General features: G+C 38.7%; 2 protein-coding genes across 5 annotated transcripts; both read right to left on the reverse strand.

Annotated features, from left to right (window-relative positions):
- Positions 1-28784: 28784 nt before the first annotated feature.
- On the reverse strand, positions 28785-71419 carry LOC306803965 (uncharacterized protein; the record flags this gene model as incomplete). Its single annotated transcript, XM_079309987.1, has 8 exons — positions 28785-28908; positions 34559-34645; positions 39225-39300; positions 43372-43482; positions 44233-44321; positions 64807-64882; positions 69485-69663; positions 71248-71419. The coding sequence occupies 7 exons, from the start codon at positions 71417-71419 to the stop codon at positions 34617-34619; spliced, it is 732 nt and encodes a 243-aa protein (XP_079166113.1). The 3' UTR covers positions 28785-28908; positions 34559-34616.
- A 7566-nt stretch (positions 71420-78985) lies between these two features.
- On the reverse strand, positions 78986-121134 carry TRIM66 (tripartite motif containing 66). 4 transcript variants are annotated; one of them, XM_079309116.1, is made up of 20 exons: positions 119956-121134; positions 111145-111248; positions 107796-107943; positions 103845-103974; positions 103529-103645; positions 102632-102746; positions 101756-101902; positions 101530-101647; positions 99755-100584; positions 98634-98795; positions 90337-90603; positions 89905-90133; positions 86699-86759; positions 85924-86098; positions 84795-85087; positions 83219-83342; positions 81880-81954; positions 80594-80746; positions 79792-80010; positions 78986-79476 (listed from the first exon to the last, which is right to left on the reverse strand). In XM_079309116.1, the coding sequence occupies exons 1-20, from the start codon at positions 120173-120175 to the stop codon at positions 79417-79419; spliced, it is 3747 nt and encodes a 1248-aa protein (XP_079165242.1). In that variant the 5' UTR covers positions 120176-121134; the 3' UTR covers positions 78986-79416. The 4 variants fall into 4 exon arrangements, with proteins under 4 accessions (XP_079165242.1, XP_079165245.1, XP_079165243.1 ...); XM_079309119.1 differs by lacking the exon at positions 119956-121134 and adding an exon at positions 118221-118608 and having other exon boundaries at positions 84795-85009; XM_079309117.1 differs by lacking the exon at positions 119956-121134 and adding an exon at positions 118277-118607.
- Positions 121135-121896: the final 762 nt, after the last annotated feature.

The raw sequence follows: 121896 nt of genomic DNA on the forward strand, positions 1-121896 counted from the left end.
GGTTTTTTTTACTTTTGGACAGAGATTTGGGGACTATGGAAACTGTGAGTAGGAGCTGAGCATCCAAGAAAGTTGCTTGAGTGGAAGTTGTCCTTGTCCATGGCAGGGCATTGGAACTTTGGTGGTTAAGGTCCATTCCCATTCAAACCATCCAGTGATTCCATGACCTAGGAGTCCTCCTCAAATCCAAGTGCTGATACCAGCACATTCTGAATGAATTAACCTGTTGTACATCCACAGGAACTTCCTAGGCCAGACACATGGATATAATGACATTTGTAAGGAGCAAACTACACCACATCAGCCCACCATCAGATTTTTATAGTTTTCTTTTTACCCAGTCACTGCTAGCATTAGAGACAAGACATCTGCCTGGAAAGTCCATGCAATCAGGTCAGCTCTTTTAGTCAAAGTATCCCATGTTTTAACTGGGTTTGAATGAACCCTTCCCTCCTTTGCAGAAAGTCTCTTGGCCATGTGGTTACTCATATACGACACCTACTGCAATACATTTGTGTACAACTATAAAAGGAGAAAATATAACCACTTTTTTTCAGTATACAGACTAAATCCCACCATAAAATCAAGACAATGAGCAAGCACACATGAATAAAACACTCAGCACTTAAGCAGGCCCCACTTTTGCCATGTCTGTGTTTCTGCATGGCTCTTGCAGCTCTCCAGCATTGCTCCCAAAGGTGGCTGCAGTACTCACAGGACCAATCCTCCCTCTACTCCCAAAAACACTCCCAGTTTGCATAAGGTGCTACCTCTTCCTGTATGCCTTGAAATACTGGTTATGTACAACACTATTTCATCATCTCTTACCATCTTCATCATCTTGTCTTACTCTGGTGCTCAAGATCAACAAAAGAGAAGGAGCATTGACACTTTTAATAAATACAATTTCCACAGCAGGAGAAAGAAGAAAAGAATAAGCAGTGCTAATCACAAAAAAGGACATATCAAGGCTAAGACCACTTTTTGTTGTTCAGTCTCTTGCATACAATTTCTTGATTAACTAGCTTTTTTAGTACTAAGAGGATCCAGAATACAACAGGGATACAAATGCTGAGAACAGCTATTCACAATCATTACAATCTGCTTCCAATTACTGCATTCCCCAGACATACTGAACCAAACCTGACTATTTCAAAGTAACATTCAGTCCAAGGCAGGAAATTTTACATGGTTAAAGAATGAAATTCAGAAGGAAAAAAAAAGCAAGTATTAAGTCTGTCCCTGGGCTGTCCCACTGCTTCAATGTATGGCACTGATTATTAAAATGACAAGGCAGGGTTCACTTTTGCCTAGACTCTGGTTTTTTTTTTCACTGCTTTATTTTCCAGTGCCTCTTTTACACTTGTCTCATTGAAGTGTTTGAAACCTAGGCAGTAGCCACTGTGAGGAAGCTGCAACCACCATTATATTCTAAAATTCCTACCAAAGAATTTTTAGGCTCCTTGGCTAAAAAATTTCAGGAGATACTTAGAACAGAGAAAAAACATCCACCCATATTAGCATGTCTATTGTAAACCTGTTTTCTCTGTTAATTAAAATGTTCCTGACCTCAAAAACACTTTCACTCCCTGAACAACTAAACAAATGTGTTTATCTTTCCACAACAGAAAGGCTTTTCCAGAAGAACAACCCTGATTCTACGATCAGCCTTGATTTTGCAGGAAGCTTCAGTTCTGCTATGGCAGCTGCAAAGTTGTTCAAGTACTGGCACTTACCTTGCTGGAAAGATAGCAGAGAACCTTTGCACCCAAATTTCCAGGCATGCCAAAGGGAGAAAGTCACACAGGTACCTTCCCAGGACAGAAATCCACACACATCTTGTGAATAAGGGATTGAAAAGGAAATAGTTTAAATTTCAAGCCTCCCTTTCATTTTCTAATTTAGAGAAAGCTATCCAAAGCTTTTATTTTCAGGCTTTGTAGAGCTTTTTTGCTGTTGCTGTCTACAAATTTTCTCCAGGTCTAGCATTCCTAAGGCTGCTGACAAGAATTTAAGTGCACTGTGATAGGATGCCATACTGCTCAAAATCACCCAGATTTGTCTCAAAAATGAGGTGAGGGCTCTTGAAAACAAGAGAGCCTCAGCTTCTGATGCTTCAGATAAGTACAAAGAAGGAGAAATAAATTTCCTATGTATGGAAATTAGTGTTTCCCCACCTCTCCAACTCATTTCTTCATTGCTTATTATTTCTTTATCCCATGGCCATGAATAACACAGGTTTTGACATTGCTGCTCATGCTGTGCTCAGGGCAAGAAGGGAAAGGAAGCAGAAGTGTCCCAAAAATGAACTCAAGAGCTCCTGGTTTCCAAAGAGAAGGAGACAAACTTTATTGCTGAGGAAAAAAAAAAACCCTAAAAACAAACAAGGAAAGCAAACAAAAAAAAAAAAATCAAAACAAAAAAAGACACCCAAACAAACACAAACAAATGCAAAAACCACACAAAGGAAAAAAAAAATAAAAGCAAACAGAAAAACAGAAAGCCCTCACACCATGCAGCAGAAACATGAAGTTTGTTAGGAAGCAGCAAATCAGTGTTTGCCATACAGGAAATACTTTGTTTTTCATGGAAAAAAGAAAGTTCATTTCACATTTCTCAAAAATACAAACAAAATTTAAAAAAAAACAAAAGGAGTTTGCTGAATACTACTTTCACTAAAATCTGTGAAAGTTGCAACATACACAAATTGTAATTGATGTTATAACTGTGTAACATCACAGACAAAAGAATTACAAAAATCCCTCAAGTCCTGTATTGGTGTCCAGATTTCTGAACCCTTTTTTTCCTAAATTATTTTGTGCTGAAAGGTTATTTTTTTGTTTTTGAAAGCTGCTTGCAATAAATTCCAGAGCTTCCAGAAGCATCATTTCATGCAGAAGTACAGGTACTGAGACTCCATTTATGATACATGAGAGACCAATATATTAAAAAAAGTGAAATCACAGCTAGTAATTATTACCATTGACAGAACAAATGGAAAGGAAGAGGAAACACCACCATTCAACCAATATTAGTGCCATGCAAGAGCGAAAAATCAGTTCCAACAGCAACCATTAAACATGCAGTGGACAAGATATGCATGCACAGCACAGTGCTTGTAGGAATAGAGTGCACCACATCAAATCTGCCCCAACTTAATGACAGCAAAATGCCTCAGACTCTGTCTAATCAATAGCTCTGCTCTCCTGCCAGCATACTCTCTGCTAAAGCAGACTTCTTCCAAATAAATAGATGCTTAATGCATTGCATCAAGGGTAAATACAACCACCTTAATAAACACACTTATTCATTCTTTAAAGACAAAATGTAATAAGAAAAAAAAGCAGTCTCATCAAACTCAGGAGAGCAAGTTTCCTCCACAGCATTTGCATGAGGGGAAGTCTGCTGCTGCTCTTATTAGAGTCCCTAATTAAAGGCTCACACATTCCTGTGTCAAATTAACAAGGTACATTTTGCTTCTCCCAAAAGCTGTCCAAAGTTTCAGCTATGTGAAAAAATTCTCACTTTGCTGGTTACATGGGTTTAGCAAGAATTACAAAATTGTCTTAGGCTTGGCTAGCCCAATCTGCCAGAGAGATGTGCACCACCCACTGCCTGCTCTGTGTCTGTTCCTGCTGCATCTTCTCCTCACTTTGCAAACTCTGCTCTAGCAACCTGCAAACACTGGGAAGCTGTCATTAGAATATCCACAGCTCCTTCAAAGATCCAAAATTCATGCCACCTCCTGCATTTTTTTGGGAAATATACAGGCTTGTATTAAAAAAAAAAAAAAAATATATATATATATATATATAAAATATTGGGGATTAACACTGAGAAATGCTGATAGTAGTGGTGCTAAGAGAAACCAGAGCTCAAATTTCAGCTGGCCTTCTGCAGCACAGTTCTTGAGGATCCCAGGTTTTGGCCTCACTGCAAGATTGCCCATTAATTTACTTTATAGTTGGCCTGTAACACTATATTTCAGTCATTTATATAGCACTTTGAGCAAAGTATCAGGAAAGGATAATAGAAGGACAGAGCAATAAAATAAAGTATAACAATTGGCAATGACAAAAATGGTGAGCCAGTGACTGGTGGCCCTAAGGGATGACAAAATATTAAGTTCACATGAAAAGCCATCAAATCTATGGATGAAATACTGTTTAGAAGTTGGGATAAGAGTCATTAAAACAAAAAATTGAAGCAAAAAGAGCAACAGATGAATGAAAGGAGAAAGATCTGAATGATTGGGTTAAAATGTTTGGTAAGCAATTTATACGCAGCAGTTAAAGAAATTTAAAAAAACTGAAAGAATAAAAGGAAAGATCCCAGGATGAAGAATAAGAAGACCTGTTACAGTTTGGACAATGGTTTATATAGAAAATCAGAAGTTGTCACTATGATATATAATTTTTTTTTTAATGGTGTCTTAGGACTCATTGGGTCTGCCACAGACCTGCGTGACCATGGTCATGTCACACTCTCATGTTCAACTCCAGCCCTACAAAAGAGAGATGCTCGTGTTTCCATTCCAATTGACATTTAGATCATAAGACAGCTCCTTGTGGCACAAGCCTCATTTTAGGTGGGACAGTTTTGGAGCAAATACCTAGAAACTCTCTAAAAAGTGAGAAGGACTTGAAACATGCGAAGGAAGAGGGAACACGAAACAGAATAATTTAGAGATGGTTGAGGAAATGTGTGTGTGAATTACAAAGGAAATAACACTGATTTAAGATTAAAAATAAATCAGACACTGACTACTTAAAAGCAAGCAATAGGCCCATGTGAGCTAATAAAGGGAGTTGTTGTGTGGCATTCCCTCAAAGTGAAATTCTACCAGACTTTTGTTTCCTTGGAAGCTACTTTTAGATGAGGCAAAGTCTGAAACTTGACTGTGGTGTTTTATTTATGGAGACATATCTTTAACAAGAACTGACAGGTTACAAAGATGCACATCCTCATCCCTTGACTCCTATCTGAGCATCAGCTCCATCAGCCTCCAAAGTTTTTAAAGAACCACCCTTCCCCTCTCACAGGTATATCCCTCAGTGCAGAAACAAGCAGGTTTGCCATTTTAATACATTTTATGAACTTCAGCAAGCACATTCTTTAAACCTGGATAAATCCACCCCTGCTCAGCACAACATTACCATACCCCTGATTGCTGTTAAAGCCTTGCTAGCTATTAAGGAAGATACTAAGAAAAAGAAATCACTAAGGTGGCTCAGTAAGAACAGGTATCAAGCTGCCTGTATTACTCCCAAACTGGCTGACAGTGTTATTTGCCAGCACAAATTATCTCTAAGTAGTTCTGCATATCTACAATTTTTAGTACCCACTTCTCCCCCCGCCCCTTCATCCTTATTCCCATTAGGAATAGCCCAGATTCTTTAATTGACAAGAGACTGCCCACAGTTTGACATTTTTATGTTAAACTAACAGTCACATTACTTTTTCATTTTTAAAAGGTACTATTCTTGATCAGCGCCAACACACATATTATTGAGTGCCTTTCAAGGATGGCATTTAAATATTGCTAATGGAATTTCTTTGTAATCAGTCCCAGAGAGTTTAACTCTATCACAAAGCAAAGCCTTCCTAGCATCTGCCATCGACTCAAATAACACAAGATTCATAGCTAACTCTCACTTCAGTTTTTTGTAAACATGATAAAACAAGAAAGTGACTTTTCAAAAGAAAGCTTGTGAGTGGTGCTCTGCTAAATCTCATCTGGGTATGAGCAGTGTTTGAGGAACCTCTGAAGCCTTTCCTAAGCAAGGTAATTAAAATAACAATTATGCAAGGAACTCAAACCCATTTGGAATTCTCGTCTGTTGTCAGACTCTTTCCTTTGTTGACAGCAATAACTCTATTATTAACCTTGCAACAAATTCACACTGCAGCACTAACAAAAGTGGATTTCAGGCTTATATTCTTTTCCTCTCACTTTTCAAAATAATCTTCTTATTACCCACTCTTGAAGACAGAATTTTATTGAAATAAATTCTGGTCAAGGACAGGTTGGTGGGTTTATCATGGAAAAGAGCCAACCCTCTTTTCTAAATCTGCTTTTACTCAAGAAGAGATTAATAGTTTTTTAACACTTCAAGAATCTGTTGGCCTACTTTACAAAAAGTAGGAAATCACTGGCTTCATTTGGGGTAACATAACTCCAGGGGGTCACAGAGCAACAAGGTTCTCTGTACCCTCCTCAAGGAAGCAATCCAACATTTCCCTGCTTAATTCCTTCATGTGTTTCTTAGCCTAGCACCTTGAATGAATACATGGTGAATTGGATCCTCTTTCCATCCATACAGCAGAGAACAGATCTGGTGCCAGTGCAAAATGCAAATTTTAAATCCAGAGAAAATGTATGCAGTAATTTTTTTCTTTCCCCCAATAATTTTTGTATGAAGGTCAAACTGTCCTTAACTACGTTTCTTCTACAATAGTATTTTCTGTTTGGTTTCACTTTCATTGTATGTCCTCTTATTTTATTGTGTGTCCCTCCACAGAAGTGGGTTTTTCTAGTGGCCCTAGCTGTATGACTTTGAATAATCAGAAGCTCTGATTCTTATAAGTGTGTCTACTCAATTTATCCATCCGGTTATTCCTCAAATAAAAATAAATGTCTTTTATGGATTTTCAAACATCTGAATATTTTTGGCCAGCTTGAAACATCACCATAGTCAGGTCTACAGGCCACCCAAGGGAGCAAAAAGAATTAACAAACAACTAAATCATATCTCAGATGTACATAAACATAGCTCTTGTCAGATACAGGACTTGCCACATGGCATCACCTCAGTTGAAGAAGGGCAAAAAAATTTTCCAAAGAGGCAGAAGATAGAGCTTGACTCAAAACCCACAGAATTCCTGTGACTACAGAAGTATTAAGGACCTATAGCTAAGCTAGTATTGTCACATTAGTTCCAGAAATTCTGCCAATATTGTGCAATTCCCACAGGAAAACTAATGGAGAGCTATTAAAATGAGAATCCTTCCTGCAGGTGGGAAGGTATTTCTTCCATCTGAGGGTTAATTGCATCTCAGCTGTGACCTGGAGCACCCTTGTTATTTAAGTGTATGGCCTGCCAGGAGCACAGAAATCATGCTAAGTTATGGTGCATTTATACTGTGGGAAATGACTGCTAGATGCTACCATTGAAACTACTCTGCTCTTATTTGTGACACAAAGGGCCCTTGGAAACAAGTTTCTCTCTTTTCCAAGCACAAAAAGCTTGCTCACTGATTCACTCCAGCTCTTTCCCTTCCTGCACAATTTTCTCTGAGTTAGGTGGCATTTCATCCATTTAAAAGCAGAAGTTTTACAGCATTTAACAATATCTTAAAAGAATATCTCCTGGAGTCAGGGGCCAGATCCTGCTCTCAGTTACATCCAGAGATGAAGGTGTTTGCACCAAGTAACTCCAGGTGCACTTGCACAGCTGAGTGCAGAATCTCTGTTTGGAGGGACCAAGCCCACCCAGTATAATGGGCCGCCCGTGCTTTAATTACTACTAATACTTCTTGATTTTTTTTTTTTTTTTTAACTGATATTAACAGTTGGGAAAGACATGTCATGAATGGAAAAGGGAAAAATTAATGGAAATTGAATGGTAGCCTTTATCCAGGCAGAGAAAGACCTGTGCTGCGAAAATTTGGAGACCAGGAAAGCTTGTGGCCAAAGACAAGCAGAGTCTTACAACAAAATAATAGATAAAATGCAGCTGGTTACTCCTACAGGTACAGGGGAATCAGCAGGTTCCTGCTGTGCCATTCCACTTTGGAATGCCATCAAAACAGCAGATTGGGAGGCAAACTCTGATCTGGGTTCTAACTCCAGCCACCTTCCAGAAAGGCAATTCAAGTGAGAACAAAAAGACACGATACTCTAAACCTTGCTGGTTGCCAGCTCAGTGAACCAAAGCAAATCTATGTCATAGCAATTATACTTACACAGTAAATCTGGGCAATAGCTCTTCAGGTGGTATAAATTGGCATTAGCTCATTACAATCAAGGAAGCCTTATTGATTTATGTGAGGTAAGGCTCTTGCATGAATTTTCCATCAGTTACCAGCCTAAACCTACCTCCAAACCTGAATCGACCCATGAACAGTGCACTTCTGGAATGTCTATAATTTCTCTTCACTGGATAATTTTTATTGCTAAGGGCTGAAAGTTTGGCCAATGACATTCATTTTCTGATGACTAAAATCTATGCAAGGAATAGGTGACCATAACTTCAGGTGTCTTTACAACACCAGCCTGAATTGTAACAGCAAATTACATTAGTTCAGGCAAGGCTCCATCAATGTTTCTGATTTAAATGTTGATTTTTCAAGAGTCTGAAATAGATCCATAAGCTTTCCTTGATGTTGGAAGTCAACCCCCAAGCTGGCATTTTTCTTATTTATTTTGAAAAAACAATGGCTTTTACATGCTTCCACCCAAGTAAGCAGTAACCCATCAAAAGCCCTTTTTCTTTGCTCCTCTGCAAATTAGGAACAGCCATTCCATATTCCAAATCTGAATTATTAAGCTCCTGGGACTGAAGGCATACCAGTGGCATCTGAACATGAAGTCCTCTCAAGTCAAAATTTCAGCAGGCTGACCTCATGAGCCAGAGGTAGTTTTCCAATACTTCCAGCAGCATGTTAGATATGAAACTTTCCTGGGTAGCTCATTTACTGCACACACAGAACTTTTGCATATACCAACAGATTATTTTCTTTCCTAAAAATACATCTTGAAATATTCACTTTAAATATGAACACTACCAGACTGTGTACATGTACCCAGGGCAGAAGACATCTTTCTACTTTAGTGTACCCTGCTAATCACATACCATCTGGTAATATATTATGTATTCAAAGATACACATAATATATCAAAACACATACTGTAGGCATATTATGGTGTGAGGAAAGAGGGAATATATCAGATGTAGTCACACAAGTGTAAATAACTTCTCATCCAAGAGAGCAGAACAGCTTTAAAGTACAATGACATTTTGAAAGATCTGCATTCTATCTAGAAATGAGAAATTTTTAAATGAGCCTGAGCACTCAGTGGTGCATTAATTAAAGACTTCATCTGATATCCATAAAAGTAATTGGAAAGACCTGCTGACTTTACCCATCTCTGAATTGGGCCCAGTAGCACATTAATTGAGGGCAAGTTTACAACTGCAGCAAGCTGAAATTAGTTCTCAGGACAGTAAATTGTGGTTTCATGCATTAAATAGTGATGTGCAGTTAATTTTACTTCTAGAAAGACCTCTGTTAAAAAACATGCATTTCAAAGCTACTCAGTGTTTGATGTTCTAACACTGAGAAACAGAAAAGCTTTATTATATTGGTAGATTTCCACTACACCAATGAGGAATCAGTGGTCTCCTGACAGAAATCTATGTGCTAAATTATTTCTGTCTACAGCTAAAAAATGAAAAAAAGTATCTGTTGCTTTACTTCTTTTAAAGAAAATCACAGATGTTATTTTATCTGTGTGTTTTAAACTGTTCTGCAGTGACTTCACTCTCATCTCCTTTGATTCTCACACAGGGGCTGGACAGATCCATTCAAAAAATTCAGCACCACTGTACCTTTTGCTGGTCCCACCAGATCTTCATTAATATGCAAAGGACAATTTATTCAGCTGTGTAGGATTTTGTTTTCAATTGCATTTTCATTGCCACTTGTTCATCTCTTACTCAAAGAGAAGAATGTCTCATGCTTACATATAAATACAGTATAACAACTTATCAAAGTCACATGAAGTAGCACCAAGCAGAAACCAAGCAATTTGAAATTTTCAAGAGAAATAGAGCAACAGATACTGAGATAAGCAACTCTGAGGGCACCTCCAGTAGAGGGAATAGGCAATTTCCCACTGAAATCTCAGCCTTCAGATTTGTTTTTTCTCTGACACTGCAGATTTCTCTGGGGCTCATTGGCACAGATAACAATAAAAATCCCTGAAGAAACTACATTTGCTTCTGCAGGGAGATAGAAGTATGTGCAAGGGCAGAAACACATCAGTAAGTTCCAGCCTCTGGAATCAGCATGTGCCACACATGTACCAAACCTTATTTTCCAGGCATCCACTTCTAACTGTCTAGGTGGGAGACAGCTTTTTGCCTCATCTAGCTTTTAAGTGACCTCCTTGAGACAGCAGAGAGAGGGTTGATCTTTAGAGGTGCCTGAGCAGTCCCAAGAGCACAGTTCCTTTTCAGATTTCTCACTGAAGCTGAACTTCAAGCATCTTAAATCATGTCTCTTCAAACAGTGTATGTCTTTTTTATTCCTTTTACACAGCAGCTTATTACTTGTAGCAGAATTTCATTTCATCTTCACACCAACAACCCAAACTGCAAATGCTGTTTGCAATTTGAACATGAAGGGTTAAAAATCACCAGCGAAACCAGCACAATAATTTTGTAGAGCAGCTGGGAGAACAGCAGAAGATTAAAAACACAGCCACACTTTTATTTTAGAGACATAGAGGACTGATCTAACTGCATCCATTTATACCTGGGCTATTCCTGTTCATAGGTTCAGTTTTAGGTAAAATTTGGGTTAGGGAGATGCAGTTTCACTAGCTGATGAAACTTTAAAGAATATAACTAATGTGTACCAGCTCTTTGAGGAAGTCACTTTATCCCAGTGTTCACTTCCTTCTCCTCCTTCCCCAATCCATTTGCATTCTTACCTATCACCATCTGCAGATTCAGTTGTTCAGAGACCAAATTTTGATTCCCATATATTCCAGGCTTCAGCATCTCTAACTGCAAGCAAGACACTCCTGCACTCTGCAGGTTGTTGGCTTTCTTGGTAATTACTGTTCCACCATCACCCCTGAGGGGGGAAAATATCTGCTGTAGCCCCATTACCAGATGTCTTCTGATATTACTGCAACTCCCATCTTCCCCAAGGTGTTCTTGCTACAGCTGACCCTGTATTTTCTGATATAATTTGTGATCTTTTTCCTATCAAGAAGATCACAGAAATGTATTTGTACATACAGCTCATCTCTAACCCTAGTTAGGTCTCTAACTTGTGCTCAAGCTGCCAAAGTCTGAAGTCTGCTTTTACTCACCAGACTTCCCTATATCCTTCATTTCTTCCATAAACCTTTGCCAAAACAATTTTTCTGCATCTTTAGACTTACTGTCTCAGCTTAGAATATTGTGTACAATGAGTTTAGAGCATACAACAGTCTCCCTAGAGCACAGGGGAACTCATTCTTCAATTCTATTACTTCCCTCAGCAACATTCCAGATTCTCCACCCCTAGGAAACAAAACAAACCAAACAAAAACAATTTGCTACCTTTGATTTAAGAAATAATTATTTTCTTTTTTTTTCTTTAAAATGCTGTTTTTCTTACTTCCAACTGTTATCCCCACAGCTCATTCTTAGAAGATTGCCACAATGTTAGGCAGGGATGGTGGAGTCTGAAACCTGAAAATAAGTCTGTCCTGGTAGCACTGCAAGACAGCAGCCATCAGTGCAGGAATACCAATCACACAGCCTGTTTACAAAGGCATTTTTAGGGGCCTAGGTGCTTGTGTTTTCTACTTGGCAAACATCTTAGAAACAGGTATATTCAATATCCTAAGTGAAATAAATACTTAACTAACATTATTCTTTTAATCTCTTCCCTGTACTGAGAATCCACAAAGGCATCAAATGCAACTATTTACAACTAACACAAGATTCCCAAATCTTGCTGGGAAATACAGTACTTTTATTCACTAGTATATTCTAAAGTACATTATTTAAAGCTCACTCACGTCCTACAGAGCTGAAAAATTGCAGCCTGATAGGTCAGTATTCAAAATACCTCAAATAAAAGATTTACAGTAGGAAGTTGTTTCAACACTGCAGCTAAAGAAATATAAAGCAAAACAGGTGTTCCTAAAAACTGGAAATAACAAAGCTGGTGAAGGTCCCAGATGTGGAAAGGCTGCAAATACCTCCACGTGTTAGAAAGGATATTCACTGAGGGAAGTGCAACACTTATGCCTGCTGAACCAGTTTCCCAAAGAAGTTGTGGGTGCCCCACACCTGGATGTGTTCAAGGCCAGGCTGGATGCAGTTGTAAGCAACCTGGTCTGGTGAAAGGCTGGTGGGAACAAGATGATCTTTAAGGTCCCTTCCAGCCCTGGTCATTCAATGATTCCATAAAACTGCTTTATGTCCAATGCCAGAAAGCAGGGAAGTGGCAACCATGGTGGTAAGAGGATCATATCAAATCCTGATGCAGTGAGTTTAAAACACAAGTCTGCCCCATTTTTTGGCTGCAAGGTACATTTACTGCATATAAATTCCTCACTCAGTGTTGGCAGCAAGTATTTAGTCCAGTTCCTTGAGAACTCAGTCCCTAATCTGTATGCAGACTGCTTTTGTTCCGAGCCTTTCTTCATGTTCTCTCTCTCTTCTTAATTAACAGAAAACACTTATGAATATTAAAGAAGAAATTAACAACAGTGTAAATAATTTCTGGATGTTTGTAGATTCCAAATTTAGTTTTTAATTAACCCCCGCTGATTTCAAAAATCTGTTGAAGACAAAGATATCACTTCAAAATTTCCCTTGTGTTTAAAGAAGGAAAAAGAAGGTAAGGCTGCAAAGCAGCAGTTTGGCATTGCAGACACCAGCATCACGTGTTAGCCTGATGCTTCTGGTTTCAGCAGAGCAACCCACATGCTGTCTCCTTCATTTCACAAGCAAAATGTGGGGGATTTGGCCAAACACTGCACAGCTATGATAACACAAGTCCATCTCCTGCAGAGTTAAAAGGATCCAGGCTCTTTGAATTCTGCTGGATAAAAGCAGAACATGGGAGCTGGCCAGCTGCAGAGGTCAGCTGAACCCCACAACTAATACCAGCTGCATCTGAGGAAGATGCTAAAAGCCCTGACACAGCTACCACAGAATCCACCTTCTTATGGGCACCCCTCTTTGTCACCCAAGCCCTGTGGACATGGGGATTTTATTTTAGTTTGTATGATTCTTCTCACACAGCAAATCCACATGTTCTTGCTAGCCATTTTCAACATCCAGTCTTTATAGCACATCTGACCAATGTGCTCTTCAAATCCTGTCAGCAGGCAAGGATACTCCTAAAAAAAGGGGCTCCTCTGGATTGAAGGAAATTCCTGACCATTTTTTTAAAAATTGGCTTATTTTTCCAGTGTTGTGGCATTCACATAGCCCAAAAGTGCACATCTCATGGTGAATGCCTGCCACACACACAGGCAAACACCTGTCTCTGATACCAATGAGTGATTTACCTCTGTCTCTTTTACATCTCCTGGAAAGATACAACAAAAGAGAAATCTCCCAACACTGATCTGTGTGCAGCCAGCCCTGTTGAGTCAATGGGAGTTCTGCATGTGAGAACTCAAAGACAGATATTCCAAGAAATTTAACTTAAAGATGCCTCAGGAAAGCTTTAAATTGCACTTCCCAGAGCATGCCATGGGGTAGATCCTCTCCCGTGTGCATAACACCCATTAGCATTGAGTTATCCATGTTCATTGGGAGGAGAGCATGTCCTGGCGCTGCCTTAGGAATTCCTGGCTTCCTCACCAACACCACTCATCCCCTCTGCCTCCTCACACAACCACTGTGCACACACATGCTGAAGAAATATTCCATTCAACACTCAGCCTGAAAGCTTGCAGGAACAGAACAGGCAGGAATCTCTAAAATGGCAATCACCTTCAGCCTGATGGATGCTGAAGGGTCTTGTTACCTCTGCAACAGCTGAATGGTAGTATATTCACAAAAAGATGACACATTAAAAAAGATATTATATTTGAAATACTATTTCTAGGTACGAATTTTCAAGAATAAAACTCAATACAAGACTGCTGAGTCTATACAAGCACTTCCACCTACATTTAACACATTTTATAAGAAGGTGGAAAAGTCATTTGTTTTACCTCATCTCTTGCTTTTAATTTTATTTTTTTAATTCCCTTTTGTCCTAAGAGAGCAGTTACAGAGCAGTATTGAAACATCATGCACTTTAAAAAGAAAGTGGATTGACTGCACAGCTGCCAATACAGAGACAGATCAACAGAACCCACTGCAGCTGGGATATTTAGAGACCAGGAGAAGCAAAAGAGGAGGTGAGAAAGCAGCCAGAAGCTGAAGAAATAGTGCCCTCAGCACAGCAGAGAACACTGAAGTAGTTTCCCAGAGTAGGAGGTGGGAGCAGAGTAAGAGCTCAGTAGCACATTTGAGGAAGAAATGCAAAAAAATACTAAATCCTTACAAAAACAGCATCCAATGAGAAACACAAAGCTCCATGGCAAGTGTCTCCAGAGAATTCCCACCCAAAGTCTACCTTGCTGTGTGTGTGAGCAATGCTGTGAGCCCATTTCCTCACACTCAAACTGGAAAAGGGCACAGGGGAGCAAGTTCCCATGGGAATTTTCCTCCATCCAATACTTGGGGCACACCAAAGGGACCACAGCCACCCCTCCACAACAGAGGAGAAAAGCTAGGGCTAGGCCTGGAAGAGGGCATGCTCTTATCCATCACAGCATTCATCACCAGAATCAGCAGCATAATCAATTATTATCAAATTTGCCATTTTCTTTGGGATTTGCTCAGTGGCAGCAGCTACAAGTCTGGTCCAGGGAAGTAGCACAAGTTCTTTTGTGCCAGCAGAGCAGCTCAAGGAGAAACAGAAGAGCAGTCACTCACAAATCTTGCACAGATCTCCTCACCAATGGCTCTGCCCTGCCTTGGATTTGGTATCAGCTCTTGTGCCCCCTCAGGAGCTGGGCAGACTGTGAAAATTCAGTGCCAGGTGCTCAGTAAAACAAACCAAGCAGCAGCCAGGTAAGAGAAGTGAGTACAGTAAGTCACCTTCCCAGGCAAGATGGTTTTCATGCTGGCTAGGCCATTAGCAATCTTCAATTCCTGCACATCAGAAGTGAATCCTGCCTCAGGCAGCATTAACTTACACATTAGCTCTTTAATATAACAGCACAGTGCTGGAAGAGTCATCTGCTACAAATATTTTCCCACATGACTCCACTCACTCCCCCAATTACTGCATTTCCTGTTCTCTTTTGAAGGATCTTTTAGATGTAGCTGTACCTTGCCAGGCTGGGATTGTCACAGCAATATCCCACAAAGGTGTTTTCACCCTGTGCACACTAACTTGGATAATACCACCCTGAGGGGCACAGGGAAAGGGTGATGGGGCACACAGCCAAGGCTGCTGCCCACCAAACTGCAAAAACTGGGAATATTCCTCTGAAAAGCCCTCCCATGCACTACCACCGGGGTCATCCTAGAGGTGCTATGTATTTGTGAAAACATGCACAGATCAAAGCATCCTGAATTTCAGGACAAGTAATGATTTATTAAAAAATGCATACTAAATGCCTAATATATAAACTATTTATAAACCAGCAAGGGAGCAGAAGCTTTACTGTTTTACTTGCAAACTCTTCATGTCAAAACTGCAAAACAAGTACTTTAAGAGCAACATGGATTGATTTCAATTTCTGTATATTGAGCCAACTTCAATGGCTCTGGTTTTATATGCAAAAATTCTTGTGTTTATGAATAATAAATACTTTTTTCTGCCAAGATAATCAGAAAGAAATTATATATCTTTTGCTGTCCTAAAAAAAGTCTATTTCATAAAGATACTACCTTAAAATAGTTAAGCCAACAGTCCTTTTAAATGATATATTTAGATAACACTTACAGAAATATCACAGGAAAAAAAAAAAGCATTTATATAAATTAATGCAAGAATGTTACTTGGATAAGAAAACCAAAATTGTTGTAAATAGGCTCCTGAAACTGTTTCACAGGAAAGGCACTAATGAAATCCTTGGAGAGGCCAGGCAATCTTTGGTTCAACAATTCAACTTCAGGTTCTTTCTTTTCTGTTCACATTTTCAGATGTTGCCCCAAGGTGCCTGTGCTCTAAAAATACTTTTATGGTAAGACAAGTTCAAACACAACTTGAAAGAAAATGTATTTTATGTCATTTTGCTAGGGTGAGGTTGTCACCTTATTGTTCAGCAGCGCTCCTGGCACATCAACTCTAAAGAGCCAAGTGGGCGTTAAGCTGAAACAAAGCTATCCAAGTGAAAGTGATAAAACCTCTTATGGTTAAAACACCGGTTCCTCCTTTTTTGGGTCTCCTGAACTGCCCTCCAGTTGTTGGAGGCCTGTAAAATCCTTTTTCCATGCAATCTAATCCCACCTAAACAGGGTACCTCCACCCCAGGCTGATTCCTGTTAAAAACGCAGGTCCCCTTCCCCCAAGGCTTTTTCATGTGCTGCTCCCCTTACTGCAAAGCACACAAAAACCCAAACTGCAGGTACCAAGGAGAATGCGGCCACTGGAACACAGAGCCAATATCCTTCCCTCCACTCCATGTCCAATTGATCCACCAGTGATGGATGAGTGTGGTATGAGTTACTCCATCAACAGATCAGCACACACCCTGATCAGCCTCAAGGACGTGATTTCCCTCCCTAATTATGTTATTTTAAACGGTCTCATTATGAGCAGATAGGTTGGTATTTCAACAGAGAATAACAGAATGAGGCACCTAGCATAACTCTTAACTGTGATCTATGCACTGCTGAAAGGTAACTCCAGCACAGCACCAGCAGAACACTCCATCCATCCCACAAAGTGCTCATGGCCTCCATTATCACTGGGATAATCTACGGCACTTTCAGTTTAAGAGTAATGTCCTTGTGTTGATGCCTTGCAATTTGATGGGATTTCCATTCATTAGCAGCAGTAAAAGAACCACTTTTTATTCATTAAATTATTCTAAGTGACAGAAAAAAACCCTCTTTCTTAAAACAAGCATATGCACAGCTGCATTTTTTCTCATGCAGTTGGGATCACTCCTCTCAGGACATTAATATTGTATTAGAGAATGTAGATCACTTTTTCATTCTTAATTGGTACTTAAAAATTTCTCTCTAGTGAAAATACTGATTGATTTGGTGTTGAAATGAACTTGCTCGTTGCAACTACAAATATCCTGAATACTAAGTAGTTTAAAATAACTTGTCATAGTAAAAAGATAGATTGACTGTGCTTAGAAAAAAAAGGCAATTAAAATTAAAATTCTAACGTCATAGCTACTAACCAAATAACATTATAAAGGAAAGCTGTAATAAGCCTGCCATAGTCACATTCCATTTTTGTCCAGTGCCAGCTTCAAGGAGTAAAAAAATTACAGAACTGCTAGAGAAAGTGATCAGGCTATTAATGATAATGAAGTTTATGTTTGCTTTTTTATTTCTGAGTCTTTTCAGTTTTCGTATTTGAAGTATTTTCTCTACAAGACCTGCTATTTTAGGTGTTAAAAAAAAAAAAAAAAGTGCAAGAAGGAAAGCAGAGGGAATTCTGACCTGATCATGTTATCTAACACAACTTTAAAAATTAAAAAAAAAAAGAAAACAGTTTGGTATAGGCAATGAGTGAAGGGTTGCTTGCATCAACTTGCAGAGAAACTGGAAAATCCCACATTCTGCATTCAGTTCGGATGAAGTAGACTGAGAAAGAGCCCCACAAACACCCTCAAGGTGAGCATTTGAAGGAGCAGTGACATGAGTTCTTGTGGTTGATCTTACCTGGCTGGTGGAGACTGAGCACTGCAGATGCTGGGGAGACAGCAGATGGGCAGGGGCAGAGTTAAAGCCAAGCAGGAAAGCACAGGGCTGTAGCCTGGGCCCATCTCCTGGGCTCTTCATCTCTTCTTCCCACAGCCCTCCTTAGCCCAGAAGGAGCTTGACTGCCCAAAAAGGGCAGAAACTCACTAACACCTCTTTATGGGCTGGGCAAGGAGCCCAGGGTAACTGGCAGCAGCTGCCACAGGCTGTGGGGAAAACCAGCTTCAGGTGTGTCCTGCACTCAGGTGTGTCCTATAATACTCCCCAGTGCTGTGCTGTAGGCATGGAGTAATGAATCTTCATCTAAATATTATGCATTGCCTTAAAAGACAAAGCCTGTGATCTAATGGAGGTTCTCTGAAGACCCAGGTGAAAGACAAAAAGCATGCTCATTAATACACTACAAGCTTATAGTCCTTTTTACTTTTCTTCAATGTAGTCTAACCCAATTTATCTTCCACATACAGATTCATCAAATTATTTGCCCAGTAAAGAATATATAGTCTTTATTCCACAGCCCTTGCAGGTTTCTTAAAAATTTTGTGTGCCTTTATCAAAGTCTACTAAACCAGAAATAAACATGTAACAGTCAATAATTTGTATATAACTGTTTTTGTTTTCTCAGTGTAAAGTGCTTTTTAGAAGTCTCCAACTTTCAGGCCATGCTGAAACTCCTGCTTTTTAAGTGAGCTTAAAACAAGATTTTACCTTTGAAAGCCCAGGTTATATGTCAGTATTAAATTTTCATCGTCCTTTTGCAGAAATGAATTTATTCTTACAGTGGTTCAGTGTTTTGTGTTGCTTTTTCATTCCCTATTCTGCTCAGGAGCATTGTTGATTGTTTCATCAGCAGTGGTCACAACTCAGGAGAAGAGGGTTTGGGCAAGTCAATTAACATTGCTGTAGAGCAGAGCCCAGGAGAGGAATGGACATATGGCCTGCAATGATGTGCAATTTGCTATTTTTTAATTTCTTAGTAAATAGAGTGAGCTAGAGGACATTCTTGGTCACATTAAGATGAAAGACCAACTACAGAGCCTTACTAATCTGGCCTCACTTAAAATTCATAGATGCTTTACATGTCAAGTAACCTAACCTCTTAAAAATGTACAGGAATGAGATTTTAAAAAATAGGATTCTTTTGCTATACCAAATATTTGCTTTCATTATACATTCATTAGACTGGGAGAAGTGCTAGAGGGCAGAATTTGGGCGAAGTGTTTAATGTTTATTAAAAAAGTCCTTTGCTAGACACAAAAGTGTTCTAATAGGTCATCAAATTCATATCATTGTGCAGCTACAGACTGACCCATGTTTATTTCCTCATATGCACCTAATCAATTTTTATAGCTGCTCTCAAATAGTCAATTAAGGGTTCTATTAATAGTAATGAATCCACAGCTCCAGCATGCAGGAAATATCTGCAGGCATTTCCTAGTTGATTTTTTTTTTTTTCCACAGTGAAAAAGACAAGCACTTTTAAGAGATGGGCACTCAGAAACAAAAGCTTTGCAGGGCACCAGCATAGGTCAGCATTCCTCTCTGCAAACCCACAGGCTGCCTTCCTGGGCAACAGGTCTCCAGTGGCTCCTTCTTGCCTTGAGGAGTCAAAAGGAAGCACACAGACACTCACCAATTCCCCCTAAGAGAGAAAAGAAAATAAACTGCCCAAGCAGTGAACACCCTTTTTGTTCTATTTCAGTTACCAATAAAAGCAGAATCCAAGAAGGGAATGAGTACAAAGCCAAACAGATGCAGGTTCAGCTCAGAGCAGTCTTAGGACCTTCCATATTCTAGCAGGCCAGAGCAAAAAAAGTTTCCACACTTTGCTTACAAGGTGCACCTAGTGGATGAAGTAGAGCACAGAGCAAGCAGGATTTATCCATAGTGGGTGTACTGCAGATATAAAGCAATGCTGTTGGCAGCATGGAATATTTCTTTTCCATTTTCCCCCTAACTTGGACTGCATTGATTCCACGCAGTGCCTTTTTAATCCATGTAGGCAGTATTGGGCTTTTTCTTTCTGTGAGGGTGCTGAGGCAGTGGCACAGAGAAGTTGTGGATGCCCCAGCCCTGAAGGAGCTCCAAGCCAGGTTGGATGGGCCTTTGAGCATCCTGGTTTAGTGGAAGGTGTCCCTACCCATGGCAGGAAGAACTGGATGATCTTTAACATCCTTTCCAGCCTAATCCATTTCATGACTCTTTCAGCCAGCCAATCTCACTGTTTACATGTGCACCCTGTTCCTCACAGTGCTACTAAAGTCAGAAAAAATAAATCCAGGTTTTGACCTTTTTGGCTTTCTTATGCTGTCTTTCTTCTTATGAAATTGCTCCTTCTCAGGAGTTTGCAAGGAAGGCCATTGATCAAAAAGCCACAACAGCAAGATAGGACATGACAGTGGTTCTGGCAGCTCAAATGTAAAATGAATCTGTCTGTCTCTAGCAGGCCAATTCAAAACCAGGTTAACAGTACCTGAAATTCATCACTATCTAATGTCTTTGTGAGATGAGACTGATGTCAGTTTAATTTAATAGGCCAGGCTGAAAAATGCGACAGTTCAATAATTGATTCATGAGTGGATTAGACGTCGCTGCCTCAGGGGTGGCAACATCCAGCAAAGGGTGGGGATGATGGCTGGGGCACTAACAGCAGGAGCTGCCTTGTTTGAGCCCATTCTCCAGGCCCTGCAGACCCCCAGCCTGTGCCCACCCCGCTGCAGAGGTGGCAGACAGGCCCATGATGGGACACACCTTGGAAATAAAAGCATAGCCCACATCTCCCACCAGGAGAGCAAAAGGGAACTTGCTGCTGGAGATGTCTGTAGCGTACACCCTGCTGGGAATACACCAAGGACTACAAGGTACAGAGCTGTCAGCCAGGTGCTTTCTGCAAGGGCTGAAGTTCACTGAATAAATAAAGGGAGAAAAGGGGGAAGAGATTCCTTTTATCTCTTTCAAAGATGCTCTTGCTGGCTTGCCTCATTCCAGACAGGTGCAGTCTCCTTTCTTTATCAGAGACCTGTAATGGCAGTCACCCTTGTCCTGCTGGTTCAATTTCCTTCTCTTTCACCCCCCAGTTTCCCTTTCTTTGACAGTACATACTAATATGCCATGTATTCCAAAACATTTCCTAGTTAATGCTAAGAAGCCTCCAACAACTCCCTAATTTAGTCTTCAAGAGTCACACTTATGGCTGCCCTATTCCTGTATTTTTATAGATAATTAGCAAACTACCTACTTATGGAAACAGAGTAATTTTATTATTTTTTAAGCACCATATTTTATTTGCAGGCTGATTTGGATATGGTAATATTTGCACAATACTTTCCTATTTTTCTTGAAAATTGTGAGAATATTCATGAAAACCTACAATCCACTACTTCACAGCATCAACATGAAAGATAAATTCACATTTATCACATATTTCTGTTAAAAATGTATTCAAATTTGCCAGAAAACAGTAGTTAATCAAATAATCACTGTGTCATTTATAGTGGTCCTTCATATGTTTAACTTGGACAGAAAAACAAATTCCAACAGTTAAAAAAATCCTCGCTAAACATAGGAGAGTGGTATAAGTTAAGTGTTGCAGAGCTCATGGCAGTGTAGGAGTTAGCAAAACAAACTTCCACCTTTGGAAGGCAGATATTTTGCATGGAAAATTGGCAGGAGCTTCAGGAATCTTATAGTTCCATCTGTTTTTAAGAAGTAATTTCCAAGGTCTCCATTACAGAAACATGGATGTTTTTATGTCTGAGATCATCGAGTCCAGGCTATGACCAAACACCTCCGTGTCAATTTGACCATGGCACTGAGTGCCACATCCAGTGGTTCCTTCAACACCTCCAGGGACTCCACCAACTCCCTGGGCAGCCATTCCAATGTCTGACAGCCCTCTCCAAGAAGAGGAAAGGAGAAACCAGCCCCCAACAAGCTGCCAATGCAGGTTTGGTTACAAGAAGCTGCCTTGTCCAGAGGACCCTAGGGAATCCTGTTTGGATGTCAAAACTCTCACCTTAACATTGCTATTGCAATCAAAAGAAGTAAAATGGCATTTTTAAATTTTATTCGTCAGAGGACATTAGTGTTTCTTATATGAATATAAACCTTATGTAAGTGGATGAGAGACAGGGAAAAAGAAATGGAAGAAATTCATGAGCTTATTCTGCTTTTTATTAAAGTAAGAGGAAAAAAGTAATCAGATTTGGGCAATCCTGAAGCATAAAGGTCCAATGTACTCAAGATAACCAAAGTATAAAAATGATCCATAACCATTATAAAAACCCTATTCTCTTTTAAAATATGCCTAGCCATTATCTCAGTTCTTTCTTCCTGGAAACAAAGCTGGCATCAGACTCAAATATGGATTAAGCTTTAACATCAGACAATGTATAAACAATAGTCATTCATTAACCCCTGCAGCTGTAATGAACCAGAACGTACCAGGTATTGATTGCTGAACAGAAACTTCTAAATATACAAACCCAGAACTTGGGTTGGAAACAGCACAGAAACCACACAAGAGGTATGGATGAAAAAAAAAATCACTGGTTTGCTCCACAAAGGAGGAGGTAAAATGTTGCCATTTTCATTTCCATCATGCTTTATTACAGACAATTATGGCATACCTGTGTGCCCATAAATGAAGAGCTGCTATATCTAGGCTTGGATTTACTGCCATAATTGAGCCAGAGCATTTTAAAGCCACCACGACTTACTATGATTTTACCGACCTCAGTGCTTGCATTACATCAGTGCCTTAGGCTCAAGCCAGATCAGATTGGAACAAGTGCCCTGCAAACCCTTAGAAAATGGCAATTCCTGCTCCTCAGAGCCCATGGTGTTAAGCCTAGCTAGGCAACACCCTGAGGCTTAAAGGCTTTTAGGCTCCAGTTCCTTTTCAGCTTGTTTCCCTCCTTGCCCATTGAAACACTTTTTTACAGGAACATGCTAAGTTTTTCCAGCTGAACACATTGTCCAAATCTGATGCCTAAAATATACAAGAGCAAACCCAGGAGCTCAGGGGTTGGTTTGAGAAGTAAAGCCTGAAATTCATCTCATGTGGTGATCCACCCTGTTTTTAAGCTGTAGAGGACAGATCCTCACCCCGTGTAAAATTGTCAGCATTTCACAGGAGTCCTTGATGTATCTGTGAGAGGTTACCCTGCCCTCTTACATGTACACACTGCTCATCCCCTTAGCAAAGTAGCAATCCAGACATCATTTGTGGTTACAGAAGTACTCCACCTTAAATAGTGCTGGGTAGAAAGTGCAGATTAAGAGAGTTTTCAGGGCACTTCTCTCCCTCCTTCACTTGTGCACCCCTGGGCACTGCTCAGGACCAAGAAAATCAAACACTTGTAGAGACTTCTAAATTTCAGCTTACCTGTGAGGCCAATTCTTTCTCATAACAACTGAGTATTTACTACATTGTGCTACACAGAGGTCCAGTCAGGCCACAAGAACCTTTTTGGTGTATGTCATTTCCACTTTCTCTCATGTGAATTTACACACTAAAATTAATTTCTACTTCTACCTGAAACTAAGGATGCAGGAAATACATTTGAGACAAATGGCGTACTAAAAAAGAAAAAAAAATGAAAAACACTGCAGAAAAGTTTAAAAAAAAATCAGAATCATTTTACAAAAACAGAGGAATAAAATATGTTCAGTATAATCACAACACAGCCATTCTGTAGAGGAAATATTTCCTGGTGCCTTGGCCTCACGTCGATGGCCCCATCTCGTGTCCCAGATATTTTTAAAGCTGACTTTACACAATAAATAAGGATGGAGGTGGGGAAGAGAAAGAGAAAAAAAACCCCATCAGACTCCTCTTAGGAAAATAAGACTTAATTAAAAAGTCTGCCATTGCTTTGCACTTAATTAGGACTAACACAGCTGTTAATAAGCTTCTGATTGATAGTAAACTTGATGTCAGCACAGAAAACTACTTACTTGGTTCAAAGATGCTGATAGTTTCATACAGAAAAAAGGTTCTGTTTTGTAATTGTGCATAATGTTAATATTTGAAACATCCTTAAGGGTGATTGTACCTATTAAAATTTCATATGTGAAACGAGAAATAAATGAATTGGTGTTGCATTTTTAAAGGATCAGATTACTGTTGATTAAAGCTTTGTCTACACTTGAAATTTCCCAGTAGAACAGCTCTACTGGTGGTTGTATAATAGGAGAACAAGCAGAGATAGGCTGCCAGTGACTGCTATTAGAATTACAATGTCATACAGACCTGATCTTTAATGGGTTTTACAAGGCTGTGGTTATAATGGGGCTGTAGCATTTAATACTGCCAACCTCACTGCTGCTGCTGGGGGAGAAATAGGGAAAAAATGGAGCAAAAAGCCAGCACAGATGCAGTTGGGAAGTTACTGTTTGTCAGCAGAGCTGGGGTACAGATTGGAGTATGTATCCAGAATGCTTCCAGAAAGACTCACCCTGCCTGAGAAATATCAAGAAATAATAAGTGAAGGGGAAGTTGAAGGACAGAGCAAGAGAGCAAAAGATGAGCAAAATGATTTGAAAGAAAAGGAAGGAAGCATTTGGGAATGGTAAACCTCATAGAAATAGCAGGGAAGAGAAACAGGCCTCTGGAGGATAAAGAGAAATAAGAAAATCCCATACAATCTACTTTTAATTTTTCAATATCCCTCCTCCATGTAACAAATACAGAGAAGAGACTAAAATAAGCTCTGAGTGTTGAAAGGGAAACACAGAGAAAAGCCACATCAAAAGGAGAAACAAGAAAGGGATTTGTGGAAGAAAAAAAGAAATCTTTTGACAAATGAAAAAAAAAAATAAACCAAGGAAACAAAGGTATTGAAAAGGAGTGAAAAAAGAGGATAAAGGGGAAAAAGGGGGATAAGGAAGAAAAAGGAAAAATACCTGGAGCTTACTATAAGAGCTCTACTTTGTTTAAGAAGAGGTTTAGTGCTAGGAGTCACTGACAGAATGAAAGTTTCTTCTCAAGCACTTGGGAAGATGATGTTCCACTCTTGTGGAGTTCTGCACAAGCTCAGCCATTTAGCACCTCCCAGCTGTTCCCATCCTGGCAATGCTGCCTTTGAGATACTTCCAACCTGTATCATAATTCCTCATTCCTTCTTTGCCTGACACAGGTCACCTCTGGGCAGGAGACAGGTCACAGCCATGGATCTGACAGGCTGCTGCCTTCTCTCCTGTGAGCCCCAGGAAGATCCACTGCACCTCACCAGAGCATGCTGGTGTGTCAGGACAGCACCAGGCATACATGAGATTTACACAGGGCAATGCAGGGTGCACATCTGGTCTGTGGCAAAAAACCTTGTGGGAACAGAATTGTGCTGAACTTAAACAGGGCAGCACACAAAATAAATCCTGGAGTGTGGAGGAGATGAGAAGTCACAACAAGATCAAGTGAGATCAAAGTTAATTCTATTCAGGAGCCAGCCACAAAAAACTGTTCTCTAGCCAAGATATCTTAAAATCAACAGAGATGGGGAATGATTTAAGGCTTCAGGATAGGAGAAGTATACATGTAAAGTAAATACCTCACTCTCTAAAGGCAAATTACACTTATTGTGCTCTGCTAGTGCTGTAAAAATAACATATCCCTTTGATGCAGTGCACTTTCAAGCTCCCTTGGTTTGAAAGAACAAGGGTGGTACAAAACACCAGCATGTCTGCTGAGATTCTGAAAATTTCATCTCTCTTCCAAAAAAGTGCACTTGACAACAGAATACCAGCACTGGGCAGCACTGTGCCCCAAGATTACTGCTGTGCAAGAGAACTGATAGGGTAGGACTGCCACAGGGTGGGCTGAGGATGCAGCCACTGTGGTAATGATGGGTCCAGAGTGCCCTCTGAGTGACTCTCACTAAATGAAAGCAATGAGCAGTGTCACCTGCCAGCTGAGAAGATAGTTATCCAGGCCACACTCTGACCTACCATCTCAGTGTCATGAGAACCAGAAAGCAGTTGGGACTTTGTAAAAGGTTGGAAGCACATCAAATAAAAACAGGGTGACTATTAGAAATCATTTGTGAAGTTGACTCTTCTACTGAGTGGGTGCACAACAAAAAGAGAAAGAAAAGGACAACTTTCTGCTTAAAGTGAAAATCTAACTGAATTCTGTCAGAAAAATACAGAAATCTGTGGCTTAGACTCACTGCATTTTGTAGAACATACCTTTTTTCTCCTCAACAGGCTTGACTTTGTCCTGATCTGAAAAACAGAAACTAGACCAACCCTCCCAAAAGGTGCCTGATTATACATATAGCTATATTCTACAGTGAGAATGAGAGGAATATTTTACCCTTTCAATATTATATGCTGTCAAAAAGCTCTTTCTTAGTTTACTGTAAATAAAATCTCTCCAAGTGTTCACATATGTACAGTAAAGATTTTGTCCCTGTAACAGAAATACTTCTCACCTAAATAAAATCAAGGATGTAATGACTGTAAGAGGAATTTCAATATTATTTTGAAGATTAAAATGTATTTAAATAGGTGTTATTTCCTCAAACTGATATTCCCAGCAAAATTTCTTGAATAAGCAATAAATCAGATTGAACATATATTTAAGGAAATGTTTTCAACCAAAAGTGTGCACAATTTGCTCACACATGTGCCACAATGCCAGTTTACTGGCAAGACCAGTCCTTAGAGAGTGGCTTTTTCTTTAGAACAGTAAATCACATTGTAATTTACACTTATGTATAATAAACCTAAGCCAAATGGTAGCTCACGCTTTGAAAATGAAGATTAATTAACTTGTAAAGGCCATTACTCTAACACCTGTTTTATTTGGAGTTTAATCAACACACCAGAATTTCTGTAGCAAGAATCCCAGAATTCTATTGTGCTTTAAAGAACATCTCTTATTGTGCAGTTTAATATAAGTTCTGCTCAAAAATAAGCAATTGAAAGCAACCTAAAATAGCAGTAACAAATTCCATGGACTGAAGCACTTGTGTTAAATTTATAAGCAATTTCCTAGAATATTCTCTGAGTGTGGAGCATGCAGTTATCAGGAATCCTTATTGCAGATTCTGGCCCCATCACAAAGAGGTCCCCCCACCCCCAATGTTTGTAACAAAAGTAAAGAAAGTAAAAGCAAGTAAAGCACAACAAAATGGATTTGTGAAAGAAAATTGCCTACCTGGCAGGGTGTCTATTAGTATAGAACAAATAAATTACATACATTTTAGACAATTCCATAATTTGTACTCTGACAAAAATACAATCAGTGGATGTCCTCTTACAGGTTAGGAGTTCACACTGCTGTAAGATTTTCTTCAGTGCTAATGGAATACTAAAGCTTTCTGATTAAAGGGTTCAGGGAAGTAAAGAAACAAAACACTTCAGGATATATTTGTCCATCTTTATATAGTTTGCTCGTTTTGGCACAAGTAATAGTTGTTTACTCTTGAGTTGTTCAAAGTCGATGGATGTCCTATGATTTCTGACTGTGAGTGAGACAGCAGACTTCAGGAGGCTTTTATTTCCCAGTTTCTGGGTGGAGGACACCAAGAACATGTAAAATTATCCATTCTTTTCTTGGAAATACTGATTTTGCTCTGAATTTTAAAGAAAAAATACTGATCTACCTTCAGGGGAGTACAATTAAAAAAAATAAAGACTACAACATCATAAATACAGTAAACAGGTGAGAAGAATAGAGATATGAACAAAGTACCATAGCAGAGGACAATTACAAAATAATATTCTAATGTAATTCTACTCTAATATATATATCATAAAATATGCAAAACCAAGATCATGCAGAAATAAAAGAATTATAACAGATAACTTTAACTCTCTCCTACAGTACACAGAGACAAGCTTCTTGTCTTTAAATTTTAAATCCAATCTTTGAGGCAAAACTTTTTTGCTTTAACAAATGTAAATGACCTTTTTCTTGATTTTAATCTTTGCTAACTAGGCTTCTTAATCAAAATGACACATATTACCTCAAAATCATATTCAAACACAATAGAAAATGGTATCTTCATATTATAAAAACAAGAGGTGAAGACTTGTATCTTCATGTCTTAGAAAAAATATATTCTTTTATATCTCTGGTCTCTTTTGTGGCTAAAATTCAACCAAGCCAGGATCAGTGATCCTCATGGGATGAGATTCAACATTTTGCCATTAGATTTATCTCTTCAGAGAACAAGACAAAGATAGCAAAACAGCTGAATATTCCTTGGTACAGATCTTTAATTGATAAGAATCAGTGATTTGAGTAATAATCATCATAATGATTTATACCTGCTGAGAAGGTAAGACTTTTTCCTCAGTACAATGGCTATTTCTTGACTTTCAAATATGTCATTCTCTGAACACTCCTGGTGAACTCAAATAATATTCAATACTAACAAGGAAAGTAGTCTGACATTTTTAAAGCTGGAAATCCCACTCCTAAATACACAGTTAGAAAGTGACCCTGGTCACCTCCAATGAAAATATTGGTTCAAACAAGAGAAGGAAAAAAAATAAAATTGTACACTTAGGGAAAAGTAATCCAAAGCAGGATTTCCTGATGCTCAGGATGGTCCAACTGGCAGTTAGAGTCACCAGTCAGGAAAGCAATCTTGGAGTCACCAGTTTGGTGAGAAGGTGACTGAGGAAGGATATAACTGAGATTTTGCTTTGCAGTGGATGTGAGTTTTTTGCCACATCCTGTACTGCTAGAAATAAGGGCCATCTGATGAATAGACTAGGAGATAATTTTAAAACAGAAAATACAAAAATATTTATTTGCTCATTAAATAGTGCATTTCTGGATCTTACAGCCACAGGCAGCTGCAGAGGCAGATGGCAGCAGCATATTCAAATGAATCAGGGATGTTCATTGACAACAGGGCCATGATGAATGCTAGCAGGATTATGTTGGAATGCATCTTCTCACAACCTTAAGGATCATTCTGAATACTGGGGTACTAAATAAAAGGAAGTATCCAGGCTTAGGATGGATACATGGGAGGAAATATCCAGGCTTGAATATTCTCCCCAAATAGGATTTCCTATAGGATCATTGTCAGAGAGAGCACGGACATAGATGATCTCAACCCATACGTAATTTCTTACCTGCTAGGGTTGTTTTCTATTTTGATATGACTTCCTCCTTAAAAGAGACATCACCATCTCTACTGCCTCAGGAACCATTTCTGAGAAAGAGTACTTTTCAGTGCTTTGGGGAAAAGAATTTTAGCTTTTTCTGTAAAAATAAAAAGAAAATCCAAAGAGTCAGAAAATGACCAGGATTTTTCACTAACCCTGCTTCTACCTGTGTCCATACCTATCCATGTTTCTTTAGGTTACTGAGCAAATAAATGTTCCTAGACAGCACTTCCATTTTATCAAGCCTAATCCATAATGGGTAGTGCAACAATCTATGGCTACTGAAGGAATAATTCTTTTTAAACTGACCAGGCATCTGTCCTCTCAGATCACACTGAATGAGCGAAAACCATTTTGGTTTTATTACCTTGGCTATTCAGTAAAGCTGGCAATTACATATCTGAAAATTTGAAAGAAAGACAAGCATGTGCTATATGCAAAGTTTATACACAACTCTGAAAACTAGAGTTGTCTTGTTACTTATTTTTAAGAGAATATTTGACACTAATATTTTTAATATTATGGCACTCTTTAAGCACTTCACTAACAACAGGGATATATTCTTTTAATATTAATTAATGATATATAGTCACTAGATAGTTTATCTAAACTGTACAGACTAGTTAGCTGCAATGCAGGAAATACAATTCTTTTTCTGAGATCACACAGTGGATCCAGCAGAGGAAGGAGGTCACAGATGAGACAGTTTCTAAAGCTTTTTCATCCATCTCATTAAAGTGACAATTCTCATTTGAAACTATTTGTTTTCTGTTACATGAGGACTGGTATTTAGAAAGCATTTCTTTTGTTTGAAGCAGAGAGCAAAGTCACTTATGTAGCAAATGGCCAAGACATAAACACTCTCAGCCATTAGAAAGGTGGGTTTGGATTGTGCAAAACAGCCTCATTTGGTGCACAAGACGATTTACATCTGCAATTATGACAACTGTGGGCATAACTGATGACACACATTTTAACTACCTCCTTTGCATGAACAATTATGTAGTTAAATGTGCAGCGTGCAGTGAATTGTACCCACAAAATCAGAGGCTGAGATTAGGCTCTTTTTGAAAAGAGCTAGGCCTTACAAAGTGCCAGATAATTGTATACCCCATAAAAGAGAAGAGGGGGTTTATTTCATGACAGTTTTTAAGAAAATGGGACCATTTAAGCTAATTATCTGTGTTGGCTCATTTGAACACCTGTTGGGTTTAATTCAACAGCACCTGGTGCCAACTGCAGATAACAGACTTGGGGGTCACTAATTGACAGATTATGTTGTTTATGTTTCTTTTTTTAAAAATTTCATCTTTTTTTTTTTTTTTCTACTCAATTTTTAGTAAGCAAACTTTAGCAGGATTCAAGACACAAATGCAAGATAACCAGCTGCTCTTGGGAATGCAAAAGAGCATTTTCTCCATGAACACATGTAACATACAAAGGTTGAAGCCTGATGAGCACCCATATTCTGTTTATCTCACTGACTTATACACCAATTTTAAAACACCAAGGAGAAGGACTGCTTGAAGTGATCATTTGGAAGAACTGTTCAATGCATTGGTCTGGAATATTTTAAGTAGACATCTTATGGGACAATAATTCAGTTATCAGTTCAGGGGGAAAAAAATTAGCTAACACCAAGGACAGGAAACAGAACTGGAAAATTCTTGGTTTATGATAATTGGACATTGAGAGTACATTAATCATTCAACTGAAAGAATTAAAATGTTGTAAACAGAAAAACCTTCAAATTAGTTATGATACACAGCTAATGGAAGAATAAGATACCTGAAAATAGAAAAAATACCTCTGATACTATTGGAAAATCGAGAGAGACTGAGAAAAGTCTTGATGCTTACAGAGGTCTTAGAGTCTAAAAAGAAGCCCAATGTAACTATGGAATTAAAGCAAATAAACTGACTCTGCTCCAAACTGCCCAGAACTGCCAGGGTATAGAGGTGCAGGTGCACAAAAAGATCCAAATTCAGGGTGCTGGGAAAATGTAAGATGGGGAAGTGAGAGCTCTAAGCAGATTTCTTCCCAGAACTGTTAGGCATCCTTAGGGATCTCAGCACGTCATTGAGGCACATTTTGCAAGTCCTCACATACTTTTGGAAATGTGCTTAAATAATTTGCAGAACAGATACACAAGCATTTTGCTGAACTGGAGCTGCAATTTAGACACAAGAGGATTTGAGCTTTAGGCATTTGGCTTCCTTGTAAAAGTCAATCTGAAAAGAAACAAGAAATCTCACATGCTGTACACGTAAATTTTATATTTTAGTGTCTTGCTTTTCTTCTTCAGTCAAGTATAATCACATATAAAATCACAGCAATAGTACAGAATTCTAAATCAGAGATCACAACCAATGTGCTCAAAAGTTCATCTGAGAGAAATAAAAATCAACACAGGAGAAGAAAAAAAACTAAACCACCCCACTATCTGAAAAGAAACCAACTTTCATTAAAACAGAGCTAAGGAAATATCAAATTCTCAGGGTGAGAAGGGAAGAAAATGAGGTAGAATATTCTTATAGTTGAAATGTATCACAATCCATAAAATATATAGGTAGGAAATAGAGTAGAGATTATTTTTTAAATGTACCTTAAAGTAATTGGAAATTATAAAATGAAACCAAAGTATATGTATCCATAAAGATATTTATTTTAAAATTAGATTTACTCCATGTTTCACAAATATTATACTCATTGGATATGTAATGTTCTGTGCAGATAGTGCAGAAATACTGTATAGTGGTAATACAGTCTTTATATTTCTTAGAAAATTAAAAATATTTGCTATCCTATCATCTATATGGCTCTTACTTTTCAGCAGATGTAAAAAGTTAAACAAACTGGAAAAGTTTTAAGTGGTACAGAGATCAGAATAACCAAAACTAGTAACAGGACTGCATTAATTAGTATTTCTGGTAAATAATTAATCATCAACCCTTTGCATAGCCCCCGGCCAAAACTCTATATGGACTCAAACTGACAACACATAAACCTCCAGAGGTATCCACTAACTTGAATTGAGCTTGAGGTCAGTTGTTTGGCTGTAAGAACACAGCAACTTTTAGATTAAAAATTTTATTGTTAAAGTGTTGTTCTGGAATATAAAATTGCTGCACCTATGTTTGAAATGCCAGTTTTAATCATGGAGAATGACTTGTGACTTCATAAATTTTTGGTACAGATGGTAGGGATTTCCTGGTGGGAGACTGTGGTGCCAAATGCATTTTTCTCCTATGCAGAAGCTCATGTGTCACATGGCTCCAAGGGGTTAATTTTTTTACACACAGAATTCTCTACATGATAATGCACTTTCACGTTCCCCATCTGGCTATTGTAAAATCACAGAGGCTGTGAAGGCACAAGCATGAAGCAGAAACTGGTGTCCTGATTTTCCATGAGTATCTGCAACTCCTGCTGAAGTAAGGAGGGAGCCACAGGTGTTCCACAGCTCTAAAACCAGGTCGTTTTTAGGGTAATTCATCAGCATTTTTAAAGAATTTGGTGTAGCGAGACTTCACTTTGAGTGTTACTTGGAGTCCCCACTTCTTATTTTTATGCTACTCTAAAAACCTAGAGTTTTTTTCTAGAAATGGAATAATATTTAACACTGCAACATGTAATGTATGTGAAAACCAGAAGCATCATAGAAGAATGCCAATAAAGCATTTGGGGGCTTTGGATGGAATGTGCAGATGGAATGTAGAAGGTATGGAATGGGAGAAGACTCTCCTCCACTGTCTGCCCACTGAAGCTGAGGAGTAAATTTTTGCCAGTTGGGGTTAAACCCTGACTGTCCTTTTTGGTGCCTGGTGGGAGGCACAAAGGGTTGGTAACAGACAACCCTGGCTGATCACCTACAGGAAAGGCTGAAGCATGAAGCCAAAATCACTGCCTGAAGCCCTGTCTCACCCAGAAAATTTTCACTTAAGGAAGCAGATAAAACTATTAAAAGTAGATCAGCTGGAGGTGCAAACAGCTTCAGTGTATTTCCAGAGCTCATTTCTGATGGGTTCTGACCCAAGGATGGCTGTAGACCCTGGAGTACATTCCCTGGCATGAGGGAATTCTGTCATCAGCCTATGATGACCACCTCTCAACATTGAGAAACCATTCAAACTTGATGAAAAAAAAGTCTAAAATATAGTTCTGCATTGAAACTAATGCTTAAAGTTTACTGTGGAAGTGCAAATGGAAACCAACTAATGCAGGGTTGCATTTGTAGGTATTTTGTAGAGAAGATAGCCAGTCTGCTACCTATCTCATAAAAGAATATTGCAAATTAAAATCTGCTGTGTCTGAAATGTCATGTAGCATGGAGAGAAGGAATAGGAGTAGTATTGGAGAAGTATAGGAAGGTCTTGTTTCATGCAATTGATGTTCATATGGAAATCAGTCTCAAGCTCCATGAATATAAATGATGAAAAGTCATGAAATCACATGGGTGGCAGTTTTCCATGTCTTCATTTTCATGAAGCAAAGACATTGTGGCACTCACAGTATGGCAGGGCAGAACTGGATGAAAATTGCCTCATTTTCCAGGCCATTGTAGAGTAACACATTTGGTTGTGGATATTCTCCCACACACAAGAATGCAATGAAACCTTGGGGGGAAAAAACCTTCCTGTTCAGCTCTACTCAATTAGCAGAAGGAAGAAAGCTGCAGGCTAGCCCAGAATGATTCTTTTGGAGAGGAAGCTGTGAGGTAAAACCAGTGCTCCATCTTGAATAGAAATAGCTATTTATCCTCCCACATACCAGGATATTTTGCAGTGATTCACAGGCATTTCTGTTTCTAAATGGTACAGAAGCCAGACAGGGAAAAAATTAGGGTTTGCTATCATGAGTTATCTTTGAGTAGCAGCTATGTCCATTCCCTCTGCTTTAATTTCAACTACAAAACAGCAGAAGTGTTCCATGAGACAGCTGAAAGTTCAGTATTCTCACAGTGAGAGGATCTGCAGCCCAGCCAGCAAGCTGAGAATTTTCAGGTTCCCTTCCAACACTACATTTCACTTTTTTTTTTTTTTTTAATAGAAAAGAAAAAAAAGTTTTATCATTGAATTAATCAAACCTGACCCAAACCCATACTTCCACATTATGTCAAAACCTATGGGATACCAGGTGAAGTTGGTTTGGGCAAGGAATACAATGTAAAGAGGTGAACTTAGTTAAAAGGTTTATCAAAAGTCCATGGGATATAAGCAAAACATACCAATGTATTTGGGAGCTTTGGATCAGACCCCTAACAAGTGCTAAGTTGCTTAGACTGCTTTTTTAAAAAAATTTCCAACCTACTGGGTTCCACTGAGGCAGTACAGCAACTTTTTGTACCATAAAAGTAACAGGAATACAAGGGAAAGAAATTGCATCTCTTCAAAATTCAGCTACCCACTGGTTATCAAGTAATTAATTAGCTGTAATTTGGTGAACAGCATCAACTTTCAGATATAGTTTCAAAACTTGTTCTTCTAGGAACAAACACCACAACTTCAAACCTCTCAATTCTACTAATAACAAGACACATTTTCAACCAAGTGTTTTAATACAGCAGAGACCTTCTTCTTACAGTGCTATGAAATCAGTTCACAATATCATTTATGTCAATTTAGTTTTATCATCAATTTTGCTTTTCAGAAAACATGTACTACTTAAAAGCTAAGAAAAATATCACAAATACTGTAATTCCCTGCAATGTAGTCAACATTTATTCTGTGAGAGCATTGTGTACTTACCAGCCTTGGTAACTGTTTCCCAGACCAAATTTTTCAAAGCAGAGGTCTCCCCTTCTTATTAGTGCAAGAGTTTTTCTTCCAAGCTTGCTATAAAAGGTACAAGAAAATTAGGGTCAGTGAATGAATACCTACTCTTTTTCACAGGTAAGGTAAAAACTGGAATCACTCAGAAATCAAAAAGTTGTCAGGACTGGGAAAACTTCAGAGACCTCTAGAAAAGTGACTCAAGTTCTAAAAATGCATCTCTCAGAGAGATTCAAAGCAAAAAGATTAAGAGGTTTAGATTTAATCTTTGTCACTAGGTATCCACAGAGGTAAAAGGTAATTGCTATTATATGGATTTTTAGGTAGTATCCAAAGGTTTACCAAGAAACAGCTGAAGTATCAACTAGAAAATATTAAACTGAACTCACAGAGTATTTTGTTACTCCCTAATTCACCCACCCAAATCCCTTGGATAACTTGCTGACACTGTGTGCAGTGTTTCTGTCTCAGAAATAATGTCTACTGTAAACTCTGTGTACTTATAATTTCTTTTGATTCTGTGTCCAAGTAATATCTTCCATCAAACAATTCAACAATTCTGTACCAACAACCACTACACTGCAGTGATAAGAACCAACAGAAGTTTGTGGGCCAATGTTTTTAGACTAGTGGGTTAATAGGAGTCACAAGAACTGAAACAACAAGACAAAACTCTCAATTTCAGCATTGGAGTCCCCATCAGGTGTCTTTCTAATACCAGGGTTTAGTTCAAATAAAAGTCATGGATGCATTATAAGAATTACTAGATACTTTTATTCTGTAGGCTTTTATTCTGTAGATTTTTTTTTATATAAATCAGATTAGTCCTACATACTAAGTGATTGTATCCCTAAAGTCAATTCTACTAATGTTCAGAAGTCAGATCTAAATTCTTAAAATCTATGAAATGTGTTCAATTCTCAGACTCAGGTGCTATACTTCATGGAGTCAGAGTAAATCAAAGCAATTCTGATTCATAGAAAATTACAGAAGTCTGAAGTATCTTTCTACTGCTCCAAAAAGACATATTTTTCACAACAAAACAAAACCAAACCAAAAAATACTGGGAAAAACAAAGCATCATTTTCAATTCTTCACTCTTTGTTCTGCTATTTAGATGAATCTCCTTTACATATGTAGTAGGACTGTTGCTTTGTTTGGCCTCATCCAAAGTTATTTATCAATAGAAATAGGATAATAAAAAAGAAATGTCAGAAAAATGTGAAGAAGACCTACCCATAAGTGTTCTAATTAAGAGTACATATGTTCATAAAAATATATCTCAGCTGAATTCTTGTCCTGTATCTATTTTCTGTTATTATTTTGAGCAAAATATTTGAATAAATGTGGCATCTGTATATTCAATTTAATCTGTGTCATCTGATCCTTTACACTGACTGTACTCTTAACAATGTGAAAACAAATTAAAAAATGAAATATATGTTGAACTAAGATAAAATGTATTCCTATAAAAAAAGAAGTTTCCATATCAGACATTTGATGTACCAACAGGAGTATTAGCCAGAAACATCAACTCTAAATGATTATTAGAGAATATATTTGAAAGTAAGCATTGATCTGTGTTTTACTAATCACATGGAATGGAAAACCATATCATGGAGTCTGTGTTTTCAATCAAAACTAACAAAGATTAAATTCCTAATGGATTTTACATCATACTAGTCATGCACAACTGACTTGCAAGAATTACATAGCAAATACTTGTGAGAAACTAATACTCTTTTTGTGACCATTTAAAACAAACCAACAAGCAACAAAAAAAAGCAGCTAACTTCAGTCAATAAATTATTTGCAACAAATATATATTTTTTTTAGTTCTATTCCCAAAACACAGAAGTAGGTACTGAAAAATGTAGTTGTTACATCCTGGTGAAGGATGTTTGTCACTTTATATCAAAGCAAAATATTGTGTTATTTCATTCACATGGTTTTAATTTTTAAGGTAAAACGTTAAATTTTTTGGTGCATTTCCCCCAAAACTTTTAATCTCAAAATGTCTTTAACAAAAGTTGCTGTTTTCTTTTATCCTCCAGTTCTCCTTCCCAATCTCTCTCAGGACTTAAATCCACATGGAACTCACTCTAAGGAACAGAAAAGGAGCAGAATTCATTCATTACAGGACATGATACCCTAAGTATTGGCTGGTGACAATGCCCATTATTCTGCTATGCACAGATAGGACTAAATTCTCTCCAGACTAAGGCAGTGACCGACAACAGATAACTTTAGCTGAAGAAATCAAGTTAAGTAGGTGAAACATATCACATGGCACCTCGAAAAATCTGTGAAGAAATTTTCTGTGCCTTTAGAAAGGAGCAAGAATTACCACACTTTCTTAATAGGTTTCCTATTGCTGTAATGCAGGAAGTAATTTATTAGTCATCCCAGGCTTCTTCAGCTGCACAAAGGTTTTTGAGAACTACTGTGGGGGCCAGAGCATACCTGGAAGAATGAGGAAGAAATCCAATAGTGCAGATTGCCCAGGAAAAAGAATCCCCTGACCTTTTCCTATTAGACAGCAGCACATGGGCCACACTCAGAGCATGACAGGCAGCAGGACTCTTGCTGCTCTAATCCTTCAATGTGCTGGCACACTTTTGTAATGTAATGGATTTTCTTTTTGCTGGTTACTATTGTGGATGCTGCTATTAGTATGTGTTAAGATAGAAATGAAATGGGAAGTGTAGAGAACTGTTTAAATTGCACATAAAACCCCACCAGGCTGGGCTTGCCCCACCGTGCAGAGGAAACTCTGTGTATTGACAGAGGTCTAGAGTCACCCTGGGGCTTGTGTCCCCCATCTAGGTGCAGACAGAGCTTTTGGTGACAATAACAGCCCTGGCACCAACTTGTAATATGCCATCTGCATGATCAGGGGTGGCAGGGCAGCCAGGAATTTAGCAGGGAAGCATTAGCTGGAGCCAGGAAGGGTCAAAGCAGTGCTGGTAGCAATAATGCCTCTAACAGTATCCTTAAGCCCATTAGAGGAGCACGAGCTATTATTCAGGGTGGGAAGAAATGCAATTTGCAAAAGCAGAATTAAAATCAGAAGATGATCCTATGGCTTTTGTATTACTGTTTCCAAATTAAGCAATAAAAAGCAGTGTGAATTGCATTCTATTAATTCATACACGGTTTTCATTCTTGGGTAGTCAACACAACAAGGGGTGAATTAATGCTACTTTGTTCTGACACTGTTGTGATTACAAAATGCTAATTTTAAGAAATATTTATATTGCTAATTAAGGAAGAAGGTCAGAAGTTCTAAGCTCCAGCTGCAATCAACACAGTTCACTGCTCTGAATTTTACAAGTTCTGAGCTGTGAATTGTGCTGATTGCAGGCACAGCTCTGGATTCTTATTAGCCAGTCGAGCCACTCCAGTTCTACCAAACATTTCATAATATATTCTACTATGTTGTACAAATCCTACTAGTATGATGCAGACATTAATATCATGAAGCACAACAATTAAACTCAATCTGTATCAGCATAAATTTTACACATGGATTTTAGAAATGAAAAATGAATAAAAATAAAGGCAATAAAGCTATGAGCACTTTCTGTGCTGACACAAAAAGTGAGCTAATTCTACAGAAAAGAAGCTGAGGAAACAAAATTGAGTGAAAAGAAAAATCCAACTAAGAAAATCCAGAAAAGAGGAGGTTGTGAAACTGTGTCTGTATCCACAGGTCCATGTATGAAGTCATAGGTATGCAACAGAAGCAAAACAACCACAGAACAGAAATAATAACCAATGAAATAATGGTTGTGCTCTAAAATATTGGCATTAAAGCATTTTCTGGTGGTAACTGGGAGAAGAAAAACACAAAATGGGGAGAAAAGATATGTAAATGCATTATGACAGAAAAACATCCCTGAAAAAAAAAAAAGTGACATTTGAGTTGCACAGTAATTTACATCTTTTTGTACAATTAATTTTCAATGACTGGGGTATTTTTTCATATTTTTTAGCTAGCATAGGTGGGTTAAAATTTTTCAGAGAGGAATAATTACTTTATAGCTAAGATAAATGTTCTAAGTTATGAAAGACTTCAATATAAATATCCGTGTCATCTTACAAAGATAAAGTTTCATTTCTTCCTCTTATACCAGCAAACTAACAAACTTCCAAGACATACAGTTTACCTGTACAGGGAGATCTGGCAGCCCTGGAACGTCTCAGTTACAGAGTCACCACAGTCAGAGGTGGAAAAGAAAGGACTTTATTTTACCCTGATTGCACAGTTTGTGCCATCCATGTCAGAATTGGACCAACAATCTGCAAATCAACTTCTCAGTCCTCATTTGTAGACCCAGACAACAATGAAAAATAGAGGTCTTAACTCTCAGTTTGATTTTTTGGTGCATCACTGCAATATTCTGTTATTTCCAGACTATTTAGTGGTCCATAAATCAAATACTCAAATTTTAATGTTGAACTGTATCTTTTTCTTCATTTTGCATAGAAGTTTTTATTGTTTGCATACAAGTAATTATAAAAGTTCACTCTTTGGTGAAGATTTAGCACACAGGCTTATTTTTTATTTCAGTGCAAAATTGTAAGTACTTGTATTATAAATGGGTCTGTACATTTTATATTACTTTTACAAGCTACTTACAGCATGTACATAATGACACCTGTGCTCCAAATGTCACACTGTTGGCTGTAGTCAAAGGCACTGATAACTTCATGGGCTGCCAACCAAGCAGAAAAAATAGTATTAATAATAGAAAAAAAAAAACTTTAAAATGCTTAAACACAAAGCATGAAGAATGTGCTGATGTGGTATAATTTATTCCCATATGTAAAGAGGAACCAACAGCAGATGTTTAAATGAATAATGTACAGGCCTTAACAATTCATGCTGATGTGTCCTCACTTTTATCATTTAGCTGTTAAGGGGGTGGTGACATTGTGACATTAGCTGTGTGATTAAACTTAGTACTCTTCTTCTCTACAGTAAGTTATTAAAGTAACATCCATAACACACTGACTAAAGTACTGCAAGACATCACCCAAACTTGGTTTTGACCAGACATAAGGGTAGCACATAGAAACAAACACATTGTTTCTTGAACACATCAGATGATGAAAAAAAATCTGTGCCAAAATACTCTCAAACAAAAATTTTCAAACCCACTATTTCAGTCCTAGATTAAAATTCACAAATTAGCACCTATTCCTTGCTCAGTTTATATTATTTCAGTCAGAAGTCAGAAAGATGCTGGTTTGGGGCCATCTCAGTGAGATTTGATCTGCTGCATCATGGGAGATGTGGCTGAGTTCACAGCAAAGTCTATGGTTTTTAATTCCAGAATCAGAGGAGGTGACATACTTAGTCCCAGCAAGGAACAAAATGTAAAAATCTTTGAAGAGGAAAATGACAGTAATATTTTATTTGGTGTTGTCCCACCAAATCAAAAAAGTTGTTGAACTGTTGAACTGTGATCTCAGATTTTTTTATGTCTTAGGTAGGCACCAAGCTTCAAATATCTAATTATTATGACCAGGATCTTGAAATGGTTAACTTAATAATACCACAACTGGTAAATAAAATTTTAAAGGAAATTCTAACTATTGATATTGTCAAAGTGGCCAAACTTGACATTGGGACTCATTTTTAATCAATCATTTTATTAAAATTTTAAACTATCAGTAATTCATGCTATTAACATACTAAGAAAACATTAGAAGCATTTATATCCTTTAATACATATCCTACACAAAATAAAATTACCAACTCAGGAAGCTGATATGAGTTTTATATCTTTTCTTTATTACTAAACCAATGTGATTAAATTTTGAATTTGAGTCTCACACAGAACAAGGCAGAACACAAAAAAATGGAAATAAGACCATAAGCATAGAGAGGCAAAATCAGAAAGAAAAAATGAGGAGCAACTAGCAAGTGATGTAACTCAAAATGAAATAATCTATAAGAACATGAGTGGTGGGAAGACAGTGAATAAAGACATCGGTGTTGTATTCAAGCAAGAACTCAACTGATTGATGATGCTTAGAAGGCAAATGTATTTAATGTCTTCTTGCATCAATTTTAACCAAAATGTCAAGTGCAAGCAGTGAATAGTCCAATCAATATCAATGACAAAGGGGCAAGACCTCAGTCTTTTACAGGGAAGAGAAAGGTCAGCAAGCACTTGAGTTGGAAATTTTAAAATCAGCTGTAACCGATAAAATTCATTCTGGAGTACTTTATAAGTGACAAGACTTCTCAGAGCTATTAGCTCTTCAAGAACCATTAGTGGGAGGCAGATAAAATACTTGAAAACTGAAAAAGGCAATCATGGTATCTATCTGTAAGAGAGTAAAAAATCTGGCATTAAAGAATTGTAGAAGTATCCCAATAATTTTAAGTCCCAGGAAAATACTGAAATTAATAGGCACCTAGAAGAAAACAAAGAGGTGAGTAGCAGATATTATGCACCTGTCAGGAACAAATCTACATGCAGGACAGGCTGACAGGCTTTGGGGTTACAAGAGGAACATAAAATGTCACACATGTCTCTTTTAGTAAGGATTTTCATACTGTTTTCCTTAAATTATTTTGTAATCCAAAGTACTGTCTTTAATGTAATAATTTAATACATTGAAATATCACAGAAGCAATTCACAGGTCCATAAAATTACTTCTAAGAAAACATTTGCAACTTGTTTGTTGCCCAAGTGGGAGGCTGTGTCAAGGCATGTTTTGCAGTTGTCTGTCCTCTTTAAAGAATAAGAGGCCAAGAGAGAAGTGAAATAACAGATTGCTGACAAAAAGAAGGTGCCTACCTGTTCTTCATATCTGTGCTGGATAGGGGAGGAAATAACAGTGTGAAAATGTGAACTGCAGTTCCACACCCTTTCACAGGATTCCACCACCTCCCTCAGGTCAGCTGGAGCAATTATGTGGCTGCAGGTGAGTTAACTGAAACTTTATAATGAAAAAAGTGATTAGATCAGGGCCTGCAGGTATAAGTTTAAGCTGATTGTCAAACTGAAGGTTCAGGGCAGACAGCAGGAGAAATTTCTAGGAGGATAATGAAGCATCAGAACTGAGTGCCTTGGAAGATGATGGGGTCTCCATTACTGGAGGTCTTTAAGTACACTTTGCACAAATACTCATCAGAAATGACCTCAGTACAGCTGCTTCTTCCTTTGGACAGAGGAATAAATCAAACTCAAGGCCCCTTGCAGTGATGAGACTCTATGTTTCTGTCATGATTGCTAAATTGGAAAGGAATTTTATCCTGTACAACCCCCTCATTTCAAGAGTATTTAATGCTACTAGTATTTAATAAATCAGAATGTTGGAAAGACTAATTATCTTCCCCCAAAAATTATTTCGTTTTTGCTTCAGTTTGTTATGAGCAAGCTGTGAAATCTGCTGTTATAAACTATTGAGAAACAGACTGCACAGAATTTAAAAAAAAAAAAAGAATGCTATTTTGGATAATAGAGTGAAGCATGTGGTATAAATCAGAAAAGGTAACAAATCTTTGAGTAATGTAATGCAATGTTTTCATTGCCTAAAAAGACAAGGGAAAAGCCCTGAAAAGCATGTCCTTTGGGCAGGCTACATCATAATTATCTGCTTTTGTGGTGTTGGGGGTTTATCACCTTCCATTTCAACATCAAGTATTAAGAAGTCACATACACTGGAGTAGGCACATTCTCGGGATGGAAACTGCCTAAAAAAAAGTATTGCTTATTATTTATTCCCACTGTTTAGCTGGAGATTCTCATATTTTCTGCATCATATCAGTAGCCAAAAATTAGCTGTGTCACCAGAGAGAGTTTACCACCAGACTGATACAGAGTTAAAAGAAGACTTACCAGAAAGGTACAACTGTTCATGGAGAGGACATTTCAAAGGCTGGAAAAAAAATGTTGATTTTTAAATTTTTTTTTAAACAAGATAGGGTTTTATCTCATATGTAAAGCCTTATTCAAGTGCAATACATGGAGAAGTCAAATTCTTCAGCATACTTTTAAATTTTACACTTTTCATATCAACATCTGTGAGACAATACATACATTTGAAGATATCAGTATCCACGAGTTCAGGAAGGAATGTCCTGATGCTGAGAGGTGGAAAAAGAAGGTATTTCTATGCATAATAAAATTTCATCTCAGCACCATGCCAGTATGCACCTGGGCCATGTACTCGTGTGCCTCATGGAAGAACCTCTTCCACCAGCCACATCTGGATTTGTCCCATAATTCTGTCTGCATATCCTGCCTAAAAACAGAAAATCATAAAGATCCAGGAAGACTTTCTAACAGCCAAAAATAGGAGGATGAGAACCTTAGCCTGACATGTAACGTTTTCTGCCTCAAGCTTGAAAGTCTGAAGTACTTAAATGTTGTTTCTAGCTGTTTTATATCTCACACTGTGTGATGGATCTCTCCTTTCCTGTAGTCACTTTAATTGCTGCTGGCCACACCAGCTTTGGGGCTTGGTTCTGTGTTTTCAACTTCTCCCACTGAAGTAATTTAGGAGTTATTCTCCTCTAAAATGAGAGGAACAAGGAAAGTGATGAAAGATCTGACCTCATTCACAGGATGAAACATAGAAAAAAATGTTTGCACCTTGCAGGAGAGAGGACAGAGTGTGCTGGTTGCTGCTCCAAAGGGGTACATAAAGCAAGGCCATGAAAAAAGAACAGCTTCCCGTGGTGGTTTCTATTGATGGAAGTGGTGAGTTGAATGAAAGGATGGAAAACCTGTGGAAAACACAGAAAATTTATCAAAGTCTTACCTACCTCTGGTATTTTCAGGAAGAAAGGCACACACTGCCCCAAACTGAAGGGTACAGAGAAATCCACAATGATGTTTCTTAAAATGAGCACGAGATTGTGTAAAGATGCACAAGTCTAAACAACAGGAAAAAAAAAGAGAAAAAAAAAAAAAAAAAAAAAAAAGAGTTTTGCAGTCTGGATTTATCCATTATAAACCACTCAGTTGTCCACTTCAGTGTCTAAAATGCTTCTCAGCCTAGGGTTTTCCATCCCAGACAGTAAATTCCAACAATTCAGTTCTACCTGGTGATGCCTACATTTTAACAGGAACTACTAGTAAAATAGCAAATTAGTGATGCACAATTAACACATGATTTATAAAGCATCAAAGACTGTTTTCTTCAATACAAAAGAATATGTAAGCATATGGAACATTGTGTTTAGGCAGCAAATACTTATTAATATAAAAATAATCCTATTATATGCTTGAATTTCAATCAAGATACCATGTAAATAAGTTTTTTCTGAATTACTAACAGATTTACTTTAAATTGAAAGCACACCTAATTTAAATATTAATTACATCTCACAGCATCTGCTGGCTTCCTGTAACTAATGGCTTGGGACTATGCAAATGTAGATCTGGATGAACAAGGTATGGTTACTTTAAGGAATTTTTTTTTAATTGACCAAGAAATGTACTTACCATTAAAAAAATCATATTTTTTTCAACAGTGGCTCTTAGCTTCCAAATTATTTTTTTCCCTAATAACACAATTTATTAACCCTTTTCAAAATCTATTAATAGGTATCAAAATCAGGTCTCCCAGTAATATCTGGATATTAAAAATGGTTCTTGAAGCCAAACTGCTGCAGTTGTCTTACCTTTATGTTTAATTTCACTTCATTTATTTCACTGATGTCACTGCTTTTAACTAAAATGCTTTCCAGTTTTAGGTCTCTGCAAACAATACCTGCCAAGAGAGAGTAAGAAATAAAATGTTATCAGTTACAGTGAACATATTCTGACAGAAACACTCTAAAATCTTTTGATTAATTTCTATGACTAGTTTCCATGCATTTTACTTTAAGCTAGTGGCAGCCTAACAAAAACCATCTTCCTCATTTTTTTTAGGGAGCTGTATAAGAATTTGAGATTTTGAAATCTCATTCCTCACCACAATCCTATAAGAAAGGAATGGTTTGTTTTTTTTAAATCAGATCATCTGACATCATCTAACAAAAAATGTAGAGTGTATCTTGTCTATTTAACAAATTTCCCTGTATGTTCATACCTGAAATTCATTTTTATATACAAACCAGTCAAGGGGTTTTGCCCTACTGATGAGGGCCCAGAGGAAACAAGGCCTTATAATAGGCACCATTCCATAATACCAGATATCTCTCTGGGAAAAGAGGTAAAGGAAGAGCTCCTAAAAGCATTATGTTGTAACAAAGAGCTTAATAATTAATTTATTTGCAAAAAAAAACCCCAAGAATTCCAAGTCCTGCACTATGTACAAAATCTAAATTTTTTGGCTGGATAGGTTAATCTGTTGTGGACTGTGCAGAATTGCAATGGTTCAGAATGGTGGATGAAAATGCTGATGTTTACTGAACCCTAAATATAACATATGCTGTTAGGAAGTATCAGGAACAATCCACTTCTGCTTTTTTACCTCTTGTAATACACTGTACATATAACAACTGAACTAAGTTAAAGTTATAATGGAAAGCAGTTGCAAGCTAAGAAATAATAACACAGTTATTGCCATAGTGGTGCAGGAAGAGAATTAAAAGAAAATGCCAGCACATGTTGTACCCATAAGAAAAATGAAGTTCTTAAAAAACATTCATGTAGTGTATTTTACTTTTCATTTACTGGAATATTTTTATCCTATGAAATAAATAAGAGATAAAATATCAATCAGTAACTGTTTGTAAATGTATGAACCCTCAAAATCAATGAACATAGGGGAGAAACAGAGGAATGTAATTACAGTTTTTCTGAAGCAAGGCTTTGAATGATGTCTCCTGTCTCATTTTCTGTAAAATGCCCTTTACCACAAAGCAATTTTTAAGTTCTCCACATCCTCACACAGCTCCATTACAAGATATGTCTGCTAATATTAATAAAAGGGAGAATGTAATGAATTTGTTCTCTCTTAGTATAGTTTCTTCTAATGCAATAACAATATATAATTAATTGCAATGCTCCAGCTGTAGTGATGGCCTAGAACCCCAATGCACTTAGTATTTTATGGACAGAAGGCAAAGGACAATTGCCCAGCCACAAATATTGTCAATATTGTGTTTACTACAAAAAACCATCAATCTTTCAAAATATATGCATTTTTTAAATGTACAAGAAAATGCAATTATTTCAAATCAAGGGCTAAGTATGGATTTACCTTACAGCCTCTTCCATTTAATGCATTTAAAATGGTTTTTAGAAAATCTGATTACCGAACCTTGAAAAAAATTAAAATGCAACTTTTCAGCAACTAGGAATTAAAACTGCAATACTTCAGTCAAATGAGACTTCCAAACAATTTAATATCCCCCAAAAAATATTACACATGCATCTAACAGTAAATATTATTTTACATATGCTACTGCAGTATATATAATGCACGCTGCCATTATAAAGTCCTGAAATCTTATCTGTCAGCTCCGCCACAAAATTTAGGCAAAAATTGGCACTGTGGTATTCATAGTGATTTGTGAGTTGAACACTTTTTAAGTTCCTTATTTTTACCTTTACTTTATTGATAAAAACTCAAATACTTAAAAAAGAAACACTGTTTAATTGCATTCATCCTTTGAAGGGATTTGGTTCCTTTGCAATCTAATATGTTCTAATATATTCTCAATTATTCTTTCATGAAAGAATAAGAGCCTTGAATTACACAGTTTGACAGAAGAGCTTGAGTATTTTCAAAACATATATGCTTCAGGTTTCTGCCACAGGGAGACACAAAGGACTACCTGAAAAATGAGAATAAACATCTCCACAACTGAAAAGAGAAATTCTGTATCTAATATGACTTGTGTCTTGCTGCTCAAACAGATATTGGAAGAGGACAATCATCAGATAATAAGAAAGCTAGGAATAATTTGAAGAATATCATGCATCTACAAGATATTTACTCTTTTCCTGAAGTTTTTAATGGTTTATTTTTGACAGTGGTCTTGTCTTTCACTTCAGTTATCATCACAAGGCTGCCACCTTCTAGTTTCCTTCCAAATGGATGGGGTTCATTAAAAAACAGATAATCATAAAAACTACTGCAACCATTTAAAAATCCTACAATATTGATTAGCTATTAATAAACTAATGTAAACCTTGCAATCATGTTCAAAAGACATTTTCACTATCAGAGAAGCAATCTGATTTTTCCAACAAAAATATTTGAAATAATATTTGAAATAACAATTGAAATATTTGATACAAAAGTATTTTCTATTCAGTATTTTCAGTCTTCATGCATGTTTGCTGTAAGACTTAGGATCAATAACTTGAAGAGCTTGGTACAAGTTTTATGCTTCACTTTGAAAAGTATCATGAGCTGCCACCTGTCATTGTCTGGAATTCCTCTCTGTTTTCCATCAAATTCCCACATGATTTCTGGAAAATTCCCCTTCTGCTTTCTAGGAGTATCCATCCACACCCCAAATCATGGGATTTTACCTCATTGTTTTCAGGAGTGCATTCTACTGCTTTCGAGGAATACCCTCAGCTTTCTGGGAAATTTTCCACATCTTCCCCACTTTTCACAAATTTCCCCATGTCCATAACTTTGCACAAGATTTTTGGGAATTTCCCCTTGGCTTTGTAAGATTTTCTTGTGTGCTTTTGGGGAATCCACAGTCAACTTCCAAGAAATTCTAAGTGTGTTGTTGAAAGTATTCATTTGGGCTGCTCTCCTTTTTCTACCTTCCATTTTCTAGGTCATAAAACTTTATTTATTCAGGAAATTTCCCCTTTCTCTGAAGGCATTTTCCCCCATGTGTTTTTTGGAAAATCACCCTCTGTTTTCTAGGAATTCTGTCCCAGCTTTCAGGAATTTACTAAGTGCTTCCTAGAAAATTTCCCAGTGCCTTCCCAGTTTCCCAGCTGCTTTCCACACATTTTCCTACTGATTTACAGAAATTTCACAGATGCTCTCTAGGAAACTAGACAAAGTGAATGGGTGGTCACTGTGTAAATATTACTGGTAAATAAAATAAATTAAAAAAAAAAAAAAAAAAAAGAGAAAAAAAAAATCCACCTTTAATGATGCCTATGGTTTAGCAATTGCAAAAACTGTCCATAAGTGAGAATGTACATATTAAAAACTGTTTTATGAAGTGGCAGTTCCTGAATACACTACTGAAAAATACCTACAGCCTCCCAAGCATATTTTCTTTGTAAAACTGTCATTTAAGCAAACTTTCTCATGCATTTTCATAAAACTCCTGAAAGATCTAAAAGTGGATATTGTTTAGATGCCAGTAACACATTTAGAGAACTATGACATTTTCAATTGCTAGGGCTGACTATCCAATATAATTTGACACTGTTTTTACAGTAGTGACCAACAACTGGAGTTACACATCCTCATTTTCCTTGCTGAGACTTTGTGTATCCTACTCCTACTCCCATTTTCCACATATGTCACAAAGGCAAATAGTTGGTTCCATAGTCAGATATTTCAAATTTAGGGTCATAGTTACTTAATACCCATGCATATGAATATAAAGACATGTATAAAAGTGCTCCTGGAAAGGGGATCCATTTATATTGCTTTCCAAGATGATACATTAAATTCTGAAATTTCAGTTTCAGTGCTTTTCTCAATTTTCTTTTCAGATGCACATGTAATAAACTCCTCCAACAAAAGCTTTTAAAGTTTTCAACTGAACAATTTTAAAGCCTTCAGTAGGAAAGAGAGGATTATAATACAGGATAAATATGTCTCCATCAATGTTAACTACTGCAGGAATGATAAGAAAAGAGACATCAATGAGAGTCAACTACCAAGAAATTAAAGACAATCATCTTCAAATCCAGCTTCAGTCTCAATTTTTTTTCCTACTTACTACCTTTATAATGATATTACCATTTACACACTTTTCTACATCTGTAGGTACCATAATTGAAAGACATCAAGGTACAAGTGGGTGGGAGGAAAACCAGAGAATTGCCCATCACATGCAAACTCTGACTCCTAAAACAAAAGCTTTATTTTCAAAATACAATAATTTTTAAGCCTGTAAACTTAATGTAACCCCTGTTAACCTATTTGTAGGATTAATAAATCTTTTAGAGCATGTATTTCTTCATCAGTTTAGACAGTGGTAAGAAAATATGTCTACTGGAGACATTCATGCAGAAAAATCTGCTGCAAGAACTGGCTCAATCTTAAGGCATGATATCACATATGAATATCACTATCATGTCACAACCATGACATTTTTTAAAAATTATGTAATTAATCTCATTTATTATATTACCTTGAGGTAAAAAAATACTGTTAAATGTCTTCAAAAGTAAAGCATTTTTAAAAGTTCAGTATTTCAGGTTAATTTGTACAACTTATCTTCTGATTAATGGGTTCTTTTAGGCAGTGAAATTTTATGCTGTGGAATTCCTGGCCTGCCTAATGGATGGAACTACCCTATATTTCCAGGGATGTCTTGGAAACCAACACTTTCTATGACCATTGAAAATAATGTCAAGTTGTGTTTTCGGGGCAAGAGTTGAAAAATATTTTCTCTTTTTTATTACTCTTTTTTAAAAATATTTTTTCTAATTTACTGGGCATATATAACCTTCACTTTACTTTGGAGAAATGAATGTTGGTAATATAGAAGATGAAGAAACACTCAGTCTTGAAAACACACTTCAAAAATACACAGCAAAGAAAATTTAGTCCAATTCCAGTCTCCTAACCTCTCTCCCCATGTTGGATCCTCTTGTCACACAGCTCCAAGCCACATTTGATCTTTGTGGCAATGAGGACAAAAAAAAATACAGCATTGCTTGGTTCGAGTGAAGCTGAGCACGTGGTTCATTTTATGGTCTTCTCTTCTCTGCTTTCAGACATCTGTTCAATTTTATATAGTCTGTGCCCAAATTAAATTAAAACACTGAGACTGGCAGGAACGTGTCCACTGCTCAAAGAAGTGGAATAAAACCTGAGAGATGAGGGGGTGGGAGGAACACAAAAGCCTTGTATTCTAACTACAGCTGTCTGCCATGCTGACAAGGCTCTGGATTGGCATAACACAGCATGCTGGTTTGGACAGCAGATCTGCAAAAACAAAAAAACACAGACAAAAATGGTAATTCAGCTTTTCTAGCTACAGAATCGCCGGGTGCATTCAGAGACAGGAAAAGCAAACATTTTTTTCCACCAGACAGAACAAAAGTATAATAGATTTTTCCTTCAAAGCAAATGGTATACAACACACTTTAAGAGGATTTCAAAATACTTCAATAAACCTGGGAAGCTGTTGATCTGGAGCATCCAATAAAAATGAGCTTTTGCTTCTAACTGGCATCATGTGAGGACATCCTTCAACAGTGCTGCCAAAACAGGGATAACAAAAGCAAGGATTCCTGCATACTCTTGCAATTCCCTGAGAGCTGATTTGCACGTGATTCCTCAGAGTCTACTTTTCTCAAAATAAAAGAAGCTGCACAAAAAGGCTCAGAGGGAGTTAAAATGCACCAAAGAAGGAAAGCTCAGCTAAACATTTCCAGGCAAGAAGGCCAGTGCTCAGTTCCTCCACAGCACACAACAAAGAAGAAGCAACCCCTGGAAGTGTTGGGGGATTGACAAGCCTTTAACTCCTGGAATGCCATCAAGTTGCCCAGATTTGTAAAAGAGAGTTATTCTACCAGTGCAAATGGCTATGGCAAGTGAGGCACAGGAAACTGCCTATAGCTGGCTCCACTCCTGCAGAACAGGGATCTGAGTGCCAAAATTTGGGGTCATCCCTCAGCAAGCACCTGCTCCCCACACTGAGGTGCTGCTGCCCTGAGCAGTGACAAAGGAATTCTGCTCACCACAGGTGAAGGAAGGGGGGCTTCAGTCTCTGGAGAGTGTTGGCACTTGAGACACAGGAGACATCAGTGAGCTAAAAGAAGGGTCCAAGCTGCCAGAAAACATGGGCTTCAGCTGAGAGCTGAGGAAGCTGCATTCCCCAGAAAACAAGGACCAAGGTTTTCAGCCGGCATTCTGTAAAATCTCCTCTGCTCCATTGCCTCTGATGCACCTCAGAGATAATCTCAGGTGTCACTTGAACATCCTTACGCCCTTTGGTTCCATCCTAGCCCCTCATTTCCCAGATCTAGGGCTTTCCTATTTGAATGTCAGATGACTTATTAGAAAACAATAGTACAAAATACTTACATGGAGACAAAAACTACTTAAGAGAATGTTCTTTTCTGATAGAGCTCTTTTATCATGAGATAACTTCTAATCTCTCTCAATAGCCTACGTTCTGCAATTTGCATGAAATGTGATTAATACCCCATTTCCATATTTAAGTCTCTGACAATATTAATACACTTGGTCTTACTATATAAGAAATTTTTAACTGTAATATGATAGTTATTACAGTTCTCAATTCTCTGAAATGTACCAGGAAAAAAAAAAAAGTGATAACTAAGACAAAAAAAGAGATAAGCTTAATGATACATAGAAATCTCTTTGTTCTCTTGAAGATGTTCTGAAAACATTTAAAAAGGGCTAAAATCCTGAAATTTTTTTACATTTTTTCTTCTGAACAAAATGTTTATATTAAAAATTCTGACCAGAGTAAAGTTTTCTGTTGATAGATCAATGGACTGAAGGATATGGGTTTTTCACTTTAATATTATCAATATGACAATTCAAGAAAAAGTTTGTTTCACAAACACCTTTTTAAACCCTTTGTCTAGGCACAAGAAAATACTACTAGTTCAAAATAAATCATCAAAGAAATAAATAAGGGAGGGGCCTACAGCTCTTTTAATTCAGATTACTGCCAACATAAAAAATTAAAAAGGAAAAAATAAAAAAGATAAAACCAGATTTTACATTAGCTTTTGATTAAGATTTCCTATTCATGATGTTTCAATCCCCTCATGAGAATCATGTGGTATTTCTCAGACCCTTGTGGGTGTCAGAACCACAGGCCAAGACACCAGGCAAAGCCTACCCCATTCTCTGTGTACCTAACAGATTATTTTGCAAGCTATTATTAATCTCTAAAACTAGAAGCTATAACATATTTAATTATCCAATTAAAAAATGAGCAAAGGGTGTAGCAGACTGCCCCATGGATAGATAAAAATCTCAAACACTCCATCAGCAAATTATCTGCCTTAACCACTCGAGGTAACTATGATAAAAGCACATTTTATACAACTCAAAGTTGTACAGGAGGGGCAGATTAATACATGTCTCTTTTTAATATCATGTGACACAAACAGAGAAAGAGTGGAAGAATTGTTATGTGACAGCTTTCAGCATTTAGAGGTATTTCCCCATCACATATTTGCAGTCTGCTTTCTTTTCCTTTGTGAATTGACAATGTGACCAAAGAGCAACTTGAAATTACTTTTATTCCCCAACCCACAGGTATTTGTAGGTGCTTTTGACCAAAATTAAAACTGTGAGGGATCCAAGGAACTGAGGGCTCCCTTTGTTGCATTTAGTTGGCATGTTCACCTTGACCAGCAACAAGACACACAGTGTCCATCATGAATAAAAAATGGCCACACTGGGAACTCCCACTCTGAACTTTCTGGTGTGGGAATGTGGGAGCTGTGTGGCCAATATGTTAGAAACTAACATTCTAGAGCTACTTGTGTTTCAATTCTTTCATGATTTTTTAGCATCTGCAATACCTGAACTTGATTTAAAGAAACGAAGAAAACTGGAATGCTGGGGCTCAACCCTTACTGGCTGTTCACTTCTACATTTGGCATATCTGCTTCTAAATTGAGCTAGAAATTAAATCTTCTCTAAGCTCCTTTGGGAGCTGAGAAGCTACATCACCCTCCTGCTACAATTTTCCTTATCTGCTAAATTAAGATAACGTCAGTTATCACAATTAACGTTCTAAAATATTATTACATGGCAAATGATTCTTACAGGAAGACAAGTACTCCAAGAGCTATGAATGCACACTGAAGCATCATCTTACAATTTTGCTCATAGAACAGCAGCACCCAGAACAGAAAAAAATGGGGCCAGAACCTCATTGAAGCTTGCAAAAAGTAAAGGCTCCACACAAAACTGTGGAAACACTGAGAGACACAAAAGGCCTGAGATAAAACCACATAAATAGTTGATCCTACTAGTTAATAAATTAATACATAACTATTTGTGAGTAGTATGTTTTTACCCTTAGCTTAAATTAAAAGGATGTAAGTCACAGAAAATGAAAGGTGAAATCTGAGTAAGCTCATGAGAAATTCTTAGAAAGGGTTTATTCTTCAAAAACCTGCAGAAAATTTCTACACAATACATACAGAATGTCTTAGAAAGCAGAGGGTAAGTTACTTGAACTTGTAGAAGAAAATATCTAGGCAGCACAGAGAAAATTTCTAGAAGGCAGAGATGAATTCTTTGAACGCACAAGGAAAATTTTCTAGAATATGCAAAGTAAATTCCTACAAAGTACAGAGCAAAAATCTATGGAGGACACCTGCCTAGAGGGGAGATTCCCTAGAGAGCACAAAGAAAATTCACAAAACATGGGAGGTTAAATCTGTAGCAAGCTCAGATAGAGAATTACTGAAAACCAGAGGTAAATTCCTGGAAATGAAAGAGGAAATTTTCAGAAGGCACATAAGCAATTCCTGTAAATTGAGGGGGGAAAACTACAAAAGAACTGAGGAAATAATCCTGGAAAGTCATGAGGAAATATAAGTAGAAAGCAGAAGTTGGCACTTCCTAGAAAGCACAGTGCAAATGCCTAGAAAGCTGAGAGGTGAATTCCTAGAAAGCAGGCTAGGAATTCCTAAAAAGCACACGAACATTTTCCTAGAGATTCCTAGTGCCAGGTGTGTCCTGCACAGCATTACAGCCCTGGACACAGCTAAAATTCTGCTTACACAAAATACCAGCTAAAAAACCACTTTAATTATTTTTCCTTCTATTTTTTCTCTTTAATATTTCTGTGTTATCCCTAAATTACACTGAGGATGCATGAAAGATACAGTGAACCAGTTTATTATCACAGATTACAGACACTGGTGATTACTTGATCACCAGTTATGAGTAGTAGTCAGTAGTTATTAACACAGATATCTCTCACACCTTAATCCATTAGCATCTTTTACCTGGAGTTTTGAAATGCTGAAATGGGAAAAAAAAAAAAAAAAAAGAGAAAAAAAGCAGGGCAGGATTCCCATTAAATTTCTTTGGTCAGTAAAATGAAGGAGCAAAAAAGCACACGAGGCTCAGCATCAAATTAACTAGTCTTATTATATTATAAGAAAAAAATGAAGGGTCTGCTATGGAGAGTTTGATTTGCCAGTCTGAAAAGCCTCCAGAGTTAAGAAAAAGCCTTCACTAAATAGGAAACATTCACGTCTGTGCCACTGAAGACATCTGTGCTATAAAATCTGCTGTGAACAAGCTACAATTTCTATTCTGTACAATCCTGACACCTTAGTCCCTGTTATAAAGACAGATCTCCCATTGACAGCATCAGAGGGGGAAAAATGACTGCAGGATTAGATCCTACATTTCACTAGTTTTTATTTATGGCCACTTACCAACACCAACCGCTTACCACTTCTAGAACATGTCAAATTACTGCATCCAACCACAGACACTCAAATATATTCATATCAGCCTCAAACTGACTATAAAGTCAGTGAGAGGGTTCATGAATAAAGAGAAATTTTAGTGACAAGGCACAGGAATCTTAAAGCAACTCAAACTGGCTGTAAGACAAGGGAAAGTCAACCAGTGCATGCATTTAGCACAAAGACCTTGAGTCATCAGTACAAACAGACAGATACATAGAAATTCTAACAACTGGTCAGCAACAAACACTCTTTGAGTTAAGAAAGATGTCACAAAGAGATGGGGAAAGTCACTCATACCTTTCCTTCTTTAGTGACTTCTGAAAAGCCCACAGCAGAACTACAAGTGTGATTAAATAAATGTGGATTTCAGTTACCCTGAAACGTTTATGGTAATTCCAGTGAAGTCAGTGTAGTCACACTACATTTACTCTCAGGTCAGTGGGATCAGGATCAAATCCTAAGTGACTAAAATCAACAGAGCACAGCATCTGCTAATACCACTGCCCAAAAAAATCACAATAAGCCTCAGGCATGCTATTATCAGATTACACGATTTCACTGTCAGGCTGAGGAGTTTGAAAAGCAACTACAAACTGTGGAGGATTTAATTTTCACAGGCAAAGGATCTCTTCTTTCAATTAAGAGGACAAGATCATGTTGTTTTTTCAAAGATAAAACTTAGTTTTGTTCTTCTCTTGTAAAAATGGTAGATAGAAACATTCTTGCTCAGTATTTTATGAGATAAAACTTTTTATCTGTGACTGGAATGTGAAGAACAGGAAATTTTAATTTCATTTAAGAATGCCAGAATGTGTTTGCTATGCAGAGCCATAGAGATTACAAGATTACAATTACAAGTGGCATAACACTGTGAAGAGATTCTGCAAATGGCAGAAACAGTGGCCACAAGTTTATTTAGTTCTCAGTGAGAGTAAGATTAAAAAACAGCTTCATCCTTCCAGCATCAGTCTGAACTTTGTTCTCTCAATGAAGACTAATGGGATTACAAAACCTATGGTTCACAAAAAACCTAAATAGTAAGTGGATGTGTTATGGTGTATATTCAGTACTTCCAGAAATCTGACAAAGATATTTCTTTAAACCCACCAACATTGGAAACTTTTGTAAGTTTTTAACCTGTTCATATTCTAATGGCATTTTACTTTCTACAATCTTCCTAACTTTCTCCCTTCACTCTGTGAATTTCAGAGTGCTGGGCTAATTACTCTCAGTAAAGTAGGCACAAAATTTCACAGCTTTCTAGATGAAACAAAAAAAATAAAAATCAACAAATATATGATCTTGAATAATTTTGAGACAGCCTTTTTTAGATTGCTTGCAGTTGCTAGTTAGCAAAATTTAGCAAATCAGAGGTCAAGTTTGCAGTTTTTGGCAAAATAAAATTCACAAGCACAGACTAAAGGGGACATCATTTTTCACAGCTCTGATTCAAGATTCCTGGCTGCCTTTCTGCACTCACAGTTGTCCTGCTCCTAGTTTGGCAGAAATACAGGGTGAATGTTCACACTCACCAAGTGCCAAGGCAGCCTGTGATGCTTAAAAACCAGAACTGGCATTCTTCTCAGCAAAAGGAATTTATTCTGATTTCACCAGAACTGGACCAGCCAGTAAGACCCAATTCAGTAGCCACCACTGACCACTTGCAGCTCTCAGAGAAAGATCCCAAATATTCAGCAAACCCCCAGGACTGGGAAACAGCTAGTGAAATACATGGGGAAAGCCTAGAACAGGCAAACAGCAGCTCAGACGAGCAAAATGCAATTAATGGCTGCCTGCTGGGTTATGTTTTACATTCCTTCCTGTGCTCAGTACCTAGAATGGCCAGCCTGAAGCTGTGACTAAAAAATGTCTCAGTGCTGCACTCAAAACTTAGGGTAACCTAAGATATACACTTATAAAAAATACAAATATAATATGAATATAAATAATTTCTCATCCAGAATAAGTGCCCTTATAGTTCAATGACACACTCTTCCTCTTTTCCAGGTTTTTGGCATTGGTGTATTTTGCCTCTGTCATACTGCATAGCCATGGGAGTGCTCAAGGGTTATGTTAAAGGGGATGAAATACCAGAAGCCATTGCTGTCATTTATTAGGTCCAGTTCTAACATCTCATGGAGCTGGGCTTACCACCAGCTGCTGATAATTTTCATTTGCTTCTATTTGATATTGCTGAAAGAAAGCATTGTGTTTTTTAGTAGGAAAACATAAATGTTTCCCTAAATTTTCCTGTAAGATTTTTTGAGCTAATTTTTCTTTTTTTTTTTTTTTTCCCCACAAAGTAAGTTTAGCTCTGCAATTCTCTTTCATCTCCTGAGATGTGATCCTACATTTGCTCTATAGGTAAAATTTTATGTGAAGTATACCACAAGGTAAAAGACAAATCCCTGGAAATGCCTCTGCCTAAAAAAGTCAAATGCAAAGAAAGACCTTCATACAAGAAATACAGTTGATTGCATGTACACATAATTTCACTGAAAAATGCACTGAAAAGATGCAATTTTTATTGCCTTTTTCAATGTGTTATTTGATGCATGTCTTTATGTTGCTATACATTTAAAAAAATACAAAATCCTAAATTACTTTTTTATCCTTCATTTTGTTCAAATGTTTCACAACTTAAGCCTATCATATTACAAGGCTCTTCAGGAGACTTAAATAGTATTAAAATACTATCTTCAATTTGAAGGGCAAAATACCTGGAAAATTAAGGTCACAAAATGTTTCAGAACCAAATGGAGTATGGATTTCTGCTTGGAGTACTTCAACCAGAAACCTCAGTAATCTTAAATCTGTCTCTGCTAGACATAATAAGTTTTAAATGTTTGAATGAATTTCAGGGTATATTTTGTACACCCCGTAATATCTGAGCAGTGCACAAAGCATTAAGTTCAGAATACTCAGCTGCCATAGAAGAGAAAAATCATTCAAATCTAAAGCACTCTTACAGAACATTAGGAATAGACAGCTGCAGTAATAGATTTTGAACCAGCAAACACAATGTTAATTTCTTGCACTAGTGTTTAAATATACATAAACACCACTGAAATAATGGGGCATGGGTTATTAAAGCTTGGATTGCTTAAAAGGTGTACACATAAATACACAAAATATAATCTTCATCTAGCACTTATTGCTTGACTTCTTGGATGATTCTGATATCATTGATTATTTCCTAAGGCTGCCCAAGGCAGATAACACAGAACAGCCTAAAACATCTTCAGGCTAGGAATATTTTACAGAGTGCTGTAATTTTTTTTTTTTTTAAATACCTGACCTCTTGTGGTCAACATCAACCTAGAAAAGCCACCACAGTAGTGTCAGCCCCCAGGAGAGCCCTGAGACAGCAGAGCTTACAGGGCAGACTGTGCTGCTGCAGCCTCCCACATCTCCTCAGCAGCTCATGGGGGCTGCACTCCAGCAAGAAGCACAATTCAGAGCTGTGACCTGTATCAGGAATTCCTCTACCATTCCAGCTGCCAGATGAAAGGTCTGTCTCAATCTCTTGGCTAGTAGTAAAACTATACCTTTGTAAAACTGAGATGCCAAATGTGGAGAAATTAATTGGCAGTGATGACTTGCTCAGCTGCACAGCAGAGCCCCCACCTGCATTAATCCAATTGTCCATTAAAAAGGGAAAGGACAGGAGTTGCCTTTGCCTAATATGAACCAAATTTCATGGAAAAAGAAGAATCCTGCCAAGGTATTTACATTGATTACATTAACAATCCCCCTGAAACCTGCAGACAAACCAGGAAGAAATAAATTCACATCCCAAGGAACACAATGTTGCTCATAGTACCTTAAATAAGCAGAAAGTGCTCCTCACACCAGTGTCACATCAAAGATTCACAATGCCACAAACAGGCTTAAGTGACCCTCAGGAGTCTGTAAGATTCTTATGCAAGAAAACTGGGGTGCACAGCAAAAATTAATTTTTTTCCAAAATCCAAAATGAATGAATCTCTAAAAATCTATACAAGAATAGAGGTATTAGTAGCATTTCTCTCAATTGTCTTCCCCATACAGAGCAGCTGTAAGAGGCCATTACCACTGAACAAGTCAAAAACCACTGAAATAAAGTCCTAAAAATCCAGAGCATTCTATATAAACCTGCCCAAGGCAAAGGTGATTCAAAACCATGGCACTGAGGTCCATAGACACCTGGTGTTTCATTGAATGCTGCAAGAAATCCATGACATGCAGTTAAGAATGACAAATTAACACTTGTAATGTGTTAATCTTAGTATATACTGAGAATTCCAGCACAGGAACTTGAATGCACCACCATTCTGTTTGCATACAGGGAATATCTGCAAAATCTTCACTTTTTTTGCCACTCAGGTTAGGATGATAGCATTAAAATTGTCTTTTAATACATTAGGAACAATGCATTGAATTTGATGCCAAAGTTTTGGGGTGATTATGGGCAAGATTTTTAGCAGTCATTTAACACCTACTCCAGAATGGTCCAACTGTATTACTCAGACAATTCGTTAAAAATTCAGGAATGTAAACTCCAAAAATAACTCTAAATGTTTAAGAAAATACAGACTCAGTTTTCAGCAGCCACTCACAAATGCATGGAATCTATTTGTTAAACATTTTGAATCATCTACTGCATCATTTAGTTCACCCACAAGGTGGCATCTTTATTCTACATTTCCTTTTTTATAAGCCTAGAGAGGATCAAGTTATCCTTTGCAAAAGGTGCTGTGACCTCAGATGAAAAGTGGAGGCCACTGTACAAAGACTTGTTAGAATTTAAATTTGGAAATCATCAATATTTCTTCCTTCCACATCAAATGTTTACTGATTTTATCATTGAGATGGGGATCAATTTGTGAGTCATGGCATTCAGTTCAACACTTCTCCCAGAGTACATATAAAAGATAAAGTGCTTTAGACATGATTGCAGAAAAATCTCTTGGTATTCTGTGTACTGATACTTGGTATTCTCAGTATTAAAGCTTTCATAATGAAAACTCTATAATGTGAATAAAGCTAGCTTAAACATGCAAAGCCAGGCTTAAACCTGTCTGATACCAAGCAAAATAGTTCATTCACTCAGTACTTACACACAAAAATTACAATTTTACAAGCTGAGGTTTATCATTAATCACAGAATCATTAAAAAATGAAAACAAACATCAGCTAAACATGGGTTGCCAAAAAAAAAAAAAATAAAAAAAAGCCTTCTATGCTGCATGAAGTAACATACCAGTACATAGATTGCATAGGTAAACAGCTATGTCATTATGTATTTAAAATTAATTATAAAATTGCAAGTAATTGCAGATTTCAGCGGGTCTCTGAAAATGCACTGAAGGTAGCACTAATTAAAAACTAGCTTTCACATGACAGTAAGGCAGATTTTAATACAAAGTCACAAATGAGGTAATTATATTAAGTAGAAGGAAAAGTTAAGCAACAAAACACACATTTCTCCCTAAAAGTTATGTTAACCCTGCTGTCTTGTTTTCAGTGCTGTTCTTTGGTGTTTGGTTTTCTGCCACAATCAAATGACTGTATTCCCCAATTCCATACTTTGTTATCATAAACTGGGAAGGTACCAATTTCCCTTTTACATTAAATAAAATGTTCCCAGGAGCACACATGGTTGAGTGCACACAAACACATGCTCAGCTATCTACTTTATGCAAAAATCTCAAAATAACATCTATAATCTCAATGATTGGCTCTCAAAGGAAAGGGGGAAAAAGATATGGAAAACTGTTCCTAGAATCTTCCAGAGTGTAGCACATTTGTGCATTTCACTTAATATATTCCTTGAAAATGAAAACTCAGTGGTACTAAATTAAACATCATTCATTTTTACTGCCATCAACATGCAGTTTGAACAGTTGTAAAGTGCAGAAATCTCTCAAAATTTAAGAATACAAACAGGGGCATGTGAATTATGCACACTGTTGCAAGATAGTTATTTACTGAAATGTCAAGAGTAAAAGTTAATTCTTTCTGTTACTTTATTTTTCCCCTTCAACACAACTGTCTATATTCCTCCTTAAATGTTGTCTGCCATCAAATTTAATTCACTTGTTCCAAACTTCTTCAACTGGAAGATCCCTAAAATTTTTGCAGTTACAGCACAAGCTATTGCAGAATTTTTGCACAGACTTCTGTACAAAGGATATGAAGTGGTTTCCACTGTTAAAAAAAAAAAAAAAAACTAACATAAATGAAATAAGATATGCAGGTAAAAACCACTCTCTTACATAAATATTTATCTTAGTAGGCATTGGGCTGTGGAATAGCCTCCAATAAAATATATGTACCTGTTGTGATGGCTTATTAAAGACTTGTTCCAATATAATTCCCTACCTTCCCTCTAAACTTCTGGTTTGCAGACAATACATGAAAAGAGAAATCATCTAAAAAATACAAGCCTGTAACCTTTCTGTACCTACATGCTAAAAATATGAGGAATTAGACAAGTTCAAAACAAGACTTTGCTGCCTTGGGTAAGGAAGCAGATGAAAACATTGTTTCAGTGCAAAGCAACCAACAAACAAGGAAACAATAAAATAAAAAAAATTCCTCAAATAAAAAGTCTATTTGGTTAGTTTTCTTGTAGGTACAAGAGCATCAAAAAATTAGCAGCTGTGCTGTAACCTCATAAATAATAACTTCAGTTTGATTTTATAATAGATTATTTTAGGAAAATTAGGGGGAAAAATCAATATCTGGCAAATTTATGAGCTGAACTAAAATGAGAACAGAAGAAAAGAAAGTTTTGTTATGTGTGCATTTGCCCCATATGTCCAACCATGGTCAACAGACGGGGGGTTATTTGAAAGAAGGACCTTATTGAATTTATTTTTCCTAACTACACACATGAGTTCAACTCCTGAAGTATTTTAAGTATTTTATTGAAACCTTCTGCTACCACAAAAGAAGGTGAGGGTTGCACTGTGGTGTATGTAGCTACCACAAATCAAGGAAAGATAAGCAATGAAGGCTCTTCAAAGCTGAAGGAAAAGTCTTTTTGCCACAGAGATAAACAAGTGTAGTAAGGAGTCAATCAGGGCAATGATCTGGCTTGAAAACTGATCTATGTTAAATAGGAGTGTAACAAAATATTCTGTATTTTACTGACACCAAACATGGGTAAGGACAATAGTCCCCTCACTCCTCCACTGGAGCTTCTACCTGGCACAATCTGAATGATCAAGTCCAATTCCAAGCAGTGCAGACAACTCCACAAAGGATGCTTACTTTGAAAAAATCCACAAAACAATCTATTTAAAACCATATTAAATATGCCAAACACAGTGTTTCAATACCATTTCTGCACTTGGTATCTTGCCCAGAGCTCTGAGAGCAGGTGTCCCCAATTTCAGTGATGGATCCAAAGTGGATCCATCCATCCTTGTTGCACTTCTGAGTATTAATCCATAACAGCATCATTTGTTAGCAACTGCTAATTAGTACCTCTAATGAAAAATGCTAGACAAAAAAATAGGCTGCTTCTCCAGGTGAAGACATTTCAGTGTCTAGAGAAATTAAGCAGTGTACAAAACCTATAGTTTCCCTCTCAGCTGTATTAAATACTAGGCTATGAGGAATATTTCTCCCACACAAAAAGAAAAAAAAAAAAAAATTATTTCCCTTCCAATCAAATTGAAATCAAATTGATGGCACATACAAATTCCCATTTCTGTTTTGTTGGAGTATTCAAAAAAACACACTTATTTTTGACAATTATTTCTCATGCAAGGAAGGGAGATCAGAAGATTCTGCACTTCTGCACTCCTTGTGGACCAAAGCTAACAAAGAAAAAAATTGGTTTGGAAGTCTTATAGCTTATGTAAACATGCATAATGTATTTTCAAGGTAACAATTGCTATGTAGTATAAAAATTATAGAATGACAGAACAGGTTTCTTCTTTTCTGTCCCCTCAATATTGCCAAACAACACATGAAACATACCTTGATGAGAACTATATCCAAGAATTTTGCAAACCACTAGTTTTCAATTCCCTTAGCCATGAGTATCTGCTCATGGCTAAAGAGGTCACAAACATTCTCAGCAACACTTTTAATAAATAACCACCTTATTTTTATAAAGAAATATTACTTTTTCCTGATTAGGATTGCCTTGCTAAGCAGATACAAAAGTAATTCTTTTGAGGATGTGTTTACTCAGGAAGAACAGAAAAAGTTCTTTCAAAAACTGTTCTACATGCAGAGAGTTTAAATTTCATGCCATGTGATGTTTGAATAAGGCATATCTGCAAAATACAGAAATGTTCTTCCATTGCTGAGGCAATGGGGAGCAAAGAAAGACTCTTTGAACCCTCAGTTAAAATTTTAGAGGGTAGAAGGAACACGATATGCAGGTGTGCACATTAAATGCCACACTATGTTACTGCAGTTTTATAAGAGTATTAATGTATTAAATATTAAATTTATATAATTTTATTTTAGCTTCAGTATTAATTACCACTGCACCTCACCAGAGTCAGGCACTTCTTCAACAATCTTCTTGTAAGTTGAGAAGTTAAACTCATTTGGTACATGGCAACCTAATGGATCGAAGATTTAAATGAACCTGGTCTTACTTCACCAAATTTAGGGGGTTTATTATAATTACATGAAGTGAAATTGTTCTCCAATGCAGACAGGAGAACTTTACCACCATTACAGGCTTCACAATCATTCATGACAAGATTAAATTTCAAGCACTGTCACAGAAATCTACGGTGGTCCTCTCCAAAATACAGATTCAAATCCAACATGACAGAACTTACAGACAACTTGCAAATAATGAAAATCTCCTAGATTTGAGAGATCACGTTTTTTCAAGCATTCCAAGAAAGATAATTCATACCTTGTGATGGTTCAGCAAAAAAGAAATCAAAAGCCTGGGCAAAAAGTATGGGACCTGATCCTTTTCCTAGACCAATGACCAAGATTTATTTACTTGAATATGCATTAAAATACAAAATTATCAAATATTAAAATCCTGAAGTTGCTGATATTTTGTGTGCTTGTGTTGCAGCTCAGTTACAATGTTCAGCACAATAAAACCTCAGTTTAGGCTGGCATGTGGGCACACTGAAACTTTTAATGCTATAAGAAAGGTGAAAGTGTCAAAAATGACTTTGCACTAGACAAAAGTATTCTTGTCCAGCATTCAAGGCTATTCCACAGTGTGCTTGGCACAGCAGGTTGGAATTACACTAACTCAAGATTTGACACTGGGAATCTCAGGAACCTGCAATTTCAGCAGCTTCTCATTCATCTACAAATCCCCCAAAATGTTTGGAGTTTACTTTAAACTGAGAAATGTTATTACTAACATTCAAATAGACAGTACTCCACTGTGCAGCCAGCAATAGCTATGGAAATATAAACCATGAAAAAGTGACATAAATTATCTGGAAGCAATTAGTATTTGCTAGTTTTAAACACAACTGAGTGCTCTAATGCAGAAAGAAAAATACAGGAAACACCAGAGGAGCCTGTCCTTTAAAAGATATTTGCATAAGAAATGGCAGTGGGAAAAACTTTCCACTCCATCTCCCTCCCTCCTTAAGTATCTTATTCCACCAAGTATATCAGCAAAGCTGCCACGAGCAGATGCTAACACTGTAATTAATTCTCAGGACCCTTTTGTTTTACTACAGGGAACAAACGTGAAATAGTTGGGTGAACTAAATTGAGCATCAAGTACATTCAGTTGCTGATGGCAAATTGATTTTTTCACAGCAGGCTATCAGTACAATTTCAGACAAGCATTTCATTAAGACACAGCATACATAACTCTTTATAACTTTGAACTACCTTCAGCACAACATTAGGATGAAAGAACAATCAAGTCTTTGAGACTATCCTTAAAATAAAAAATGGGTGCTTGGCACTATGTTCTCCAGACTGAGGAAAACAAAAATCAAGCTCCAAAAGCTTGCATGTGCAGCATTTAAGTTTGCTAACAACTAACTGGCATGAACTCTTCGTGGCAATTTCTATATGAATCTCCCAGCCTTTTTTCTTAAAAACACCTCGTGTCAGTTCTAGATGAAAACCCACACAATACCTGTTTTTTCCAAGTCACTTGTCACAGCAGTGCTCCTCTGACAATTAGGCAGTGAGGACAGCTGGCTTGGCAGCACAGCACAACATGGAGAAGTACTCTCCCTAGTGCATAGCTAATTCCTCTGCACCTTTCCTGAAGCTCATTGTGAGGATGGAAGCACTCATCAAGCAATATAAAAAATAAAGGATTCTGACCAATGCTATTCACACACAGTCTAAACCTCAACATGAATTCTCTCCAACTCATCCCACCAGAAGGTCTTCCACAAGCTATAGCACCACCTGATTAAAAGCAGGAGCCTGGAAGGAATCTGAGCAGGATAATTAAAAGTGGGATCAAAACAAAAAATGCAGAAAATGGTATTGCCACAAACTGATCCTGAATTTTTACATCTACTTAGACAATCCAATATGTTAGTTATTCAGTTTGGTTCTCATTTGGGTTCAGCAGTGACTAAAGTTGTTCCAAATTACTAAAACTTCAAACTAGCACACAGTCCATGCTGAACTCCTGTTCAAGGAAAGAAACTAAAAAGGTTCAGGTTAGTATTTCCTCCAAGCTCAGTTCAATTAGCTGTACTTACATAAAAAACTGTGGGGAAAATGCTGCCTTCTTTGGTGTTTTTGCTTCAACCTACAGACAGGGTTACTGGGCCTCTCCTTAATGAGAATTTTTAGTTGAAAGTTCAGCCTTTAAATACTCTCCAGCATGCTGAACTCTATACAGCAACAGAAGCCACCAAATTATCTTCCTCTTCTATTCACTTCCTGTCCTACCCATCCCATGGAGTCTTACTCACACATGCCAAAACTTCCCATTCCCTCCTCCATTCCACTCTGTCTTTCCCTCACCTCATCTGGCACTCTTAAGCTGCATCTTAAGGGTCCACAATGTCATTTCTGTAATGACTTTTCCCCCCAGCTCCTCCCTTAGCTCTGTCTCTGATCCAGTATGGCCCAGTGCTTCATTCCTTTTTGCTCTCTTTCACTTTCTTGCTATTCTCTCTAAACCATCCAGATTCCAAACCAAGTGGGGGAAATCAGAGATACCTCTCTTGTGCCAGTCTAAACCTGAACCTGCAGATTTAGTAGAACTCACAGTCCCACACCATGAGTGACATGTAGTAAATACATTTGAAATGATCAGCTATAAAATAAACATTTTTAACAGTCCTGTAAGTAAAACATAAGCATTTCATTTAAGAGGCCCAAATTAGGACCTGATTTTTTATAATTTTGGGGGCATTTAATTTTTCAGAGGTGGCATGAAGATTATCTAAAATTTCTAACAGACAGTTTTTAGATGGCTTGTTTTGCTCATTTTAACTCAAGTTAATTATTCTGTGTACTTGACTGTTTTTAAAAAATGCAAATTTGATGCACAAAAATATGTCAATATGGGGAAATTCATTACTTTTCCCATATGAAGCAGTTCAGGCAAATATCTAACTGTATACAAAAATTCAAAAAATGCAACTAATAAATCACAACGAGAGTTTCCTCATTCTGTTACAGTTGCTTAAGATGATGAAACAAAACACTTATATTAATTGGTTGCTCCTTGTTCTTTCTACACGCTGTTTTCCCTGAGAGATTTCAAATGATAAGTAACTGGAAATTAGGAAGAGAATTAGTCCATTATTCTGCAGCAATGACACAATGATTAATTATATTAACTTACTGCCCCTTCTGCTTTCAAACCCTACAGTCATAAAATTAGTTTTGTTCAATATTCCAGAAGGGATATGAAAATTAAATTTACACAATTTAACAAAGTCCTGCAGGAAAGCCATACTCATCAAAGATAGTAGATGGATGGATCCTCTAATTCACAATAATATGCAGATGGCACAGCTACCCCTTACAGAGCAATGTGCAGATAAGGAAGCTTCCCAAATGGCTCAGAAAAAGAGACTGGAAAGGACATAGGAGGAAATAGATCAGGCAAGTCTGAGCTTGTGCATCCTCCTGGAAAACACTCAGAAACTTTTCACTGTAATTCCCCCAACACTTAATAATTATAATTTCTTTTATCCAGTTTTTTTAAAATCACCTAATATTTTAAACACCTTGAGCATTTTCTATGCTCTAGTGAATATGAAATAAATGAAAGGCTATTAGGGTCTAGGGAGGCAGATGGTGAGTTAAAATCCCCATCACACCAACCCAAATCCCCACAACTCCCCTGTTTCTGGGAAATAATGCATTTCAAGAAGAGCACATTACTTTTGAGGAACAATGTTTCTGCCACATTTTCAATGCTGGAAAACACTCAGATGCAATCCTGCCTTCTCACTGCATGTCTTCTTCATGATGTAATGTTACATAATTAAAAAATTTTTTCCTTCTCATTAACTGACTCTTTTTTTTCTCTAGAATTATCAATTATTTCAGAGATCTGGAACACTAAGCACATATCTTCACCCCAGAACAGCTCTGTAACAGAGCCAGACTCTGCAGCTAACCCTTGTGCCTTAGCCCTGACATGCACACTGTTTACTGGTTTCAGAATATCAAAATAAACTGACTGCAAACCATTATTTCCATCTTTAAAGGAATAATACAAAACAAAACAAAGCTTCTGTGTAAAGAATGCAAGGGCTTTATAGGATCAAGGTCTGCACAATTATGGAGAAGATTTGATAAAGGAATCTCAATGTTTGTACTGCAACACAACCAGGTCATAGCTACATTATTGGGAAAGAGGAGGAAAAGTAGTAGTAAAGTTAAAAGACTTATTTATGTCTTGATTTTAAAAGGTGGCATTTCATATTGCTAACATGCAATCAGTCATGTAACTCTTAGATGGCCTTCTCTGTATATCTGGGTAAACTGGATTATTATGGGCAAACAGAAAAAGTTAGCAATGCACATTACCCAATAATAATTTTATCAAAATTAAACCCTGTACTTTATTGCAAATTCAGTTCATAATGAAAACAGACACACTGTTAAAGAAGAGAGAACACCAAAATCTTCATCTGCTACCCCAGAAAAACCTAGATACTTACAATTTATAAACTGTAGGGTAGATTAACTCTCTATTTTTTAACTTATTTAAAACAAACACTACCACCCATAAATCACCTTTGACATGCAAATAAACTCAGAATCATCCAGGTAATGTGCCCATAGTTCATGAGGACTGGAGGCACAAGGCTGTCCCTGCACACAGGACACATCCTGCAGGTGAATCCATTCCTATGTATTTGTATATCCTGTTTATTCACAAAAATGGGAGAAGTGGGACAGTAGGAGTTACTGCATGGGCTGCCTGTAGCAGACACTTTAATCCCTAGCATTGGAATTATTAAGAGCTAGATAAGTTAATTTACAGAAAAAAAACCCAAAACAATACTCTTAATACAGGTGTTTCTAATAAATGTGCAATTCTTAAATCATAACATCCACTAGGAACATGTCATCTAAGGTACTTCAACTAATTACTAATTCAGTTTAATTTTCCAAAGTTAATCACCACTGGAGAGGCAGCAAATATCACACCAATGCTTGTGCCTGCAGCCAGTTCCCAGCCCAAGGGGCAACACCTCTGGGGATCAGCACACCAAAAGTTAACTCCATGCAATAGCTATCCATTTTCTTTTCTAAATCTTCCAATATTCTTTGCATGCCAAAAATTATGTCCTTTTTTTTTTTTCATAGGTACCAATGCCTGAAGTACCTGATTGAAATATATTTGATTTTTCAGTTAAAAAAAAAATTAAAAGGTTCTATTTTTAAACAGTGCTTTTATTCTGCTCATTATACATTATAAAAAAGGAATCTGAAGGTGCTGCAAAATCCCTCAGTTAGCTCAGGGCACTTAGTTCATGCTGACTGGAAGTGGCTCACCCCAGTGGCCTCTCCCACTGTGTTTTTAAGAGCTTGGCATCTCCTACCAGACTCACTATTGATTCCCCAGGTTTGCTTCAGAAGGAATTAATCCTAAAACAGAGGAGTTTTAAAAGCCAGGTTTAAAGACATTGTACCCAGCTCTTGATATTCACATATTACATGACTTTGAAACCAGTATAATTCAAACACATAGGTCACCTTTCCAAAAAATTGATGTCAGATCTCAGATATTCACTCATTTAGGAAGTGAGCTTTTAGAGACTCAGGTAAAACATGTATCCATTTCTCCAGGTAGATTATTATGCATTCCTTGTATGCCAGCACAGTTGACATTATTTTTTTTCCTGAAGAAAGATTACAAAACTCCTAGATGATATGGGGATGTATTTGTCAGCCCTGGAATAACCTGGCTCCTGTGGTGATTTAGGGAGAAAATGGGGTTTTCCCTGTTTTGCATACTATTTCATGGCATTCCCACTAAAATTTGACCACTTGTGCTCTCATTTCTTTAGGGGTATTGACTTTTTCCTTGCATGTAGTGAGCTTCAGGAAGGAGTCCCCATTTACAATTTCACTGTAGCTCAGGCACAGCACCTCCAGCTCTGTTCCTGGCTCATGACCACAAGTACCAATGCTAAGAGAGCTTTGGCAGAGGTTTATTTAATAAAAAGCAATGCCTTTCAGGCAAAAAGGCAATTTAGGAAAAAAAAAAAAAAAAAAAGGAAGGGGTTATACATATACTTCAATTCCCCAACATTTGCTATCCCTGAGAGTTTGGGAAGAGCCCTACTACTTAAGCCATCTCTCTCTTGGCCTTCCAGGCATTCTTTCTAAATTACTTCAGTTTCAGTCTGAGGAAAAAAATACATCACAGCAAGTGTAGCCTGAGGTGACAGCAAGTGACTCAGGTACCTCTGAGAAAAGGCCACTTCCAGTAGAAGAGGTCACACAGAACATGCCAGCTACATCAAAAAAAATTGCTTGTTTGATCACTGTGGCTTGTGAATCGAGAGCAACACGGGCTCCTCCAAGACACCCACATTGCAGATTCATGTTCCAATCCAGAGCTGCCAAACAAGTGCATTGTTCCTGGCATGCTGTCCCAGCCCAGGAAAGCAGCCAGGAGCCAGCTCACACAGCCCTGACAGCCACCCAGGGCAGGAGTGGGAGCACCTCATACAGGGTGGGTGATGACAAGCACGTGCAATCTAACCCAAGCAGGGCTGTTCCCAGGGGAATTTTCCCCAGCTGTCTGCTGTCTAGCTGCCTCTGAGACTCAATTGCACATGTAAAATTTGCAGGCCTCTTTTACAACATCTATTCAGATCTGAGAATTAGAATAATTTCAATATAACCTTTTCCAGCCCTTCTGGTGGTTGCTCCCAGCCTGCCTGTGCTGCAATTTACCTTCATTTTGTCTGGGTTGAGCTGACCTGGCTTGCACAGGTCCATTCTTTGTTTATTCCATTGGTAGTCTGCACAGAGGAGACACACTGAATTGTCTCTGTATGCTTCCACTGAAAGGTTCAAGTCAAAATTATCTGTGTACCTTGCCAGAAACTTAAGACCAACAAAAGTAAACAGTGCTGTCAGATAAAGAACATCAGTTAATAGGAGAGTAAGAATTCACTATTATGACAATACAATAACAATAGTGAGGCTAAAAGACAAAACACATCAAAACCTCGCACAGAAAATGATACTTTCTCATTCTCTTCATATTCTCGTTCAAAATGTTAAGCATAAGCAAAAGCCAAACATGAAGAAAGGAACCACTGTGAAAGCTGCTGTGCTCCTGTCAGTCAGTACAAGACAATTTTGACCTTCATGCCCACAATATTAAGCCAAAGTTTTTGAAGGGAAGCATTGTTTCAAAAGCCAGGCATTTTCTCAAGGGTGAGAAATGCTTGTCAAAGGCTAGGCTGAAACCCCTGAGGTCAGATTACATTTGACATGTGACATCTAAACTTCTTTATCTGCAAGGGGAATTTAGAGAGTTCTGACTGCTCTGCACTACTTAGCTGTGCTTTGAACAGAGTCCAGCATGAGTGTGTGCTAACCAAAAGTCCATGGGAAAGCTTTAGATAGTGCTTTAGATATCCTTGCTATTTATCTAAATATTTATCCTGTGATGTGTGAGCACACCTGCTTCTCTCCTTTGGGCCTAAAGAGATTTATTTCTCTTTTGGGTAGGTCTGGCATGAAATACACAGTGGATAAAGTGCCATCAGCCACCCTGCCCCAGCAACACCTGAGGAAACTAATTCCCTGAGGTAGAAAATTATGTATTTTATCATACAGTCATGTGATTCTAGTAAGAGCCTAAATATGGATGCACAGAAGCTTTTGCTTAGATGGACACCATATGCAGAATAGGCTTAGTAAGTGCCAGTATATTTCATTGCCTTGACAATTGGTGATGATTCGATGTTAATAGCTGCAGTGTCACTGTCAGCAGGTGAAATTTGGGAAGCATGGATCAGGCAGAGACACCCAGCAATAAATGGTGGATGAAAGACTGGATGTGACCCAGCAGAGTGAGCTCTCAGCCCAGAAACCCAAGGCTGTTCTGGGCTGCATCCAGAGCCCCGTGGGCAGCCGGGGAGGGAGAGGATCTGCCCCTCTGCTCTGGTGACACCCCACCCGCAGAGCTGCACCAGCACTGCCAGGACATGGAGCTGTTGGAGCAACAGGAGATCATCAAATTTATCACAGGGATGGAGAACTCTTCCTGTGAGGAAAGGCTGAGAGAGTTGTGTTTGTTCAGCCTGGGGAAGAGGAAGCTCCAGGGTGACCAAATTGCAGCCCACTCACACCCAAAGGGAGCTACCAGAAAGACAGAGAAGAACTGACTACAGGAGCACACACCAGGGCAAGGGGAAATGATTTTAAACTGAGAGTAGGTTTAGATTGGATATCAGGAGCAAATGCTTACCTCTGGGGGTGCTGAGGGTCTGGCACAGGTTGCCCAGAGAAGCTGTGGATGGTCCATTATTTTGTGCTCAAGGCCAGGCTGGATGGGGCCCTGAGCATCCTGGTCTGGGAGAAAGTGTCCCTACCCCAGCTAAAGGCATGGAAATTTAGTGATCTTTGAGGTCCCTCGCAAACACATCGTTGGGTCATTCCGTGAAACACTTAAGGAATTTTATTTTTTTTTTTTTTTAGCTAACCTGACTCCTCAGCTCCTGAGAAGCGCTGCGCTCGAATTGATTTCTCAAGTTCCTCGGCAGAGCAGAGAGCAAACGGGAGCACCTCAGGGAAACACCGAGGCGCCGCAGGCCCTTCACAGCGATCCCGCTGCTGATCCCGATTCAGGCAGCAACCGGGATCCTGGAGCTCCATCTACCGGTGCCGCGGGACCCGCCGGGATGGAGGGGGAAACCGGGATGAGGGCAAACTTCCCGGGAGCCTGCCCGGGATGAGGGGACCCTCCCCGGTCACATCCTCCCCTGCCGAGCAGCACCGCCCCGTCCCCTCGCTCATCCCGCTCCCAGCTGGAGTGTCCCACGGTCCTTCGGCTGTGGAAGGTCTCAAATTCCTTCAAATGAGCCCAAAAGTCATTGAGAGCCCGCAGACGATTCCAAGTGCACGGGGGCATTTCAAAAGAAATGAGGAGCTTACCTTTAAGGAACTTGGTTGTAGCCAGCAAAAGTAAGTGACCGTATTTTAAAGTGTGCACCATCAAATATCCTAACTGTATAATGTCCCCAAAAGGTTATCAATAAGTGCAGTAAAAGCCCTGCAAGCTGACAGCTTCTCGTAGTCTATTTTTTTTTCACTTCCCAATATTATTCTCTCTTTTTTTTGTTATCTAAAATGTATCAGAGTCAAAGTGAAGATTGGCCTCTCACCCCCTCTTTCACTGAGGTGTTCACCAATTCACCCCAGGTGAAGCTCATCTGGTCAAATAATCCCAGAACAGCAAGGCCATAAAGGGCAAGACTCATTTGTGCATCTTCTCAATGAAAATTCAGTTTACAGCTATTTGCCAAGCACTTTTCATATCCAAATGTTTGGATAAAACTGCTCATATTTTTAAGAAATAGTATGTGGGAGTTTTTTATCGTTAATATCTATTTATATGGGCACAACTTTATTAGAAATGTGCCTGTTCTGTCTTTTTCATAATTGGCACGTAAGGGTTAGAGAGACTTGAGAAAAAACTGTTGCTTTGACACTCTCCATCTACAAATCAACCTCCTTTGACAAACACCTTCAGCTTGCTTTTCTCACAAATTTGAATTTAAGCACTATCTTTTTCTAGAAAGAAAATAAAAGAGAAAATTAACTTCCCTCTTTCCCCATAACACCAGATTGAGAGAGAGCTATCAAGAGATATAAGTAAGTGCTAACTGTTTTCTGCTGTGTACTTAAGGGAAACAGATGGGTGCAATTATGGTTTTATGGAGGTCTTACCTAAAATGCTTACACTCAGCTGCCACATTACAGTTTGATTCTCGGTTATAAATACATACATTAATGTTTGTAAAGATTAATGTGTTTGCACAGATTTTGAGCTAAGGGGGAACGTGCAGCTCCTTCCTATGGAAGGAGAGCATATTAAAACCAGGAGGTGCAACGATACTGGAACCCGCAGGACTTGGAGGAGGCAAATTCTCCGTGCTTAAAACGACTGGGATTGTGCTGGAAGCAGCAGAGGGAGCCAGCTGCCTTGCTTTGCAAGTACCAGCAAATGATGCTCTGCAGCCAGCCCAGTACCGAACCTCCACCTGCTTTACCCTGGGGCAATCAATCTCCTCTTCCCAGGGGCTGGGTCGTTGTACAGAAAACATTAGGAAAAGCTGAGCTTTGCTGCTTCATTAAATTTTACCGACCTATTCAGGCTGTACCACCACCTCTGGCACCTACATGCTCCCCAAGAAAGCAAGAAAACACCCATTCAATTGCAAAATACAACTGAGCAAGAAACAAAAATCTCCATCTCCTACCCCTTTACATCTATGTGAGCATTTCATCTTTTCATAGGAGCTGCAGAAACACCTCTGCTCAGGTTGGTGAGGAAAATTATAAACAGAACTTCTCTGAGAAAACCAGCACCAGGACTGCAGTGCCACCCTTCACCTCATGCTCAGCATCGCCGTTGGTGTTTACTCACCCTCAATTCCATTACAAGAATTCTCAATTTCTTCCCATATGATGAAACAGTGTTAAAAAAAAAAAAAAAAAAAAAGAGGAGAACACAGCTAATGCTGTCCACATACATTTTAAAATCTGAACCTCAGTTTTGGCAGGTAAAGCAATAACACAAATTTCTGTGTAATTTTTGAATTCCTAGCTCAAGAACCACTTTTTTTTTCAAGAAAACATCCACAAGGCTAAAAGTCACAAGTCCTCCTACTCCCTTCTCAGACAGCCTCCTCTCCTGTGTTTCTCACACTTCATAGTGTTTAGGCTCTGAGTGACCCAAGTTAAATCAATCAGTCTTCAATGCATTCACACAGGCACTCAGGAGGAAAAAAAATGATTAGTTAATCATTTAATTACAAACTGCTGAATTAATAATGGGACCTTGACTCAAAATGAGAAGGGCATTGTAGCACTGACATCCGGGAAGAGGTGAGACAACCAGTGTGAATTTATTAATAAATTGTGCATTATTTGGGAGCAGTAAAAGCTAATAAACAGAATCAGACTAATTCTGTGGGTTTCTCAGGAGTGGAGTAAAAGGTTGAGTTCTGTGGCTATAAATATACTCATATTTACAGTATGCCCTAATTAGGACCAGCAAAAGGAAGAAATTGCATATTCCCATTCCATTAAACATCCTTTCACAATATGAGTCATCTAGATAGCAGATGAAGGGTGTGCTGCAGCACACTGCTCCCAGCTGAGGGGCTGCATGTCCCCAGGCTGTTCCCACCTCTCCAGCACTGTGCAGCCCAGGCTGCCTCTCCTGCCCCCAGGGATTCTCAGCCCCATGGCACCAAGCTCAGGCTGGCATGATGCAACACAGCACACTGGGAAGAGCTTTGGACATGATGCAAGAGCTAGGAAGTGAGACTGTCACCTCAAAAGGTCATCTTTGTGAGCTCCTTGTCCAGCAGGGTCATTCCAGTTAAGAGTGCAGAGAGCATTGTGGTATTTAAAAGATCAAAAATAAAGATTAAGACTTCCTGCTTTCCTGAATGGTATAGGATATTCTTCATGGTTCATTCTCTGGAGAAAATCCATGCTGTTTGTATGATCCTTGAGATAACCTGGGGTTATGGCTGCTGTATCTGCATTGGCCAGGCTCCTGCAGCTGCTCTGGAGCTGTAAGGCACTGGTGAGTTTGCAGCAGTGGCTGAGCATTGTCCCATTCTCCCTCACTGAGCAGAACTGCCCTGTAGGTAAAACAAGCCCTGTGTGATTCCTGACACTGCTCCAGGACTGGAGGTGCTAAGCATCATTTGCAGCATGCTGTCAGAGCCAAATCCCCTCTTCCATAATGAAAGGTTTTAGCATCCCAAACCTGAGATGTCTCACCATGCTTTCATTTAACACTGCTCCATGATAATCCTGCCACCAGGTCCTTGGGCTGTGTTCAATTTCCTTCTCTGCTGCTCACTCATTCCATTAGCTTGTCATGCTGTTTTCCACAGTTATAAGTGGGAAATATTTATAAGTACATCACAAACATGGATGAAAGCCAGTTAACCAATATTTCTAAAGCCCTCAGAGGCCACAGGGAAAAAGAAACAGAGGGGTGTCCAGTGTTTGCTTAAAGCATTGAATTCTTTGATGTTATTTTTCATAAGCCAAAGCCCACCTGTATATGATAATAATATACTGCACTGAAGATGCCTGAGGGATTCAAAATTACATGTAGGATACAGGACAGAGTTTGGGTAGGATTTAAAGATTAATTTTGAATTGATTTTCACTTTATCTAAGCTCTATATTGTTCCTTTATTTATACCATAGAATACAATATCCTATAAGGTTTTGGTTTAATTTCTGTGATATGCAGAACACTTGCACAGTCTGCTGGTCTTATAGTGATCATCCCAATCTATTAATACATTCAGTATTAGAAATTAAGGGTGTTTTTCATTTGCTGTTCTGCCACAGGAAAGAACTGCTTAGCCAGGCCCAGTGGGCTGTAAATTCAGAAGAGTTGCACTGTGCACCACAGGCTGCACAGTGTGGTATAGACATGTGCATAAACTCCTCCCTTGACTGAAATCTAGGCCTGTTTTAATGCTGTTGCAAGAAACATTAAAAGTGCAGTAAATAGCAAAAATGTGATTATTTACAGAATGAAAACTAACTTATAAATTACCATACAATCCAGGAATAGCTGCATAAAATATCCTGGCATGACAGTCTATCTTTTTTACTGTCACTATCTGAAGATATCACAACTTGTATGTTTTTTAATGATCTCTAAACACTGACATTTGCTAGGCCCAGTATAAAACCAGATTAAGTTCCATCAGTTCCTATGAGCAGAGTTCAACATCTGTCAGGGTGCTGGAGAAATGCTCATCCTGGTGTGGGCACAAGACTTGGCAATGAGCTAATTCTGCCATGTATGAATCTCACCATTTTAAAGTGATATTAAATTTTAAGTTTAAACTTTAAAGTGAATTTGAAGTTTAAATCCAAACATCAGCTCTGATTTGAAAACTTACAAGGAGTCTGATACAAATTCCACCCTAAACAGGAAGAAGTCATCTGAGAATTATCTTTCAAGAACCTTTTTTCAAACACATGGAATGAAAAGGGAAAAACTGGACCTGGATATGTGCCAACAAATTTGAACATTCCAATTTCTCATCTCCACAGTAATATTCCCACCACAGCAAACACTTTCCCCAAAAAGAAGCCATCCAAATACTGTCTTCCTACTTTTACATATCCTAATAGAAACTCCTACAGAAGTCTCCTTAGTCTAAATGCTAAATGAGAACAAACATACAATTACATTAAAATGTACTTCCACAAACATTTACTAACAGACAGGAACAGACAATGGGGTAGCATTTCTCAAAAAATCATTTCCCTTACCTCTTGCTGCTGGTCTACAAATACAGTTTCAAAAGTTGTGCCTCCTCCTCAGCCCATGACTACTGCCTGTCTTTATTTCCCCCAGGTTGTCTCATTTGATAACTAAAATCAGAGAAACTCAGCTGGTATTTAGCTTTTTTGTCTATAATAGAGTTTATTGCCTGTATTTAACAGCTGAAGGAGCTGAGCCCAGAAGGTTTTCTACATTTTCCTATTTATAAAATTAAAAAGCTACCTCTAATTATAAATTATCTCCTAATTATGTCTGAAGATCAGCTGTAACCCTGAGAGAAGGATTCCTTATCCCTCAAGCAAATAGGGCTCCCAGGTCAGAAAGTTGATTCTAATAACTTTATTTTCTCATAAAGCAAACAGAGAGGAACCAATAATAATATAAAAACACTTGCAGTCTGCTTGACTTCTTGCCAATATAGGATTTTTTTGTTTGTTTTTTTTTTTTTTTTGCAAATTATTCAAGTTTTTGGCATTTTCAGTTTTAGAATATCTCTTGATTCCTCCAGGTTAATACACTACAATATGTTTTTCCTCTCACTAATAAGTAGCATGTTTCTTGGCACTTTATGTGTGCAGACATTGAAACTAACATTTTTGCTGCTTGTTCTTGTCATGTTTGTTTCTCAATAACTTAGAGCAACTGAAAAACAAAAAGGCAAAAAATCTACTTGGTACTGAAAATATTAGCACAAACAGCAAGCTGTCTCCTGTGTTAGCATAGCTGCTCTCATAACTGCTCTGTTTTGCTATCAGAAGTTATGAGCAACTTAGCTAATGATTGTTAAATTGCATTATACCATCCATACATGAATTGAAAGCAGACTGAGAGCAAAGATTCCAGATTGATGTGCAGAAAGACATTTCACATGTTTTATTGTCCAGCAGTGCACATTACACATATAAACATGCAGTCATTGGTTAATCATTGGTCAAACCCCTGTTTGTGTTAACTGTGATGCCATTCTCCTGTCACCACACTGGAACATGCAGGTCTTTGTCTGGGGGGGGGGGGGGGATGAAAGCCAAATCTGTAGCTGTCATTTCTTCTTTGACAGACCTATTATGAAACTGCAATTAATCTCTTTTCCAACTGTTTAAACACAGAAAGGATTTTCCCTTTATACATGTAACCCATTACATGTAGGAAAAATATATTCTTATAACCTGCACTGTATTATGAATTTGCTGACCTATTGATTCATGTTTGAAAATATATGAAGTCATACATAAAGCTTCAGTTTTTGTTCCGCTTAACAACATGACATAAGGTTAAAAGCCATAGGGGTTTTTTTTCAATAGTTACAAGTCATAGAGTATTAATCAGAATCTCAGGTCATTCAGTCCTGCCAGCACACACCCAAAAGGTGTTTTGTTTATGATGACAAACTGGAAAACTTACATTTTTAATAAAAGCATAATATACCTGGATAAATTTTATTTAAACAGGTGTTCTCCAAAAGTAATGTTACAGTTAACCTTACAGCCTTTAAGAAACAGAAGTAGAATCTTGCTGACTCTTCCAGGGAAAGAGGAAGGCAATCAAAATCTCTCACATATCTACCACTGCTCCTAGATGAAATCTAAAAAGCATATCATTTTTGCATTATCAATGGTAAAAGATAAGTCTTTGGTGAAGGAACTGAAAAGAAGTAATATGTGTAGCACAGATAAGGGTGATTAATTCAGTGACAAACCTGCACTCGTTGCCCTGTGCCAAGACTCTCACTGTTTTGAGGAATTTGACAGAAAGCAAACATATGTGAATTCATATTTAGAAAATGTAAAGGCTGTCCCTTCATCTCAGAGTTTTCCAGTCGGTTTCTAATATCCTGATTTTCATTTCTTCAAAGAAAATAAAATATTAGCATACTACCAAGTTATGGGCAAATAGTAAGTCACACAGATAGTAGAATATAACATTTTTCTTATTATGTCACATGTAAACCTTTACTTTAAAGTGTTATCTAAAATAACATACATGGTTACCAGACAAAATAGCTCATATAAACTATGCTGAAAATATCATCTTTATTTGCAGGAACCTAATTTAAATGAACTTTAATTGTGTTTGAGGTCTGCAACAACCTCCTGTCTCAGAGCTGGGCCCTAGCCTGGATTATTGTGCTGGGCAGAATTCTAAGGAGAAAGGGATGAAGGGAGCTGTGGCCTTGCACAGATGTGGCTCACCTGCTGCTGGAAGGAGTGGGAAGCAGCTTGCAAACTATCACTCTTTGCTCAGGTGTGATGTCCTGTTTCCCACCCCACCCTTCAGACTTTAAAGGGACATGCAACCTTTGTTCAGGTGAACTCTAAATCTGGTCTTCATTGTGCTCTGCCTATACATTGTGAAATCTATCAAAAAAAAAAAAAAAAAAAAAAGAAAGAAAAAATATCTTAGTCTTTCTGCTTGACCTTCTACATATATAGCATTATTATCATCTTCTAGTACTGCTGGCAATCACAACTACAGGTAACAAGCCAAAAGAAAATCAGAAATAAATGACGTTATTTTATAGGCACTTCTATAACCATGCAATTCACTCCATAGTTAATTTGCTGAATTCTAATATCTGCTTTATAGAAAAACAACTGCCTTGGTTGTATAAAAATGCTGCCTTTGAGAGCTACAAAATCCCACACTGCTTTACCAAGCATGAATTAGATTCCAGGAGAATGATGCCTTGCAAACAGAGCACCCAGTATGCACTGAGAACCAGCTCTCACAGAGCCCTTGTATTAGCACTATTAGCACTTGTTCTTTCCTGATTTAATGAAAATGTGTGCCTCAAAAGAAGCAGCTAATCAGATAATCACATTACACCCTATCTCACAGGCTTTGGAGCAGCCAAACTCCAAGAAAAATCATGGAATAAGACAATAGTATTACAGCTTTAATGGCTACATGCTGTATTTGTCACAAAGCATGGCCAACATTCGCACTGAGGTTGCAAGATTATTACATGGTTACCTGTGCTCCATAAAATAGAGATGTCACACTGAACAGATCATGAAATGGTACTGCAGTATGAGGTATAATCAGTATATTATTTTTATTATTATTTATCATTACCTATGACCAAGACATTAGTACTTCAGTGTAAACACTGTGAAACATACATGTGATTTAACAGATGGAATATTGACAGATTTAAACATTTTGGATCTGTTGTCTATGCACAAATCTAGAAATAAGGCATATGGTCAGCAGAATAGGAGAGTTTAAATAAACCACCCGAGCGCTTTGTTTTCCTCCCACACACCTTAACTCTGCCAGTCATGCTGCTGGATTCCTCAAATCTCATATCTTGGGGAGGTCATACCTGAGGAAGGCTGTTAGCTGGCTGAAACATCATTCTTTTAGTTTTTTCACTTTCCTGTGTACAAAGGAAACACACAATGAATAGCTAAAGGGCTTAGTCTTTTTACAAACCTTGACAGAGCTTTCTGCCAGGAAGATAACCGTGCAGCCTGAGAGGCTTCATTTGTTCCTGCTCCCACATTTACACACATCCAACACTTTATTCCACTCAAGGGACCGTGACATGAAATTGTAGAACTGATCACACATCCGTGATAGAAGCCTGACAGTTTTCCCAGGCAGCCCTGCCAAAACTTCCCCTCAGTAGCTGCAAACAGAGTTAGCAGGGAGGCCACTTAGCAACCAAATGCTTTTGCTTTTGCAGTCTTACAGCGTGGCGCCGTTTCCTTTTGGGCTGCACGCACTCCTGCCCGTGCGACGGCCACTGGAAATCCTGGCATGGCACTTGGCTGGTCTGGCTCTCCACGTCTTCAGAGTCAGAGTCATCCTGCTGCATCGAGGGGAAATGCCTGTCTGGATAAATCTCCTTCAGTTTGTCCTCAAAGAACTCGTCCAGGCATCGTCCAGCCTCAGCAACCTCGGAGTCTGGCTGTAAGAGAATGGATAACCATTCAGTGCTGCCACACTGAGGAATCATCTAGGATCAAATCCAGATAAATAACCCCCCCAGCATCTCTCCTTGGCTCTGTCTGCTACATCTCCATTAGCCTCTGCACACTTTCTACAGCCCATTAGTCCCTCTGCATTTCCAGTGCAAGTAAAAACCAGATGCTGCTGCTAAGGAACACATTTGTGCACCTCTAAGAAGTAGAGATATGCAATGAGCTAGAAAGAACAGCAGTCATCACTACTTAGCAATTTCTGTGCATTTTATTTTCCCTAGGTATTTTGCTGGCTGTGACTGCCTTCCCACAGCAAACACAGCAACATTCCAAAGAGCTGTCTGTGAAGATGTCCCTCCCTAATTTTAGATCCATATGTATCTCAAGTTCTCAGCTACATATATAACTTCATATAAACTTTGTTCCTGACATAATTTCAAAAAAATAAAACTGATTAACACTTCTGTTTATCCCAATCCTATATCTGATTTCCATGGACCCAGCAGTGGCCCCACTGAAAGAGCCAGCCCCTGCTTTGTCTCCCCCCACCCATACATATTAGAAACTTACATAATTGAACTTTGCACAGTTCCAAAACATGAGACGCACGTCAGTCACAAGTTCCTCAGGTGCAGAATAGTGGGACTTGTCCTTCTTTTGCAGCTTCTTTCGTATGGTGGACAAATCCATTGGCCTTTTGATGATCTGATAGTAATGCCTAGCCTGCAATAAGAAAAAAAGGCAGGTATGTGACATCTTTAATTAAAACATTTTCTCTCCAGTGACTTCTATGCAATTTTGGACAGAAGTCATTGCAGAGAAGTCCTTGCATGAGGGTAGAGAGCTCTAATCTTTTAGTGCCTACACTTGCACATCATCTTCCTGGGTGCTTTTTGATTTGATTAAAACACATTTGTTGGCAAGACAGATCCTAAAAATAGCACACTTCAGTGAGTACTCTGCTGCTTGCACTTTGCAAAGTTTATCCCCAGATAACCATACTCCAAATTTAACCATGATCAATAATATATGTAACATTGATAATTAGCTGATGTTTTCCCCAAGCAATTACAACAAGAATGTGCTGTGATACTTTCAGCTAATAATGTGGAAAGTAGTCTGTCAAGAGTGACTCAATAAAGGATATTGTGCACTCTTGTAAAAGTTCAACAAAAGTCTTTTTCAATGGACATCAGCTACCAGGATATCCCATTCCTTAAATCTGGGTCTAAGCCTGCTTGTTAGGTAATTTGATCCATAAATTCATTGCAAGCTTCATTAGGTGGAATGGGTTTTATATCATTATTTGAACTACTCCTTCACATAAAACCTTTCTTTTTCCCCCTTCAACTTTTAGCACATGGTGCTCTATTGTTACACTAGTGTGAGTCTCCAACTTCCTTAAAGCAGACAGTAATAATCCATAATCCAATATCCAAATGTGGAGTACATGGCTGAAGCAGCTATCTCTACATCTTCCCTTGCACACAGTCACATTTACCCTCTTTGTGCCCAGCACAAGAAAAGGGGGAGCTCAGGGTTGCTTCTAGAGCAGACCTCTCCTATGACAGTACAACTTTCTTTTATGTATGGAGAGTCAACTTTTTAATCACTGGAACCCCTCACACACCTTTGCCATTCTACCAGCTTCTTAAACTGGCTCTCAAACATGGCCTGATCACTATTTCCCTCCCTCTGGCCTGATACCTTCAAGGCACTTGGAAGAGGCAAACACCCACCCTTCCTTAGGAAGCAACACTGCTCAGAAAAAACCCTCATAAATATCTTTCAAGAAGAAAGGAGAAACTTCTGAGGTTCTCTGGATTCCCTCTAATCCTTGCACATGCAGTACTCACCAGAGGACTGACAGGTTCATGGAATGGGAGGCTCATACTGCTGCAGAACAGGGCAAGCACCAGCTTTTCACACTTCTGTGGAAGCCAAAATCGAAATACATTTTAATTCAGAACAGGGGAGTTTCATTCTTGCCCTTAGTTAATCAATCATACTAACAGAAAGAGAATTCTCATACAGGTTGTCCATTTCTGATACAAAATGGCACACTTCACTCTAGTCAGGGGGATGTTTTGCCTCATAACATTGTTATACCTTGGAAAACAAGGATAGCCAAGAAATGAAAGAAAATAAACACTTAGGAATTCTTAGGAATTAGTCACTATCATTATTTACTTTGTGTGCTCCAAATCTATTCCTTGGCTCTCAACTGAAAGAATAGCAGTAGCAATGTGAAAAGAGTTAAATGGGCAATGCTTCCCACTGCTCATATCCATTCATACAGACCCATGTAAGTTGATAGCACTGTATGAAAACTATTCCCTTTAATGACCCTTAACTTGTTAAACACCTATACTAGTGTTCAGCACACTCATTAGTGGAAAAAAAACCCACACTGCATAAACTTTATAAGCCATATTTTCTCACAAACAATGGAATTTTTTAATCAACTCAGTTTTTTAAATAGGACTTCACTGTCTGAGACCCAAATCCCAACAATTTTTGCCCAGTTGTACCAAATCCAGTAGAGAAAGTGCCAGCTGAGCATCTGCACTCAGTTGTGTGGACTCCTCCCGTCTGTCCAGTTATTACCAGTATACACACAACATCTATTTTGAATTTTTGCCTTCCAAATACCATGGACTTTAAGAAAAGGTGCTTATTTAATGGAAGACTTGGTAGAGAAAACTAGTAATGGGTATGTAAAGTGATAATCTTTCCTCTAGGCTGAGTTAAGAGTCTAAATATCTTCAAAGGAACTAATGGGGCATTAGAAGAACACTGTATGATGATTTCAGTCCAACTGAAAGCCAAAAAGTGTCTTCATCACAAAAAATGTCATTGCACTGGCCCAAGTAGATGTCTGGGAAGGTGTCAAGTTTTAAAGGAAAAAGATTCAACGTCACAAACCACGCAAAACTGAGTCATGGAAGCTCTGCTCCTGAGTGAGACTTCCCTGTTTGAAGAAGAAAAGAATTCCACATCTGCCTGCTCCATCTTTCCATAACATTTTCAGCAATGTCCAGAAAGAAGAGAATGTTATAACCAAATAATAACAATACTTTTGCTGTATTCACTACTGTGTAGCAGCCAAGTGAAAACCATCACCTCTCTCACGAAAAAGCAAAGCCTCATGCTGAGATTACTGCTGTAAATAGTGCAGGATATAATGATTCCCACCTTCTGGTCACAGTCCCCAAGGCCATAGTGTGCACTGTAGGTCTGGCTGTAGCGTGTGTTTTCACAGTCATATTCCACCTCTGGCTTCGCTGGGTTACGGCAAAGGGAGCACACCCATTCCCCCCTGCAAAACAAGAAACCAAAAAACTCCTGGGGAACTTTTTCCACAACCTTGTCAATCAGCAAATCTCAGAAATCACTTTTTGGAATGCCTCATCCTTAGCTAGCATTATGATTGCAGGCAAGCTGAAGTCCATTGTGCTAGATATTCTTCATTGGACTGGAATCCAGTTGGAAGTATAATCATTTCAGATTCTATTCACAGCTCTTTCCCTGTCACAAAAATTGTGTTTGAAGTCATCTGCATGCACCTGCACTAATTCAAGTGCTGCTTTGCAAAAAAACACTAAGGAAAACTAGGCAGCAATTGGCTCATAAGACAAGCCCAGTCCCTTTTGACAACTGAGATATTTATTATCAACTGATATGATAATTGACATAGTTACCTAAGAAGTCAGCATCATCAGAAAAAGTGTGATAATACACAGGTCCCCACACTAAGCAGATATAATCTTGCAAGGGCATGTGTGTCCATGCTAGCAGATGCATTTTCAGAAACCTCTCGAAGAATTACATGAAGGCAGTGATGCAACTTGTACAACATCAGGGTCTGAATAACTACTGATGAAGATATATTCAAGAATTATGAATATAGAACTTTAATTAATTTACTTCATTAGAGTTTAACTTTGCCTAGAAAGCTTATTCTAACAGGAAAGCTTGGTTTCACATTGTTTTCAAACTAGAAGGTAATAAAAACTCCACTATTAGAGAAAAGAATGAAAAGCCAAGAGCTGAAAAGCCCTGTTTTTTGAACAGAAATGAAAAAACAGAATCTCCAAATTAATACCTTTTTATATATTTTTCTCAGCTGAGACAATTACTTGAGCATGGCTCAAATGAAGTAGACTTTGGTTCCACTTGGTAATGATTTGTAACAGAATTCAGAATTGCACACCACAGTAGTGCACATTACTCAGTCTCACTTCTAAGTTTGGTATGTGGATGTGTATCTATTTCTGGCTCATTGCATACAATATATCTGTGACAAGAGAACTTATCTTAGGGAAATCAGTGACCGAAATATTTCCACAAAAGCCCTGATAATTCCACATTTCCCATAAAATTTGCTAACAAACTGAATAAAAACTCACTGATTGCCCTTCCCTTATGCTAGTCTTTATTTTACCAAAAGGAGCTGGTATCTACACTCAGCTGTTACTTGAGAGTTAGGATTTTATTTTTCTCCAGTGAGTCATATAAAAGTTTAAGTTCAGATCTGCCACCTCCTTTGCAGTGGCCAGTTAACTGCAGAAAGGGCACAGTGGCAGGAAACAGTTCTTTTCCATAATTCATCTAGCTCCTATCGTCTTCCATAGTAGGACAAAAAAAGTATCCAAAAAGGCAATTGAGAGCTGCAGCCCTTATACAAGGCTGAGACATCAATCCCTGAGGATGTTTCTGCGCCCAGGCAGTGAGCAGGAACAGGTGGTAGATAAATGTCATCCATACTCACACTGGGAAGCTGAGCAGGGCTGGAACATGGCAGGAGAGATGGAAGACCTTGGGGCAGTGATCACAGCACAGCAGCTCCCCTCCATTAAGACACACAGCACAGAAATCCTCATTTTCAATCGGACTGACTTCCTGAGTTACTGGGGATTTTTTCATGCTGGAGATGCCATTGCTGAGCTTCTGATCAACAGATAGAGATGGAGTCTGTCCTGCAGCCTGGGAGATTAGAAATCTCCTGTCCTCTGAGTTCTCCTCTTCAGACTTCTGTCCTTCAACTGGACTATCTTTATTTATCTTGAAGGGAAAAAATTCTGGGATCACACAACCATCATTTTCACACATCAGCATAAAGCATCATTGGTTATCTGCAGATAAACAAGTATTTCTTGTACTTGGAAGACACAACCAGCAACAATTTTCCAGGAAGTGTTTCCAAGTACCTCTCTGCAGTGAGCTCTGCTGGAGAGGGCACTGAGGTTCAGCAGCCCCATGCTCTTGGCATTTCCCACTGCCTGGCCAGGCCACCTTGGTCAGGTCATGCCCTCCATGTAGCACAATGAGTAGCACTGTGAGAGCTGTGCAGATTCTACACCACAGCCGATAGAAATAGGATATTCTACAATCTCTCTTGCAAATTTTATGGCAAACAGCTCAAACCCACTACCATCCCCCATAAAACCCCCAAACATAAAAATAGTATAGGTTTTCTCCCACCAGAAATTCCTATTTCCTTCTGTGGAAAGAAGTTCACACTCAAGACTCTGCTGAAGCAATAGGATACAAAGCTCTTAAAAGTCTGTTGCACTGTGATCTCTGGAATTGGTTCCTATCACTCAAATATATATTCGGGTCAGTTTTAAGCTATTTATGCTGTATTTGTAACCAGACAGGTGAGCCAAGTTGTTCCTTAGTATGTGAAAACACTACAGAGACAAATTTCTCAGAAAGGGAAGATGCAGGGACCTCCACTTCAAGCTCAAAGCTGTATTGTCTTTACTATAAACCCATTACAGAAGTACCTGAGGGCCAAACAAACCAGCAGACTTTTTTACTGTACAATATTCCAGAAACTGTGCCTACAGACCAGTGGGATGGAGAAAGCAGGTAAAACTGGAGGCAATCCCACTCACCTTTATGGACATGCTTGAGGACCGTGTCCCACACTCAATTACCAGGAGGAAATTGCCCTCCTGCTCGTTGTGCTGGGGCTGGAGTTTAAACACTGGCAGCTCCCCCACCTCCGAGGCAGATATCTTCAGACGTTCCAGTCTCACAAAGGGGATCTTCTGCTCCCTGGGGGCAGCCCTAGAGTCAAAAGAACACATCATTAAATTCATCCAAGTTCCACAAAATTATCCTCCCCGCTCAGTTTCATGCACCTTTTGTTGTTTGTGCTCCTTCTCCTTTATAACTGTGGCTGTGGTGGCCAAATGCTGGAAATCTTGACATTTTTTCCACAAACCAATTCTTTAAGAAATGTGAATGCAATCACTCTAAATTAATCAAATGTATAAATACATTACTAATTCTAAAGCTTTGCCCTGCTCTGTATATTCTTAATTACTGCAATTAAAGGAATATTTTATACTTTTCAGTATGGCTGGCTTCAACACAAACACAGAACATCACCAATTATCACAGCAGTGGCTGAAAATCCAATTTTATAAAATTGTTAAGGTGATGTTAATCCTGTTCCCATTATACACAAATACACGAATTCACCACTTCATTTCCATTGCTGTTTTCAAGTTTGAGGGCTCTTCACAACTTTCAGAACTATGATCTATAAGGAGTCTAGAATTCTTTTCAAGTTCTCCGTCATCATTAACTATGACAAATTTTATAAATACATGCATAAAATTTCACAGCCCGTGCTTTTGTCTAAAATAAAAAAGACTCTGCTACCTGACATTCTGATTGCTTTTCATATCCATTTCAAAATGCTCCTTTTCAGAGTTATTGGAATCTGGAACAGAAGATAAGAAAATGAATAAAATATTTATAATATCACAGGCAGATTAGGGTAGAAAGTACTTCAATATTCATGTACTTCTGACTGGTGTTTAATATGATTTCATAAGTGAATTATGGAATAATTTCATCTATATGTATAGAAAATGTGCATGCTATTTTCTGTTCTGTTCTGGTGCAGAGCCTTTGTCTTTCTTTTATTCTTTTAACCACAGCTTCTGTTCTAAATATGAGGAGCATATATGAGATATTTTGTGGAAATGGTTTCATTCCTGGGGAATTATGTATGTACACAGCCATATCACATACATCCATATACATGGAAAAATGTAAGTAATCCTCTTTGCTATACAGCCTTCACTTGAGAAAAACAGACTCAATGAGGTCTGAACCCCCAAGGCTCAGGAAATCTTTGTGGTCTCCAGCTCCATGGATAATTCCAGTCACTTGAAAACAGGAAGAAAATTGTGTGCCACATTTGCCACCACAGGACAAAAGTTACACTATAATTCATTTCTATCCTACAACCTCTGGAACATATAAGCACATGAATTCAAAACTATCTGCTATATAAGCATTTAGCTGTAGCTTTGTGTAGCTGTATAAGCATATGGCTGTAGTTTTGACTGACATTAAACACAGGTTATAACACAGTTCTGGGGAGATGGAACAGGATGTCCCAGTGGATGCACTCAGAAATACAAGTCCACTGAAAAAAAATCATAATCTCACCTTATTTCATTAGTTTGACATAGCCAGTGCAAATAAGAAACAAACACAATATCATGGTTATCTAGAGATAGGAGTGGGCCAGATAAAGATGGTTTTTAAAAGAAAACGTAGCTCAGGTCAACAATACCTCAGCCATGGCTTGAAAGCAATGTGCCTCTAAGGTACTCTTTTTTCCAGCCACAAGAAACAATAGAACAAAGACCAACAAGGAAAGGGGCACTTCACATCACACCTAAGGCATCATTCACTTGTGACTGTTGCTCAGGTGAAGGGTGGGTAGCCCTGCCATGGACAGAATTACTAAAGAGAGCCTGCACACCAAGGAGCATCTCTCATTGCACACTGTCAAAGCAGAGGATGTTCCAGTGGTGCTGGGTTCCTACATTAACCAACCTTTCCATCAGCAACTGGGCCCATCAAACAACAGTGCCTATAAAACTTGTGGGAAACTCCAAACTAGAGGGGTTGCAGTCTGGAGAATGTTTCCAGTTAAAAATAGACCTTAGTGTGTCAGAGGAAAAAAAAAATAAAATCAGTAAGACTGAATTGAGGTAACTGTACTATGCTCATGGAGGGTCAGATTAATGTAATCCCAAAGGAAAATAACTGGCTAGGAAAATGTTCTTGGAAGGAACTAAGGGTTAAAGTGGGCTGTTCTCTACACAGGAGTTGATCACCTAATGCTGCTGCTGCAGAAGAGAGGGATGCCATCCTGCAGGGATCCAGCAGCCAGGAATGTAACACACAGGGAGCTGATACCCAGATCCTGCATGGCACCCCAGAGGCCTCAGCTGAGCACTGCATTTGGCCGTGGGCAGCACTCCTTAATTGCAGAGAACCCAAAATAGCACAGAGGAATGAGGTGGTTTTGAAAAAATCAAACCCCTGACCCGTGAAGAGAGACTGAAACCATCAGATTTGTTTAGTCTAGGAAAGAGAAGAGGAGGGGAGGGTGTTTATGCAAGTCATAAGAAAGAAAAGTGGTGTAAGAGGGAAAATGATCATACTTTGTACAATTTTTACCACATCCTGTGTGCCTAGGATAAGAATTATTTAGGTTTAAACTAAGCTGAAATGTTTAGGTTTGCTATTAGAAAAGGATGAGTCACTGGAGACATATCCCAGAAGGAAGGAGGCTTGGCAGCACAGCAATGCTGAAGCCAGCAAGTCCTACCAAGAGCTACCAGCAGAGTTAACACTGCCTTTGCAGCAGAATGCATGTTTTATGGTGCACTGGTGACTGCAGTTCCTCAGGTCTCCCCTCACTGCACTCCTTAAACACTGACAGGATGGGAATTGCTCACTCCTGATCCACTCATGAAAAGGGAGCAGCACTGAATTCCACACTCACGGCTTTCCACCCTCTTGCACAGCAAAACACCTTTTCCTACCCAGCAGGTTTGTGGCATCCACTGCTGACAGTGAGAGTCTGAGCCCTGGGGCTGCCTCTGTGTGTGGTGTCACACACCCCACACCAGACACTGCATTGCTGGACACTTCAGCCTGACTGGGGCACAGCTTTTTAGGAGTGCTCCAGATTCTTACAGCTCACACAAATGATTGTGGCATAATTGCCACAGTTTGGCATAGGACATAGAAGAGAAGACAAATACATTTCCATGGCTCACTGAGCCAGGCCTCCTTTGTACTAATTAGAATTCTCTGAATAAAAATACAGCACAGAGAGAGAAATATTAATTCATCCTTTTAGAGAAATGCAGCCAAATATTGGCATAAGTCACGGTATAACAGCTTGATCCTGCAATCCCTTGTTTGCATGAATAGTCCCATTGACTTTCAGAGTTTGTAGGAATGAGGCTTTACAGAGTAGCATGATGCTGGCAATTTGCCCATTAAGAGTTAAGCAAAGTCTAATTCTCCATTAGGGCTGGAGAAATTGGTCTTGGCTGAAGGGAATGTTCCACAGCAGACAGAGCCAAGCAAAGGCACATGCTGTGCAATGTGTTAACAAAAATTTGGTATGCTGCTGATGTGAAGGACTTAGCAGAAGGCACATTACATTTCAGAGGGAATGTGGGGTTTTTTTAATTGAATTTGGACTCTTCAAACCAGCTCTTCAATAGTCATAACTGCAGGTCTCATTAACAGGAGTGCTTCTAAGAGAACTAATACTCCAGGTACTTCACACAGTCACACTTGTTTCTGCTTCACAGAAGAGGAATGTTACAAATTCAAAGCATATTATTTCCATGTTTTTCCTCCACAAATGAGATCAAACACACTTTTCCACTGGATTAAGTACTCTGATAACATTTGAAGCTTGCTGGAAAAGTACATTTACATGTAAGTATGTTAATAAGCATACTGCTTTACCATGCTTGCAATGCACAGTGTTGAGAAAGAGAAAAAACCCCAAAACCTAAAGGAAATAATTAAAAGTGTGGTACCTTCCTTGCTTCTAGGTTGTCTCATTCTGGCATTCACAGGCAGGAAAGAAGTGTTGCTGAGCAGTTCAGAAGGAGAAGTGCAATGCTGAGGCTTTTTGATTGAAAGATTAATAGGTTCTTCCATCACTTTTTGCATAGAAAGAGTTAATTCATTAACTACCTCCTGCCCAGCAGTAGCAAAACTGTTTTCTAGAAGACAATCCACAGCACTGAGGTCTTCATTTTCTAGCTGCAAGAGGCAGGGGACAAAGAAATGTAGAATTCTATTATCAGTTTCCTCACTTTTCACGTTAAGAAAATCATTCATAATCAGTCTTCAAACACCTGATAAGGAAGACTTCACTCATTGAAATATTAATTCATTTTGACTGATTGATCAACAATAACATGCTGCAAATGAAAATGGAGCAGAGGAGTTTAAGCAATCCCTACCTTGCATTTAGTGCCTCCCTGCAGAGCATCACCTGGTGTGAGGCCAGCAGGAGCCCCAGGGTCACTGGGAGCCCTGCCCAGTGCCAGGCTGTAGCTGGGCAGGGGCTCTGGTGCAGTGTCACACTCACAGGGGGCGTTTGGGGACGGGCCAAGTGTCACAGAGGCTGCTCCTTTCACCTGTGGGTCAGCCAAGCTGGATAACCTCACTGGAGATAATTCCATTTCTGTGCTGTTTGGAAAGCCCACAAGGCTTAAGGGTGCTGAACTCTGGGAAAGGCAAAAAGAAAAAAAAAAATATCCAGTATATTAATAAGCTTTTCAGCAGCAAAATGCTAGTGTTCTTTCTATAATAGATGAGATGCTCAGTGTCAGTTTGGCATAATCAAACAGTTGTGTCACAAGGGCTGTAGGAATCTATTGTAATCCTATACTATTTCCAAAAGCTTTAGATTCTCCACCATTAAAACTGAAAACTGGAAAAGGACATAACTGGGTTACTCTTCTGGTGCTTACAAAAAATTATCTTCCTTAGATCAATCCAAGGGATTCTGATTTTAAACTCCTACAATGATTGGGAAATCTATGTAGAACACTACCAAATTAATCCTTGACATAAACCCTATTATTTTCCATTAAACTTTCCCAGAAGAAATAAGATTCAAATCAGAAATTTTGTCATTTTATTAAAAGATAATCAGATCACTTCATTCAGAAAGAAGATTCAGAAGATATGAGATTTAAGTTACACAAGTACATGAAGTTATTGCTCCTGTTAATGATGTTGAAAACTTCATGATAATGAGTAGGTCCCATTAAAATCTAAAGCATTTCCCCTTTAAATATCACGGACTAAATGCAGAAATATCCTACATGTACTAAAGAGGAAACACGTCCAGTTTCCAAAGAAAGGGAATATTTACCAAATTATCAATATGCATTTTTTTACGGTCTCATGACAGTTTTGGTTTAACACCAAACCCACAGAGACACAAACCAAAGCAAACCCACTCTTGTAGGTGACTTCCCCAAGCTGCCTCACAGCCTGGAATGTGGGACTGTGTTGAAAACAAGACTCCTCTAGCAACCAGGTGAAGCAAACAGAAGCAGTTTTAGGAAGTGTACAGATCTGTGTCACTGGAATATACAATTTTCCCTTGGTTTCACCATAGTTCACTGGTATTTCACCCATTACATTTGACTGACTCTATCATTTTTATATGACTGCTATGCAGTAGGTAGCACTCATTTCAACATAAATTGAGACAATAGAAATACGTCCATGACATCTGAATCATTGTTCTGCTTACTTCTCTGCTCGAGGCCTGTGACTCAGAAGTGAATCTGAGATAGAACCCACTTCCTAAATTTAACTAATATTTTCCTTAATTTATACTCTGTTTGGGTTTAAAGGCTCCCACTGGGCTGGGAATTGGTCATTCTCCCTCTCTTGAGTCAAATGGACACTCCTGGATCTAAGCTGTCTGAGCTGCTACAACTTTTGGGGAGCAGCTGGAACTAGTCACACACGTTCTTCCCACCTTGAGCTGAAATCTAGAACATAACCAACAAGGAAATTCACCAGAGGAGGCCCAAACTTGCCATACAGTCTGTCTGGTAGATCATCCCTAAGAATGCTGAGGTTTCAAACCAGTTATCTCCATAGGTCACCAAGGAATCTACTTCTCATGGCCACACACCCTGAAGTCCACAAATATCAAAAGTGTTTATTTGCAACCACAATTTGCTGGTGACAGGTTCCTGCAACTGCAGTGACAAATGGGACCTACCAAGTACATGTTTTCATTTCATCACAAGCCCTTTTTTCAGATGACAAAATTAACATGTGAGTTGCTCTCATATCACTCCCAAAAAACTAAAACAAGCAAGCAGAATTCATGTTTGAGCTGAAGATGAACCATAATCAGCCCTTGCCTTCTCCCCTTATTTCAAAGTCCACTGTGAGCATTAATGAAGCCCCTGTGAGGTAGTTAAATATTTATTTAGTCAGGTTCTCCAAAGCATGGAGCATCTACAAATTCCTGAGTCAATAGGAACTACCCTAGGGCTGTACTCCATTGGGAATGGGAATGCTGAGACATACACATGGCAGGCACACCACCCAAATTTACTTCCAAATTAACCAGAGACCTTCTGGCCATTCAGTTCCCCCAGTCACTGCCCACATCTTCCTGCACTCATTTATAAGCATGTGCCATCACCTCATGTAGTGAGACCTGACCCTCTGTGTGCAACCCAGGTGAAGTGTTCCCCCTCCTAAGGCAATGTAGGATCACTCCTTGCTCCAGTGAGACAAGTTTACTTACTGAGAGCAGTCACTGGGATGACTCCTACTGAAGGAAAAAAAAAACATAATATGGAGACACACACGTAAGGTTTGGTTATAGCTATAATTTTCAGAAAGGTGAAATTCAGTTGCACGGTGTGGCTATGTCCTTTTTACTCTTCTAGCTAGCATCAGTTTCTTCAGAGATTTTTTTTAGATTATATAAGCCAATGTAAAACCCCATTCTTGTTAAAAAGAATAATGAGGCCATCAAACTGCCATCTGTCTTTCCCTTGGGGCAAAAGTTAATTTTGTGGTTATTTTAATGATGAAGCAACATTATGATCTTTCAGTGCAAAATATTAAAACTGACAGTTAAGAACAGACACATTCCATCCTGATCCATGGAGCTGCTGTCAAGTGTGAAGTGAACAATGCACTGGGAACAAGGCTCATTAATAGACTATTAATTCACTCCCTAAAATAATCATTTCTTTTGCCATTAGCAAAAATTTCTCTTTTCCCTTGACAGTTCAGCTAGTTTTTGCAAATGGGATGCCTTTAAAGGATTTATCTGTTTTATAAAAGCTCTATTGCTTTTACATTGCAACATTTGAACAACAACAAGCATTAATTATGCTCTTGGGCAGAGGGTGGCTTCAGCTGTTGGTTAATTTTGAACTTTTTGACATTTTAATGTACAGTCTGGCACATTGAACTACATCTGTGTCACTATAAATGGAATTCTCATTGTCTCATAATTAATTTTGGTCTGATGATCCTTAGAATAGAATGGCAGCAGCATCACCACCCCAAAATGCCTCCTACCACAATTTTCTTAGCTATGGTAGTGAAAATTAATGAAAAAGAACATGCAAAGTGCCTTCAGAGAACAAAAAATAGACATATGGCTCAGCTCAAATATTTCTTTGATCACTGTTGCATTCCAAAAAGGTCCAGTGCAAACATGCAGCACCAATACAGAAGAATTCTGAGAAGCAAATTCTTACCTTGAAACAGTGGGACTAGGATTTGTTAGGATTGTTTTGGCAAAGTCTCAGGGCTGTTGACACTAAGTGCCACTGACAGAGGAAGCTAAAAACTGGGGAGCACCAATTCTCTTTGCAATGGGAGAAACACCACGCTGCAAATGGTTGCAGAGTAATGAACGGCTGCTATTAAGTGGAGCAATCCCCCTGGCAGCTCATTATGCTGGAAGGTTAAACAAATGTACCACTCCAATCCAGTTGCTTAACACAGCAGCACTGATAACACAGCCTGCACATGCTTCCCATTCCCAGCTTCAGAGCAGAATCCGAAGGATTTCCTTTCTGCTTGCACCAGAAAAAAAAAAAAAAAGAAAAAATCCAAATCTTCCTTAACAATTTTGTCTGAATAAACTGGAGCAGGCTTAAAGCAGAAGGAGGAAGAGATTGCATGGAGCAAGCAGCATCATGTTTTATTTATCTTCCTTTTTTCAGGTCAAAGGAAAAAGGTTTTGTAAAATGAACATTCTGGGAAATGTACCTAATTGCATTAAGCATGAAGGCATTTGTGCTGTGAGCAGTTCAATTCTACAAAGTAAAAAAACACAGGGTCTGTTACTTCAGAAATTCAAAGTACCCCAAATTCCAGGCTATTATTTCCTTCATCTAGAATTCCTCTAAAATTAATAGTCATTAAGGGAAAACAAATAGCAACAACAAATCCATTTTGGTCCCAAGGTCAAATCTGAAGTTCTAGGGTTGGATGTTAAATTATTATTATTTTCAGTCACTAAGTAATCACAACATGCTCTGTGCAGTATTATCATCAAATAAAATCTGTACTCTGTCCTGCAGCCCCCTTCCCACAAAATCCACGTGTTTTTAACAAAAAGAAAAGAAGTTCCCCCATGAACTCTCACTGCATTAGTCTTTCATGAAATGCTACAACACCATAAACTTGGAATAAAAGAGAAACCTCTCAGAGTGCTCTGAAGAGTGCACCTTGGATAGCATGGAATATTTCCTAGGATTTCCTCATTTCAGGTACTCTGTGGTGCTTGAGACAAACAGAGCTCTTCAACTAAGAAGCTGGAACTTGTTTTGACTCAAAAAGAATACAACAAATATAATGCACTACACAACATTTCCACGTGTGTTTACACTTTCATTACTAATCTTGGCCACTCTGCCTCAAAAACTATTTATCAAAATCACAAAGTATGGGGAAAATGGTCAAACACATGAAGGACCAAAGTACAGAATGGCTTTCATGAAAGAAAAACCCAATTCTAGAGAGACAAGCAGTCACTTTTAAGCTTCAAAAAGAAGCTTCCAATAATAAATTCAATGTATACCTATAAAATACAGATATTATGAATGGGGTGAATACAGAGTGATTATTCCTAACAGAAAAACTAGAAAGTATCTGACTGAACTATCAGGCAAGAGACTTGAAGTAAGCAAACTTCTCATGCAATGCAAAACTCGGTGTAGAATGCTGAGGAGTATTCTACACTAGTATTAAAATGGACTCAAAATAGTGAATTAGACAAATTCACAGACAAGGGGTCTATAAAGAGCTCTAAACCACAGTTGTCTGGGTACAATTGTCTGGTCAGAAAGTCCTTGAAGTGCTGGCTTTTAGAATCTGGGAGGGTTTACATCAGTTTAAATCTATTTCTGATGCCCTTCCCTAAGGATCTGCTGTTGACTATATTTGTATAGGATCAGCTGCAGCTGTTCAGTGATAACTTACTAAAATACAGTGCACAACATATTCAGAGATTCACCTGAAGCAGAGGATGAACTAACAGAGGTAAGGGTCTTGCTCCAAAATACAGAAGGAGTGCACTTTATGGACTGTGAGGAGGAGAGATACAGCTGGCCCTGTATCAACACCAATGTCTGCTGCAGTGGTGTCTGAGGCTCAAATTACAAATTTGTGTTCTAGATGTACAATAATCATGACATTTCTTCAAATGCTAGATGCAGCCTATAGACCTCTTGCTCATCACAGCCAGAAATTACAATTAGGTACATGCAAACAAAACAGAGACTGTATTCCTGTTATTACTCCTGAAAACACAATTAGGCCCAAAATATCTTATTATTCTTGCCTTTACTCCAGAATAGGTGACCTCTCTAGTGCTGTGCACAAATTAATAACTTGATATCATACTGTGTAAAAGCAGCAAGATCACATCATTGCAGAAGGCTGGTAACCCTTTCCACAAAAGTGGTGAACTAATTGAGTGCTCATTTCCTTACACTGCAATTTAGCAATTCCATAGCTTTAGTAAAATCTGTGTGCTAGAGTTTGACACAATTGCCTGGAAATGCAGTGCAGGTAACACAAAATTTAATCAGAAAATTGTTTTCTGTTTTACTGGTATTCCTACTGGAGAGGTTGGGCATTTGACAGGCACAGAGACAGAACATCTCCACAATCCAAACCAGAGGTCCTGGCTATTTCAGTGAAGTATTCTGACAGAGGAGTATGAAGATAAAATTATATCCATTTTCCACATCAACAGAAAGCATCCCTTCCTAGTGTGGCATCCTTAAAAAGGTGCTAATCAAGCCCAGAATTGTACAAAGTGCAACACTTGAGTTATACCAATCGATGGTCTAAGTATAGAAACATTTATTCTGCACAAAAGCATTAATTCATGGAAAAAGTATAATCAGAGGAATATACAGGAAGACAGAAAGACTGACAAAATACCACCAATTAACGTTCCAAAATTAGCAAAACAAATGAAAACTATCCCAAACTAATTAGATCATGAACTATTAAGAGCATCTTCTCTATATTGCTTTACAAATAAATATAAATCTGTATGCAGACAATTCATCCAGTTATTAGTTTATAATATCAAATTCTTACCATAAATATGTTTCAAAATTAATGCACAGAGGTTTAATTACATGAGCACTCAAGCCTTGCCCCACTCCAAAATAAAGAAAACCACTGAGCTAATGAAAGCTTTTATTTCTGTATTTTTTTGACAGATCTTGGCAACCATTTCACTAAACAGTTAATTCAGGTGCACACTACTTTCTCTTTAATGAAAGAATCTCAGCAGACAGGGAATTATGTACTCCACTAGGAATTCTCTGCCCAGCTGAAGGCTGGCAGAGTTCAGCACAAATGCAACACAAGGCCAAGAAGTCCATCAGCAATTATTCTCCACAAGACAGAACAGGTCTTCTTCAGGCAGCAGGTTTATCTATTTTCTCTACTATATTTTTCAAGTATTTCAGACTTGCCCACATTTTCTTTTTCCATGTCTTCCAAGAGGATCTTGAGACAGATGAAATGTTCTGAATATAGGCACATGGACAAACATCTATGCAGAAATTTTTGTCTGGAGATGAGTGTGAAAACATTTGAGCAGATGAACCAGATGAGAAAGAACAGACATTCCCTTGTTCTTAAACAGGAACCAATCTATCATTTAAGCTCAGATTTAATCCAGTTGTCAGTAAAAGCACTCAGACATCTTTAATGAGCATTCATAAAGAATATATTCCAAAGGTTTACTTGCTGTGCTTTTTCCCTTCATCATTTCTAATTTGTCATTGCCAGAGCTCTATCTCTATCCCACCCAGACATCTTCATCCCAAACAGCCCATTAGAAGAGATGAATACAAGCAAAGATGAGGTTCTGTAGCTGTTTAATATCCTCACTTCTTGAAGAGGTACCAGGCTCCTCAAAAAAAACCAGATACTCCCATGCTTTCTGCACACTTCTCACCACCATTAGAAAAAAACCCCATTTTTCTTTTCCCTAGAAGTGTCCTCCTTTTGCCACCTTCTCAACTTCTCCAGCAACAAATCAGCCCTTTCTCCTTTATCTCTCCTGCTTTTCCCATCAGACTACACTAGTCTCACTCTCTTGCACATCTGCTTCCATTTTCTTTCTGATGTTTCTTGCTTAAGCTGTTGGGAATAACTTTCCACTACAGGTCCATAAAACAGATTTCTTTGTGGCTTTCAAAGCTGATTTGCACGCTGCTTCCAGGTCTGTAACTCTGCAACTCCCAAAGGGATCTCCAGCAATTCTCTGGATGGGTATTGCATCATAAATACATTGCATCAACAAAGTCACATACAAAAGATGGAAAAACAACTTGCTTTTTGAGGACAGAAAGGAAAGACAAGTACTTGCACAATATTACATAGACAAATTCCAAGAAAAAACAACTTATGGAAGTCTTCTACATGGTACACACTCCTACAAAGTGAGTCACACAGTGAAGCAACAGATTTGAAAAATCAGACTATGATATGTTGCTTGGAGTGTTTTAAACAAACTGTACAGAGAAGCAAAATGCAGCTTCTCTGCTTCAAAAGCACAGAATATCCAGAGCCAACAAGGGTCTACTGATAACTACTGGCCTTCCTGGTTGTGTTCGTGCTGCTTCTTCAATGGTCAGAGCATCACAGTAGGTGGGAAGATCAAAGCCTGGCTCTATTGTGTATTAAAATATTCTAGATATAGAGAAATAGTGATATTTCTGCATATAACAATAAGTATAACAATTTAAGGCACCCCACCTTCAGCAGTAATTAATGGTGTTGTTTCTGGGGCAACTATTTTGAAGAGTTCTTCTCAGGCCTGATTTCATCAGCAGCTCTGACTCCTGCTTTATTTATTTTTTCCAAATTAACTGCTTCTGGTACAGTAGTTAGCAAGTCCTTGTAATTAAATCCCTAGGCATAGGAGCCAGACAGAATCTAAGCAGTGAAGAAACAGAGCTTCTATTTATTTGCCAGTTCATGTCTAACCATCATGCCATCCAGACCCAAACACTATCAGCCTCCAGAAGAGTTGCTCATCCTGGCACCTTACTGGGAGACACACAAAGTTAGGCTGTGACTGTCTTCCAAAATTTACAAGCCATTTGGCTGACTTTTACTGCATTTTAGTTTTTTTCCACCTGACTGCAAACTCCAGTGCCACATATTCAATATTATCAAATCATGTTTTCCCTTTAAATTTTTTTTAAGAAGTTCTTTATACCTTTCTCACTGGATGGAAAGTTGATTGCTGCAGGGTGCTCTCAGGGGAGTGGCTCCTGACACCGGTTTCTTCATCTAGTGACTGTGGCAGGGAGGGACTGTCACCTTTGTCCAGAGGAATGACAGGCTTCTGGACATCAGCTTCTGTGGAGCCCTCACAGACCTACAAATCACAAATGAGAATTTGTCTTTTCCACATCTCAGAAGGAAAAATGGCAACAAATTCGCATCAACTCACAGCATTATGACAAGCCCCAAAACACTAAAACAACAGAGATGTTCAAGGTAACCCTAACCCGAGAGATAAATGGAGAAAGATATCTCTCAAATAGTAATGAATTATTAAAAAAAAAAAAAAAAACACAAAAAAACCCCCACAAAAATAAAACCCCTACAGTCTGCCTGCCCTTGCAGATAATCTACTTTGAGAATTATTCAAGGTGGCAGCTCCACTGAATTTACCCAATGGGAAGTCCAAGCCACCTTTCCATTCTTTCAAATGAACTCCCGAGCCACTTTACTCTGCAGCTGATCTGCCTTGTAGTTTGGATGTTGACCACCAAGCACTGTCCCTCTTTCAAAGGAGGGATTCTTACTAACAGAGGAAAAGGGAAGAGATTAGCCCTGCTGACAAAACTGCAGCACAACAGCATGTGTGGATAATGAAGATAATCTTAAATTACACAATGCAGCAGCAAGAGAATGGGAAATAACTCTCAGACCAAAAAATTGTCTTCACTCTCTTCAATAATAATTCAAAATCTAATGCTTTTTAAGGACTCCATGGTCAATGTTTCCAGAAAAAAAAAAGAGATTAAAAGCAGAGGGAAATTACTGCAGTCCTCCAGTCACCTATTTACATAGGAGGAGTGATGGTGCTTTTATTCTCCCCATTGCTGCTCACCTTGTCTATTGAGATTCAGATCTTTGGCATCCAGGGTGGTTATGCAGCACTTTACAGAAAATTGTGGCCCAATCTGCACGAGGCATGAAACCTCTCTGCTGCATACACGGACAAGACACCGTGAAAGTTCAGAGAAATACACGAAACTGCAAAGCTGTGTCCAGTTTCTGAACTGACACTGGCTAAATGCAGTAGGAATTTACAGTGAGAGAACATACCTGTGCCTCCTCTGGGACGTGCTGCTGTGCTGGGGCTGGCTGCCTCACTATGTAGTTGATCTGACCAACTATAGTCTGCTGAACGTGCTGGGGCGGCTTGGCTTGGTTCAGCTGCAGGCTGGGTTGTCCCTGGGCCTGCAGGAGAAGCTCCAGATCCTTCTTCATCTCCTCCAGCTCAAACTGGTGGTGCATGATGTCCAGGCTCTGCTGGATCACCTGTTTGTGGGTGCCCTCGTCGTGCCCGGGCTGGGGCGACGCCAGCGGCACCTGCGGGGGCGGCTGCAGCGCATGGCTGGATTTCACCTTCTGCAGGTGGCCCAGCTGCACTCCCACAGCTGCTGTCTGCTGGGGCTGGATGCTGAGAGCCTGCTGAGCCTCGTGGGGCCCAGCAGCACAGCCCTGGTGCAGCTGCTGGGGCGGGAATGGCTTTCCCAGCCTCTCCGGCTCCGAGCGCGGCTGCGGCTCCAGCCCAGCCTGCGGCACCTTCCCGGGCTGGGGCGCAGCCCGGGGCTCCCTGTCCTGCTGCTGCAGGCTGTACTGCAGGGGGAAGTGCTGCTGGTGAAGGGCAGGAGGCTGGTGGAAGCCCTTGTGGTGGTGGATGTCGTGGTAGGAAGGCTGGGCTTTGCCTGGGTGAGGGATGCTGAGGCAGTGGGAGCAGCAGAGCGGCGCGGAGCACTGGAGCGCTGCAGGGAACGGGTGCGGCTGGCTGCTCTCCAGCTGTGGGACTGCAGAGGGGTGCCCGTGGAACAGAGAGGGCTGCAGCCCTTGAATGCTCCCACACAGCAGCATGTCTGGGTGAGAAATGTGTCCACCTTCCATGGTGAGACCCCCTGGAAAAAACAGCAGCAAGTTTACTTCCCTCCTACGGTCTTGAAAATTTCACGCGCTAAAAATTATACACAAGGAAATGGCCTTCGTTCACATTTCAAATATCTTATCCACATTTCAAATATCTTATCCAAACAGTCTGCCAACACACGTTCAAGACAATTTTTCCAGTATTTATCCAGTTATTTCAATTCACACCAAACTCCCACCGATGTCAGTCGAACTCACAGTTGAATTACCCAGCAAACACTTTGAAAAATTGACCTTATTTCATCTTAACTGATGGATATGGCTTGCACTTTCATTTTTTTTGCTGAAGTATGAGCTTATCTTCTCATCCGTAAGCACGGGTACAAAAGACAGCTTACAGGGGCAAGTGACAAAAATAAAAGAGATTAATGTTATATGGGTGAGACTCATAAAAGCTGGAAATAGAAATGACTTATGAAATAATCTTGTGCGTGCTTTTCATCAAGAGATTACTCCCTGCAACACTTTTGATAGTGTTTTACCCCTCCTAGGTTTTAATACCTTAAAATGGGAAGAGAACTGGTCTTTTGTATCAGTGATCAGCCCACTGAGCTGAATTTGCAGTAAAAACCCATTGCAGTCGGAAAATCTGGGAAACAAAGTCCCAGTATGGACATCTGTTATATAGGTTACACTGCAATTATTGCACAGTCAGTGTCTCAAAGCCATCTTTGTACAATTGCAAGTGTCTCAACCTGCTCAGCTCATTTGGCCACTAAGAGAGTGAAAGCACCATCTCAATGGTCTCTTGGTGAATGGATATAAATGCAGTTTATATATAAATAAGTCCAGCCATGCTCACTTTTCCTCAGAACATAGCAAGAGCTTCAAAACTGGATGTCAAAACAAAAAAGGGGAGCCATGGCATTGTCTACATCTGTCTAGCCTAGCTTTGGGCATTTTCCTATTTTTCTTACCCAAATTGGAGAGCTGCTTAGTCCAGTAGGAGGGATCCCAAGTGAACCTGATCTTCAGAGGGGGCCCCGTGTCTGTGTTGCAGTTTGTCTCCAGCAAGCGCTGGATCTGAAACACAATCTGGTGACACATCAAAGGACAATGATTTTACTCACAATCCTAAGGGCATGAAAAATATTCTAACATCAAATTCTTAAAAAATGACTGCACAGCAAGCATTGCTCTTACCAGTTCCTTACTGAAGAGGAATGGGATGGTTTTTTTGCTGCACACAGCCCAGCTGATGAAGTTCTGGACGTGTTCCACCTGTCTGCCTAAAACCACAACACCTTGCAGCTGCTGCTCCAGCCTCTGCTTCCTCTCACTGGTGATCTTCTGTTAACAAATGATCCAGAAGAAAAGGGCTGTCATTCTTGAGACACACATAGCAGGTGCAATCATTGCCACTGCATTATGCAATATTTGCAGCAATACTGTTATTCACAGTCTCTTTAAACCACTGACCACAGAAAGGAGGCAAATCCAACCCAGGAGATAAGTCTGAATTCAGGAAGAGCAAATAATCTGCATCCTTCTGGCCTTGTCTTAACAAAATAACATAACCCAAGAAAGCTGTAAAAGTTGGATCAAATTCACACCTGAACCTCTTGTCTGGAAATTCTGATCAGCAATTTTTCTACTCAGCACATTTCAAAATGAAATCTTATATACTTCAACTGGACATCCAAAAATTGAAGAGCCAAATCTCAAAAGTTCTGTTACAGAAATTAAACCAAGGAATCACTTCTGAAACAGGATAGTGGGCTCCTACAAATTAAACACTAAAATCAGAAACTGGTTTGTTTCCTCAAAAGGTGCACACATATTCTCTGTAAATGTATTAGAAACTGGGGTTAACTCATGATAAGGAAACATTTTGCCACTTTGCCCCAAATCTTTTACAGCCATTCATTCCACATAAGAGTTTGCAGAAAAAAACTAAATATTTGAAAATATAAGGAATGGGACAATAGCTCCCACAGTCTATATTCTTTTCACTGGCACTGGGATTAAATTTAATTTGGTTTGACTTCCCAAGGTATCAAATAAACTAGCCTTACTTACTTCCAGTTGTTCAAGGAGGATATTTGTTCGTTTATCAATTTCATTCATCAGAACCATCTTGGCCATTTTAATTTGGTTTTCCACCTTTTTGTACAGATGTTTTACTTCAAGCAACCTATGGGTAAGAGGTACACATCCCCAGATGAGCCAGCTGTGTGTCATTTATTCACATAAAAGTGCCATTGGCATTCAAATACAATGCCAATTGCTCAGCAGGTATTTGCTAAAAGAACTCATCTGTTTACTGACAGAACTGCAGTGAAAATTGTGTCATTTCCCATCAGTTCTCCCCTACTTCTCTGAACCCTGACCACCCCTCTCTGGATGGATTCTCTCAAACATCATGACAAGAACAGTCTCCAGCTCTTTTTCAACAAATGCGTACATAATATATCCAAAACTTCCAGTTTATACTAGATTATAAACAGCATAAATAGATTTGTACTCTTGAAATGGTTTTATTTATGCAGAAGAGAGATCCAACAGCTACTAAATGCATAATCAGAAGCTGAAATGCAGTTCAAATAATTAAATATTTTCATTTTTATATTTATCTTGACTGAAATTGCACCTTGTTGTGAGGTTTCTTGAAGAAAGAACGTATCTTAAATTTTATTCTTATTTGTAACATTGTCAAATTCTAGTTCAGAAACAGATTATACAATGAAAACTCTGAAGTCAGCTGTCACATGCCTTACAAAGAGTATGGAATCATGTATTACAATGCCATGACCTGTCAGTACCACTTAAACATGGATTTGATAGTTTTAATCTTCCCATTCTTTTCTACACTAGAAAAAAAAAATAGTTGCATTTAATTCTGTTAACTGATATTTAGTGAAAATATTATTTCTATCACCTACTTTCTTGAAAAAAAACAAACAACATAGCAGTTACCTGTCTTCAATCTGTTTGACTGAAACCTGAATCCCATTTTTTTTCTCCTCCACTTTAGTTATGACATTCTCCAGGATAATTCTCTGGTTTTGCAGAGCTTCCTCAAGGTGCCTGAACCTGTGGGAGAAGGGGAGATGCTCAGCCCCTTGTTTTCCATGTCCATGGGAGAACAGGAGAGAGCAGGGAGGGTTTCTGTGGGAGAAATGTGTTATATCACTTGTGGTGAGACAGCTGAACTGAGCTTGCTGTGGCTGTTAAACTCAGAGCAGCCTGCAGCTGCAGCTGGAGAGTGAAATGCTGCTGGGGGATGAGGTACCTGTGCTCCTTGTGCTCTGCCAGGAGGCAGCTGTGGCAGGTCAGGGTGTCACAGGTCTCACAAAACACCTTCAGTGCCTCCTGGGGGTGCACCACACAAAACAAGGAAAACTCCCTTGCTTGGTCTTCAGCTGATGGGAAAGCAAAGCAAAGAGTCATTGACAAGGAGGAGAGCTCAGAAAGAGAGCAGCCAGACTCAGGATTTCTTGGGAAGTCTCAATGACATTTTTTAAAGGCGCATTTTTTAACCTGGAGCCATCCCTTTGTATTTTTTCCTTACACATCCTACAAACTGAGCACACCAGAGGAACTCAGGAACAAGCCATCAAAACCAATCATAGCATCCTCCAAACTCTCCTGAGTTTAAAATATCATTATTTGGGGCACCTGCCTCATGACTTTAATTGCCCTGCTCTGGTAAACCACTCAACAAAACTATTGTAAGATGCAGAATAGCAAATACAATAAATAAACTAGCATTCACAGTGGAAACAAGGAAATTCTTTGTTCTTAAAAAGCCACATGAGCAATTGTTTTCCTAATTTGTTTTTGTTGCAATGCAGTTCATAAACTTCAGCATCTGGGGCTTACAGGCCCTAAAATCTGTCCTGAAAAGGATTTTCTGAAGAGTGATGTGATACAGAGTAAGGCTGGACAGCGGGCATGCAAAGTGGAAGCATTATTTCTGTACAGTCAATTCTTGCCTTTTTTCTGAATGGTAGAATTGTTTAAGAAAGAAGGAATAATGCCAACAAAAGATTCCAGAAAAAAGACAAATGTAAACCATGGCACAGCCAACCCTCTACCACCAAGGAAAATCTGATATCTTCCTCACAACAAAGACAGTATCCCATTATCTTTTACCAACATGTGAGAAATTAAACAATCATTCTTAGATAACACATTTTGATAAAAACTTTAAATTACCTAAAGGCATTAATAATTTATACATCATCATCTGCTCATGTGAAATAAAAAGAAATGTTTCCATTTTCCCACACCAAACTTCTTACTTATTCATACATTTTTTAATAGTCCAACCTGCTCTCATCCTGTAGCAAAATGAAGACTTTAACAGATTCAGAAGTGATAACTATTGCAATAACACAGACCCACAGAGTATAGCAAACTGTACTGACTCAGTCACCTCACTTTCAAATTGTAAAATTCACAGCAGAGAAGTAGAAAGGCTAAGAAAACCTCATGGCTTACAATGGCAATGCAAATATGGACAAAATCCATGCCACTCTTTATTGGTTTGGGCCATTATTGAATCAAATGCTAATAGATAGAATTAATAAAGGAGGAAATTAGATTAGGATTTTTTTAACCCACTCCAATATTTTTTACTAGAAAAGATCAAACTTAATTCACCTTGACAATTTTTTTCCCCAATAATATTGCAAATATGTGGTTTTGTATTAAAACCTGCAGCTGACAAGCAAATAACAAGGTTGTACGATCAATATATATACAATGAGGATGTCAAAGATCATCCTCTATGTGATCAGATTTTACAACTTAAAAAAAAAAACAAAACAAAAAAACCCACAACATAATAAGGTTTATGGGCTGGAAAAGCCTTCCAAAGTGTTCAGTATCTGCAGATCATACAAGCTGTTTTTCTGTAAACTCAAGATCAAGTTTAACATATTAAACTGATAATGACATGTGGTTTTTAAGGTCCATGCATCCTGAAGTCACAATCCTATAAAACTATTTCCCCTTTTTTCTCTCTCTGAAGGGTTCTTTAGCCTTTGGATGATTGCAATCATCCCAGAGAATTCTTTGGGGTTTTCTAACACCGTGTCAGATTTAAGCGACAAGCAGATTTCAAATGCAAACTAAGAATAAAATCAGTATTATCTAATTGCAACACAGACCCACAGCCTCAGTAATCCCCTGACTCAATTGACATATCAGTGAGAGCTGCCACTGAGCCATGGTATTCTTGACCTACTTTTTACTCAGCTCAGAGCAACACTTTTCAGTTTTGAAGTAAGTTTAATACTTAGAAATCAGGTACTAAACAAGGACACAACCTTTTTTTTTTTTTCTAGAAGCAAATATCTAACCACAACTACCCACTTTAGCTCCTTAAAAAGAACCTCCCTTGGTGACCAGAAAAGCTCAGCTGCCCTAAATTCTGATAATTCATCATTTGAGTCACCATTTTCTACAGCCTATTTTTTTTTTTTTTTATCTCAGGTGGATCTCTTGAATAATTAACAGAAAGTTTTAAATCTCTGCCCCTCTGATCAGTTGATGTCAACTTTGGAAAAGCAGTTTCAGCTATAAGAGTTCTGCCTCCATTTGAATAATTCAGAATTACTCAGATCTTGGTTCTTTACCTTGAAAGAGCACAAGAGTAAAGCAGAAAGGTTTGCCAGGGAAGCCAGGCTCCTCTAGCTCTGGTGCTCAAGAAATAGTTTATTAAAATTAATAGAAACAGGAAGGATTTAATGAGTTTGGTGAGGGTGTTTTGCTACCTTACTTCATTTCTGACCCAAGGAATCTAACAGTGACAAAAGAAGGTCTGGCCCTTATGAGGGAAATGGCAAAAGATAGAAAAGATTAAAAGCTGAAAAGCAGTTTAACAGTTTAAAAGTGCAAAATCTTTTAATAGTTCCAAGGGCTTACAGAGAAGGTGGCTGTTTTCAGAACACCCTGCACACACTGATGATGGTGGGTGTTTATTTTCAGAAGAAAAACAAACAAACAAACAACAGTCTGAGTTCTAGTATAACCTAATATTTGCTTTCTTTGAGCTGTTCTGAAGGGACATCTATCATAAATAGCTAAAACATACATAAATAATAATAAAAATAATAATACAAAATCACAAATTGCATTCCAAACAATTTCTATATTAACTAGTGTATATATGAACTACCAAGCTCCTTGTTCATGTTTTGTTCAGAACATGGAATTTAGTACTAAACTAAAATTCTCTCTCATGTTTTTATGTGTCTGCATCTTTTTATTTATATAGCACACACAAACCCACAGCTAAGCCACACATATGATTTCTTACCAGTATTTGTCGCAATATGAGCTGGCAATGTGAGCTAAAGAAACATGAAATTATAAATAAAACCACAGCCCTTATCTTGTCACCAACTTGAGAAGAAAAAATATTGTCCATTTGAGGGGAGACTGGGAGACTTCAGTTTATATTTTTCTCTAGAAAAACCCAAAAACATTTGAATGCAATTCGTCCTTTTTTATTATAACCATTCTTATGGACTTCATTTGTTTACACTCTATTTGGCAATGGCTTATTTTGTCTCAAGTGCCTCAATCTCTGAGATGACCACCCAATACTTAAACTCCATCTATGGCAAGTATAGACTTCTACAAGAAAAATCCTAAAGGAAAAAAATAAAATAAAAAGTATAATCAGTGGGCTGTTTTTACTCCTTTTTCTGTCCTTCATCTTCCTGATGCAAAAGAATAAGCGTGCAGCACAAATTCTTATTTTTAGTTAAAAGTTGCTTATTTAAATTTAGGTTACCATACTCTGCAGTGGATTTCTGACAAATAAGCAAAGAAAACAATGAGTAATAACTGGAGATGGTAATACTTTCTGTAGATTGTATAGGGATGAGACATATTTGCCAGTGGGCTTGATTTGTGCTTGCTCATATCCACTCAGGAGACATTTCTCACTGCAGGCTTAGGAAAGGAATATCCTGTAGTGACCACAGCCTTTTGCTGCCTGTGAATCACTCCATAGATTGGAAAGGCATGTGAAGAAGACCTTATCTATGAAACACAAATATCCAAGCTTTTTTCCAATAATGTGGAATGCTGATTGTGGCAATGGCCCTAAAGGTGGAGAAAAATCACATAATCTCTTGTTGGCACTTACATACCCCTCTGAGTCACACAGAGCTGCAGCTGCTCCCTTTGCAAGTGAATAACTGATGTGAGAAACAGAAAAATGCAGTACCTGTGCAGCCTTTCAGGGACACAGACAGGAAGTGTTCTCCAGGTTCCTTGCCATGTCTGTGCTCCTCTGTGCAGGAGCTGCACAGCCACTTATTGCATCTTGTGCAGAGACTGTGGGCAGGTCTCTTCTCTTTGCACATGGAGCAGCTCTAAGGACAAAAAGTGCAATTACACACACACACATAACAAATCAGCTGTACAAACTGTCTTCTTTAACACACTATGCATGATTCAGGTTGGTGGGCTTCATATTTTTTGTCCCCAGACTAAGCAATTTAAGTTCTTTTAAGAGTCTGGTTCTAACTGTGTAACATTCAGAAAAATACATGAAACATCCTAATGGTGAAAGAATCTAGAAAACAATGTGGGGACTCCACATACTAAAGATGAAAAACTTAGTTCCTACCCTCTAAAGAGTTGAGCTCAGTTTATATCTTGGTGTCACATGTGGTGAGCTGGAAACACAAGGCAAAGGATCATGAGAAGACCTGGAAACTTTGAGTATTCTCTATTGACTCAACAATTGAGGGAATGCCCTTTGCTATATAAGCCCTGCTGCCTGGACATGTCATTAGGTGGGAAATGAAATGTCTATTTCAACATTTGGTACCCAGAATGAACTCAAGAGTAATTTCAAGGCAGCCACAATGATAATTCTTTTGAAAAGGATTTGTTCCAGGCATTACAGACCTCATTTCAAAACTCTCAATATTCATGCATTGGACTCACCACAGCCACAAATAGGTACTAATGGGCAGAGTGAGCACAGTGATGGACATTTATCATCATCAAAGCAGAAAGGAGCATTTACCACCACTTCATTAAACAGAAGCATTTCCTTCAAGATCACAAAATACCTACTACAACCATGTGCACACACTTATCTCCTCAATATTGCTTCTACTCAAGCAAATAGGAATAGATGGCAAAAATCACTCCCTGCAGTGTCCTTTCTGCTGGGCAGCAGCTTATCTCAAACTCAGCTGTGAATTGCAATAGTTGCATCCCAACCATTTGATGGGAAATGTGAAGAGAAGGATACAGCAGCCTGTGCTCAGCTCATAACTCCTGATGCAAGTTCTGGTGAGTGTAAGGGGAGAGTTTCTCCTCATGGTGGCTCAGGAAATAGAAAGTCTGAAGGAAGAACTATTGCAGTGCTTGGCTGATTATCTCAGTTTTAAATCACAGCTTGAACATCTAGTGGAACATCCATATCCACCTAAATTCTGAGACACAAGTGAGTCAAGCTCTGACTCACTTCAGCACAATAAAAATTTTTGTTCTGCTAAAATTAATTTGATTTTTATCATTTCCTTCCATGGGTCTTGCATTTCACAACAGGTCTCTTATCAAACTGTTACTCAAGAGTTTCTAAATATTCATTCTCAAACAGATTGGGCAATTCTTGACAATATGACAACAAAGCAAAGTTCTAAATGTGTTTAATTGTCTAGAGAGGGAATTGTTTGTGCAAGCCAATATGCTATTTTAGCCATGTGCTTATCACCAATGTTTTCCAAAAGGTGCACACAATAATTTAAACCAAAAAGCTTAATAAAACTTATATAATCAAAATGCAAGAACATTTAATTTGGTGGAAAACAGATTGCTATATAAAAAGAAGTGACTAGTGTAAAATGTACCCACCCAGGTGCAGCTCAGGAACAGCTGAGGGATGCTCTGCCCTCTGTGCCATACAAGACTGCTGAAGCACAGGGTTACCTGTAACAGTTCAGCTCTCAGTCTGACTGGGATTTACATTGACACTGTGCTAACAGCACTTCTAAGTTTCAGAGCACTCCCAGAGTTACATTATTTATGGTGTGGGAATGGGCTTTTGGGCAAGAGATTCTGAGTTGTGTATTTCTGAAAGTGCTGCTGCTGGCATGTAGCACATTCTGTCATTCATGCATCATTCTGTCATAAGGAAAATTATGACAATGGTGTCACCTCAGTGTCTCAGGTGGATGATCTGGTGCTTCTCCTTTGGATGTCACTGGTGGTGAAACTGTGGCTTTAATTTGGGGTGTGATGGTAGTGGTTAAAGACAGTAAGTAAGCAAAGCTGCATGATTTGATTTAATAAAAAGGAAGATGAAAACTATGAAGGCTCACAAGTTGCTCCAGGGTACTCCTATGCTCCAGTGAGAAATCTGCATTACTGAACTGCTCTTAGGACTCCTGAGGGATTACAGAGAAGAAAAATCTTCTTTTAAGGATGGTTTGAAAAAATAATCTGATGCTTTTGAAGACATTAGATATTCTCATTTGATTTCCTTTCTACACAAATTCTCATTGAAAAGTAAACTATGTAAGTCACAGTAATTAACAAGTCCCAGCATAATAAGTGCATTTTAAAAACTCAGCAGTATCTTGTGAATTTTCTTCCTCTCCTTGGAGAGTGCATGTGAATACACCCCTCCTTGGTTTAGATCAATTTATGTGGCACTCTGCAAGCAATGTACACCTGAAGATGTCAATACAGTTTGCTTGCCTTAATTATTTTTATTTCCCCAGAACTCTCTGTGAGTTTTTTTGCCAATAAAACAGACAATCAGAAAATTGTAACTGCTCACATGACCTAATGGGTGATGTTGGTGTAACAATTTAGTCAAAATTAAGCTTCTGTGGGCAGCAGGTACAGAAAGTAAATTCTCCTCTCTGTCAGCTCCAAAGAGCCACATCCAGAACATTCTCCTCAGTTTGGTCTCCATAACTTGAGAGAGACAAGGAGCTACTGGAGGGGGTCCAGTGGAGGCCACAAAGAGGATGGAGAGTCTGGAGCATCTCTCTGGTGAGGAGAGGCTGCAGGAGCTGGGCCTGGTTAGTTGAGAGAGGCTGAGAGGGGATGTCATTAATGCATGTAAATATCTCAAAGGTGGGCTAAGAGGATTGTGCCAAACATTTTTCAGTGGTGCCCAGGGACAGGATGAGGAGCAATGGCCATAAACTGAAACAAAAGAAGTTCTACCTCTAACCCTGACAATTCCACAATTGTTTACTTGGAGTTGAGAGCAGAAAGAGGACAACAAGGAATCCAAGACATCCAGAACCGTCCTAACATGTTGATTATCACAGATACATTAGTATCAATATTTTTAATGAACTATTTAAAATACAGAGAGCAAAACTCATTCTTCAACTAAAGTTTTAAAATTACAGTTTTGAAGTTTTTAAATCAGAGTTTTAAAATTTATGAAGGCAGCATGTCCATCTCTGGTAATGAAGCAATTCCTGCACTGCACAAGCAAATTAGAAGAGAATCTTTGTTGCTCAAAAGGAGATTTGCTCTGTTTTCAAGGTTCATCTGGCAGTGTTTCAACAAGCCATAACTTAGTGGCTTTCACTTACCTTTGCCATAGCTGAATCACCACTGGGAAAGTCCTTGAGGAAGAAATTCTCAACTACATCCCTTGCAAAGCAGGTCTGTTTGCACACAGGGCAGGAAAGGATACCTGAGTTTAAAAAGAATAAAAAAAGAAAACCACCACAAATAAAGCAATGCACACCAGCCATGCAAACCAGGAAATTATATAAACCACACTCCAGTATTGTGGCTTTCTCGTATCACATGGGCAGTTCCAGGAAACTGAGGCATCCTTCAAGCCCTCAGTGGCTAGACCTGGGTCAATAAATAGAAAAGAAAAACAAAGCAACAAAATTCCTAGAAAAACACCATATTTCAGCTGACTTACTTCCGTGTTTATTGATATCTGCACATCCAAATTCTCACCTGGCTTGGAGATGATTAAACTGAGCTACACTTTAAACTGCACCCCCTTGTTAGAGATCTGCTTGTGCTTTCTGAGATTTTCTGTGGTTCTGGACCAGCTTTACCCCACCAGAGATTGATCCAAGCATGAAACACACCCTCCTTAATTCCAGTTTTACCGTGCAGGATGCAATCCAAGTGAAGTGATGGGGGAGTAACACGCTGCTGGCAGAAGCAGCAAGTCAGAAAAAAGACAAAGAATAAAAAAAGCTTTCAGAAGGAAAATTATTACAGTAAACCCAGAGGTGGGAAACATGATTTCCCCTAAGCAAAGTGAGCAGCAGGACCTGGCTCCACCCTCATCAATAACTGAGCACAACTGGGGTGAACCCAGTGTCTGCCTGGGCTGAGAACCAAGAGCTCAAGCAGGTGTCCATGACTGTGCACCTGCATTTCTGCACCTCTGATATTTCACTCCTTGGGCCAGGAGCTCTGTTGTATTTGGCTGTGTTGGTTTAGGGTTTTTTCTGAAAGGACACTGCATTTTTCTGGCCACATTCCTGCAAACTACTGCAGATGTGAAAGAGGGTGGTGGTGTGTGAGCCTATTTCACCTTATTAAGATGCATCTTTTTTTTAAATCCAATTTTTTTTCTGTCAAGAACAGAATGTCCATGCTATGCTCACCTTGCCAAGTTATCAATTTGTGATAACTAACAACAGTATTTTCTTTGGTTTAAACTCACCTAAAGCAAGGTTTTAAAGCAAGATCAACAGCAACATTCTACTGTTCAATGTGCTTTTTTCCCTTAACTCAAAATTATTTTTGCACAGGGAGAGTTAATTAAACTTAAACTTGTCCATTACTCTTGACATTACACCATTATCAGAGGCTCTCCTGTTTTCCAGGTGGTTGGTATTACCTGTCCCTTGGGACAGGGTTCCTGCAGTCCCTGGCCAGGGGCAGAATGCCAATTCTGAATGTCCCCAGTTTCAGAGTTGGGCTACTGTGCCTTTAACAGCAGCATTTTATATTGACATTTTATATTGCATATTTTATATTTATATTTTATATTGGGACACACAGACCCCAAAACATCCCTACATTTTCACTTCTGACAAAAGCACTACTCAGATGTCTGAACACATTCACCACCATTCACAAATGCTTTGAAGAAACTCTGAGTTCTGGCACGTCTCCTTTGAAGAACATCCTTTACTAAGAACCATTTCCACGAGGTTTAGATCTCTTTTAGCCCAAATCTTGTATAAAACCAAAAGCATAACTGTTTTCTATTTTTTCGAGGGTGCATTTACCACAGAAGTGTGATTTGGGAGCCCAAGTAGCAGACCACAATCTACCTGAACTTTTCATTTCACTCTGCATTTCACACAACCCTGAGAGTTCAGGCAGACGTGAGAAAGAACAAGCTGTGCTCACAGGTGACTCTGCTACTCAGCCACAAGTTACCCCAGGGGAAAAGGTAACACAAGCAATTTCCAGAGCTCTGCTCAGCAGGCAGGTAAGCTGAGCCCTGTCTAAGGGTGTTTGCTGGCAGGATTTCTGAAAATTATCTGATAAAGATGCCAATGATGGCAGAAAGCTGAAGAAGTCCTGTTAACAGTTCCTCCACTTTGCATCCTTCCTGTAAGGACTGCAGCAGAAAAAGCACTAGAACAACCTCCAATTTTTGTAGCTAATCACATCTCCATGTGTCACACCCTAGCACAACACAATCCCTTTATATTGGTGGCTCTGAAACCTCTCCATGTTTTCCCAAACTGCAGAGCAGGAGACTTTTAGGTGGCTCTGGAGACAGGAGGAGGTGAGACAAGCTGTGTTGCAGTGACAGTGCTCCTGCTCCTGGTAAATGGGGCTCACTACCAGCCCTGGGGAGCTGCAGCACTCATTCCTGGAAGATGAAACTCTCCCCAGGTTTCCCTGCACAAAGTGGCACTGCTGGAGGAATAAAAGGACAGATACATTGGATGGTAAGCTAGGAAGCAAGACAGCCACTCTGCAAGCAGCTTCTCAGACAAGACCCAGGGGATATGCTCCAATTCTCAGTGAGGAACCAGCTCCTGACTTGACAGAGCCCTGGGGACTGGGGACCAGCTCTTGATCTGGATAACACTGGGAGAAAACCTCCACAGTGCTCTGCAAATGGACCAAAAGGGAAAGAAAGAAACCCACAACTCTCACAGTTACTCTCTATGGTGAGCACACACAAAATGCATTAGTCTGATAATGACCAAGAACATCTTTTTAGTGCCTTGCAATTAAAAAAAAAAAAAAAAAAAACCTTGAGAAAAACTTTGATAATTTTCATGATAAAAAAACACAAATCATGCATGGGTTTCAGTTCTGCACAAAAACCTCCCTTATATATGTGCTGAGAAATGCAATCAACAGTTGGAAGATAAATGACCTTACTGCTGATTATTAAGGGACACCTAAAAGTGATGCCCTGGATGGCACAGCACAGTTTTCTCCCAGGTTTTAGATCCAAATTATGCTGCTAAAACCAGTGTTGTTCCAGAGAACATGGAGCAAGGTCAGAGCTTTGTTTTAGACTCACTACCACAGACAACCAAGTACAGCTTTGATTGTGTCAATGTAATTGTATCTTAAATATCCAAGGAAATGATAATGATTTCAAATCTAAAACTCCCTTGAGATGATCTTAAGACATGCAGAGTCATCAGCATAATTTAAAAAGAAAATTCAATAATCTTTTAAAAGAGCAGCTAAGAGACAAAATAATGGGGACACCACAGCAATAGAGGAAGTCATAGATTCAAGTAATTTCCTACTCACAGGTGGGCTAATCAAAACCACCTAATAGTCAATCCTATATCTAAAAATTTAATAAAAGCACAAGAGATAAATTTGCACCTTGCTGAAAGAGAGATTGCCTGAGCATGGTGGCTTTGGAGATCACACTTGTTCAGCTAATTGGGCTAATTTTATACTTTTTCCACTTAATAAAAAACCTGTGCTCTTTAGAAATGCCCCATCTTTTTCAATATGAATTCCTCAAAGAATATTGGCATAATAAATACACTACAAAATGAACAGTGGAGCAATTAACCTGAAATTAAGCCAACAACTGCATATTTACAAACAGCCACGAGCAGCATCAGGCTGTGCTCGTGCTCAGAGTGCAAACCACCAGCAAGGCACATTTTCCTGGAAACCTAGAGAGGTTTCCATTTTCCTGGGAACCCCTTACCTGTGCTCTGGGTAGAGAGCCAGAGAGCTGCTCAGAGTCACCTGTTTTGGGGGACAGGTGGGGTAAGAGCTGCACCCAGGAATTCCCAGCACCAGGCAGTGCTGAGGTGCAGGCTGCAGTCACTGCACCTCTCCCTGGGGCTGCTCCCTCTTCTTTGGCCAGGAATTCTGGCAGATCAGCAGGGAAGGAAGGTGTACTGAGTCACTACCAGGTGCAGAGGTTTTTTCCTCTTGCCTTCTTTCTTGCCTCTAGGATTCACACAGGCCTCTGAAAGTTTGCCTTGGTCATATTTTTCCCAGATAAAAATCCCATAGTCAAAGTGAACAGCAGTGTCCTACTTCTTTTCTTGCCTGGGTCTTCATCCTCAGACTGGAGCAGAAGGAAAATGGAGCTTTTCCAAGCCCAGGCAGCAGCAGGTCTTACAATGCCATTCACCCCCACAGCACCTTTTGCAGACCAAAACCTAAATATTTTTCTTGCCTTCCTACCTTACCACTGCCTCCAAACACCAGAGTTAATCTGTTTTAAGAAGCTGCACTTTGCAGACAGCTCATTTAAATATATCATTATCAGAGCACTGTGGGTGAAGGGAAGAGCAGGAGAAGCCCTGGAGACTCACTGTTTGCACGTATGAGAATGATGCAATTTCTGGATCTAAACAGCAACTCAACAAGGAATTACAGGACTCAAACAACAGTTTACATATTAGGAGATCAGGTACAGTCATGATGCCTAAAGGGAGGCCAGTATTGATATCCAAACCTCTAGAAGTAGCAAAAATCTGCCAGAGATGTTGACACACTCTATTTTTGCATGGACATTAAATTGGTAGGAAAGAGGTAGGAACATTTGCATAAATTATCTACTACAAGTTCAGTGCCTCCTGCTGTTTAGCTCTTGAAATTGTTATTTATCCAATTTCACTGCTAAAGAGATGACCATCAGTTTAGAAAGGCCAGCAAGGATCCTAACGCTGGGTTTAAGCCCTGTTTCAGAATAAAGCCCTACTTGAGAATTATATGCAGGTTAAACCACACATAAGATATTCTTGGTGTATTTGAGTTCTCAGCTACTGAACAATCTCTGGAGACCACATTGTATTGAACAGACCCCTGCAAAGGGTGAGCACATGAGGGATGTGGATGGACAATCCTACATCCCAACACATCTAAATCCTTCCAGAGCCCCACTGCTCCTTTCAGCCCCATGCCCACACCTGAACATCACCACAAAAGGCTCCAGCACCAGAGAGGGGTGTATGACTCTTGTGTTTATGCACAGTCACCTCTGAGCCCTGGAAAGCTGAGGCAGCAGGTGCTGCCTTGGCTGAATTAGTTTACAGCCCTTTTTCAGCAGCCACTGTGGTTATTTCCATCCCCACACTCCCACGAGCCAGAGGAACTCGACAGAGAGCTGGGGGAAAATGGAATTTCAGAGGCAGTGGATCCATGAGTCAGGCACAGGTGCCCAGCCTGGACACCCCAACTCCACACCTGGGATATCCAAAATCAGCTTTCAGGAAATAACAAGGTTCTGCCTTACCCTGTTCAAGCCCAGCTTGGATCTCTCATCCCACAGCTACTTCCCTGTTCATGGAAGCTGCCACACTGCACTGGACCCAGCAATAGTAACACTTAGACTGCCCCTTTGTAAAAGTACAAATAAACAATTTCTGAGTGGTTTCAGGTTTTTATTCCTATACTACAGCAATATAAGTGACAGAGCTCTGGATCATTTACAGAAATCACCTCTAAAGTGCCAGCTGTAACCTCCCCATCACCCATGGACACCAAAAAAGAAACCATGAAAAGTCACAGCTCACAGTTCTGTTTCAAGGTCTTCCAGTCTGGTCAGGGTTAAATAGAAAGAACCCTCAATCTAACTGCCTCAGAAATAAATCAGTGCAGATAATTTACTTATTATCATCATGAGAATCGATTAGCATAAAGAAACAAACAGTGGAGCTACTACACACAGCACACTTATACTTGCTGTCCACATGTTGCATCTATTCCTCTGCTCTTTTCCCTCCAACAACCATCAGAATAATTATTCTCAGAGAGCATTAACTACAGCTCAAGCTGCAGGCATAATTTACATTTCCTTGGAGACCCAATTACAGGTTATAGGAAACAGCTCTGAAGACAACCTCCCACTCTACAGTTTCATATTTATATAACTAAACCCCTCATTGTTTCCTTTGCCCTTTGGATCTGGCAGCCAAACAGCACAGTGTAAAGGGCTAACTTTAAACCCATTTTAAGTTGACTAAATATATACATTATGACCAGTTTCTCTCTTCAGGATAATCTTTCTACTTCCCTCTGTAGGGGTAAGACATGCACTTGGCTCTGATTAAAGCAAAAGGGTGTTGTCTTCAGAATTATTAGATCATTGCATTGCATCACTTGCCTTAAATGAGGGCATCAAAACAAAGTGTTTCAGTGCATCTTTTGTGATCTGCCTTGTTCTCAGGGGTCCTAACTGTGATTGAGCTGCAATTACCTGTGATTTTTATTTTTTTAACAAACAAACAAACAAAAAAAACCCCAAAAAACCAAACCAACAAACAAAAAAACCCAAAAAAACTTTAGCTGTAAAAATATTTAAAAAAACCCTTTAGTTCTGTAAAAATATTAATTTCTCCCAACAATGCACCTCCACTGGTCCCCATTTGACTACTTTTGGAATTAATGTGTTGGTGATATTTAAAGCTCTAAATCAATTTGTATCATTGAACATGTTATAGAGAAGAAGATTTTTAGATGTGGGGTAATTAATTTTGGGATCCACCTCCAGTTCAGGGAGGAGGGAAAAACACAGGAATCTGGATGAATCTGGTTTTGAATGTATTTAGAACTTCAGGGGAAAGAGGTAGACCCACGGGAGCAAGAACCAACATTTCCATCTTAAGAGATGTGAGAACATTCTCTTTTTCTTACTCAAGCCCTCTCCTGAAAATTATTCTTTCCCATGCAGTAAACTGACTGGAAACACACCAAATGCAGATTTGCAGAGGAGGAGAATGTGGATTAGAAAAAACTGAGAAGCTTAAAGTTCCCTTCATAGGAAAAGCATACACAGGAGCCAAACTCACAAAGATAACTCTTTTTCCACTCAAATTACTCCCAAACTCTCAGTTCTCCCAGCTATGGATAAATTCTGATGGCTGTGCAGCTTTTCCATAGGAGCTTTGGCTGCTTTTATTCATGAGTCACCTCAAACACACACAGGAATAAAAGTTCCAACACCAACCCCCATCAAATGTGAGCTTACCTCCAGCCTCTCAGAAACTTCAATACAAAACAACAAACTAGAAAAGAGTTTTATGTTAGTAGAGGACTACTTGTAGTAAAGCATACAGAAACCTGCACATTCAAATATTCTTTTTGTGATAAATCTCTGAATTACTTCACTAGCAAATACATTTATTTTTTCCATCCTTACATTTTGCTTAAGAAGTTCATAGTGAGCAAGGAACACATTTTTCAGCTGCATATAATCAAACTTAAAGATGACACTGAAAACTGGGATTGTACTGCCCATAACTCAGAAATCAGTGCAGATAAGCAACATTTAATATCATGCCATCAGAAAAGTTCACAAATTTATCCTGCCTGACCTATGGTGGCTGCAGTTTCAGTCATTGGCTTAATTAAGAGACACAGATGTTTTGGTTTTGCTGCTTTCCTTGCTCATAGATTAACTGAGTCTCTGCACCTGGTGTCTCTCTTCATTTACTGGGTCATCACTGTTCATTATTTCTTTTCTCTAGTCTTGCTCTTTCCACACAAGAATGAAGAATTAAACATAGAAACTTCAGGAATACAGAAATAAACTAGTATTTACTCCTTTTTGCTATAGACAAACAATTCCTGCTCCACCTTAAAGAAATATCCAATATTTTAACTATTCATGAGAACCTGTAGCTGTACTTCATCCCAGATCAGCAAGTGGTAGAAATTCACTTCTCCACCTGGTAAACATAAAGGAGGAGAAGAATGGCTGAGATGTCAAATGAGGACACATAAAGAGTAATGGAGTGCTTCTTTCAGCAGTATTTTATTACAAAGAGGTCCCTCAGACTTTAGGCCTACTTTGAGCATGAAAATTTTTAAGGAGCAATGACTGCCTTGTTCTCTTTCTCTACTTTCATGTCTTTTTCTGTCTGTACCCTACACATGAATAGCTTTTTTCCTTTGCCTTTTCCTTAAACTTTTGTGTTTTGCCAGCCTTCCAACAGTGACCTCTGCTTCCATTTGTTCTCAAACCTGAACTAGTCTAGTTTGTGTCATCTCACCAATTCTGATCACCCTCACCTCAGGGAAGGTCTCTTCTCTTCATACTTGTTTCTAAAATATGTTACAGAAGAAATAATAAATGATGCCTCCTACTCAACTAAAGTTCAAAGCCTGTGAAAATACAAGTTACCTATATTCCTTTGCTCTTGTAAATTAGTAATGACTCTGGAATACTTCCTCAAAGCAATTAAAATTCATTCAGATAAAATTTCTATATTCTGTCATCTAGGTTTTATTTTTTTAAAAAGTTACACATTTTCTACTAACATCATGATCAAAAACTGTACAAATAACTCCAAGATTTCAAAAAGCACAGCCAAAAAATGCTTCTTATGCTCACTAGCTAACTCAGCTCGTTAGGGTGAGTTACAGCCACAAGGGTTAAGGTAGAGAGAAACAACACTCACAAGTGCACCAGAACACACATACTGTAATAACAATTATTATTACTCTGTTAGAAACATAGAACTGGGTGTTTTTGTTTTGTTGAGGAGGCACTGAAGGAGGGGGTGAAGGAAGAACAAAACTATCACCACAACCAGTACCATAGAAGGTCCAGGATGTCAAAAGATGGCAAAAAAATTTGCTCTGGAAGCTGTCTTGTAGCATTTATTCATTTGTTAAGCTAAGAAAATCAAATATTCATGTCAACTTGGTAAGTGAAACATTCAGCCCATTCTGAAAAAATGTTAGAATCTTGCCTGGCTGTGTCATTTCTCTTCAAAACACTACTGTTGGATGAAAAACAATGAAGGTGGCTTGTCCCAAATCCACTCTCTGCTCACACAAATCTTTACTCTCCTGGTTTATCAATTTAAAGTAGTGCTGTAGTGCTTCAAAATGTACTTCTCAGTCCACCTCTTGTTACAACCCTGTACTGCAAAGAGCACAGAAATGCTGAGATTCTGAAGCATTACCTTCATAGAGAAGCTGGCAGTCGGTGGGAATGCAGCTGTATCCTTGGATCAGGTCTGGCAGGCAGTCCTTGCAGACGGAATGGAGGCACGGGAGCAGCCTGGGCTCCCTCCTCCACAGCTCCCATTTGCACACCAGACAATTCCTCAGTAGATCCAGGCTCTCCATCCCTGCTGGCTGAACTCTGGCCCCAAAAACATGAAGAGTCACAAAATGGCTCATGACAAGCCCTGCACTTCACAGAACTCTTGATCACCCAGGTGCAAAGCAGAGGGCAACACGGGATGCACGAGCAAATAAACAACATTCGTGTAGCCCCTGTGAAAAAAAAAGTTCCTTGCAGCTGAAAATCACATACCTGCTTTACAGAGGAGAATATCTTTTCAGATTGTTGTGCAGGAAAGTGTGGTTTAAGGTTTACAAACCATGATCCCACTATCTCTCTAGTATTTGCAACTTCTGTAAAAACTGAACTAATCTGCTCTATCGATCTACTTACAAAGCTGAATTGTCACACGCTGTACATTTCCTGCTAGAAGCACTGAAACTGTGCAATAAAATGATGAGATTCTCTGGCTGCTTTTATAATTTCACTCAAATTTTTTAGTTTTCAGTAAAGAAAATAATACCCATGCATCCACCATTTCAGCAATGCCAGCTTCAGAAAGCTGCCTTGAAAAATGTACAGCATCTTCTGACAATCTTCATCAAAAATTCACTTTGCAGTAATCAAATTTTAGCTGCCAAGAGGACCACAGATCAGATTATAGACCAAACCTGAACTTCCAGTGTTCCTCCCACTAGCCTAAACTCCCCAAGGTCAACTGAGTTTTGCACTTCATGTTTCATCTTCAGTTCTGAGATTGTCAGAGATGTTGATCAGATCCAGACTGCAAAGGGCAACTCCTGCAGAGTATCAGAGGAGAAAAAGCAGATAAAGCCTCATTTCCTCTGGGGTCACTCTTCAGCTGGTCCAGCCTCCTGGGAGCAGAGTCCCATGAGGCTGCTGATTGCCCTGGCACAGTGGCCCTGCTACCAGCAGGATGAAATTGAAGCTACAATCTCCAGGTTCCTCCAGCACAGAGCAGTAGCTCTGATCCTAGGGCTATCAGCTCTCCTGAGAGATTCTGTCTGCTGGGAGATTCCACTGGAAATAGTTAAGAAGCAGATCTGAGTTTGGGTTTTTATTCTGCAATGCAAAAAAAAAAAAAAAAAAAAAAATTATGAATGTTTCAGAAATTAACAACCAGTAGGGTTTTTTTATCATTGTATCCTGAAGTCATCAGTATTTAAAATATTTTAGAAGAAAAATGGACCCTATGTTAAAGTCTGCATCCTATTTCACAACCAAGACCCATTCAACTAGGTAGATACCCACGAACCTGACTGACAAATAACTTAGGTAAATTCAAACCAACCCCTAAAACTTCAGATTACAACTCCAAAACCAGAGGTCCCTTTGGAAAGGAGCTGTGCCAGCTGTACCTGTGGTTTAATTAACATTTTATCAGCACCTATTACACAAGCTTAGTTTTTGCAGTGCATCTTCATCAACCATCTAGCAGGGGCAAATGTCACTAAAGGAGCACAGCCTCTCAGCTCACTTCATCTCTGCCAGTTCTTGCAGCTCCTGTTGCTAAGACAAAGTTGCACCTACAAAAATATGTAATGTACGCAGTAGGAAGTTGAGGTCTGAAAGTGCCACATTGTTGACACAGAGAAACCACAGCCCAAAGGATCCATGCACAGAGAATCAATGCAAACAAAGCCTGATACTGAGAAATGCTCTGTCACCCTAAAAGCCAAATCTGGGGTCGGATGAGTAGAAGCAGGTTACTGAAAAATTCAGTTCATGCCTTTTGAACAACATACAAAACTGAGCAGAATTCTTTGGTAGGAAGAGTCAAAAAAGTGTTTGAAATTGTGTTCTGAGGCAGGTATGC

Source organism: Erithacus rubecula (assembly GCF_903797595.1).
Source record: "Erithacus rubecula genome assembly, chromosome: 6".
In the NCBI taxonomy this organism is placed as follows: Eukaryota; Metazoa; Chordata; class Aves; order Passeriformes; family Muscicapidae; genus Erithacus; species Erithacus rubecula.

Bases quoted from the DNA above. Each gene is read 5' to 3' on its own strand.
- TRIM66 (XM_079309116.1), bottom strand. From the start codon at position 120,175: ATGAGCCATTTTGTGACTCTTCATGTTTTTGGGGCCAGAGTTCAGCCA. The intron at 103,975-107,795 runs GTACTGCATTTT...CTTTCCCATCAG, and splicing joins GTCCCTGAAAGGCTGCACAG to CTGAAGACCAAGCAAGGGAG. The intron at 102,747-103,528 runs GTAACTGCTATG...TCTTACCCATAG, and splicing joins GTCAAACAGATTGAAGACAG to GTTGCTTGAAGTAAAACATC.